The sequence below is a fragment of the Molothrus ater genome, chromosome 6, assembly GCF_012460135.2.
Source record: "Molothrus ater isolate BHLD 08-10-18 breed brown headed cowbird chromosome 6, BPBGC_Mater_1.1, whole genome shotgun sequence".
Classification (NCBI taxonomy): Eukaryota; Metazoa; Chordata; class Aves; order Passeriformes; family Icteridae; genus Molothrus; species Molothrus ater.
The window spans coordinates 46,490,106-46,634,284 of NC_050483.2; the positions used below are offsets into that span (position 1 = coordinate 46,490,106).

The 144,179-nt window shown below is 39.0% G+C and overlaps 5 protein-coding genes across 8 annotated transcripts; 1 reads left to right on the forward strand and 4 right to left on the reverse strand.

Moving 5' to 3' along the window:
* Nucleotides 1-203: 203 nt before the first annotated feature.
* FBLN5 (fibulin 5) lies at nt 204-54,502 on the reverse strand. Its single transcript, XM_036385136.1, has 12 exons — nt 54,050-54,502; nt 45,022-45,213; nt 42,888-42,942; nt 40,448-40,499; nt 38,922-39,164; nt 13,412-13,534; nt 10,527-10,643; nt 9,476-9,595; nt 6,598-6,720; nt 5,927-6,053; nt 2,877-3,072; nt 204-1,055 (listed from the first exon to the last, which is right to left on the reverse strand). Exons 2-12 carry the CDS (start codon nt 45,111-45,113, stop codon nt 894-896), a joined length of 1,410 nt encoding a protein of 469 aa, XP_036241029.1. The 5' UTR covers nt 45,114-45,213; nt 54,050-54,502; the 3' UTR covers nt 204-893.
* A 2,474-nt stretch (nt 54,503-56,976) lies between these two features.
* On the reverse strand, nt 56,977-84,813 carry TRIP11 (thyroid hormone receptor interactor 11). Its single transcript, XM_036384550.2, has 21 exons — nt 84,675-84,813; nt 82,154-82,230; nt 81,077-81,187; nt 79,705-79,980; nt 78,829-78,897; nt 77,956-78,121; nt 75,697-76,059; nt 75,118-75,124; nt 74,988-75,021; nt 73,911-74,114; nt 69,894-72,923; nt 69,544-69,684; nt 69,138-69,331; nt 68,026-68,189; nt 67,599-67,702; nt 67,252-67,351; nt 63,480-63,561; nt 62,569-62,683; nt 61,843-61,965; nt 60,422-60,569; nt 56,977-59,076 (listed from the first exon to the last, which is right to left on the reverse strand). The coding sequence occupies exons 1-21, from the start codon at nt 84,811-84,813 to the stop codon at nt 58,868-58,870; spliced, it is 5,856 nt and encodes a 1,951-aa protein (XP_036240443.1). The 3' UTR covers nt 56,977-58,867.
* Nucleotides 84,814-87,335: 2,522 nt separating this feature from the next.
* Nucleotides 87,336-103,779, reverse strand: ATXN3 (ataxin 3). Of its 2 annotated transcripts, none has more exons than XM_036384547.2 (11): nt 103,741-103,779; nt 100,701-100,865; nt 100,135-100,179; nt 98,769-98,854; nt 98,274-98,340; nt 96,040-96,127; nt 95,663-95,795; nt 94,424-94,599; nt 93,897-94,020; nt 93,078-93,166; nt 87,336-92,531 (listed from the first exon to the last, which is right to left on the reverse strand). In XM_036384547.2, exons 1-11 carry the CDS (start codon nt 103,762-103,764, stop codon nt 92,437-92,439), a joined length of 1,092 nt encoding a protein of 363 aa, XP_036240440.1. In that variant the 5' UTR covers nt 103,765-103,779; the 3' UTR covers nt 87,336-92,436. The 2 variants fall into 2 exon arrangements, with proteins under 2 accessions (XP_036240440.1, XP_036240441.1); XM_036384548.2 differs by having other exon boundaries at nt 92,376-92,531; nt 93,897-94,016.
* Nucleotides 103,780-104,651: 872 nt separating this feature from the next.
* NDUFB1 (NADH:ubiquinone oxidoreductase subunit B1) lies at nt 104,652-107,564 on the reverse strand. 3 transcript variants are annotated; one of them, XM_036385060.1, is made up of 3 exons: nt 107,479-107,564; nt 106,115-106,259; nt 104,652-104,968 (listed from the first exon to the last, which is right to left on the reverse strand). In XM_036385060.1, exons 2-3 carry the CDS (start codon nt 106,252-106,254, stop codon nt 104,932-104,934), a joined length of 177 nt encoding a protein of 58 aa, XP_036240953.1. In that variant the 5' UTR covers nt 106,255-106,259; nt 107,479-107,564; the 3' UTR covers nt 104,652-104,931. The 3 variants fall into 3 exon arrangements, with proteins under 3 accessions (XP_036240953.1, XP_036240954.1, XP_036240955.1); XM_036385061.1 differs by having other exon boundaries at nt 106,115-106,256; nt 107,479-107,555; XM_036385062.1 differs by lacking the exon at nt 107,479-107,564 and adding an exon at nt 106,425-106,475.
* Nucleotides 107,565-107,641: 77 nt separating this feature from the next.
* CPSF2 (cleavage and polyadenylation specific factor 2) lies at nt 107,642-121,888 on the forward strand. The gene is made up of 15 exons (XM_036384388.2): nt 107,642-107,702; nt 108,232-108,417; nt 109,891-110,050; nt 110,133-110,238; nt 111,725-111,854; nt 112,181-112,296; nt 112,867-113,054; nt 113,449-113,739; nt 114,801-114,901; nt 115,238-115,438; nt 116,039-116,191; nt 116,729-116,954; nt 118,642-118,941; nt 119,891-120,025; nt 120,172-121,888. The coding sequence occupies exons 2-15, from the start codon at nt 108,269-108,271 to the stop codon at nt 120,262-120,264; spliced, it is 2,349 nt and encodes a 782-aa protein (XP_036240281.1). The 5' UTR covers nt 107,642-107,702; nt 108,232-108,268; the 3' UTR covers nt 120,265-121,888.
* The last annotated feature ends 22,291 nt before the right edge of the window (nt 121,889-144,179 follow it).

Consider the following 144,179-nt stretch of genomic DNA (forward strand, 5'->3'; position numbering starts at 1 on the left):
TTAGTATTATTACCTTGTAGCCATTATACAGTGTTTGAAACTATCACACTCAGGAAAACAGGGAAAAATAAAATTCTGATGCTTATCTGCTCTAAAGCCTCTACTTATGCTGGACACTATTCTGGCAGTGGAGGCCTGTGTCAAAAATCTTGAGTGTAAATAAGCATAAAATCCTAAATGTTGTAAAACACACCATCCAGTGATAGATTTCTATGAACTCTGTTATATAGAAAGATTTAATACAGAAAGGAACCCAAACATGTGACACTTTGTCAGAAAGCAAAAGATTACATAGTACAACATGTTTTTTGGAATGAATTTACAATTAATTTTAACTATAAAATAGAATGAAAAAAACAGGTGAAACTAAGACAAATGCAGGGTGAATTGAAACAAAGTGCCTGACTGGTAATTCCAGAGATAATTGGGAATGCAAACTGGGACTCCTGAGGTCCCTTGTTTCAATAGGTGGGTTTTTTGTTTCTGTTTCTGCTTGTTTTTCTGCTTTTCATTTATAATGAAAAAAAAATTTATAAAAGGCAAGATTGCAAAAGCCAGCTTTTTCCTCAGTTTTTTTGGTGCTTTCTGCTAAGCAGCCTTGGAGCTACAAAGGTTCACAGTCTTTCACATAGACTCATGCCCTAGAAGTGTTTACAGTGAGAAGAAGGATCCTTAAAATACATGACCACACAGACAATCATATGGGATCTTCAGATGTTTGCATCCTGGTTGGGACTGTGCATGAAGAGGCCTCTAGACACACATAGGTCACCAGCTCTGTGGAAATGGTGATTTGGTCCGGAGCTTCTATAGTACTGGCTTTTGAGGAGAGAGTTGTGCAGAGGAGGAACTGTCTCTTCTGGCTTAATGTTTCCAGGGCACAGACTGGAGGTTTAGAAGGAGTACTGTGATACAAATATCCTCAGCCGGATGACAGAGCTGCCTCTGAAGTTGATGACGGTGTTTACAGTGATCATTTCCAAGTCCAGCTCGATCGTGCGCGGCCCCTTCACGGGCCGGGTCATCACCAGAGTGGCACTGATGGGTCCTGTTTGCTGTGCATGAAACAAGAGAAAGCAGGTGAGATTGCCAAAACTAGTTCTTCAAAACCATTTTCTCACTAGTCTTCAAGCAGCTAAAATAGGTGTTTTCTGTTTCATTCTTTGACACCACTGCAACTGATGGGACAGAGTTTCATTTCAGCATTTGGCTCTTTTCAGTGTGAACTGTCACCTTCTACAGTTTGTAAAGCCTTTGGGAACTCTGCACATTAAAGGAGCTATTGAACACAGACACTTGCTATTGCCCAAGAAAGAAAAAATTGAAAACATGGGTTTAGGGTATAAACAAGTAATTATACATTTTTGTTTGTTTGTTTGAACTACTCTTTAGTTTGATGTAAAGTTACTGTGAAGCAGCAGACACCCAGAAGGGCTTGTGTTAAAGAACCTGGAGAACAGGTGTTCCCGTGTGAACGGGGTCTGATTTTGTGGGACATTGTGTAGGTTAATTGTACAAACCTTACACTTTGAATATGCAATGGCACTTCAGAAAACAAGTCCTTTATTAAATGGAAGCAGACCTTGGTGATATCTGACCAGAACAGTGGATTATGTGCATTTAAAAATCAGATCTGCTGATGTTTAAACCAACTGCAGTTTGTTTTCCATCAGGAGCTTACATAGGCACAGTGGGTCCTGCTTTACCTGTCCAGTTCTGCCTCAAGACTGGGTGTTTGTTACCTTTGATCAGAGAAGGCTGACACAGCCATGAGGAGGTGCTGGGCATGTTGCCTGGTCTGTGCCAGGCTGGGTCCTGGTGCCTCAGCAAGGGCACAGTGTCCCTCCCATGCCCTCCCAGTGCCCAGGGAATGGCTGCGTGGTGAATCACTGGAACAGCAGCTCAGGGCAATGGAGGTGGGTGCTGGGACCTCAGCACCTGCTGGATTGGCCCAGATGAGGGGATCAGTGGTGACTTTGCAACAGGAAAGTTCTTGTGAGATGTAGCGGAACTGCTTGTCAATTCAGGATTTTGAAACATTTTCATTTTCTTACAGTGGGAATCTGAGATTCTTGTGAGAAATATGTCCTGGAATCTATCCCACTACCCCTGTCCATGAGGGATGGGAACCTTCAGTAGCCACAGAACAGGACTTAATGTGAATGTCAGAGCCAGGTTTTGCCTGGGGCTGAAAATCAACCTCCTGAGAGTCACCGTCCTTGTGGATGTGCCCCATTCTCTGCAGACACCCCTGCAATCTCTGCATGTTGGTTGTGTGGCAAAGATGACTGGGGAACACAGAGATCTTCTGAGGTAAACAAATTAAAAAACCTCAGGTAATTACATTTTCTCTAACAGTGTCTACAAAAAATGAATGTTCTCAGTGGAAAAAAATCATAACAAATGAAAGCAAAGAACCCAGAAAGTAAATTGTTGGCAAAAAGGGCTAGGGTAAGTTTTTTGCTTACTTTTTTGGTTTTCACATTTTTCAATTTCAATGAAAAGGTTTAATAAAACAGACAAGAAGCATTGAGTCTTTTGGTTACACTTTTGATTGTCCATCAAATAAAAAACAGTTTGGCACAATAGTTTCTCTTGAGCTTGGGAAACCTGAGCTATTCTTAGACATGGGTACAGCTGTGGGCTTTCCTAAACCTGCTGTCTCATAGGAGAGGCATGTTTGCTTTGGGTAGGTTACTCTCCTGAGAGATCCAACAGTTCCTGCAGATCAGCACACTGCTGTGCACATCTGTGTGTAAAAAAAATGCCTCATACTGAAGGTTTAAGTGACAGTCACAGGAAGCTCAGTTGTGCCATCAGGACGTTCAGCCAACAACAAGATGCTCCATGTTTCCCCCAGGGAGCATTGGACTTACCCGCATGTAGAATTCCCTGCCCTCGTTCCCTGATTTAATTTGGAAGATGTAGTAGGCTCCAGGGTAGCGAGTTGTTGCTTGCATCTGAAAAATATCCGAAGGCACAGACCTCCCAGACACCATATCCATCACTCTGTACAGGATGGTGAAGGGCTGATCTCGGCACCCAGGGTTTTCAGCTGGACACATGCAGCGGCTGGTTGTCAGAAAGAGGATTGTCAGAGATAGAATTGTCAGCAGGGGTTACAAATTGCTGTAATATTTGATTATTTATATAAATAAATGTGCATAAATAAATAAACAAACAATGCCTTTGGCCAGCTAAAAGAATCAATGTAGCTTGTAATGCATTTTCTCACTTTTAGCATTTTCTGTATTGCTGTTCTGGTTTATATCCTGCCTCTTTTTTCTTGTCTTCTTGGTGAAAATACCTTGGCATTCTCCTTAGATCACTCAAAAATGTGAACTTTCTTTGAAGTAGCCCTGCAAGTGTAGAATACTCTGTACATGTTTATTCTGATAGTAATTTATACTGAACTGTCCCCAGAATATTATTAGATAATTTCACTGGTAGTACTACATAAACAGTAGTAATTTTTGTTTCACTATATTTTGTACACTACATGGAAACATATAGTTGACATCCTGGATCAAACCAAAGCTCTAACATCAAATGCAGAGCCTTAAGGAAGAAGAAGAAGATAGCAAGCCAAGCATGCGACACTTCCACCAGCAGTCTCCAATTGTTTGTGACTCAGGGAATCCTTGAAACAAAAATTTCTTTCTATTCATCAGCTATTAATGCATTTCTTATCCATCAGCTTTTCCAGCTTCCCACATGAATGTTTGGCATTCACAGCCCCCTGTGGCCAGAAGCCCCACAGCCCCTTTCATCTCTCTTGCATGGCCTCTTTCTGACTTTATCTGGTGCTCCCAGCTGTTTACCTGAAAGGAGAGCAGCCAGTCAATCCCTGCTCATCCTCCTCACCCATCTCAGGGCTTCATATTTGACCCTGTTCATGGCTGAAGTGCTCTAATTTGGCTGTTACTCACAAGGAAGCTATTCATACTTGTGATCATCCTAATTGCTTCTTATGAACCTTTATCCAGTTGTATTTCTTTTGACAGGAGGGGAAGGAGCTGCACAGTCTTAAAGATTTGGTGCACAATAGCTTGTGCTCCAAGGATATTCTCTACCTATTAACATTTGGAATCCAGATTGCTTTTCTGACCTCTAGTGAGTACTGCAGATCATGGAACTAGACCACTCAAATCTCAGTTTGCATCGATTATGATCAGATCAGTGGTCCTTATTTAATTTGTGAATTTGGGATTTTCTTTTTACTTTAAATTAATCTACACGGAATTTCATCTGCCATTTTTATTGCACAGTCATTGAGGCTTATTCTGTAGTATTTTTCTACCCACTTTTATCTACTGTCTTCAGATATTGTTCCAGACTTTGCCCATCTCATGGTTTATTCTTTTCCCCAGGTTGCTTATGATGGACCAAGTAGGTCCAGCTCAGACCTCTGCAGAAATTCAGCATGAAAATTGACAATTTAATACTATCCACTGTTTATTTTTATCTTTCAGCTTCTTATTTTTCTGTTTCAGGGACTTTTCTCTGTTACTTATGACTGCTTCATGTCCATGATAACTGTGTGAGGGTCTTTTCAGAAGCCTTTGGAAATGCAAACAGACTGCAACAGTCTCTGTGCCCTAGCCACATGCTGCTGATTTCTTCAGAGAACTCTAAGGAAGTTGTAAAGCAGGATATCCCTTTATAAAAGCCATGTTGGGGGAATTTGTTGGGCAAGGGTCTTTTTGACTATTTTTCTATAACCTTCACTGCTGACATCAATTTCAGACAGTGCATCTGGCATGTCCCCCATCAAGAGGCTCCTGGCATTATGATCACCCAATTCCTTCCACAGAAAACACAGATGCAAGGAATTCACTTGGCTTTTATCTGACCACTTCTGGACATATGTCACTAATTAAGTGCAGGCCCATCTAGACATGAGCCAAAGCCACCAAACACAAAGCTCAGAGATTGTGTTCTGATGCAAGCTGCTCTGCAAGGACTCTGTATCTGGGCTCTGGGGAATTTAGATGCAGATGATTCAGTTATTTCAAATTCCAGTCTAAGACTCTATCACCAATGTCGGAAAACCCAGAACTAGACAGACACTATGTGTCCACTCTTCAGCTGCCCTAGTTCAGAAAACAATGCAAATACACTCATAAATTCTAAAGGAAAGAAGCTAATTACTAATCTTTTGCCTTTCTATAAAATATATTCGGCTACCAAGCAATTCCAGATTATTGGGTTTAGTGCAAACATTGTGGATGAAATAATGTGGACTGCAGTATATTGAGATCTGTCTGGAACTGAAATATTTTGAGCCCCAGCAAATACATACAAATGTAAAAGAAACAGGATGTTTTAAGAAAGGTAGGGTTTATTGTTTGCTTGCTCAAATGTTTCCCACTTGAGACAGTGACAGTACTAACAGCCTCATCTAGACATACCCAATTTCTGGGCCAGGTGGGTCAGTCTGTGAACTATTCAGAACTTTTAACCTGTAAGCAATAAGAAACTATTTGTATGCTGCTCTGTCATCTAATATTTTAAAGCACTTCCCAGGCATAAACTAGTTACCATTTGCAGGAAATATTCCTACTAATAAACAGGCTGCATTTGAGCATATATGAAGTCAGATATGTAAGTAAATGTCTCTTACTACATCACAAGCCTTGCTGTTTTGTCAACTGATAGCTGTTTTTCCAGTCTAACTTTACATACATCTGAGTATGATATATCATAATATATCATATCATATCATACCCGGTGACCTGGTAAGCAATTGCAATTTATTATTTTTATAAAGCTTACCAGTGGTAAATTTAGCAACAGTGTGTATGTATAGCTGTTTAGACAGACTTCATGGTTGTACTGTAAAATTACAGCTTCTTTGGTTAGATAGAACTTAGATACAACTTTCACAGACAGAATTTGCTTTTGTGGCTGTGGGTATGTTACTCACTTCTCATTAATCTGGAGATAAGGCTCCTCACATCGTACTGGGTCTAAACATTTATATTCTCCTGGGATATTGAAACATGTTTGCTGTGAAGTGCAGGTGAAGTTTCTGATTTCACATTCATTGATATCTAAAACACAAGGAATGAGAGAATGGCTGAAGCAGGGAAATATGTACAAGATACCACTCCTACAAACTGGTTTCCATCTTGAAGAATTACCCCAAAATTCATAAAATTCTTGCACCGTGAGAGGTGGACTTTTTATAACTGCCCCCCTCTTTTAAGATCAGTTTTTACTCCATCCACTTCTGCTAATGAGAGTGTTCCCACATGCTGAATGCTGAAAAAAAAAAAAAGGAAAGGAATTGGCTGCTCAAACTCTCTGACCTTAGAGAATGGGAAAAGTAGAGATGTACAGCAGAGGGGAGAGCATTTGAGGTCTTTCCTGTGTAGCTGTTTCCTATCCAATGAAGTCTTACTTAAAACAACACACCAGTTCACCTCAGCAGGAATATTCATGTGCTGACATTCTTACCAGAATTGCATAATTGGCCCCTACGAGTATTTCACTGTGCAATGCCAAGACCAAGCATCTCAATTCTTGAAAACCTCTTTCTAGACACAGGATCTACATTCTGGTCCCCGTGGGTTTCAGTCAGTGCAGGAATGTTACCTTGGCAGCTTCTACTGTCGTCAAGCAAGTTATATCCTGAAGGACAGGTACAGTAGTAAGAACCAGGCCCATTCACACATTCGTGCTGGCAGAGGAACTCTGAGAAGCTGCACTCATCCATGTCTGCAGTGGTAGAACAAAAACCAAAGTTTACTGTCTTTGGCTTTACTGTCAAAAGAGCAGTCCTGCAGGCAGGTGGCCACCCACACTACCTGCCCATTCCCTCAGCTGGAGGCTGGCACTCTCCAGCTCCCTAGAGCTCTGCAGCAAGCTGACAAAATGCTATACAACAACTTCTTCATTAAACACTTTTTTCCTAAGGAAATCAAAGCTGCTGCTGAACACAATGTCTGGCTTTTAATTATTTTTTTTTCTTTTCTAATACCTGTCACCACTTGGCCATGTTTTCATTTCTGTTTTACGTCAGAGATAGATACTCTGACAACAAAGCTGCAACTGTAATTTAAAAGGAAAGACTTGGCAGCAGTTTTGTTTTATTTTTTTTCCTTCTTTTGGAGAACAAGTTTTACGTTCCCAGGGTTCCAGCCACATGGGTTCCAGCAGAACTCCTGCAGCCAGCCCTGTCTCTTTCATATTTTTTAGCCTCTAGTCAGTTACTTCCAAGTCATTCCATCAAGACTCAAAGAGCACATCCCAGCCTGGGTCAGACACACTGGAAGGCCCAGCCCTACAGATACATGGGAAGCCAGGCAGTCTGTCAAATCCTGATTGAAAGCAGAAACTGTGCTCTTTGCCCCTTGCTCTCATGAATTGACCAGTCATTGTGTTCTGCAGAGCTGTGCTCAAGTGAGAAAGATGAACTTCAGAGCTGCACATGGAGCCACGGCTGACTGAGGGGAAAACACATGCAAAGGCACGAGGCTGAGGGAGGCTGCCACTAATCATTTCCTTATTTCCCTGTTCAGGGGAAGAAAGAAACAAAGGCCAGAGCCCCAGCCAGGAACTCCCAAGTTCTTATTCCCAGCTCTGACATGTTGACTCTCCCAGGCAAATCACTTTTACTCTTCTTCTCTTTCTTCTAAATTGGGCTCAGTCCATTTATTCACTTCTGGTGTTTTGTGCAAATGGATTGGAAAGTATTTGAAGTCCAAATATATCCAAGTGGCTTTAGGGCTGAAATCAGATTCTCAAAAGGGAGATGAAAGGAACTCTACACCTACAGAGTCCTGTTACTGTGTGAGTTTCCCCAGTGAGTTCACGGAAACAAACACCTTCCTGAAGCTCCAGAGACTGAGGGCTGACTCCGTAAAGTGGCTGAGATATCAGCCACCCTCTGGCATCCTAGCCCAGACCTCCAGCATACTGGATTTGTGTAACTGGTGCTTGGCTGCTGTCAGGTCCTGAGGGATTTGGAGCCCCAAGAGCCCTGCATTCCTGCTCTTGGGCCCACAGTGTTCCTAAATACTCCTGGCATTCTCCTGGCTGCCTGTGTGCAGACAACAGGGTGGTTGTCATTTCAGAGCACATCTAATGCACTTGGAAGACCTCTGTGATTAGAAAATAATGATGATATTGGGAAAGCCAGGTTGAAATCTCTGCCTCTCTCCTTGAATTGGGGCGAGAATGCCTTCCAGCTTCAAGGTAAGTTGGCTGCTAGGCCATGGACTAACCCCACTCCTATTGAAATAAATCTGAATCCTGGGTGTCTCTCAAGAGTGTGCCCCTGACCAGGCATTCCCTTTGTGAGCCTCAGATGTCTAGTGGTTGCTGTGGAGTGGAAGAAGCTCATCCAGAGAAACTTGACCTGCTTTGTCAAACATCTCTTGCACAAGATTGTCAGGAAAAGATTTTCTGCTCTGGATCTGGATGTTGAAAGACCCTTTTGCTGGCTCAGATCTGAGACATGGATGAGGCTCAAGCACCACCTTATTGGGCATTGCAATGAACTTATCTGGTTCAGACCCCCAGGTAACTCAGGAGGTGAACACATACAAAACATTCAGGAGTCTAACTGAGAAGAAGAAAATCCATCAGAATGCAGGACACTAAGTTAGGTGTTTAATTCTTAAGACCCTGTACATATTTAATATTTGTTCTTCCCCTTATAACAAGGAGATTTGCAGGGAAAATATCTTGGGAAAGACTAATCATATACTCTGCATCTCACATGTCTTTTCTCTCAGAAACAGCATATTACATCTGTTTACTGTAAATTAAAACTCAAGTATTTTCCAGTGCATTTTTCCAAGACATATTGTCTGAATTTTCTAATTTTATCAGGCTGATGGTACAATAAGCAAAGAAATAAGTTTTGCCTTCAATTAAAATAAAATAATACAATAAAAACAAAATCCAGAAAGGAAAAATTACAGTGACATAAGCACAATTTATTCTGCTGTGTGCTGAACAGGTCAGCAATAACTGTACTAAGAAATCATATATTGTTTTTAAAGTGAAGCCAGAGCCATACAGGGGAAACGGGGGAAAGTTTCAGGCAGAAGTGAGCAGTCCTTAAGAGCAAGGGAAGTACATGCATTCAACAGACAAATGGAAAAGTGCTTTCTATAAACTATTTCTTTAATCATGGAGGAATGTCCTGAGGCTATCTCTACTTGCTCAAAAAAAGCTTGCTGTTCAGCATTACAGAGTGCTTTCTTCTGTTTTGCTGTTACCTTGGAGCTTTTGAATATTTAGCTTATTTCTTTAAAACCATTTGTGGCCCTCCTCCATGGAGTTTTCCTGGGTATTTGCTGAGTGCTTTAGCTGGAAAGAAGATCATATGAGTTGCAGCTATCCCGATGCTACCATGGACCAAGGCAAAAAACTTTTTAAAAAGTTTGTAAAAACAATGCCTTTGAAAAAGTACACATAATAGAATTAAAGAAACCAAAAGAGTAAAAGAGTAAATAAGAGTTACCACTGCAGTTAACTCCATCAGCTTCCAGTTCATAGCCAGGTTCACAGCGGCAGAGAAAAGAGCCATAGGTATTGACACAGGTCTGAGTGCAAGGGTTTTCACTTGTACATTCATTCACATCTATGGGAAAACAATGCCAAATTCATCAGTGACTTCTCCCCAAACACCATTTTCATTTTTTTTTTCTGCAGAGCATTTCAAAGAGATTAGCTGTACAGTCAGAACGATTTGTTCTGAAAAAATATAACCAATTCAGTGTTGTTTATTTGGATCCAGGTTGATGCCTGGGAATAGCATGTTGGAAACAACATGTGTGGAAGTGAAGTATTTTGGGAATTACTTCAATTAAAAAATAACATGGAAGATGGGGATGAATTTTTTATTATAAATGTTTCTGTCCTTATCCTGAAATTTGAAAACCATCGAACCAATATTGTCATAACAGATCTGAGAAAAATGCAGCAGGATTTTCCTGAGAAAGATAATGCAATGATGAGGGGTCTTTATGGAAACCTTGGGCTAAGGCAAAAGCAATATTTTTTTCCTTGTAGGACATTAACAATTCCATCATGAGCACAGACCTCCTCCTGCAGCATGTGGGAAGATGCTCCCTGCTTTGCTAGGGAGACTGTGAAGAGGTTGTGTTGACTTTGAGGTAGCACATCACAGCAAAGGTGATCTAATGCTTAGAACTCCAGTCTGGAACCTTGGAGACTCTGATTTACCGATCTGACAAAGGTTTCCTGTCTCAGTTGGGTCACACAACCTCACATTTTAATAACAAATTCAGTGCCTGAACACTTGGTAATTCCACTGAATTGAGTGAATTGAGGTTTGGGCCTCTGTGCATATTTCTTTTGACACAGCAGTCCTGTTGCACCTGCACCCCTTTGAGGTACTGTGAAACTCCAGAAATATCTGTCTGACCAACCTGTGAACATTTTCAAAAGCAATGCTGGGAAGGTCACTTGTGCTCTAAAAACCAAGGAAGTCTTAAGGGGTTGGCTGAGGGGGGACCAAAGATTTCAGGCCTGGTTGACCCTAGCCCTACCTTGGCAGGATCTCCCATCGTCGTTGAGGGTGAAGCCAGGGTTGCAGGTGCAGGAGTAGGAGCCGGGCACGTTGGCGCACAGCTGCTGGCAGTAGCCGTAGCGACATTCGTCTATGTCTGCAGGGGAAAAGGAGGGAAACTGGAGTGCTCTGCATCTCCTCATGACATACAAAGCAGCCAGCACACTGAGCCAACAGTGCTGATAACACAGAAATACCCCAGCACACTGGTCATGGTGTCACAGCCAAACTTCCAGGCGTTCAGACATGGAGTTGGAGTTGAAATATTCCTCTCCCCAGCAGAATGTGGTAATGTGGTGTTATCCACATCTGGCATCTACCAGTGTGTCTGATGAATTGATTGGCATTGCTGTAACCTTCAGGTTAAATCAGGCAGCCCAGTTTGTTCCTTTAAGCAGCTCCCTCAAAGGATACCTGACAGCTGACACAGGCTGCCAGCACAACCACAGCCAACATTGCAGCGAAATTTTGGCAGAATCAAATTAGAAACCTTCTTTGCCTCCACATATACCAAAGCTGCTCACTGGAACAGCAGTGTTTGTTACTACAGGCTTCTTTTTTGAGTGAGGATATTTTTGAAAGATTTTTTTCCAAATAGTCACATTCTCTTTTTATATGAATTTTTAACTGACAAATTACAGACTGTATAAACAGTTAGTTTAATGCCAAAATAGCAGTTTGGGCTGAATTGCAGCATTGGCACTGCATGCAAGTGAGTGCTATGAGCACAAGAAAATGCTCTAAGACATGTAAGATGGTAAATGCTGGCAGATTTTTGCCTCAGAACTAAAAACTAAAATGAAACACCTGGAATAGCTGTCCTTTCAAAGCCTTAACATTTCCTTTGGTATCAACCAGCTTTTGATTTATGGAGACTTTTTTAAATGGCTGTGTTAAAGCTTTGAAGCTAAATTTATGCAATAGAAAACCCAGTATATTATATGCAGTCAGTAAGATAATGTAAAGGTCAGATCAGTGGTGATGAGTACACCAGCAGCAGGCTTCACCAAACCTGCAAAAATAACATGGATTTTAAGTAAATTAATACCTCATTGACTGACACAATGCATTACATTAAGTACATGCTTTGTCAGGACTGTTATCTCAAGAGTGCTACATTTTGAGGATAAGGACTTCTGCAGGGCTGCTTCTTGTGGCTGGGTCATGTGGATATGCTGCACTGGCTTCTCTGTGTAAACTTTACAGGATAATTGCAACAGATAGAAGTGTAGGTTTTTGTAATGGTGATTTACCAACAGTAATTGGTAATTTCACTGAATTCCACTGCACTGTTAACAGTGCCCCAAAAAAATTTGTCTCTAAACCCCAACTTGGCCCTCTGATTACAGTAAGTATTACTTTACTGCTTTATGGCAGCAAAGATCACTTCTCCAAAGCCAGTATAAAGTATGGAAAACTGAGACTTTGAAATTTAGGGGAAAATATAGCAATTCTAAACACAATTTGCTTTTCCTTTTTCACATTGTCTTGCAATAATCCACCCCATGATTACTTAATTAGGGCAATACTGGGATGTTATTCCCTATTTTAGATAGCATAAGCAGGTACTCAAATCAATTCATCAGTGCAGCCATTTCAGTTCTCTGCTATAACCATCAAGCAGAAGAGTATTTTAGATCTGTGCTCAAATCCTGAATGCTGCACCCAACCATTTCATTGGGCCTGTAACTGGGAGAAGTAAATGGGTAACAGAACAGGTGATGCAGAGCAGAATCTGCCTTTCTTCCCTCCCTCATCCCCATGCTATCACATATGCCTGTACATTCCCCAGCACAAGCTTTGAGAATTTGATTTATCACAGATTAAGGAGCAGGGGCCTTGGAGACTTCTTATCCCAGGGAAACTGCAAGACAGTGACTCCCTGAAGAGGCTGTGGCTGCACAGTCCCCAGCTTGGACAGAGCTCAGCCTGGTGCCTGCCAGGTGAATTACACAGCAGCAGTAAGGAAAGCAGCCAGGAATTCATGGAATTGGTACTTGGGAGGAGAAAGCTGGAAAATAACTGGAGATGCTCCAGGGACAAATGGACAGGGAAAGCCCTTCTCCTTCCAGTGGAGATGTGACAGGATGCCCCAGCTCTGCAGAGCTGGCACCAAACAGCCTGCATGGCAGGGAAAAAACTAATAATGGATAAATTTTCTTAAAAAAAAAGTTGTATGCTGACTCCTAGGTCCTACCTGTGGACCTAAAATTAACGTCTACATCATCATCCTGTGTGTATGTCAAGTGAGGGGAAAGGGCTGGAGAAGGGGAGGGATGGAAGGGTTGTTTTCCTGTGCTGTTTGTTGAGCGATGTTTTTTCAACAGGACTGAACTAAAAGGATGAACAGGACATTGCTGCAAGGAAAATAATAAAATTGGAATAAAACTGCATGGAAGATTGTGAAATGGCACCCAGTTCAGAGGTAATTTTTTTCTCACTCCCAAACAAAAGAATTGGTTGACTTGGGAGTTACTGTCATTCCCATTTCTTGGTATCAAACATGGATCCCTTCAGGTCCACACTGTCACAATAACAAAAGCACAAGTCTGTTTGGGCAAAAATCTTTATGCACACATGCTTGCAATTGATCTTACATGAAAGGGAATCCTTCAGACTGGGAATATGAAAAGCCCAGTTATGACACTATTATGATGCTAGTCATATGGCATTTCCAGCTACAGTTTTGTTCCGTGGGGGAGTCTCTCTGCCAAACACCTCATTGGCACTTTCAGAGACAAAAGAGTTTCCACATAGCTGAAGGTTTAACTGTGTCCTTGGCAAAAGTGCTTAGTGACTTTAATTCAGGGAGTAACAGGTACACATACGCAGATACTCAGATACTGTAGCAATCGAGGATTTTACCTAAACACTGGCCTTCTAACAGCCAGTAGCCTTCAGTGCAGGAACAGGTATAGCCCCCTTCAGTATTTATGCAGATCTGGGTGGGGTTACACTGGTGAGAATCTGAAGCGCATTCATCCACATCTGCAACACAGAAATACAGAAGGAAAATGTTAGAAATAGCAACAACAAAAGATTGTTTATATTGTACAGTGTGTACACTGCCTCTGTGCAAGGAATCAGAGTTTGGAGGAGTAGAGAGAATGACCATAATCTGAAGGAAAATCACGCTAATAAATGTCTGAGGGCATTTATTATGAGAATGCACATGAAATCTCTCAGTTTTGCAGGTGACCCAGTGTTTCTGGTTTTCTCCTCAAGGAAAGTCTCTCATTATCTCAAACTTTTTGTAACTGCCACAGTTGCTGTCACTGAGCTGGGATTTCCATGCTGTAGAGCAGTGCTCAGTCCTAGGGAGAGGCTGCTGAAAGGGTTGTGCAACCCCATTGAAAAGTAAGAGATGAAGGGGAGTTTGAGAGATGTACAAACACAACTCAGAGACATTAAAAAAAAAATACTTCCTACCCCCACCAATGCAGACCATCTCACTGTAATTTTTCAGACACAAAGTTCAACCAAAAATCAACCTTTACTTGACCAAACAAAATGTATACTTCCCTGGAATCAATTTCCTGACAATAGTACTATTTTCTTTTAATTTCCACCCCGCCACCTCGCCATCTTTACTGGGTTGAATGTATTTGGGTTTTTATTGCAATCCCTTAGGGTGTTTTTGTTGTGGGCTTTATTTTTTCCCCCCCTTTTTTTTTTTTTTTTTTTTTTGCAAGGGAGGTGAATAGCATTCTTACATTTATATAAGCCAGGACCCTGGAACCTAACTGATTAAAAATGCCTTTCAGAGTCAGAAATTCATTTTGAATCACGCCTTGCTCAATATCTTTCCTGGTGTTTCAGGCATCAGGTTTGCCTCTAGATGTCAGAAATAGAAATGCCAAAAGATAAATTGTGTCATTTCCCCAGCCAACCTAAATTTTTATGTTTTATTTATTGATACCTAAACTATTTTTCATTCCAGCATATTGTGCTTTGCTGAAGCACTATGTCATCCTAGCAATGCTACTCCCTTGATTCTTATTAACCCAGACTTTGTTAGGTCATGACTGAAAGTGTCTCACCAATGCCCTGGGCTGGAGCAGGCAGCAGAGGGCAGGAATTCCATCTCTGTACCTGCCCCAAGGCAGCAAGCACAGCCAGTCAGCTGTACAACCCTAGCAGTCATGAAATAACTGATCCAGGCTGCCACAGCAGCATATCTAACATGCTCAGATACATAAACAAATACAAACATATTGTACATATGGAGGGAGTCTAGGGTTCTTATCTTGCCAACATCTGTATCGGAGCAATTTATGGTGAGTCAAAACTGGTAAGATAACAAGAGGGGCACAATTAGAGGTAATTAACTCTGTCAGAATTCGGTTCCCATGTATTTATTGGCCAGATGAAGATTGGCAAAATGGTGGGGGAAGTGGGAAAAGGGTAAGATAACAAGTCTAGACTATATAGGTCCATAAATATGTTGTTCAGTTCAGCTATTGCTTCTGCAATTGAGCTAAAAAATTTGGATCCTCCCTTCATAGCATATCACACATAATTGGTAGTATCTGAACAGAGATTTTATCTGACCATAAATTTAATAACAATGACATTAATGTTTTCTAAATGAAAAAGCTTTCTATTTGTCATGCTTGCTTATTGTTTTAGGAGTGGTACCTTGGGATCTGGCCAATTCTGCTTTTTCTAGTCTGCACTAAGCTTAAAAAGGAGATTTTAATTTTCCATGTTCCCTGCTTCCAGTAATATTAATAGGTGAAGCAAAGTGAAAACAAAATGAGGGTCATGGTCTCACCACATATGGTAGCAAGACAGTTTGAAGACAACAGATCCTCCACTCTTTTGTGAGGCATTTTTCTTGCAGGGATACAACATCTTTCACTTAAGCAACAGGTGGCTATGGGATTGGTTTTGTTCCCAAATCATCCTTGTAGCCACTGCTTGGGCTCCACTCCAGAGAAGTAAAACGTTGATCCTCTTTCACTTGCTTTATAACAATCAGATTTATTTGCTTACTCCCAGTCTTCACCTTTTGTGGTAGTATTTGGAAGCATATTTCCATTTGAGCACAACATTTTTTACAATGGAGGCCTCCTGTGGAGTTTCTGCCAGAAAACCTGATGATCCTGAAGTTGTCTATGCAGAACACCTTGACTCCTCACATTTGCACTGAACAGTACCTTAGTGACTTCACTAAAGAAGATTTATGCAACCAACAGGTGTAAACAGCTTTACTGGTAGCAGCAAATCTTTTTGGTTGGGCCTGAGGGAGCACACCCAGTTCTGTGTTTCATGTCTGGCATTCTCTAAGATTGCCCCTTACCATGAGGTGCCATTAAACTCTTACTGACACAGCCAATACAATCAAATAAAGTATTTTTGGCCAGCAGCCTTCACAGCTGAAACAGGTAGTATAATCCCAGGCTGTCTGCCCTGGATTAATCCACATTATATGGGCTCACAGAGAGCAGATATTTGTGCACTGAAAAAACTATTGGTGCAACAGTTGGCCAGACATTAGGTATCTTCTTAAAGGATATCAGACCTGGGAGACATAGGGTGTCATGCCCATTTGCACAGTGCAGAATACAGTAAGAGCAGATGTGGTTGGTAAAGTCAAAACCAGACATTTGGCAGGAAAAACAAAAAAAACAAAACAGACCCCAAACAATCCCAAATTATTTCCACTGAGGAGAAAACTAGCCATAGAACTTCAAGAGATTGCCTATAATGGATAGACATAGAAGTTACATCAAAACAGTTCCAGAGCATTTTTGTTTGAATGGAAAATTGCAAGAGGTTGCAAGTGGAACATGACAATCCATCAATAAGGCATGAATAATTTCTCTGTCTGGTTGCACAGCTTATTTCTGTCCCATTCAAGCATAAATCTTAGGTGTCTTCATGGTCTGGGACTTCAAAGCCCATTTGTACTACTTCTGCCTCTCTGATGGGTCATACACAATACCTGAGCAATCTAATTGCACATGATTATAGATTTTCAATAGTTTTGTAGGTTCAAAGCAGATAAGACAAATTCAGAGAATAAAAAACTGCAAGGCCTACTCAATGTAAGGGTAGCACAAGTGGCTAAGAAATCCCTGAGGTGCATTTTCCTGAAGTTTGGAAGAGTATGTCTGACACAGCACAACTTATGTCACAGTCTTCACCATGGACAGAAATACTGCAGTGAGTTGTCACCTGAGCCCCAAGGTAAAGTCTAATCAGATGGAGAGCAGAAGAATTGCCATGAGGTGGACTGGGAAGAAAATACAAATTAGATCTCTCCTCAGTGAAGATAGATTAAAGTAACCTAGTGGTTACTGTGCAGGACAAGGAGCCAGCTCAGATACACTGACCACACTGTAGCTCGTGGGCTGAGAATTTATCTTTTGGGAACTCTTCCTTGCTTTTCATCTTCTATCACCCTGCTTCCTATTTGAAGAGCAGGGATTACAAAATCCATGAAAATCCATTATCTCTGCTATAGTCCAGTCTCCCTCACTGTTTAGCACCTAAAACTCTTCAGGATAGGGCATTTAACAAAACAGAAACAGGAGCAGGTGACAGACCTTTCTGTCTTGTAGTCTCTCATGTACAACCTGCACCTATTATTATGAACATTTCAAGATACCACTTTTTCAGAAATTTTGTGCAGACTCTACATTGGCTAGTGAGATCTAAAATAAAAGATTAACAATCATTGTTTTCTGCTAGAGGACCTTGGAAGCATCAAAGTTTCTTTCAGCTAAATTCTATGGAATGTTGTTGTTCCACCCTAATGTTGCATGGAACCTCAAAGACTCCAGTAGTTACCAAAGCAGGAAGAGAATTATTGATGTAGTCTATGGCAAGTTAAAAGAGTAATCTGGCTTTCATACCTCTTCCTACCCTGACAGACAGGACTGTGAGTGTTGCTGTGAAATTACATATGAAAAAAGTGAGGATGTTAAAGGTTGTCATACCTAATAATTTTGAACAAATTCAGATTTTTCCAAATGACTAGTGGCCCTGGGTGACTCCTTTGAGAGAGCAGTTGTTCAGCACTTTGTAAGCACACTAGAGAACCAAGGCAGGACAGATGGATCACTGTTCAAAACTTCTCTTGCCAAGGAATGCTTGGCCAAAGCTGGTTCTAGTTGTTTCAGCTCTTGAGTATCCTGCTGTGTGCTATTAAATTAGTGGTCATCTATATTCTCTCACCCATCCTTCCAGTTGTTGTATTCACTTCTTTTATCCATCTTTCACATTACTGCTCCCACAGCTAATTCCAAAGGCAGAAGTTTGGGCAGGACTCCAGACAAATTAAAATCTGACTTGAAGTGGGAACAATTTACTTTGTTAGTTCCCAGATGAATACTGAGAGCAACCACATGGCCTGTGGAGACCACTGCTCTCTGCCTCCTAAGAAATACCACCAACAATGAACAGAGCCTCATGGCTCTGAGCCATGAGATTTAGAGATCTCTGGGTTACTGACAGAAGGAGAGAATAGGTAGGTGACATCTCCATATCCCTTTGTAAGGATACATGGGCTGAAAGAGCCGAAGCCTGAACACTCCAAAATGAGCCACATCCCTCTCTCTTAGATCAGTGTGTCTGCCTTAAAGAATTATGGCTGTGGTGGTTTGGTTTAGCAGCTCTGGGGTGTGATGCTGTCTTTACTTGACATTTTGACAAAAGGTGAGGTGGCTGGGGCAATGGGATTTCATTTGGGGATTGCAAGGGTGGAGAAAGTTTTTTTTAATTTCTGGCTGGCTGCCTGCCTTTTGTAGGATGTGATGTGCTGATGCTTTGTTTTTATTGGTACAAATTGTATTTTTAATGGATGGCAGGATGCCTGGTGACTGGATAGATATCATTTATAATGTCAAAATAAATATGTGAACTCATGGGGTTTAGTGTGCAAATTACTGGCTTTGTGTTTTATTATCTGTAAAAGCTAATATTAATAGGTATTAGTGGATTCTTTAGAATTTAGCCACATCATGGAACAATGAATGAAATTTTTAATTCACAGCTCATAAATTAAAGAAAAAATAAATAATTTAAAAGCCATGCATGCACAAAAAATGGAGCAACATATTAATATAGAAAGGAAAGCTAGATGTGAAACTGCAGCACAACACTACATCTCACCAGGGAGGCTAATTCTTATCAGGAGGTCTTTTTATGGCACTGACTCATGTTCACCAAGAACACAGGAACTGAGACCACTCTATTTGTATTAATAATACTGCAAGAAATCACAGCATAAAAATAAAACCAACAATCTAACCCTTTGAATGAGGACCAGATATATTCAGTACTTTTCAAAGAGACTAAGACTAGGAGTTCCATAATCTCAAGAGAGAATCATAAATGTGGAATTCTGAGGATCTGGTTTTGGCCCACTGTTTTCCACATTTGTGATAAAATACAGAGGATCACAAGCTGGTGCAGTAAAGAACTGAAATGTGAAATGAAGTCTTATATGAAAGTATTTCGCTAGGTATGGTGGGCACATTTGAAAGTGCTTTTCAAGACAGACAAATGCAAGGTCATATATCAAGAGTAAAAAACGTAGGTCAAAAAAAAACCTCTGGGGTTGTTACAGGTAATCACTTGAACATGAACTTTTCCTGACATCATGTTGCTGAAAAGCATTACCATGAGCACACTGAGTAGACACAGGAAATTGTTCTTACACTGTACATTGCATTAGTGCAATAATTACTGAAAAACATTTCTGGCATCAATATTTTAAAAAATATTGCAAAGAAATACTAAGAGATTCCAAAGAGTTATTCCAAGCCACAAAAATTTATCTTAGAGCAAGATAATGCTCCATTTAGTAATCTATTTAAGAAAAGGTTCAAGGTATATTTGCCTGTGATCTGTAAGCATCTGCATGGAAACTGAGATGGTTGCTAAAGCAAAAGACAAAGAGATATAATTCAGTGTTTAGAAGACAGATACAAAATAAAAATAAGACACATGCTTTAGTGCTTCTGATTAAGCATCTGAAAAACATAATACAACACGTGCTAGAGGGTGCATGGAACCTCAAAGTTTCTAGTAGTTACTGAAGCAGAAAGAGAATTATTGATGCAGTCAGTAGCAAATTGAAATAATTATCTGGTTTTCACACCTCTTCTTACCCTTACAGATAGGACTGTGAGTATTGCTGTGAAATTACATATGAAAAAAACTAGGATGCTAAAGATTGTTCCTGTCCTTTAGGGTCTTACACCTCAACAGTATTTATTCTTTCAAACAAGCTGTAGCAAAAAACTGTGTCTTCAAAACACCATTTGATGGGTAAGGTTCTATGTCCTGGGTCACAAAAAAGACAGATTATGTGGTCAAAATGGTGTCTTAAAGTATTCACTGAATAATCTAATACCTTTCAATGTTTAGTTATTTTTGTCTATATCCACAGCCTGAGATTTTCTGTTTGCCTTGCCTCATTTTCCATTTCCTAGGCCATTAGGAAATCTAACTGGGCCAGGAAAAGTACTGAAAATGAGAATAGGAATTTGAAAAGATCTTCCAAATGACTTTTCCTTTGCAAATATTTAAATGTACATGTGTGCATTTTTTATTTTTTATTTGTATTTTAATCAATAAAAATGGTTTTTAGTGAAAGAAATTGTACCTCTAATGCTTTTAATAACTCCAGAAATATGTGGAAAACATAGAAAATGTTAATAACATTTTTTGTGGTAGAAGATGTTAAGTCATCAGCCCAAATATGCTGGGCATGCCAACCATCTTCCTTTCAGTACACAGAGTGATTGCTTCTTTGTGAAGGATGAACCAAGTAAAAGAGGAAGAATCCAAGTTATTACCACAGACAATTCATTGAGTCAAAGACCCTCAAGAGGACTCAACTGAAGGTTAGAGGATGTGGTCTTGCAGGAAACAGTAGATTTTTCAGCAATCAAAGTAACTTTACGAGGTGGATAGCCAGGGAAAGAAGCCAGCAGACAACAGGAGAAGGAGCAGAAGTATTTAGGAACTGGGAGCACCTGCCCTCTGGAAGGTGTGGTTCAAAAACTGTAAGCAAAGACACTGCCTTTCTTCTGCTCAGGAAAAAAAAAGAGAGTGGAAAGTTTACCAGGGGAGTTCCATCCCAAGGAGATGATTTGCACCTGCCCCAACAGGAACAAGGGAGACTATTGTCCTTCAATGCATCCAGGGGTGGTGAGTGGTGGGATTGGTGACTGCTCTCATCCCTCCACAGGCATGGTCTGTGCTTGGGGCACTGTGAGCATCCCACTCCCCCATGACAGCTCCTTTCCCAGCTGGCTGACAGTGGGATAACAGGACTAGCAGAGAGCTGTCATGGAAGGATGTGGGCTTATCATCTCTGAGCTAGAACCACGCTCTTGGAGACCATGACAATTAGAAGTGAAACTTTGCTTGGACTCTGTGATGAAGGGGGAAGCCAATGTGGACAGCAGATTTCCAAGACAATGCTTTTGGCAATGTGTTCTGTTTCGCAGATGGACTGTTACATTTTGTTCTCTTTGGAACATATTTAGCATGCATGACTTCCTTTCTTAAGTAATGAATTCTGATAATCATGCTACAAATTTCTGTGGGTCACAGTAGTAGCTAAGGCTGCTTTTCCTTCTTTTGGTCAGCCATTGACAAAAGTGGGTATGCTTTTGCTGTCGTGACTATTTGAGGGCCACTAGTACCATGGGGTTCAACACAGCAATACTGGAGGTTAATTTGACAGTTGTGAGAGCACAGGTCTTGTAGACTGGAAAACATTTACCATGGAAAATCTTCTTCCCCCTTTACAAGGAGGTGTGGGTGATTTTGGGGCCCTATATCTTTATTTTATTCTGTCTGTCTTTTAGTCCCACTGTTTTACTGTCACAACCCCAGGAGCTAACCCGGCTCCTAAGATGCAATGATCTGGAAGAGAGCCTCAAAGCTGACAGCTCGTTCCAGAATCTCTGTCTGCTCAAACACTAAAGCTCATTCAGTCATTTATAACCCTCAGGGCTCCATTTTAAAATAATACAAAGATTGGATGTCTGTTTTTTATAGGCATAATTGCAGGCCAGGACTAAACATCCGAGCTCAGTAACATGGGTATCAGGTCCAAGATTACTTGGAACAGAGCACTTTCCCCAGACTTCTCCCCCACTCCTTATTTGGACACTGAAAAATAATTTCCTCAGTAGTAGATTTTTACTCAGTGAAATCACATGTTTTCTCAAAACTTTTTTTTTCTCAAGATAATTACATTTGATAAGAAAAGGGAAGAAATAACAATGCCACATTCCTAAAGTGCAGACTGAAGCCAAATTCAAACTGCTGCTGTGTGGGGTCAGTGTTTTTTCCAAGGACAACTGACCCTGCTGAGCTTGGACACAATCCAAGATCAACTCTCTAAACACCTGTTTAATTGCATATTTCACTGTCTGAGGACTGGCCATTGATTGCTGAATTAATTTTCTATCAGCATCCCATATGCATTAGGTTATTAGCTGATGGCTAAACAAGGATTAAAGTGAGTTTTTTCACACAGAGGGTCAGTCTGGAAATGGATACTAAATAAGTGTGAGGCATGAATCTGTAATTTTGCTCCCTCTGCCTGGTATGAAAATTGCTCAACATGTGTCACAGGTTCTAGGTCTCCTGCCAGCTATCTGAGCCTTTCCTTAGCAAGAGCACTTTACACATTACTCAAAAATGATAAACAGCAGCTAAACTGTGAAGGACTTTGAACACAGTTCTAGTCCTGCTTTTGTGGCTGAGATTTACAGGACAGCCATGCAAAGAAGTGCATAGCAAGGGGACTAAAGAGACAGCAGCCTCTCCCCTCTCTGCTCAGACCTGTGCATGGTTCATACACTTGGCATCACCTGCATGACCACAGATCCTCACTCCCACCAATTCCCAGGGCTCTCTGTTGGGACAAGATCACAGCCACTTGTGTGGACTATTCCTGGTGTCCCATGAGAGCTTTTGCACAAATGCACAGTCAGTATGTTGACTCTGAAATTAAAAAAAAAAAAGACAAGCTACTAATTTCAACCAAGAGCTTTGCTAAAAGATGGAAACTCCATGGGCTGGAACATAACTGTATTCTCTTGATTCATGATTTCCTGCTGCAGATTCTGCACATGCATGACCAGTGCATGTGATTTGAGAATCTCAGCTATTTCCCTGCTGTACTTATTCTATGTCAAATAGCTGCAGTATAGCAGAACAAGAGTGACCCAAGTACCCTGCAGAAGTGAGGTAGACAGATTGCCATTCCACTGATGACACTGAACTTGCTGAATTAGGAGGTACAAAGAAGTTTTTGCTCAGCATGGTTTTATCTTCATCATCAGGAAATATATTTTCAGCTGAATAAATGAAGTGTTATTGTGGTTTCTCAAAATTACCTATTTTGTATGACCGTATGCTACACTGTGATCTGCTGGCCGAGTGGTAAGAGGAGCCAATGAGCTTTTATTAAGAATGCTCCCAGCTGCTGGGAGGTTATCTAAGTAGCACTTTCTATTGCAATGGAAACAAAAATGTGCGGTCAGAGCCAGGAAATGCATGCTCAGAAATAAGAAAAAAGATTCTTACAATCATCAGTTTGCTGCATGATATGAAATAGTCTCATGCAAGAATCTCTAGAAAAGGCTAATAAAACTTTACAGAAGAGGTGTAGAACTATTAATAGTGAAGAAATGAGTTTTCTATGGCTGAATTGTATATGTTCTCTGCGTTACTATGGGTTAGTTAAAAAAGACCTGAAAGAAAGAATATATCAAAACTATAGGTGTTTAAAGCATTATTTATAAAGCTTTAAAACATGTTGGTCAAATGCTATTGGCTTCTCCTCCAACAAATTTTTTCAAAGACTTTTCTGTTAGGGTACAGAACATGAGAGAACTAAAAGCAGAGAACTGCTATTCCCACTTTTGTTCCCTGGGGAGCTTTGAGAAATCTCAAGCACAAATAGTCCAGCCAGCTGGTTTAGCCAATTGGTGGTCAGTTTATATTTCCTCTAATAAGTGAACTTCTTGACCGTACATTTTAACTGAGTCATTAAGAGCTCCTTTTCCAAGTGTTTTGGCAGGCTAGAGAGGTCTGGGACTGTGAATAAACCACAATAACTAGTAAAGAAGAGAACAGTCTGACTTTTAATATGGCAGAAGAAATTGATCCAAATGGATCCAGAAATTAAAGCCACAGTGAAAACAATGGGATACAAATATCCACCTGCAGGTTATAACAGAAAATTTTATTGGAAGGGCTGCTTCTTCCACTAAAATGCAGCCACTTTGGATGTGTAACATCAAGTGTGTTGTGCAAACAACTGAAAAAACAAGTGAGATTCTAGGTGAGCAATATGTACATACCCATAGTGAAAATTCAGTATGAATGCTGTAGTCACTCTGACAGGATAACTTGAAATCTTCAATATATATGAAAAGAAGACAACAAGGGAACTCTGTCATGGAATATCATGATAGAGATCCCCTGTATGGGATTTGTCACTAACTGAGCTCTCACAAAAGCTTCAGCAATAATCACCAGCATCTTATTCAGTAAAGGACTGGATTCAAAACTGCTTGGCTTGAGCACTCAAAGAGGCACCAGCTGGAGGTGGCATGGCTGTAGATTGCCTCATGTCACTTGAAGCTACATGAGTCAGACACACATATAATGGGCACTTTGACTTTCTCCAAGAGGCTAACACCTTATTTCCTTAACATAGCCACTAAACCAGGGAAAAGACCCTGGCTTGCAGAATGTGTGTCTCAAAGTTCCTATAGTGAAGTAGAAACAGTTACCAGAAATGTAGGATTTTTTTCTCAGTTTTTCAGTGGAATGAATCTTCAATTTCATGGAGAGAAAATTCAGTCAAGACCATCCAGATGAAGACTTCTGTTTTATGCCAGGATCAATACAGAGGAAGATCTGCCCTTATCTCAATTGATTTATTGATTGACAGGTGGAGAAAAGGACTCCTATAAATGTTAGGTAACTTTTATTAGAAATTTTCTTTGATGCAGTTGTAGCCTCACACCTTGTCCTGCTTGGGAATTTTGCAACCATCTAGAACCTGGTCATGGTCCTGCTTAAAACTGGCAGTTCTTGGGGCAAAACAAAACACACAACTTTCTGCTTCTAAAGGCTCAGCACATCTCCTTTGAGATCTTACTATATCAGAATTTCCCAAATCTAGAAATTTTCTGTCTTAATTTAGGCCCTACAGGGGCCCTACAGGCCCCTACTGAAAGGGGCTACTGAGAGAGAGACAGAGAGAGGGAGAGGGAGAGAGTGAAAAAGCCCTCTGAGATGAAACACCTCTTTTTCCAGGGAGCCATGAACTGAGAGTAAGGAGAGCAGGAAAACTGCCAGTAGACATCCACATCACACACTAATTGGAACAAAGTAAACCTCCCATATCCACACAGTTTTCATTTATCCAGGACAGTTTGCAACTTGGTTGGCTGGCGGTAGTTTTTGGAACATTGCAAGAAAATGTGGTTCAAGCATTATAAAGCAGTGAATGCCAAATCTGAGTTAAAGCCAGTTATTTGAGCAGGGCTTATGGCATTTTCCAATGATCACCATCACTGAAATAAATAAATAGATGGCTTGCTATGTATACGCTCAGGGGGGAATGTTGCCCAACATTCATAGCTCTTTGCTATTAAGAGTAATGAGGACACAGCTGTCTGAGTCTGGAAGCCAGTATTTGCAGAGATTTTTCTTCTCCACTGGCTTTATTCCACTACCCATTCTTTGCTTATAAAAGAGCCCAAAAGTTCCTAACATTTATGCAAGAATTACCTTAGCTTTGTGGCACTTTTGAGATTGTTATAAAACATGCTAACACATGGACAGATTTGAAACTCAGATGAAATATGAAAAACAATTTTCTCCCCTGATAAGATCCCAGTGCCCTTAGTGCCAAGGATAACACTCTCTTTTGTCAATCATGACAGCTTCTGGAGCAGCTGGCAGGAGTTGCTGCCATGGGCATAGATCTGAAGGTCTCCCATCTTAAGAAGGACCTCTAATTCTCACTGCAGACCCTGGGGTCGTGATGTAAGTTTTGAGTCACACTTAACTGGTCTGCTCTACAGAGCCTCCAAAGCAAGTATAAAAGCACCCCACTCCATTCAAAGATCTGACAGCACTTTAAAATCAGTGCTAAAAGTCATAGTCCATGTGACAAAGAGAATATCACTTTCATTTTATGGAAGCCTTCAATATATTAAAGGCTTGAACCTGTATCAGACACAGGCTACTGCAGTTCAGGCACTGCAGTTTCAGAGCCATGGCACAAGGCATGTTGAAGTTGGCTTCTGTAAATCATCTGGTCTCCACTCAAAGCAGGGACAATTCAGTCAGGCTGCTCAGGGCCTTTTCCAGGTGAGGTTTGAATTTCTCCAAGGGTATGACCTTTAGCTACAAAGTTTTTGAACCTCTTTTGGTCCAGTGTTTGACCACCTCACTCTGATAAAATTTCTCCTGATATCTAATAAGGATTTCCCATGTTGCAACTCTTGCCCATTCCTGTCCACATCATCTCTGAGATGGATCTGGCTTCATCTTCTCTACACACTGACATTAGACAGTGGAAGGCAGCAAGCAGTACAATTCCCTGAGAAGCCTTATGTTCTTGAGGCAGGTTAAGTCCAGTTCTCTCCCTGTGTGACATGTGCTGCCACCCTCTAACCACCACAGTGGTCCTTTGCTGCATATCTTCAGTGTGCCCAGGTCTTTTTTATGCCAGGAAATCAGAATGACTGGGAGAATTGGGTGCCTATGAAGGCAACAGAAATTGACTGCATTTGAATTCTCCCCTGGAGGTATTAAGAGAAAATAATTAAAATGTGAATCTCTGCTTAATTTAGTAGCAACTGTTGAGGTTGGTGAACCATTTCATTGGATGCTGAACAAACAGAACCAGACTGCGCTACTCACAAACACAGACCTGCACACATTTGTCCCCAGATCTCCAAGGTAAGCCAACCTTCCTTATACCAGAACTCAGAAATTCCTGACCAGTGCTACAAGCTGACCAGCCTGGGCACATGAGCAGTGTCACAGGCAGTCCCACCAGCTCTCACATTATCCATGAAAGCTCAGAAAGACATGTTCACACTGAGCATTCCCAAGCTAAACAGTTCATTTTCAAGTGGCCTGGCCTGAAAAAAGCCCTATGTTCTCTTTGGGTAATTAAAAAAAATGAAAAGTAAATAAATAAACAAACAGAAGAGACAATGTTCCCAACCAGCAGGAACATTTAATCTCTGTGATTATTCCTGGACCAAACTCCTGCTTTTACTCTCTAGAAGGTACATCCCAGTGAATTTTCCATCATGTGGGCCTGCTGTAGGGGAAAGTTAATTTACATTTTTTTCTTTATGGTACATTCTTTTATTAACCCTTATTGCCACAAGGTCTCAGGTCATACTGAGTCACGCAAGGGAACAGTTCCATTTTAAAAGGCACAGTGTCCAGGACAGAAGCAACCCTAGCAAATTCTTAGCATGATTACATTCTACAATTCACAGTCTTTCTAATCATCTCCAATCAGATACTGCAGATAGTGCTTAGTTTAGCATTTCATGTCCCTCCCCAGGTCAAAGGGAATGAACCATGGATAGATCATGTATTTATGAAACAGTTTCATGTCCCAATTCTCTAGATGTCAGATTACGATTTTTGTGGAGCAGAATATGATAGTATTTTGTATCTTTAGATGATGAATTTACCAGCTCCAGAATGCATGTGACTTGCTGGGCCATTAATGGATATACTGCAAATTGTCAGCCACTCATTATCTTTAGAGGCATTCTCTATTCTGTATAGGACACACCTATGCCATAATTCTCTGGACTCAAATCTATATGTGGGCTTATTGCCTGAGAAACATGGAGATAAAATTTTTATTTCTTTCCATTAAACTCATGGGCAGTATTTGAAGTCTTATGTGCAACCCTGTAAAGTTCTCTTATACCACTTTTCATCTATGACTAGTTAAACCTCTTGAAACTGTTAACGAGAAAAAATTTTGTCCCAAAATGCAATGTACCACCTGAAAACCACAATACAGGTTTTACAGAACTGTATCTTCAACCAGCACTGATTCAGTGGGGAAAAAATACCTCCTTTCTAAAGCTGGCATGCTACAGTCTTTTGGGATGAGTGCATGAAATCAACTGATAGCTGTCCATGCACAGGTCTGGGCTATTCCATCAAAAAGTCAGTCCTGCTTTTAATTAAAATAATTTCAATCTGCTTCTGAAATAAAGCTCCAGATGCAGTGGTTAGTGAATTGCTGGCAATGAGTGTTGTATATACTGCTGCAGTCTACCTCTGAAGAACAGGAGCCTGATCCAAGGCTGCTCCAGCCTGTGCCGGGTTTGGGATTCCCCACAGGGTTTGCAATAGCAGGAAATTAGCAGCATGCTATGGCTTTCAGATCACATCTCCTCTCCCTGGCCTGGTTCCTGCTGCAGGATTAAGGAGTGGCAGTCTGGCAAACAGACTGTGCACTGCTCCAAGATTCCTCCTTGGAAAGGGGATGTCAGGCTACCCGTGCAGGCTCTCGCAGCTCTGCCTTGCTCAGCCACAGTGACAGAAATGTTGTTTAATGGGTGGAGGCTCTTACCCATGCTATGAGCTTTTCTCTGCAGAGTTAGATAAAACATACTGGAACTTTTTTTGTGCCTCTGTGCACACTGGAAGCTGGCAATATATCAAAGGACTCAAAAGTACAGCAAACCAGACCTGACAGTATTTATTGCACCTCCAACTTGAGTGAGACTCTTTCTTGCTAAAAATTGTTCCAGGCAGCTTTTAAATGATTCTACTGTTACATTTTGTACAATTCCTCCACTACAAAATACCTACTGTGTTCTTGTATAACCTGATACACTGCAGTGCCATAAAGGGCTTTATTATGTTCAGTCTAAAAGTAATTTTCCTTCCTTTCAGCAAATTTTACCCTATTCAGCAATAATCATTCTTTTGTGCCACCCACCATACAAACTTCTACTTCTGTCATTTACAGTTCCAATTACTGTCATCTTACCCTAAGTTTTGTAATGCACTTTAATAGTTCAATCAAAGTCAGCCTCAGTAATGGCCCCAGCTTGCTGCTGCTCTATACTGAGATTTCCATAAACTTGTCTACATTTTTCTGGTAGTAAAGTACCTGCACCTAATGGCAGTAGGTTGGAGCCATTCTCAATGGAACATTCTGAAGTACTATTTGCTCTCTGTTCTGGAATGAGAAGTCTTAGTAACACTGTCAGAAACTGCCTAGTGCTACACTGCTTTTGATATCACTGCCTTCTCTTGATCATCTTCCACCAGATGACCCTGTGTTAGGTTATCTTTTCACCTACTGCTGGGTTCCAGCCACTTAATTTCCTGATCACAATTGTAGCTTTCCTAGACTTCTGTGAATTACTGTTTATACAATCTTCCCATTCAGTGTTACCTACAGATATGTTGGTTGTACCACAAAGCCAATTAATGCCTTTAATCCAATCAGCAATTTACTGACTCACAAGTTAATGCTTCATTTACTTAGGGGGCTGAATGGAAAACAAGAATTTTACTTAAAAAAAAAAAAAAAAGAAAATAAAACCAAGCTCAAAATGTTATAAAAAAGCAGATGTTAAAATTATTTTATGGAAAAAAACCAAAAGGAAACCCAAAACTAACAACACAGTCTCAGACCAAGCAGTAGATTGTGGATTCTTTCAGACCCTGCAAGTTTATGGTGCATTCCTCTCCCTTTCCTCCTAGACTCTCCCTGTTTAGCTGAAGCACTTTTATTTTCAGTATCTGAATGCTTCATTAATACAAACAGATTTATTCTCACTGTAGTTGCATGTTACTGACATAGAGCTAATACATAGGAAAACCAAGATAATTTTCCAGATGGACTTATGAGTTTGTATGTTCAAACTTGCAGATGCCCAAGGGAAGACACTGTTCTCACCCCAACTTTCAGTAAATGCTATAGGTCTCTTCCTGAAAACCCAGACCCATCAAGGGTTTCCAGATGATTTCTTGGATGTTGAGATTCCTCAGAGAAGTAGTGAGTTCTGGAAGCAATATTGAGTGAAGAGGTCTGAGGCTGTACTGTCAGCCCCTGACAAAGGCTGCAGACCAGACCAGTGGGCATTTCTACACTAAACTCCCATGGAGGATGCAGGTCAGTGAGAGCAGGGGATTTAACCAAGCTTTGGGGACCTGGGCCTGCATTTCAGCTCTCCTGACACCTAAACTGCTGCCTATCCTCTGCACCATCCTTCTCCTCACACTGCAGTGTGCTCTTATACCACAGAGCACCTGCAACCGTGAGCTACAGTTGAAAGAAGAGAAGGTTTTGCTGGTTAAAAATGAAGATGGATTTCAGCACTTCTTGTCATCCCCAAGGGGCAGAACATCCCAGAAAAGTGGCAGAACGGTTAAAAAACTGCCCTGAACTGGGCTGGTTGTAACTCACATTTATCTTCTAGCAGCTTTATTTTCTTTGAAAAATTCTCTCATGTCATTGAAGTAGTAAAACGGGAAGGCAGAGAACTGGCAGATTAAGGGGTCAGAGCATGTTAAACTCCATGCAACATCTTACTCCAGGCAGCTCTTCTATTTCTGTGTGGCAGCTCTGTCATGGGTCTGGTGTTTTAAGGACAGGACAAAGGAACAGTGCCAGCACATTATCACTTTCTATAGAGTCTGGCAAAACATATGGTCCATTTGGCTGATTTATACTGGCAAAGAAGAGAATTCATATTTTCTATATATTTTGGCTTAACATCTATATTGTGACATATAACCATGGCCAATTTCAGGCTGGAACCAAATGAAAAGAAACAAGACTGACCCAAAACATGTAAGGGAGAGGCCAAGAAAAACAGTGACTTTTAAGTCATTGAGAACACTGCCATCTCTAGGAATTGTGGGTGATGCAAATATATGCAAAAAATTGACATATGCCCGAGTAGGGTGCTGGAGCTATGAAGAGCACTGGAATAAATCAGCCTTCCATGTGAGGGGAGACTATCACATACTGAACTTATGCACATTATGCCACAGGAAGGTAGAGAAAGTATCACTCATAGGAAAATGAGAGAAAAACATGCCAAAGAGCTGACAGACTGGGGCAGGATACTCATGATACCTGTCAGTTTCCCAGCACTGTTAAGTGACTTGATTTTCTTTTAAGCCCTGAATGGCCTAGTTGGTGGGACTGTCTTGCATGACAGCTATTCCATAAAGGAAAGCTCATGAAACCTACCCCAGAGTAGACAGAGCTAATCTGTACATAGTGGCCTTAACTGATTTGGCACTGCTGAAATCCCTGGAAGTAAGACATAATAAAGGCAAGGCGGCAACAAAGGCCCACGTATCAAACCAGTGCTGGCAGGGAGTGTAAGGAATCACTCTGAGATTAATGGCAGGGGTGCTGCCCTGCCCTGGCAGCACAGGCCAGAGGATATGGCAGGCCTGGCATGATTACTGCTCCTCTGAGTTGAGTCAGATGGAACCTCCTGCCAGCCCACTCTGGGTGACAACTGAAGTCTGTGTATTGCTTGGCTCAGAGCCCAGTGAGCAAAAACCCCCACTTCAGAGACCAAGCATAACAGAGGCCATTAACCAGAGTATCTGTTGAACTTCTTCTCCTTGCATACCCTTTCCTTCTGTAGTCTACAGATCTCAAGGGAGATGAGATTCCTGGGTTCTTGCCACTTTGTATTCCAAAGTATCGTACAGTTCCAAGAAAGAGGGAAAATTGAAACACATCATGAGATAGAGAGGTCACAGTCTAGAAAAATTTCAGCCTTCCTGTGTCTGGACTGTAGCCTGCACATCTAACAAGACAAGGACACTGTCCCTTCTGTGCTTCTGCCCCTTCTCTGCACACAAACCCATTATGTTTTAACATGACCTGTTCTCATTCAGCTGTTCCTTCAGTATGCCACTGTGCTTCCCTCCTGGCTCACAGCTCAGTAAAAAAGAAACTAGAAAACTTTCAATCACTCCCAAATAGCAGATGCACACTTCAACAGACAGAATCAGTTTAGCTCAAGGTAAAGTTGAAACCAAATTCAAACACTACTAATTTTTACTCATAAGATGATGATCTGACCACCATAAGGTCTATCTTGACCTTGAAATGTCAAGGAATGCCACAAAATCTAGGAAATCCTTATTGTGGTATCAGTATTTTAGCAGGAGAAAAATATGGTACCTGACTGCCTGACCATAAGATACTTAAGGTTAGGTTCAAGACAGCTTAACTTAAACCTAATAAATTCACTACAAGAACTTCTGCTTTAAGAGCTTCACCAAAGTCAATAGGGACTGTAATCATGGGTCTAAGTGATTTTGTCCCCAGCTGTTGTCCAGCTACCTACCGAGTATGACTGTAGTTCATTCAAGTTCAGTTGTGGCTATTCTGTAGTTGTATTTTTTCTGTTTTCACTTTTCACATCATCACACATAAATACAGTCAGTGAGTGGTGCTTGAAGGGCACTGACATGCAGAATGATGGGCCTGCTCCTAGTGTTACCTTTTGGATACTCAGGAGCCTGCTAATTTTCATTCCAGTGAAGAGTGCCCGTTTGCTTAATAACATGCCAGCATTATTGGCTTGCATGTTATATTTCTTGGTTCCATTCTACTCATTCCTTTGTTAGTAGTAGAAGTTTCATGAATAAATGAAGCACTTGCCTGTGCTTTAACCACCAGACTGTGTTCCTCCCTCACTGCACTTAGGGAGGAATGAAAGCAGGAGCAAGCCAAGCCACAGAAGGTTCAGTTTACCATGCTACAGATCGATTTGTACAGCAGCTTTTTCTATCAAGCTGACTTCTCTACTACAAATGGATTTACTTCAGTGAAAACCAGCATTTTGACCCTCATTTCCTATGGTAAGCTGAACAGGATACTTTTACTGATGGTCTATTTCTGTAGGAATGACTCTACTGATGGACCCTTCTGTAGTGGCTGGATGAGTCTTGCCTTTCCTCAGCCCCTGCCCGTTCTCTGTGCTGGTGCAATGGTTTCCTGAGGGATGAAGGAGCTCTGACTGCTTTCAGATGTACCTTTGAACCTGTGATTATTTTATACTTAACTCATGATTACCTCCATGAAGATTGTTGGGATTGTGAATAGATCAGGCCATCAGATCAGAAGCACAGAAGCTGGATCTAAAAGATTTATAGTTATGTTTGTCTGGAGCTGTATAATGTGGGTTTATGCAACGGGACAGGATTATGTGAAGTTTATCTGTACTCCAGGATGTGAATGATCCTTCTTTCATTACTCTCCTGACATATGGTCTTGAACCTTAATGTATATAGTTTGTATTTTCTACATGTTTATTTTACCTAGCTTGTCTAGTCTCATTACATTAAATAATCAAGGGAAAACCATCTTGAGTTGTTCTAAAACATTAAACAAATACAGCATAAGTAGAAGATGATTGAAAAACTCCAGGATCAAGTGACTGCTGAAAGCTTTTGTAGCTCAGATATTCCTTGAAGCAAATTGGAGATACACGTAAAGGGCTTGGACTTCCCCTCTTCCCTGATCTATGCAGAAACATAGGCAAAAGTGGCCACTGAATTCCAGCCAGGTTAGTGCACTGCTGTTGTGGCTTAGGGATGGTACTTTCCAATTTAGTACTGCCACTAAAAAAACCACAAGCTGCTCTCCCTCCCCCTTCTTACTGGAGGCACAAAAGGCATCACATGTTGAGATAAGAACAATACACCAGAAACAGCAATGAGATAAGAAAATGAACAATAACAGCAACGATATTAATGACAAAAGTGTACAGAAGAGAGTGATTCACACCCAAAAAGCTCATTGCAGCCTGGACAATAAACAACCCTAGGTGAATTTTCTCAGCTGGAAGGAATCCCTTCTTCCTGGAAGACACAGTCCCTTTGCCTGCCCCCAGCAATGACATGAGGGGGTACAGAATAACCTCTGGGCCCTGGCCATGCCCCCACCGGCTACTGCAAGAAATGAACCCTGTCCTGGCTGGAACAAGGACAACTGGGGAAGTAACTGAGTGTCACATGTGTCACCTTGAGCTTCACTGCTGTAGAATTATCAAACTGGACCTTTTTCTCTTGTCTGTCTATCTTTACATGATACTTCCCTGGAAGTCACTTCCACACCTATCATCCCCTCATGAAATTAATCTTGGTATCATCCTGAAAATTAATATTATTTCACTTTAGCCCCAAAATATCCAGTACCAAATCACAGAATCACAGAATCATTTGGGCGGGAAAGGATCTCTGAGACCATTGAATCCAACCTTTGACTATGTTGTCCCATAGACCACAGCACTGAGTGCCATATCCAGGTGTTTCTTGAACACTTCCAGGGGTGTTGACTCCAGGAATGGCATGCTTTATGGCAAAGCCAGGAACTGAACACAAACTCCTCCAACCCAAGCCTTAGCCACCAGCTATAAACTCTTGAGATGCTTGAGAGGAAACTTTTGCATTGCTATGGCAGCATGAGGTCTCAATTCACATTTCCTCCTACAAAGCCCATCAGAAAACCATACTACAAGTAAAAGCTACACATCATGGCCCTTAATTTAATTAGGAACTGTCAACAATTGCCTATAATTTCAGAAGTCTGAGCTAAGCCTCTCACAGAATCTGTTCTCATGTAATCTTTCCTTCTTTTTCTGGTTAATTTGGACAGGATGGCAGTCATTCCTAATAGTGATCATGCATAAGCTTCAGGAACTGGCCCTCTGGAGCAGCAAAAGAGATTGTCTCACAGACCAAGAGGAAAAGGGAAAGGCACAGAGCTGACCCAAATAGGGTTAAAAAAGGAAAAGGCGGGAGTGGATTCCATTGTTATTTACTTTATACAAACCCTTGTAAGGCATAATCTCCTTGCTGCGTTTCCCTACTTTTCTTCCTCCTGTTTCTATATGCACTGAGAGGTCACTAGGAAAGTCATTAGGAGGAGGCAGTCTGGCTTGATGTCTAAGCCATTGGATAAGGAACTCTGGGCTCTATCCCAGCACAGCCATGAGCCTGATGCAAGGCCTGGGCACCTCCTTTCAGTTCTCTGTCTCTCAGTTTCCCTCCCCTTTCCCCACACAGGAACATCTGGTTCCTTCATTTTGCTTGAAAACTCATCTAGACATAGGTTGCTCTTAATGAGGTTGGGCACAAGGCAGGGCAGTACAACTGCAGGCTTGGATGTGGGGTTTAGGTATGCTTGCAATATAAAGATAATGATCTAAAACCCATCTGTGCAAAGGTAATCTTTTGAAGGAAGGAGTTTCACTCCACAAATGTAGGACTGGGGACCCATAGGTGGGGAATGTAGGAGGTCCTGCCAATCTCTGAGAAACAAGGAAAGCTGAAGCAATGACTACTGCACAAATGGGGCATGAAAAAGAATTCTCTCTTGTACTTGAAGACAGCATCCTTCCATTTCCTTCTTCCTTTAACCTTTCACTTTAAAAATAACAATTATGTTTTGTTGGTTTTTTTTTTTTGTTTTTTTTTTTTGATTACCTCCTCTGCCCTCCTCCCTTCTCTGTGTATCTAGGTCACACTCATCTGAACTTATGCTCATACTTTTCCTAGCATTTGCCTCTCTATCTTTGAGGTGTGCTTTCTCTGAACTCTCTATTCAACCCTCTCCAACCCCATCATCTCCTCACATTGTGAGTTTGCATTAATTGGAGAGAAAGCAATAATAAGAGCCCACCCAGTACAGTTCTTTCCACAATGCCCAGAAGGATCTGTGTTTGAGGCATGTTTTGAAGATCATTGTAAATCAGGAAACAGCAAGGTGGAGTGAAAGGAAACTGGAAAGAGCTCTCAGCTTACGAATGTATAAAGCAAGAACACAGGCCCTCACTCCAGTAATCTGGAGCCAACAGTTACTAGACTAAGTTCCTTGTGCAAAAAGTCATTATTATGACTAACCCATTCTGTATTTATAGAGAAGTAATGTTAGAAGACAAACAGTTCAAACAGTGCTCTTGCACTAGATGTTCTTTGCTTTTTTCTGTATGTGATTTTTTATTCCAACATTAATTGTGGTTATAAATCATTCCCAACCTGCTTTGGAATGATTTACAAAAACTCTGTGCTGTTGAAAACACAGACCACTTACATACACAAAATATAAAGCACTCAGCAACTCCAGGGGTAAAAAATACCATGTATTAGGAATCAAACCCACAGAAGACTTAAGAAGTAATTATCATTAAAACATTTCTCTGTCTGCTACCACAAATGGCTACAGGTACTTCTGCAGAACACAGAAGACACTGGATGGCAAAGCTATCACGGACAGGTGTCTTTGAGAGGCACTTGAACCAGTAAAAGTTTTGTTTTCATAAAGGACAAGATCTGGAGATGAAAGAATCTTGGCAAGACTGAATGGTGACCAGGATAGGGAAGGATTGAGGACACTTAACCCTTCTGTGACCATCCAGGCCAGAAAAGATGAGGCCAAAAATCTTGAAAGGGAGAAGAATGGATAATATCTCTTTTTTTGCTGCATGGAAACATATCAGCCCCACAAGGGGGAATGTTATGTGAACAGCCAGGGGTGCACATTCCCTTGAGAGCCAAGGAATGTGGGGCCTTGGCAGGCAGGCCAGGTGCCAGACTGGAACAGAGCAACCTTCTTGCAGCCTCTCTACATTTTGTGGAGTGGTTGGAAAAAAAAAATAGAAAGAGCTTGTTAAAACTCACACAACTTTCAGATCAAATTTTTGTCCTGTTTCACTTTGGAAGTCTCTTGAACAACCTCAGTGCTTCAAAGATGAGGCTGTAAATCTCCCAGTCTCCCAGAAAATGCTCCTGTATTTAATAAGCTGTTTTGACTGACATTCAAAGTGAAAGTAAAGTTTTCTGTTGTCCTAGCAGTAGAAAATGTGACTCTGATCTGTAACTCCATATCTGACCAGACAAAAATGTGTACTCTGTTAAAATCTGCAGATTGCTGAGACACATTGGCATGAGAATAGCTCTGGTTCCCCTGCAGTCAATAGCAGAAAATCTCATTATCTCTAATGGAAATACCTTTGACTAATTTTATTTGGAAAGAAGGTGCTAGAGGGTGGTGTCTGAACACCAACATAACAAACCTGTTACCTAGTGGCCCAGCTACTGGGCAAAATTACTTCTAGTTAATTCTTTTCAACCATTCCACCACACAATTAGCCCTTGGAGTGCTTTGTATCCTAAGAACATGCTGAATATGGACAAGGAGGCAGGCACAGAGCAACTGAAATACCATTAACATGAGTGATGCTTATAATTGGCTTATGGATGCCATGATCCTGTGGGTCAGACTTTCTTGAATGACCTGGTAAAATTTTGGTTGCTCCTGAGGACCCTGTTAAGGTTCCCTGATGTCTTGCCTCCAAGGACTTCAAGCAAGGCATTACACATAACCTTGTTAACTGCTCCAGGAATCTTGGAAACAGGGGATCAGGCCTTTCTACCATCACCACAGTGAGACCTGGACCAAATCACTCCCTTTGGTGACCACACTTTCCATCCTGGGGCACACAGATACAAAACGCACTCAGATACAACAATAAGTACTGCATCAAGGTAGTGAATATTTCCAGAGAATTTCACTAAATAAAAAATGAAATCTAACCCAGCAGAAACCCCTGACAGGTCTCATTTTCTTTTAGTTCTGTTTTACTTCCTTTGTCACATCATCTACCTAAGTTCAAATCTGATGTAGACTTACAAAAACTGCTCCCAGTTTGCTGTGGTGCTCAAATGGCAGCCTGTCCTTTCCCATGCTTTCTCATTAATGTCTCTCATCACCAAACTTTCTTTACAATTAAATCCCAAATATTTGAAAGTAAAAATGACTGAAGTGAACAGCTTGACTGAAAAAAGTATAAGTTCTCCCATTTCTGCCAGCATAAATAGGAACATATGTGCCCTTTGGAGGCTGGAAAGTTCACTTTAAAAGTTCCCTAAATCTTCCTGGTTTGATTATTCTGGTTTGCATGGAGCAGACCAGACAGTATCATTCAGAGGTTTCATTTCCACTTTCATTTCAGCACTTCTTTTCTACTAACTACCCCATTTCCTGAATCATCTAAAGCAAAGTGAGTAAAATGAAAACACTCCTGGAAATCTACAAATCAGTAAATAAAATAACAGGTTGATCAATTTGCTAAGATGAAATGGACTAGAGGCTGTTTTCAAAGAATCAGATAGCAAAAATGCTTATTTTTACATCAAACTCTTCAGTGATCCCAGGATTTAAGAACTCTTCAAAAAACCCCAGGGTTTATGATTTTCCTTTTCTTTGTGTGTGGTTTTTTGTTTTTTTTTTTTATTTTCCAGTTGGTATTACTGTGAGTGCTGGTTAGAAAATATGTTTTTTCCCACCTTGGAAAGGACAATGATTCAAATACAAAAAATGTGTCCCAAATGTTAGCTGAATTTAACTCTAGGCTTTCAAAGCTCCTGTGAAGCTCTTGTGGTCTCCTTAGTAGGAAAACAAAGAAAATGCATCATCTGCAACGAAGTCCTGCCAGAAATTTCAGACAATAGGGCAGAATAAGTCCAAAAGACAAGTCAGTTTTAGGTCTTGTTTTTTCTGCAGCAGTTTTGAAGTAAGTGCTGTTCTTTAGTCTAAAGAGAGGCAAAATTCTCTGTTGAAAGCTCATGGCTTCATGGTTTAGGCTTTTTTTTTTCTTGTCAAAGACCAGCTCACATACAGCCAAGAGATGAATGAAGTTTCCCCAGGCTCCACCTAACACTTCAAATGAAGGGCCACCTTCTCTCTCATGGACAGAATCATCAGCATAAAAGGCATTCTTTTGATGCACTGACAAATCAGCTGCCATCAGATGGCTGTTTATCTCATAAAAACATTTCTTCATTCATGAAAATGGCTTTCCTGCTTAAATAATAGGACTGAGTCATATCTTAGTGTGGAGGGATAGAATGTAAGAAAATAAAGATAGTGCAGAAGGTAATCTCACACCTGAGGAGTTGCAGCTGCACTAATCACCAAAGATTAGGAACAGACCTGCCCTTAATAGGCCACAGCTGTGTCCAATAAGAAGAAGAGTGCTACAAAAGAGTGGGTTAGTTAGGTGAGGAGAGAGATGGAGTTTGTTGGTTGTGCTGTGAAGAGCTGCACTTGAGAAATCACCGAGAAGGTATGGAACTTTTGAAATAAGATGGCAACGTCTTAGTTTGCATGGAATAATGATATGAAGCATACAGCTTGTATCCTTAAAAAAATTTGACTTCAAAATACTGGGCTTGACTGCTGCATTAACTGAAGGACAACTACAGGACAATTGTTTCTGCAATGTCAGACAAGCTTTAACGTAAGTGGATATCTAGAAGAAGGATTTGTAGTGCTTACCAGCACACTGGTTGTTTTCATCCAGCTGGAAGCCGAAGCGGCAGATGAGGGGCCGGGTGGCAGTGGGGTAGTTGGGAACGGGGCCAGGGGCTGGGGGTGGTGGGTACACATTGGAGTAGGGGCTCAGGTAGGGCGAGCGGTACACGGGGTTTGTGCGGGGCACGCACAGATAGCCCCCGTTCTGGTTCACACACACCATGTCTCCTCTGCAGGCCTCGGGAATGGTCCGACATTCATCAATATCTGCAATGAAATTGCAAAGGTGTAAAGAGTTAATGGGACTTAATGGGGCCAGTCAAAAAATAGTTCATGTGTTTTTTGCCTAACATTACAAAAAAAAAATTATATTCTCCATCAAATGGCTAACCCTTCCTTGAGGAGCCTCACTTTGAAGTTAGATTGCACTAAAACAGAAAACACCTCTTATATTCAACATATCCTGTGATCTACTCATACTATTAGAGTAGTAAAACTACTCTAGAGTACTCATACTATATCCTTTAATACTATGAGTACTATATCCTCTAATACTATGAGTATTAGAGGATATAATATGATATATATTATCCTTCCATTCTCTAATAGTATGAGTACTCTAGAGTACTCATACTGATAGAGGGAGAGGACAAGGCCTGCTTTGCTATTCCATGGAAGTTTGGTTTAAACACTGATTTACACATGGCTGCAGCAAGCTACTGCCTGCTCCTGCTGGAGGGTCTGTCCAAACCACAACATGCAAATCAGGATTTCAGAAACTGATGGTTTGGTCTGCCCAGCTGTGAAATTTGGATCCTGCTTTGGAAGTCTTGAGTTCCCTCCCTCTAAGTTACGGATGCTCGGATCTGGGGACACAGTTCAGGCCTCTTTCTTGCTTTGACTGAGATTGTGGCTGAATTAAATTTAGAAAGATATAACTGGTTTAGCCAAATTGAGCGTTCCCCTGGTTCTTGGCCACAGAAACAGTAGGCTATGGGAGGACAAACAGTCTGCTGCAGGTTTTTCCCTTTCTGTTTTGGTGGCTTTATGGCATGTAGAAGATGCTGCCCTGGAGACTGAATGCCATTGACAAAAAGATGCTGCTGGGCGAAGTGCAGATTTCCTTACCGTACCTCAGCTCAGTTTACTTGGAGTTTCAGTTTGTGAGAATGGAAGGCTTTATTTAAGCCTGCAGGTGGAGACGGGGAACAAAGACAATAAATCCTGAGTTTGAAGGAGAAGGAGGGTGAACAACCCTCATCCTTTGGCAGCTACACTGAGCTCCTATCAAAATGCATCATTGTTGTTTGAGTAGCCCTGACAGCCTGTTAGTATCTCAACAATCTCAAAGATCAGTGCTATGTAAAGACACACACACATATATTTATATATACACATATTTGTTGTATATACATGTATATAAACACACATATTTGTTACACAGTAAGAACTTTTCATCTAAAACATAGTAAGACCCCCACAATGTTAACTCAATAAATTCAGGATTTCTGAGCCCAAATTTCAATATATTGATTTAATCAAAGTCCTACCTAAGCATTGCCCAGAGGCACGGTCCAGGTCGAACCCATTAGTGCATTGCTGCTAAAATGAGAAAAAAAGGACACTGAGTGATGGTGAATGAGAGATTTGCAGAGTCAAATGCTCATCTGGATTATTATGATTAGTACAGTTGTTCAGTAGGGTACAGTACATCTAAATAAGCTCCTTCCCCAGAGGACAGTCAGCATGCCATGGCCCTAAGGCCTCAGCAGAAGTTCCAGCCCCTTAGCTCAGGAGTGGCACCCTCAGGTGATGGCAGTGTCAGGCTGTTCCTCTGCCCAGGGGCCACCAATGAGTTATGAGAAGAGGGGTACAATGTGTTATGGGTTGTTAGCACAGAATTACAGTCTTCTAGTTTGGGGTCTTGGTTTTGCCAGAACAGGGGGGTTCATCTCGAAGGTCCTTGTTGCATCTCCCACAGGCTCTGAAGCTCCCCAGGCAGCCCATTCAGCACACAACACATCAGGCATTGACTGATCCAGAGCCACAGTTGAAACATAACAAGCTTAATCTCTTGTTTTCCACCAAACCTTTATACAACATGTTATAGGCATTCAAGGTTACTGGAAGCCTTGGTCATTCCCATTCTGCTGGCCATTATCAGGGCTGCAGCCTTGAGTCTTCAATACCTCCTCAGTGACCTCAGCATCTCTAAATTGGTGAAAGTCCTGGTGATAATGGTTTCAAAGCCTGTTAAAATGATTTTCTGCTCTTCCTAGTTTTTGACTGGGCCTCCAGCTATTTAGCAAGGGGCAAAGCAATTGACACAAGCACAGGATCTTCCAGTAAATGGGTTGTACTAGGCAATGTATGCAAGAGATATCCAGGAAACAGGAACCACCTGAAGCCACCAGAGTGCAGAGGGATGGAGTGTGCTCAAGATCCTTCCTTTTTTGTCATATCTTAATGATAAAGACACTTATTTTTGGACTTTATGAGTGGAAGATTAAAGTACTTAATTGATGTTTGGAAAAGTAGTAAGTTGTAGATGGGAGACAAAAGGTTAAAGGGGTGAGTCAGTGGAAGTGGGTCATTGCAGGAACCAGGGACAGGACTGAAGTGAAACACATGGCACTGTTTGGACTGCACCTGCCACTTGCACATATGAATACACAAAACCCCTGCTAGAAGTGTCAGACAAGTATGGAGGAATTCTTGCCTTCATTTGTTTTGGCATTCCAAGATATTTTGGTATCATGTTGTGGAAAGCCAAGATATTCTAATGGGAGAATGTATAATCACCCTCATGTTTTAAAGAATGTATGTACTCTACCTTTTGTTCTTCTTTTTGTGTACATACGCTACACCTCGGTTAGCTGGAAAAGCTCAAATAGTCGTTAAGACATTTTTTTTGGTCAAAAAATGATGATTCAGAAACACTGAAACTATTGTAGGACTGGTTTCAACAACTTTCTATAACTTTATTGTAGAAAAGATTCCAATATTGTCAAAATTACCAGTTTCAGTATCTTCAGAAAGAAGTCATTGCTGTTGTTTCAGCTTCAAGTTCCTTTTTCAAAGCAACTTCAAAAATCAATTTATATTACAAGATGTTTTTATAAAAATTCTAATGTAAACAATATTTTAAAAATTATAGCAACAAACCTTTAAAGACATCTCAAAAATTCTCCAGGGGCATGAAAAGCATTTCCCATACAGATCCAATAATCACAAAAATATCAATAAGCATGACCAGTGCAGGAAATTTTCAATGTAATATAAGAAAAACAACTACATTTCAGAGGCTTTTGGCAAAGGTATTCAGAAACACAGCTCTGGATACCAAATATATCTGGACTATTAACTAGAGATCCAAACAACATGCATTTAGGAACAGTTTTTACCAATTTAAAGTTACTTGGAGCCTGAGCATAAAAAGAACTAATGATTCTGCTATTTCAAGAACTGGACTGCTTTACTTCCATCCACTCTCTTGAACAGAAATGGGTTTGGGCATAAGTGAAAATAAAAACTGGGATGCAGTCATTCAGGATCACAGTCCAAAATGAAACAGTCTTAAGACTTGATCCTGCTATACACAGAAAAGATGTATTTCTATGAATGAATTCTCCAAATATGGATGTTTCTCACAATAGAACTGAGCAGTCTCTGGTTTCATGGCATAGGTTTTCTTATTTCCTGTTCCAGAAGTGTTCAGTTTAGAGACAGAATCAGATTTTCAGTGAGGTCCAGGTTTCAACAGGGATATTTTGCTGAGCTGGCAAGGATGAGTCAATAACTCAATCCATGTTCAACTCCAGAATCCTGCTGGCTCCAAGTTCTCCCCTCTAAACCCTTAGACCACACAACTTCCTTTCCATGTAAACCCCAGACCACAAAGCTTCCTATCCACCTGCTAGCCAGTTAAGTTTCGTGCCATATAGCACTTCAGTACAAACCAGTACACACATCTCTGCATGCACCTCTCACCTGTGCTTTTCCAGGGCTTGAAAGGCAGACAGCCAGTGTGAAAGCAGCCAGTATCCTGTAATGTGCATAGAAAATAGGCTGAAAACCTTCAGATATCCAGGCTTGTTACGTAGAATTAAATACACATGGACAAATTAATTTCTAGTGACACTTCAATGTATTCCAGTTTTGCTAACGTGAATTTGGCCTTTGGAGAAGGAGTAATATAACTGTGGGCCAGATTCAGGTCTCAGACCAGTGACTCTGATGGTACTGGGATTGAAACCAGACTGCAAATGTCTATGGACTAATCTGATTTTTATGACACCCCATGCAGCAGCTGTTAAATGAACAAGTGTGCAATATTCAATAAAGTGGTTTTCCCCCTCTCTGACACCTTTCTTTTGCAAAAATGAAGGCTTCTCTTGCACGCTGTGCATGTTTTACAGATGGGTAAACCCAAGCAAGGCCCTGCCTAAGCTCACAGCGTGAAGTGTTGGCAGGGCTGCAGACATGTCACGCAGGAGGTCCTGAATCCAAGCCAGCTGCTCCAACTGCTAAACCACATTTCATCCCCAGAGGCTCTATCTGAGATGAATCCATTTGCTTGGGGCCAGATTCTGTCCCTTTGCTCAGTCTTGAAGGAGACACACTGTGCCAGGTCATCAGCAACCAGAGGCTGTTATCTTCAGTGGAGCCTTCCCCAGGTACATCATCTTCACATCTAGTGCTCCCTACTGGGTCTCTCTCCACCGCAACTGAAAGACAAGGCCCCCTCACTAAAAAAGCCCTACATCTATTTTTGGAGCTCCTTACCTGGAGCATAAAAATTATGGTCAAGTAACCTTCCACCTCCAAATATTTACTAACAGATAGAAAACCATGAAAGCACAGTCAGAAATTACTTTTTTCTGGTCTTGTGGATTTCATTCTTTTGCTGCTGATTTATATAAAACTTCCTAGTACCATTAGATCCACACCTTGCTTATCTTGGATTGTAATTCTAAATGGCAATTGGATACAATACATTCCCACAAAACCAGTACAGGAAGCAGGGGATATTTTAGGTAGCCTTAGCTCTGCTACGCATGTGAGCTGCCAACTTTCTCTCTTAGAGCTGTCCCTGATTTCCAGCGTGCAAACTGAGCTGCTGAGCAAGACCTACAAATGCATCAGACAAAACCACACACAATGACCGACGCATTACAACAAATTTAACAAGCTCTGAAAAGTAAACATAAAACCCTAAAATGGTTGTTCATAGTGCTGTGGAGACAGATTGTGCTCATTGGCAACTTTTGAGTGACAAGAAAAGGCAAATTCTGCACAGAGTTTTCCTTAGAGTCCAATGTAAAACATTCAAACTACAATTTTGTCCATTTAGGTTGCATTTAATTTATTGATTCCTCAGATCTCTTTGAAGAGATTTTAAAGTGTACACTTCTATAAAGACTGCATACTCACTTTGCATGGAGTGAGAAAAAGCATTGGGAAGGAATACAACAGGTTATAGCAGAATACTGACATATGCAGCAACTGGGCTGTGCTGCACATTGCTGCAGGACAGTGCACGATAACAAAATCCCCCATAAAACAGCCAGACAAAACTCAAACATTTTTAGACAGTCTTTAGTTTCCTTTACTACAAGATGATATATTCTTTCCTTTTGGTGGGGGAGTGACCTTACTGCCTCGTACGTGTTCTGTCTGCACCCATGATCTCAATTTGCTCGTTACTTTAGATCTAAAATCCCCTCAAGAATTATTAACAGACATGCAGCACAACCTATCAACACTACATGCAGCTGGTCACAGTAGCTTGCCCAGCAGGCAAAATATTTTAAACTAGCAATTAACTTCTGCAATAGTAACTAATTAACTTCAATCAATCACTGTAGCCAGTGGGATCGTGGCTGCTGCAGTTCAGCACTCCCGCAGATGCGCAGAGTATAAGCACAGATCAAGAAGGAACTCGTCAGAGACAGCACAGCTTTAGTAACAGGCAGATCGTCTTTCCCCACCTCTGACCATTGAGATCCCATCTCTTTGCAAATGGCTTTTGCAAGTGGATTGGCATAACGTGTCCCTGCCACAGCTATTTTCCACAAGCAGGTTTCCCGTCAGTAAGCAAAGAAGTTTCATGCATACCACTTACCTTCTTAATCCTTGCATGTCCAAAACCGTTGGGGAAAGGTGGAAAAAACCCAGAGTCTGTGCTGATGAATAACTAGAAAGTTTTCCAAACATTACCCTCTGCTAGCACTTCAGTTCCTCTGTCATTTATAGTCCAAAGAATGAAATGGCAAGTAATGGAGAAGATCGGGAGCCGTCTGTACCTCCTCAGACACTGGAGAGAATACAGAGAAAGCACCTGGTTTTGCTTAGTTCTCTTCTGTAATTCAGCATTAAACCAATTGGAGGAGGAATGTTAAAAATGAACACTTCATTTTCTAAGTATGTTAAACAATGCAAATGGGGGCCTCAGCCTGGGACAGCTGGTTTAGATTACAAAGCTCACCAACTGGCTAGACTCCTCACAACAACCTCGAGGAGCCTGCCAGGATAAAACACTAACAGCTTGAAGGAAAGCCTCTCCCGCTGCAAACTTCACAGTTAAATGTGCCTCAGAGTAGAGAGCACCGTTATTGGACAGAAAGCCTTATCAAGGGACTGGAGAAGGGAAGGGATTGTTTTCCTTGCTCTGAGAACAAAAAAAAACGTCAGGGTTTTTTGGAGGCCCTCTAGCTGGTGTCCTGGACAATGAATATGCAACACTCGCTGCTCTGTGCCAATGGCATACTGATGAAAGGTCTGACCCTCTGGGAGGTGAATAACTCGAATTCATGATGATCACAGCTACAGGAACTATATTGCTTGGGGATTATTTGAAAACAGGAATAAACAAATTAAACATTCAAAGGAAAACAAATGGCTTGTCTGCAAACACTGGCTCTTTTTAAACTGACCCCATGCTTAAGGGAGCAGTTTATGATATGAAATATTTCTTCAGGAAAAGCATAACTTGCAGATCTCCAGTTATGACTGAAGAGGAAGGAAATAAAGTACTTTTTCAGGTGTTTTGCAACTTTGCCACAGGCAGAGCTTTAGTAGGTCAAGAAGAACATTTATGGGATGTGAAAGGTAAGCAATCAGACACAGCAAAGATTATAGTGGATTCAAATATGAACACTGAAATGAAAGACAGACAAGGACATTAAACAACTACTTTGAATTTCTGTTGAGTGTCCCATTTGAGAAAACCCTTTCTTCCTAAGGAACCTGAAATTATTATCATACATCTCTGTGTAACAGATTGAGAAACAGAACTACAGTTGATATAACAGATAATAATAAAAGTTGCCTCTAAGCCTCAAAATCCAGCTTGAGATACAAGGACTGAGTTGCTTTAGAGGTACTGAGCCCCCACAAGTTGTACTGGAGCCAAAGGGAAGCTCAAGACCTCTGTATCTTGTTAACTGGCTGTAATTGTCCAAATTACCTTTCAAAAATGACAGCACCAGAGGCTCCAGGCCATTTCTGACAGTTTATCTCTCAGTGACTTGCTTGCATCACTTGCACTGCATGGAAAATTAAACACTCACCTGGAATCATTCAAACAATGTCTATACATTGGCAGATAAGTACCAATTAACTTACTTCTAATAAAGTTCCCAAAAGCCTAACAAAAACTTGCACAAGGGACTTCTGAAGAAGCTGCAGGGTACATGTGAAGTTTTTCATGGATCAGAGAACAGACAAGAGAGGATAGAAAGCAAAGGCCAGGAAAATTTTCATTGTAGCAAATGCTTAACTCTGAGTATTCTCACTGCTCCATACCTCCAGAGTTTCTCGATATACTCAATAACCTGGAGAGCTAACAGACCTAAGAGTAGCAGTGCTTACTGTATGTTAGAAGTGTGAAAAATCTACTGAAGCAATGAGAAACAGCTTTACAGGAAAGCAAATGCTCTGTGCATCCAGTTGTGTGGACAAAGAGCTTGCTTCATCTGATAATACTTCACTTGCTAACCCACTGAATTTTTCTACAATCACATGGTAAAATCATTGCATGCATGCCAGAATCACTGTATGAGTGCAGCACCAGTCTGCTCCCAGATAGTTGCCTCAGAGTTCTGATCCATCAGCCAACTGGCAGAGGTGCTCCAGCCCTGGAGACGGGAGGTGAATCCAGATCTCACCACCTAAGGGGCTCCCTTAAGAAGAAATACTGTACAAATGTTTTGATTTTTCCTGTCTCCATCTGACAGCTGGAGTGGATAAAAACCAGAGTATTAAAAAGTGTACCAAACCACAACCTGGGCTAGTTTACAGCTTGGTGACTGTTTTTTTTCCAAAATAAAAGGATTTGATGTTCTGGCTAAGTGGAATTTCTACAGTACCTTTCTGTAACCATCATCAGTCACAAAACAATCAGATGCAGCCACAGCCTTCTGATAATTCTGTTTTGTATGAAGGGTTGTATAAAGGAAGGATTTTGTGATGCATAAGCCCCCTTTTGTTCATCCTATAAAAATGAACAATTTGATGCACCTTTCAACACCCTGTGCTGACACCTTCAGCATTTATGCTTAAGATGTTGGCTAAATTTCATATGTAGTGGTGCTCTCACTTCAATAGTCTCAAATATCCCCGAGTTATAAAATCCATGACTTTATTTAGATTACCTTGACATTGTCTTTGTCTTCATGGGGAGGTGCAGAACTGTCCCCAGTATAAAATGGGGCTCTGTTAAATAACTATGTTCTCAAAGTTTGCTTTGTGCATAGCTGGGGTTGAAACCATATCTCCAATTAAGACTTGGATTTTGAAAATTGTGTAATATATATTATAGTAAGGGGGACATAAAATGTATTGTATAACTTTACTCTCTTTGCACATGTGAATCGAGCTATGCTCCTGCAGATAAAGCACAGCACTGGATGAACAGGAGCCCTCAGCACTGGAGAACATAATCTGACTGATTCTAAATGCTAAGACAAAAGCTGTAAATAGATCAGAGAATTTAGGAACAGTTAATTAGACTTAGCATCCCTGAACAGAAAATCTTCCTTGCAGAAACAAGGCTTCTTCCTCTAAGTTTCATAACATTTCATCTCTTTTTTTAACTCTGATCTTGTTCTTACATTTCTCCAGAACCATATCTGTCAAACACCCTTCTTGGATGTTCTTGTAATTTTTTAAAATTCCTCCACTCTGAACATTTTCAAGAAAATTTTCAAACTGTGAGAAGAGTCAAAGCATACAAGTCTGTATGGTGGTAGATCTGTGAGCCCAAAGTCATTCAACATGCCAAGTCATAGACATCTTTTACGCAGCCACACAGACCTAAATTCATTAAAGGAGTTTTCCAATAACTGACACTTTAGGCCCTACATGTCCAAGCTTTAAATGCTAAAAACATTCATTTTGCTCCTACCATATCTTATGGAACCAAATGTTTTTGCCAGCAAAAATGGTAAAACAGCAAAACTTATTGGCACTTGCAGAACTTGACAGCATCTAAGCTTCATGAGATTCACAAGTTGAGCTTTTGCCTGATGTGGAGATTGATCTAAGTGTTCCTGGAGACTGCCAAGTAAGCAAGCTTTTGATATTGTCACATGTTGATGTTACAACACAGGCAGTGATTTGACACACACATTTCACCCTACTGCCCCTTGAATAGCACCACAGGGGAAACATGGTCTCAAACCCTAATTCTGCCTGAGAAAGAGTCGGGCTCATTTCTTTCACCTCCCAGGAAAGAATCAGTTGCAAACTCCAGGTGTTGGGGAGGGTTGCCTATAATTTTTCAAAGACTACCTTAGATTATCAGCTGAGGTCTGCTTTGCTCACTGTCTGAATTATAATTGCCATCTCATAACATGACTGATGAAATAACCTGTTCCAGATGGCTCAGGCCAGAAGCTCAAAAGCACAGTGCTACACATGTTTTCCTTTCCTAGCCAAACATAACACAAGCTAGAATTAACAGTGAAAATTAACATAGTATGCCATTGTAAAGACATCAGTAGTGCTAATTAAAATGTACTGGGAATGTAGGATCCCTGAGATGTGGTGTGTTGACCTGCGGCTCACAGTACAACTTTGAGGAAGGAGAAAATGTAACAGTTCCTGTTGTGCTGCCATCTCTTGAGGCTCAGCTGCCTCAACAGCTCCCACCTGCACGAGATATCCATGCAAAACAGAGCCAATACAGCACCCCTCCTTCCTCCAGTGCAGGGATGTCACCTGTCTGTCTGAGGCACAGTGCTCCTTTGGGCACAGCACACTGCTGATATCATTGCTTCCAAAGAGCAGCGGGCTGAGCCCCACTGCAGTGTTGTACCAGGTAGTCTCACAGTGCCCAAGCACTGGAATAAACCTTAAAATCCTTGGTTTACTCTAACTCTGCATCTTTGTCCTGGCTTCAGCTGGGGTTAAACCACACAACTCCAAAGCTGTATTCTCTTTACAGGTCTGTGGTCACTCTGATACCAGTTTCTAACAGCCAGCTTCTTTCAGGATAGAAATCACCAGTGGAAAGCCCAGGCATCACTGTACCCATTCAGAAATGCAACTACTCTAAACGTGGACTAATATCTGACTCCACTTTACTGCTTTGAAAACCTTTCTTGTCCCTTTGGATAAGGAATATTAGGATCTAGCAGGTACATACCAAAACCCAAACAGTTTAAAACAGCCCAGTGAACTGCATCTACTAAGACGGAACCATTTCAGGAATATTCCCTTTAGTGAGATCAGGTTTGTTGTTCATGACCATCTGTTTAGCTGTAGTACTTTCTAGGACAGTCTAAGAAGACGCCTGAGGCAAAAAAGAGTAATATTCTTGGAAGAATTCTTCAGTATTGTTCAGGGGTTTTTAACCAAATAAAAGTAAGGTAAACAAGCAAACTAAATTATTACCATAACTTTCTCAGGGAAAAAAAGAGAGCTTTTCACAGCATTTTTGGTGTATGTGACAACTCTCAGCAGAGAGTAATAATTATTCATGGTAGTAGTTTGCAACAGCCTGCAACATTCTTCTTGAGTTTTCAATCCTTAGATGACTGACATTTGTACTTTTAAAATATTTTCCTGTAAAAAGTGTATGGAACATCATCCTCTACCTAAAGACAAAAGATGCACTTGAGAACTCTCATCTCCCCCTTGGTTGCTCTGAGTATCCAAGAACAAGGTCCCCCAGCCCCCTGTTCATATTTTACTTTTTCTGTTGAATCTCAGCATAGCTCTGGTAACTGCAGTTCACATTTTGCCTGAAACTAGACAGATATTTTAGTTTGTTTTTGTTTATTTTATAAGATTGACATGTACATAAACTGTGCTGTAGCCTTCTCTGCATTTTTGTCAAATGGTCTAGACAATGCGGTTGAAAACAATGCTCTTTAATCTTGTGACAAAATGTTTACCAGCTCCTTTTAACAGCAAGCATAAATTCTTTATGGCCTGTTTCAGCTAATAATGACCTTCCATAAATAAAGACCTAAAACTCTTAATACTTCTGGACCAAGACTAAAGTCTGTTTCACTGTTGCAGCAAGCCAACATTCAGTCTTCACAAGTGCCTGGGATACATAAACCATTGGGCTCCAATTACGACCAGACAGTTAGAAGTATGTACTAAAACCCTCCTTAGAAATATTCTGGACTGATTTATTTTATGCTAAAATGCCTCAGGACTGCTGAGTCTTTTGCAGTTTCCCAAGCCCTTTACTAACACAAGCACCACACTGGGCACATCTGGCAGGATCAGGTGGCATCTTAGAGCAGCTGACTGGAGACAGTGGTTCACCTTTACTGGTTAACCTGGCAGATTTCCCTGGCTGCTGGGCATCAGTGCCAGTAAAACATCAGCTTCCTCTGTGCTTCCTCAGCTCCCAGGTACTTTATTCCACCACATGGAACATATATTTTAGGTGGGTTTTGTGTTTGAGGCTGGTTTCTTTAAAAATCAGATTTAGTTGGGCATCCTTTCTTCTTTTTATTCTGCTTTGGCAATTCACTTTGTTTTGATCCAGAGCAAAAGATCAGCCACAGTAGCATTGAGCATATTCTGTGTTTTCCATTAAAACACTTTGGGTTCTGAATAAACCCAAACAAGTCCGTGGAAATGCCATCTCTCAACAGGGGTGTTTGAATGTTCACAAGTATGTGCACTATTTTTTAAGGGCACCTGCCAGAACCCTGGTGATGAAGCCAGAGTAGAAAATATTTGACATCAACCCTTTCTTCTAGAGCTTCTCTTTGTCCAAGTGGTGGAAAACATTCCCTTTTTAAACATGCTTCACTCTCATAGGTGAATGAATACAATATAAGACTCCTGGCTTCTTTTTCCAATAAGACACTTGGCACATGTTTGGGTCTTTTCCTTATCTTAAGATCTTTGAGGTTATATGTTAGTCAAACACAGGAGTAACAGAAAGTTTCCCTATAAGGAGAGAAATAATTTTGACTGTTTTATACTTTCTCAACTGCTTTCCTAACCCCAGAAGACATTTATAAACTTTTCTTCGATGTAAGAACTACTACATTTAATTTACTTATTCCCACAGCAGGGATGACACCATTTCACAAATTACCTGTTTACTTTTGTGACCTAACCATACCATTCATAAGAATTGGCTGGGAAACTGGGTGGTAAACATGATGTGTGTTGTCTGTTTGTATTCAGACTTATTATTCACTGCTCTGCAGCAACAAGGGCTGCTGTAAGGCAGCAATTTAGCATGCTGAACGCAGAAATTCCACTGAACAGGGAGGCACTCCCATTTCCTAGTTGTGCTATATGTGCTGCAGAGCTTACAAAGTCTTGAAACAGGATGCAGTTTCTAACACAGTCTTTTGTTTTTGGTTTTTTTGTTTTGTTTTGTTTGTTTTTTTTTTTTTTAATCTGCTGGCTTTTGCCTTCAGTTGCACTGGTTGCCACAGCAGAAGGAAATGAGCAGTACCAGGAGTTCCCCATTCAGAAGCAGCCTGGCCATGCCCAGGGCTCCCATCCATTCAGGAACTGTCGGGTACCAGAACCTCAAGCAGCCATATGAAAAGTCAGTGGAACTAGACCCATCTTCCAACAGAGGCACTTGCACTGCAAATGGAGTTTATTGCCAGAGCCTGATAAATCAATCAGTCTACAGTTCCATAACAAGACTCAAGAAGTTGAATTGTGCCAGATAAAGAAAACAGAAAAAACCAAAAACTCTGACAGGTTAAATGTGAAAAACAGAAAGTCAGGCCAAGAAGGTTTGAGAAACAAATCATAAGAAGCATAAAAGCTAATAATAAATTCTTTTTCAGACACACCAAGAGCAGGAAAACTGCCAAACAGTCTGCAAAGCCAACAGATGAACAAGGTATAAAAATAGTGCTTAGAAAAGATAAAATCACTGTAGAAAGTGAAATGTTTCTTCTTTATCTGCATTTGCTAGAGAAACTTCAAGAGATTACCAAAGTGGAATAAAAAGAAAAAAAAAAGGGAAAAAAGGGGAAAAAAAAGAAGTAAAAACAAATCCAGTTTGGGAGGATATGTCTGAATTGAAATGCCAGCAGGAGAGGTTGTAGAACAAATCAAGAAAATGAAGAAAAACCATTAATCAGAACTCACTTGACATTTAGAAATTAAGTATCGTTAACTGAATTTAATATGACCATTTGCAACAGCTGAATTGTTTATCTGAATTGCAATCTCTCACAAAAGTGCCTTGGTGCCAGAAGAAGTGAAAGTACCAAATACAATCCTGTATTTCATTAGTTTATGTACAATGGTCAATAAAATACAGAACAGTAAGCCCAAAAATACCTGGAGATCAGTAGCACAGCACAGAGTGAAATTGAGGAAGAATTTCATCATAGAAAAGGTTACTAAGCATTGGAATGGACTGTCCAGGGCAATGGTGGAGTCACCATCCCTGGAGGTGTTTAAGAAATGACTGGATGTGTCATTAGTGCTATGGTCTAGTTGATGTGGTGATGATCCATCAAAGGTTGGACTTGATGGTCTTAAGGGTCTTTTCCAACCTTAATGATTTGGTGATCTTTTAGGCATAGATTTTCTTGGAGAAAATCCTTAAGAACTACATATCTCAGAAAAATAGCTCTGCTCCATATAGAGGTGTAGAGATTTATTTTTGCATTTACTCTAGTTCCATGCATTTGAAACTAGCTCTAGCCAACTCCATTTGCGTTTCCAGTGAAAATCTTTCCTTTTATGAACTAGATTGCCTAGCCCCATTTGGCCAGGACAGTGAAGGCTTCAGGTTGCCAGCAAAGCATCAGGCAATTTAAGTACAAGGCAGTAGGAAGCACTGATTCAGTTCAGGAGAAGAACATCAGAGTGCAGCAGGCTCCTGGAATCTCCAGCCCTGCCTACTTGGCAGGCTCTGGGAAGCACACTCTGTTCAGAGTCAGTAAGGACAGAGGTACCACCTGCATCCCTTCTGCCTGCAGTGGCACTCTGCAGCTCCTTAATCCAGAGCACTCTGCAGACAATGTGCTATTCAGTCTGCAGCTGGGTCCAGACAGATCTGGCAATCCTAGTTATGACTCATTCATTTTCTTTACAATCCTGTACTCCTCAAATTTTTGTAGTTTTATAATAAGCCTTCTCTAAGTTAGCTGAAAAACTGTTACATCTGTTACTGCTCCTATTGTCAAAAATAAGGCAGTGTTCTGTTTGCCTTCATTTTTATTGGCGCACACTACTTAAGAGTAGAGCGAAGTGCAGTCTAAATATTTTCCAAATCTATTTCCAGAAAAAGTTTCAGTTTTAATTACTATTTTTCAATGCTCCAGTCTACCATTCAAACCACTTTCCTTACTATAGTTTTACTCCTACTACAATTTAGCATTGTATCCATGCTATGGCATGCACAGGACCAGAATCAACTTGGTAATTTGCTTGTAATTCTGAAAATACCCTTTTATTACAAACAAAAGCATGACTTCTTATAACAAGAAGGAAAAGTACTGCAGGAGATAAGGAAACAGTTTTACATAAAGGCTAATTTTACAATCTGTGGTTGGCTTTCTCCATGACTAGTTGAAACCTGGATCCCTTATTTCCCTTTCTCTATGCAGCTTCTTGGACATCTGCCCCCAAACAGTCTGGAACCACTCTCATGATCTCTATTCTCCTGAGAAAGTGACATTATTACTCTCTACAATTACCTGAAAGGAGGATGCAGCCAGCTGGGAGTCAGCATCTCTTCTCCAAGGCAACCAGATGAGAGGACAGCAGCCTCAAGCTGCCCCAGGGAAGGTTCAGGATGGACATCAGGAGGAATTTCTTCACAGAAAGGGCTGTCAAGCAATGACACTGTGCCATGGTCTAGCTGACAAGATATGTTTGGTCAAAGCTTGGACTCAATGATCTCAGAAGTCTTTTTCAACCTAATGGATTCTGTGAAATAATGTTTGCAGCTTGCATCTCTTATACTTGCTCCCATTTAGGAACTAATATTCTTATCCAACTTCTTATCCCTGATTTTCCTCAAACTGCTACTACCTCTAACTGTTGCTCTATTTACATCCAGTTGCCACTTTGTGGCTTAGGCTAAATATATTTTTTTGGTCATACTACACTACCTGCACAGGAAACTCATGGATTCAGGCTACCTAAGTTGTACAAATGAGGGTAGCTTTATTTAGTTCTAAAAATCCAGCTGCCTCCACCAAACTTAATGTGGGCTTCTGTCTTTCTCTGCAGCCTTAAAAAGGTCAAAATAATTTTCAAAACTTTAAAACAGCTTTAGCTCTCTACCCCCTGATTTACAAAAAGTTAGATTTGAAGCATTATAACTCTTGGGCATTCTGTTCTCAGAGGGTTGTTTAACAGTGCTTCCATTCTAGGGAGTCAGGAGATACCATTGGTCAGTTTTTACTACCTAAAAATCCACCATCTGACTTTACTCACCTTGTAGGAGAGCCTTAGCAGAAAGCTGCCAAATGACAAAACATGCACCACTTGGAGCATATTAAACACTTCTTTTTCCTAACCCCTTGGACTATTCCAACAAAAATTAGATAAGAAGTGGCTGTACTATAGTGCTGGCTGATAGCTACTATTTCATAAGTGACATGAAATAAATAATTCCTAGCTGCCTCAAATCTGTAAAACCTCCTTGGTCTGTACTCCCATATCTGATCATGCTGCAATTCAATCCACCTTGCATGACCATCTAGAAATTCACTGGGGGGAAATGCAGGCAGCATCTGATGTCAAAAATGAAAACCTTGGGGTAAACCACACGGTACTGCCAAGATTCCCTTTACCTTTGTGGTAATATTCAAATGTGGCTGATTATTCAAATAGTATCCAGGCAGCTCTCTGAAGAGTGTCCTTTACACTAAGGGAGACAGAACATTCCAATTTGTTGGTACAAGGGTCAGCTCACTCATTTTGTTAACAAACACAAAACATGGGTATAAATTGTTTCCCTGATACCATTGGTCTGTGGCCTGTCACTGCTTGTTGCAATGCCACATGGCTTCTAAGCTCTCTTCTATCAATAACAGGCAAAAACTTCTAATAATAGTTGACCATAATTCAAATATCATAGTATTTTTTCACTTTTCCCACAGACTATAGATTGAAGGAGGGTAGGGTTTGATTAGAAACTAAAAATAAATTCTTCCATGTGCAGGTGGTGAGACATTGGAACAGGTTATTCAGAGAAGCTGTGGATCCCCTCACTGAAGTGGTGAAGGCCAGGCTGGATGGGGCTTTGAAAAACCTGGTCTAGTGAAAGGGGACAGGGGAGCTGGAACTGGATGATCTTGAAGGTCCCTCCCAAACCAGGCCCTTTCATGATTCTATGAAAATACCAAAAACCCAGCAGTATATCAACACAAACAATAAGACCTTAATTAACTGAAAAGTCTTCATGAGATATGTAATAATGTGAAATACTTACAAGGCAAGCATCTTCCATTCTGTCTCTTCTGCTTTAGCCATCAGTCACTCCAACACGTAGTCCAGAGTGCCTTAGTGGTAACTACTTATGCAAAACAGTCAAGAATGACAAAAAGAAACAATAATAAAATGCAGGGGACTGGCACTTGGTAAAAAACGCAGTTATTTCTACACTGGTCCTTACAATGTGTGAATTTCTATTGTGGTGACTGGCTGGTGTGATGCAGGAAAGTTTAAAAACCCCCCAAACCCCACACTGTGCATTCCTTTACAGTGGCAACTAGAAAGATCAAGCAGTTATTTCCTTCTCTGTGCATGGAATGTGGGATAAGCAAAGAACAGCAAAAAAATTAGGAAGTCTAAAGAGAAGAATGGAAAACCCTAACCTTCATTTTTCCCCCCTTACATCAAGCTTGCAAAATAAATCTATTACTAGAATTTTGTAACCTTACAACTAAAGATAACTGACAGCTTGTTAGACCAAAACTAGGAGAATCAGACACCTTTTTCTCATTGCAAAAGCCACAGAAAACAATTACGTTAAATGAAAGAATGAAAAATTTCAGCTGCTGCACCTTGTTCATAAATTCCAAAGACTTTTTTTCCTCATGCTGCTGTGTGAAAAACCCACACAATCAACAGGACAGACTACATGAGTCACGTATGTTCATGTGGGAAACTGGTAAGGCAACTATATATGGAACGGTTATCAAGAACAAAGTCAACACAGAAGAAAAATTAGAGGAAAAAATATATCTACTAATCATTCAATGAAAACAAAGCTTGAATGTTTGTAATGGTCTGTGAAACATTCACAGAAGGAAGAAAGAAACAAAATAATGAAGTTGTTCTATATTTTTCTGCACAAAAGTACTTGCCTGGAACACAGAGCCCAGGTGATTTGTAACCCAGCATCAAACCTCACCAATATCCCTGTGGAATGAGCCCTAGAAAAGAAGCCTCTAAGCCATGAGGATTTTCTCCATAGTTCAACAGAGCTCACCTTCTAGGACTTAAGGACTGAAGCCTTTTGTATCTCTGCTGTAGAAGATTTTTGTCTCCATCAAGGAGCTTAATGAGGAACTCTGAAGTTCTTCAGCACCTCTGCTTGGTATTAGATTTCCCTCCTCGAACTCATGGCTTAGTGTATAAACAGAACTGATTTACAGCATGCTGAAATAAATGGTCTTACTATGTTTTCTTTATTGCAATTTAGAAAGCTTCCCGAAAGAGAAATGTGTACATATTAAGTTCTCTGCAGTTAAAAGAAGAAAAAAATGCATTAAAAAAGTTAAGAACTGCACAGTTAGTATCTTCAGAGAATTGTGAGCAGCATGACTCCATTTGTAATTTACAACACGTAAGTCACATAATTTTTAAAAACTAACCATTTCCTTCTGCTTTGGCTCACCAAAAGGCAATTTTATTGCGAAGCAGCTATATATCATTAAACAGACATGACTACAAGACCAAGAGAGATTGCACAGAAGCCATCTGATTTCACTTTTCTTTATAATTGCTATATAGAAAAAAAAATAGCTGTTCCAGTCCAGTTTAAATGAAGATGTACATTTGAAGTATCTAACTGCAATATTCTCAGCTGAGGTAATTTGAGATTCTCATTACATTTACTACATAACACAAAATTTACTTTGGTAAATATGTGGCTGCTGTCTTTTCAGAAATCAAACTGCCAAACTGTCCATAATTGGGTAAAAAATTTAAAATCAAAATCCAATATGGTAGGTCAATCCAGTTACAAATTTGCTAAGTTTTCCATGAAACACTACTATACTGGAGAAAAGGGATTCAAACAGCTCTTAAAGTAAATACAGCAAATAAAAAACCTTTCCAAGGTTTCAAGGCAATAAATGAAATTCACTATATGACCTCTATATAAATAAATGCAAAGATTTCTTGCATTATTTTGGTTGATTCTGTACAAGTTCACTAATTTGTTTTATTTAAATATAACTCTTGCAACAATTTTATCCAGAATCTTAATGAAAATGAAGAAGGTTGACAGTTCTAATATAGAACTTGCACAACAGTTATCTTAACACTGACTTAACAAGGAGAGACATATAAAAAGACATAGAAATGACACATTTTAAACTGAAGATGTTTTATCTCCGATTCACTATGAGGATGACTCTTATTCTTTAGTATGCAACTTCATTCTTTACCTGTTAAACAAAGTGTACAAGTTATCACAGCAAAATTTACAGAATAATTGACTTTGGCCTTGGTTGTACAAAGACCTATTTACACATTTGAGATAAGCAAGCACCTTCCTCCCTTTTAATTCTATACATGTGTTCAAGCTTTAAGTCTATATTTGGATCTACAAAATCTTGCAAGATAAAAATTCTCTCATATATACACCTTGGACCATTAGAGCATAGTGTCTTTATATATATGTGAATGTATCATCTGCTAAATTACCCATTCTTCACATGGATGTGAAGCCTCACTTCCATAGTTAACTCCTTGGTGTTGATGGGTTTGACTGCTGAAAACAGCTCTCAGTCTGGGGGGGGCAAACCAAATCATTGTGCAAAGAGATTAATGTGCCTCAAATTGTCCCCAAATGCAATCAAACTTGGAAATAAGAGATACATGTCCAAAAGTACATTAAATAAACACTGTTAATTGGGCGTTTAATTTATTTTTTTAGTCTGGTTCTTGAACATAGATGGCAGATCATTTTAATGGAAAAACAAATTTCAACACCAAAGAGTTAATGCTATCTATGCATATCTGAAATAACCCAGTATACCTAAGGTTTAAAAATCCTTTAATTTGTCTTGTGACAATCTAGCAACAAGATAGATTTTTTTCTCAGTTAAATATTTAACCCACACCCAAAATGAATGCCTGCTATACAGGAGGCAATTATTCATTCCACCATTAGAATTTCTGAAGCACTGATAAGTTTGTAAGTACAAGAAAAGCAAGGTACAATTGCAATCAAATACATGACTTTTTACAGAAGGCCTCATTGTGGTAAATTATATACAACATAGTGTTCTCATTTTCCTTAAAGTGCTATCATAGTACTGATACAAGGTCATCTATTGTTTTAGGAGGTCTTTTAATACAGCACCAGCACTGGCATCAGGGGACACTGGCAGTGGTGTAAAAGTAGGCAATGCATCAGAAATAGGTTTCATAAGCAGATGTCCAGAACTACTAGCTGGTGTTATGAGAGGCACTGCTGCAGATCGAGGTGCTAAAAATGGATTTGCATCTGGTCTTCTACCCATTCCTGAGACTGGAGAATCTGGAATATAGAAAAACCCAAACCAAAAATGAAAACACTCTGTTAAAAAGCATTCCTAAATCTATCCAGTTTTTCAGCATTTGTTCGGAGACACGTTCTAAAACTGCCTATTACTTCTGCAACATGTAAGTCCTTGAAAATCTCCTAGCCATGGACTGTAGACACCTTCAAAGACTCTTATTGTCTCTGACTAGTCCCATAGAACCATAGAATCCTTTAGGTTGGAGAAGACTCTTAAAATCAAGTCCAACTGTTAATCCAGCAATGCCAAGTCCACCACCAAAACTCTGTAACAGCTCAAGCCACCCAAGAAAACATGCACATCTGACAGGCAACATGAACACCCTTTGCAGTTCACTTCACATTTGCAGTGCCAGACATGAAGTATCTGTCACATTGACTCCAGCACTGTGCAGAGGTGTAAGGGCACATGCACTACAATGCAGAGCACAAGAAGGTTTCCCAACACATGGCACAGCTTTCCCAGGGTCAGCTCCAAGAAGACCCCCATAAATAAAAAGCACTTTGTAACAATCAACTACTTTAGGTGGATTGAAAGAGGGTTTTTTAGCATCTCTCTCTATCTCTGTACATACATATAATATGTAGGGGTTTGGCATTCAGGGCTTTTTGTTTTAATTTTCTTTTGAGTTTACAGCTAAGTTTCAAACCAAGCAAGCTTCTGCAAACCAGCAGGCCTATATTAAGGTGAAGTCTTAAACACTTGTAAAAAGTTAGGTCCAAGCTGGACTAGCTAAACTGAGGATTTGAATTTTAAATTATTTAAGACAAAAGTTCATTAATTTAACATGCGTAATATAAGCTGAACTGTTCTCTGTCTTAGAAAAAGTCAACACTTCTGCACAGCTTACAGAGATTTCATACCAGGCCATACATTTAACTGATTTTGTTTTGGTTCTCTCTGAGCAACCAGGTTCTACACACCAGAGAGATGCTGCAAAGTTGCATTACTTGCATTCCTCACTCACTTCAACACAAGCTGATCAACAGGGATGCTGAAAATCAGGACTGGGTTCACTGCTACACTGTATCAAGTTGTCTACACAGCAACTGTTTGACTCCAACAGGTGCTGTTAAATCCTTCTGGTATCAAAGAGAATTTGGTTCCTCTAATCTTCTGTATTGAGAGTTTAGAAAGTGAGGTATAGATGCAATGGGAAGTAGAGACAGGAGAAGAATAAAAAAAAAAAGACAAAAGTAGGACATGGTTGGGGAGAAGAAATCAAGTTCCTAATTTACAAGTGAGGAAGCACAGAAGCATTAAAATCGTCTTGAAAATTCTACCCTTAGTTATTTATGTTCTGTGTAAAGATTAGAATGTTACCTTGCAGTTGACTGTTGGGTGGAGTACTGCTAGTTTTACCAGTTCCTGCTGCTCCTAAAGGTTTCATGTGATGAACAGAGAGCTTGGGTGGGGGAAGGCTTGGACAGGATTCAGTTTCAAGGAATTTCACAAACAGTTCTGAAAAAGACTATAAGAAGCTACTAGTTATTATATTTCACTGATGCTCTGGTGAAAAGCACTAAGTCAAAAATACATACATACATAAAATAAAAAGCTGTCATGCCCTGCAATCAATTTTTTACTTGTACTTACTACTGAGCAGTCCTCAGTGAGTGACAATTTAATTTATTTTCAAAATACACTCTTTGTTGTTCTCTCACTAAGAGGCATTTATATAAAATTGATAAACTCTAAAGATAACAAACATACTTCTACCATGGTTCCATTATTCATTTAAGCCAGTTATTTCAAGAATTCTATGCTATTACTGACATTACAGTACCTCCTTAGTCTTTACTCAACCAATCTCTCCTGCAGAAACACATAAAACCCAATCTTTTCTCTTAAAGCCCCTGCATGCTTTATTTCATAAAGAATCTCAAATAAAGGAAGCATGGAATGATTAAGATGTTGGTAGCATGACAAGATAAAATTTGGCTTAGTAAAGTCTGTCCTATTCACACAAAAGCATTAATTTTTCTCTTTTACTTCTACAGTTAATCAGACCACAGTCCTTTAGTAGCCTGTGTGCCTGAACTATTTTAGGGAGAAAAAACAAACCCCTACAGTTCAAGATTATTTTCAGAGATCCATTCTCAATATTTCTAGCTCAACTGAGCAAAAAACCAGTCAATCCAAAAACCCCAATCCCTCAGTGCTTGGTCCTTGAGTACATTATTTACTGGCCTGCAAAATGGAAAGTTCCATAGATAAACTGCTCCTGTGGATCATGCTATGATATCTGTTATTTTAAACTATTTGAAAACTTAAAATATCAGTTTTATATGCTGTACATAAGAGGCATTAGCTGCAGCAGCTGAAAAAGCTTTTCATTTTAAATTTAAAGGACATATGGGAACACAATCATCAAAATACAATGTCATCATATTCTATACTGTTGAGAATTGTGTAACTCCATACTCTCACATACATTTAACTTCCAGCATTATAGTTTGCAAGATGAAGTCCATACTGTAAGAGAGTGATGCCAGGAACCAGTGTAACAGTAATTGTCTTCTGTATTAGAAGACAAGATTTATCACTGTGTCATTTTCAATGTCGAAATATTTCCTTAGTGCAGGAAAAAACCTTTTGCCAAAGCAGTTGCACAAAACAATTAAGGCAAGATCCAGCAGCACCAGTAAATGCAGCTCAATATACTGATGAACCCAACATGGGCATTAATATGCAACTTCCCCATTTTTCCACTCAAACCAAGAGAATGAATGATTATTTCTTACACTATTAAAAATGTTCTGATGAGTTGGTCTCAAAGGTGTACTGGGAACACTCTTTGACCCAGCTCCTCCACCAAGCCAGCCAGTCACCCATCTTGTAACTCCTCTTTGCTCTTCAGATAGTAACTAGAGAAGTATTTAAGGAAAAACAAAGTTAGGAAACAACAAAAATAAAGCAGCACATAAAAGAAAGTGAATTAATACGAGCTGTAATGCTACAAAATGTGTCACTCAGTGATAAATACAAATGTTTATTATTGTCAAAAGCATGTTCTCCACCTCCCAAAAAGGTGGCAGTCTAAAAACTTGTCTCTTTATTTAAAAACATAAGCCTCACATTTTTCAGTAATAACTACTGGTACATATATAACAGGCTTACTTTTCTGTAACTGATATATTACAGCTACTCTACACAACAGCACAAAATCCTTTCCTTTCCGCATCAGCATTCCTCAGCAAAATGAAATCTACCCTATTAAAACAACATCATCAAAAGATTAAGATCATCATATAAAAAAACATTAAAAAGTCCCACTTAAAAAAAAGATGGGATGAAAGAAGAAAAAACACACTTTCCCCACAAAATGTGCAGGGACATTTAGTTCAGCAGCAAGTCATTCTATTTTCAGATAAGGATACTGGAAAAAAAAAAAGAAAAGAAAAAAAGGAAAAAGAGAAAAGAAAAAAGGAAAAGAAAAAAAAAGTGCCTTGTTTTCTGCAAAGTATTACCTGATCAAGTTCCTCCTTTTTCAGTCCCAAGATGCTTCCCATTAACCTTAACACTTCAAGACGTTTGTTTTTTGGAGTATGAAAATGTCCAATAAAGAGATTTCTCATCAACAGTCTGCAGAATAAAGAAGGTAGTTATACAAGCTGCTGTTGTCTAACAGCTGACACCATAATAATGGTGCATTTATTCCTCATACTCTTCCTAATTTACAGTAATACATATAAACACATCAAATACAAATAACTAAAGGGTACCTCACCAATTTCCTCTAAGTTATTTCTTACACAGTGTGGATTTGGACAGTATTAGCAATATTGTATGCAGTGAGGTGAAACTGAATGGTAACATGAGCAATTTGGATGTACATACTACAGTCAGGGAAAATGCTTGTTCTAAGATCTTGATTCAGCAGAGTATTTAAAAAGAAAGCTCTGTGTAGTGCCAAACCAAGAGATAATGAAGGGGGCAGGGGAGCCCATCTGCCCTATCCCTGTTCCAGTTCTGCTGGGTAGAAAAGAAAAAAAAAAGCACCAAGGAAGAGATTTACATGACATCCAGATGATGCAGACACATGAAAAGGCCTGCTGTTCACACCCTGAACATTATAAAATATGTTCATTAAGAACTCTTATCTCCATTTGCAGAGCTGATGCTACAGAAGTGCACTTCTGCTTAACAAACACATCAGTGAGCCAAAGTCACATATCTGTTGGTTTTACTAATCAAAATGACTATTTACAACCAGGAAGCAATTGAAAAATGTCAAAATAATAAAAGTGTAATTACAAGGCAACATACAGAAGTACAGTCCTCTACTACAGTTGCAACTGTGAGTGCCACATCTGTACATTGAGAGGAATAAACCCAAAAAGACCAAAATCTTCGACCAAATCTTTCATTAAAGACTTACTTGTCCACTTTCCCTTCTGTGCTGTTCATAAGGTTCATTAATTTATTTTGCATATCTTCTAACATTTCTCTTCTGATCTCACCTATAAATGTAATGTCACAACAAAAGAAACAAAAACTTTGAAACATTGTTGCAAAATTGATCAATAATACATACCTTCATAAATATTGCTATGGTGCCTTTAAATAAAAAACAAAACCATAAAATTGATGTGATTTTTTAAAAAAGGTGTCAACTTAGTAAGTCATTGCTATTTGAAACCACAAGCTGAAATTTCAGGAATGATACTCAAAGTTAAAGTACAGGACCACACATTAAACAAACCCATTGCAGAAGGTTTGATGAACTGCTCTTTTCTATCTAAATAATACAGAACTAGAAAGAAACTCTTCAGCAAGGTCTGAATCTTCTTCAATCTTGAAGGTTGGTGGCAATCTTCTTCATAATGACCAAATTCCATGGTGGCATCAGGTCTTTTTGATCTCTGTCCATAACCTCCAATATTATCCAAGCCCAGATATTCTGTGTACTCTACCATCAAGTTGCTCCTTTGAAGCACCAAGGAGTTCTTAAGTTTCCTAGATGCATTATTTGCTAGCAGAGCAACATCAGGAGCTTGTTGACGGTCTGCCTGTTCTGTTTGGACCCTTCCCACTCCTGTGTCTGATGCAAGACCTGGAAACAGCATGCTGGGACACACTAATGCACCATAGAAACAGTGTTGTGCTTCAAAATTCAGTATACTAGCAAGAGAGGCAGACCTACATAAGATTACCCCTACTTTTGGGAACAAAACCATGAATGGAAGAGATTAAATGCTATCATGAACCAAAAAAAGACTGAGAAAAAAATGGCAAACACTTCAGTCAGGCATCATGGCCTGCAAGCTGAATAAGTAGGCCAGAATTATAAGTCAATGAGTATGAGGTGGCTTAAGACCAGAAAGACAGCAAAAGTGTCATTCCTCATCAAACTGGCGTTCTGCAACATACTCCCTCTGAAGCCTAATAAAAGTACAATTAAGCCTTATTCACACACAAAAACCTGACAAATATACTGTAAAATGGACTGTCCATGTGAAGACCAACTCTACATTACAGATATAAGCAGATGGGATGAACTTTTTCTCCTCTCTCCCTATGAGGTGTAATGCTTACCTCCAAATCCTTTGGAAAAACTGCTGGTCAGCTTAGTTTTTAACAGTTTTTGGGCTCATGTTAGTTAAAAATGCTTCATTAAAAAGCCACAAAAGATACACTTTTCTTTCATCTATCTTATAGTTAATTTCTAAAAAGCCTCAACATTGTAAGAAAAATGACTTCTATGAATTTTTTACAACCTTGAAATAATCTGTGGTGCATGGAAAGGGATTCCGCTCATTTCCACAGCTTTCAATCTTTAATAAGTACATGGCACAACTACGTTGACAAAACATGGTTCTCAATTAACACTAATTAATTAACTCCATGAGAATTCACATAGAGATTTCATACGTATACACATCAAAGAGCCAGTCTGTGAAATGGATGCAACCTAATATGCCCTGTTCTCCTGTACTCCACATCTTATGCAAACATTTTACTTCACAAATATGAATTTTAAGGAGTACAAAATAGAACAACCTAACGTCATGCTGGGAAAGTTCTTATTCAAGGAACACACAGAGTAAGCTCCTCATTCAGAGCAAGTTAAAACTAAAGGAAAACATGTACTATACAACAATCTATCTTGCAACAACTACATCCATATGCATCAAATTCCATTCCAATAGTGTGACTGCTCTTCAGCACTTCTCTCTCAACACACCAGGGCGAGGTACAGGAGAATTAATTCATGGTTTAAACGTTTACATTTACTTAAAATTATGCTATTTTGTAAATATGGTTAAAAAGGACACCAATACTTGAAGGAAAACATAGGTAATATGATTATAGAATGATTCAGCTGCAGGAGCATACATAGGTGAGTTGTTATTTGCATGTCCACAGAACAGAAGGGAATAAAGAGTTATACTACCAATGCCACAAAAAGATAAACAAGCAGCATTTGAAAACAAATTTCAATTAAATTTTACTCTGTTGCTATTTCTCTACAAAGCAAGACAATTGTGAGTTGCTTTTTCAATTTTTATTAATTTCATTTATTCCTTTATGATGGATCTTAAAACAAAAGTATTAATAATTTAAACAAAATGAAAAGCATTAATAATTTAAATGAAAATTTATATCAAAGAGAATGAACTTTTCAGGACCACTACACAGCTATATCCCATCTACAGTGATTATGCAACTTTATCTTAAAAATATTTTTTAAATAGAACATTTCCCTCAAAAATAGAATCCTACAGCTGAAAAGGACTTAAACATGTACTTGGGGTGTATGAAAAGACTAAGTAACAAAAATGTCCTGAGCCAGAACTCAGCATGGACTGCTGTAAACCAGACATTTACAGTGTCCAATAATTTGTTAACCATTTATGGCAATCCAGAAAACTGCATCTGGTACATCTAATACTTTTCCATTAAAATCACTTCTTCTGCCAAAAAATTCATGAAGAAATCCTTCAAAAGATTTGGCTAACAAAACTGTGTCTGGGAATGTATTTGGCCAATCTGCAATAAGACATTTTATGTTTTCTTGTATAAATAGAGAATACGAAGTGTTATTTTTTCTTTCTATAAAAGTCATTATTTACTCTACAACAACATTAAAGTGCTATTTCCTTTATGCAGCAATTCCATTTCAATTTTTTATCAAGTAAATTGCTTGCCAATACAACACTGCTTGATACTTAGTTTTCTCTCTGAGTTTAAACTCCTCCTGCTTTCTTAAGCAAGGTTTTAACAAGAAAATAAACAGTAATGAAGAACTTCCCATTTAAGAGCAGTATTTGCCTATGCCAAAGTTAATTTCAATCCAGGGTTTGTGAACTTTTGCTGTGAATGTCTGTAGTGAGACATAGACATACAGATCAGTCAATTCAAAAACAGATCAGTAGTTGTACATTATGTAGCAGCTTGAAATTTAATTGAGCCTATAAAATTCATATGTGAACTCAGGAACCACATCTATGATGCCCACTTGGATATCAAATTGCACTTGGAGAGAAGTAAATTTAAGTAAGTACATATTCAAATATGTAGCAGAAAAGCAATAGACTGTTTTTTGTAGAGCTCTTGCTGGAATCTTGAAGATTTTCAAATGAGATCTCACACCATCTATCTGTCATAAGCAAGAATGCTTCAAGAAAAGATCACTTATTACAAGAGTAAGACTTATTATCATTTAAAAAGGAATAGCAATAATTAGTTGCATATGTTGAAAGCATGAGTTACTACTGCACCCAGCAGAGATGGCAGTCACATCTGTGCAAGAGCTGCTGCCTCTATGTCTCTTACCAACTGCACACCTTTACCTCACTGTACTCCTGTATCTATGTCAAATATGGTAGCTACTTTGGAAAATCTGACAACATTCGGCATTTCACCAACTTTTAAAAAAGACACTTACAGAGCTAAATCAAGTGTCTTGGTATTTACAAGGAAAACCCCCAAAACCCAAAAAACTTCTACAAAAAACTTTCTACTGTTTGAGAAAGATGTCTAACAGAAAGTAAATATACTTTTTCATATTTGCTTTATAAACAAGAAAGTCCTCAGAATGCGGCACAGAATTAGTCCCTCATAGGATATGAATTTTGGTAAGTTTCTAGGAATACTACATTATCTCCTCAGCTGTTGAAATATTTTAAGTAGAAATAAAAAAAATGTACCTTCTTTCTTAAGTTCTTCAATCTGCTCCTCTTTGATGTCAAGCTGCTCAGTAAGCCTGGATGCTGCATCCAGAGCTGCATTTGCCTCTTCTAAACTCTCCTAAATAGAGGGGAGGAAAGGGAAAAAAAGAAAAAAAAAAGAGAAGCAGAGAGATCAATATCACATTACCCTAATACCACACACATCTTTCACAACAGATGAAGAGACTGCAATTACTTGTTCTTTCAAATAACTGGATTGTAAACACCCTCAGAAAATAGAGGGTCAGCAGAAAAATGCTATTTTGCTTGCTCAGTGAAGAATTACAATCTAGTTTCACAAAGTTCAATTTCATTATTCAGCCCACCTGCAGTGATACAACTTTTTCTTCTAGGTTTTCTGCTTTCTTCTTCCATTCTGCACTCTGTTTTTGGTGTCTTTCCAGCTCTGCTGAATACATAGCCTTTTCTTCTAAAGAATTAAAAATAAGAGACAAAACAAAACTATCTTAATTTACAACAAATAACTCTTCTTGGGATATGAAATTGCAAAACCTCAGCATTATCATCTGGTCTTTATGAGATAGAGGTGGAATTCAAATTCCATAAATGTGATATTGATCAATAGTTTTCACAGAATTGGTTTTTTCAAGTTTTTTAATAGAGAAGAGATTCTGAAGTTCAAGCTATCAAAAAGGAAACGAGGTAACTAATACTTCAAAAGCAACAAAATGTGGTAACTATTCAGCTGCAAAATACTTGTTGCAATCTTTGCTACTTCTTGACAAACCTTACCCTGCTGGAACTGCTCTAGTACCATCTGCAGGTTGGCCAGAGACAGTGCATACTGCTTCACTTGGTCCTGGGAGATGGTCAGCTGCAGCATGGTTTCATCTCTCTGCTTGGAAACGAGGTTTAACTGCTCTTGCAAAGATTCAACTTGCAGACTAGCCTGATGACTTAATGAAAACAAGATACATTACTTAAATAACAGAAATTATCACAGTGAAAACTAAATCCTACCAAAAAACATCTTACCAAAATTTTTGAGCACAACTTACAAAAATTATGGTATTTTCCTCCCGATTCCTCTTTAAAAAACAAACAAACAAAACCAACCTAAAAAGAGATTTAAAAGAAGTCTGGCAACAAAACTTTGACAATCAAAGAAAAAAATCCTCATGAACTTCTTTTGTTTGAAATGCATTTTAAAAAATCCTAGTTTTTGTTCATTATTATAACAGCATCTTAAAAAAAATAAAAAAATCTGTATCTTCCTAGTTGTCTGCTTCGATTACTATGAATCAATAGATCTTTCTACCAGTTTTTACTTTTAACCCCAGTCTTCAAGAACTTAGTGTATCTTCCTACTTACTAATGACTGAATGCTCCACTTAATTTCCCATTGTGCAAAGATATTCTAGCCTCCCAGATTCTGCTACTCATGAGAAATTCAGTGCATCTTGCTCTATATGTTTACACTATGAAGAAGGAAGTTCTCAGCAGTGTATACTTTCCATGGTTATCAGGCACAAAGTACAAATGTGTAAGTGTCTCTAAAGCAATTCACAAGGCATGACAGTCACAGACAATGCACATTTGTGCATTGAAGTATATAAAATAAGACTCTTTCAAACTTTAACACACAGCTAAATTGATGGGTTAAGGATTTTTTTTTCTAGTTCTAAGCACCGTGGATGATGTAAGGTTTCAACAGTTGTTACTGAAAGGAAAAATACATTAAATTCTTGACAGTAGCCAAGTCTATTTCAAATCACCCTCGTGATTCTGAGTTACAAAAGTTTGTATCTTTTTGATTTTTCAAGTGCTTAGTATGTTACAGGACAGCAGCTCAATATAATAGAGACATCAGCACCAGTTTAGTTAACTATGATATTTAAGACTACCTGGCATTCTCCACTGCAGTAGATGAAGATGCAAGTTTTTCTTCCAAAATCAAAACCTTTTTTCTTAGCTTGACCTCTCTGTCTTCTGCAGCTAAAGCCTCTCTGGTGTATGAGTCTTCCATTTCCAAAAGGTGATTCCTCAGCCTCTCCAGTTCCTGATTTAGGCGCTGCTCCTTCTCCTGCAAATGCTGCACCTGTGGAGAACATACCTTAAGTTGCTTGGACTGCCACTTCATATAAAAAAAATTAAGTAAAAAATGTAACACGTATCCACTGAAGCACACTGCAAGTGTATTAAGTGCTTTTAACAAGTGACTGCTACTAAAATAATCCAAAAAATATTACAGATGCAATTTCTTATTATTTTCTCGTTTATTTCTTGCAACTATAAATTATTTGGTGGTACCTCACTCTGCAGGGCACTACTCTCCATTTGCTTCTGTTTGAGTGCTACCATCACTTGGTCTCTCTCCTGCTGAAAAGTAACAGCCTTTTCCTGCATTGATTTAACTTCATTTAACAGCTGATTCAATTCTCCTGTCTTGCCCTGTTGAAGACATAAACAAATATTTCAAACATGGCCAACAATTTTACCTGAGGCATAGTCTTTGCCAGGAAGAGTGTAAAGATACAACTAATCTAACAAGGAATAGGGCAGGACATCTATGGCCTTGCAACACAGAAAAATATCCAGGAAGCATATTACTTTGAACTTGTCTAGTTTGAAGAGATGGTCATAAGTATGAATGTACATACCTGTTCTTTGTCTTTCAACAGCTTCTCAAAAGCAAGAGCTTTTTCCTTCATTGAGTGAGACTCAAACTCTTTCTCTTTCAGCATCATTGAAAATTGCATATTAGTCTCCTGAAGTGCACGGAATTCTGTTTCTTTTTCCCTGCACCTTGTAACTATTTTTTCATTTTCTTCTTTCAGTTTTCGAATATCCATTTCTAAAATTAAATTTCTTTCTTTTAGATTAGTTACAGCTTGCTTCAAAAGCTCATTTTCATTTTCTTTGTTACTAAGATTTTCACTCACAGAAAGTAACTGATCACTTTTAGATTTAATTAATATATCTTTTTCTCTTAGTGACTTCTGTAAGACATCATGTTTTTCTTTGATCTGTCTCATCTCTGATTCAGTTCCTTCTTGACTCTTTCTTTCAATCTCTGATGCTGTAGCAACAGAATCAGATAATCGCTGATTGTTTTCCTGAAGAATCCTGATAGTTGAATCTTTTTCTTGTAACTTTTTTTTCAGTTGTTCCAACTCATTTTGAAGGAGTTTAGATTCCTCATTAAGTGCTTCAGGAGGACTGCATTGAACACCTGAAAGCTGTGAAACGGTAGCAGCTGTTGCCACAGATGGTGTTACCAAATCCAGTTTGCTCAGGAGAAGATCCTTAGTGTTATAAAGCTGTCCTATGCTGTGTTGAACTTGTGCTAATTCCTGGCTAAAACTTTTCAGCTTTTTCTCATTCTGTTCATAACTCTGAATCAAGCCATTATAATCTACCTGCAGCCTTGAAGTACTATCACTTTCAACTGAAATTTGTGCTTGCAGCCTGTGCAACTCTTCCTGGAGGTGAGCTGACTCATGCTGCATGTTCTGGACTGTGGTTATTACTTGTTGTTTCCACTCTTCCATTTTCTTTACTTGCTGTTTCAGTTTATCACGTTCTTGCAGAAGTTCCTCAAACTGGTTACTGTTCACACCCCCTGCCCCATTATCAGCACCTGTACTGGATGTCTGCAAGACAGTCAATAAGGTTTGGCATTTTTGACTTAGGGCATCGATTTCAATGTCTTTTTCTCGAATGATACGGGACAGATTCTGAATAGTTTCTCTAGACATGTCTTGACTGCTGTTGTCAGATCTACTGGATAACCTTCGGTTCTCCTCTTGCAACCTCACCAAAGCTGCTTCTTTAGCAGCGACCATGTCCATGATATTACGATATTCTGTTTTTAACTGACTGTTCTCCCTTGTCTTTTCACTTAGAACTGCTAGTACTTGTTCTCTTTCCAGTACATAAGCTTGCAGCTGCTGCTGAAGGGAAAGAACATCCTGTCTGTAGGAAGCTGAGGAAACTCTAGCATTAAGAGCTTGTATTTCTAAATCTTTCTCTTGAATGATCCGAGTAAGTTTACCAACTTCATCCTTAGACAATTGATCGATTCGCTGACTTAGAGAAACATTCTTTTCATTTAACAGCTTAATCTCCATCTCCCTTTCTTTGATACCTTTGACCAGTCTTTCAATTTCAGCTTTTGATAAGTCATGTTTTTCATTTCCATTTTCTCCATTAAGAGTCTGAACCTTGGTTTCCTGAAAAAGATCAGAAGCATCAGTCTGAATAATCTGTCTCTCTTTGTGCAACTGAGTTTTAATTTGTTCAATTGTTTTCTGCAAATTTTTGATTTCCTCATCTTTTTCTAAAAAGAGTCTTTCATGTGTGACATTCATTTGCTGACACTGCAATTTGGACTCATCTATTTCCTTTCGCTGCTCCTGCAGTGACTGCTGAAGTTTCACTGTTGCTTGATTCTGATCTTCTATTGTTTTTTTGTGAACTTTTATTTCTTCTTCAAGATTATTCTTTATCACTTTTAACTGTGTTACCTCACTTTCAAGTTCAATAATAATATCTAAAGTTTTAGGCTCAACCACAGGTGTAGATCTACTTTGCTGATCCTTTAGCCGTTCAATTTCTTCTTTCAAATGATTATTTTCTTCCTTCATGACTGCAAGACTTCTGTCTTTTTCCTCCAAATTCTGTTTTAAGACATCCTGCTTTTTTGAAACTTTCATATATTCCTCAAGTTCCTGCTTCACCTGTGAGGCTTGATTTTTGTATTTTTCAATGAATACCTCTTTCTCTTTTATGAGATCTGTCAACTGCTTTTGTCCTCCTAAGCTAGTAGTCAACATCTCTTTTGTTTCTTGATGGTCAAGCTCCATCTGCTCAACAGTCTTTTTAAGCTCAGCAAGCTTAAAGTCTTTCTCTTGATGAAGCTTCACCAGGCGCTCATGTTCGAGCTGCAGGGCACTGGTATCCATACTACGCGCCTTAGACAGATCTTCAATAGTTTGCTGGTAATTACGTGCCTGTTCCAAAAGCCTCTTCTCTGTCTCATTTAATTCACTCTCTAACTGCTTTTTTTCCATTTTCAAAGCCTCTATAAGAGTGTCTTTTTCCAAATGAACTTTCTTTTTCTCAGAAATGGCATCACTTAACTCCTGTTTTAGTTCTTCAATGGCTGCCATCAGCTTTCCATTTTCTATTCTGAGATTAGACAGAGATTTCTGTAGATCTTCATTTATTTGTTTGCCTTCTGAAACATCCTCCTGTAGTTTTGCAATTTCTACTTCTCTTTCTTTCAGAATCAGATCTTGACAAGTGTAGTTAGACTCCTCATTGTTTTTTTCTGTTAACTTGCTCAAGGATACATGAAGTTCCTCCTCTCTTTCTTTTAGTCTCTGCTGCAACTCTCCAATTTCTTTTTTACTATGCGAATTACACTCCTGGGCTTTCCTTAATTGTTCCTGAAGATCTTTAATATTGTCTTGTAGCTGCTGCTTAGTTATATGCAAATCATTAAGTGCATATGAACAGTGGCTTAGTTTTTCTTTCTGACTATCTAACTCTTTAAAAGCTTTCATCTTCTCAGTTTCTAATTCTGATACCTTCTTTCTTTCACAATCTATGTCAAGCTTCAGCTGTTTGATGATACTATCAGTTTCTGTGTGTTGCTTCGACAGCTGCTCTTTCAGTGTAATCATATGCTAGAAATGAACACAAAACAGAATTCATTAGGGTAGCAAAAGCAGCTGAACTATGCATTTCATTCACTTCTATCCTCTAAACAATAAAAAAATTGAGAGGAAAACAATGTTTCTTAGTTGCCAACATAAGTAGGATCAACTAGTCAATGCTAAATTAATTAAAACCAAATATCAAATAAGAACAGATTACATTTCCCTACAAAAAAAGAAAAAAAAAAACCAACCACCCCTAAAAGAATCATAACTACCTAAATGAAGAAATAAAAAAAGACCTGTTTAAAAAAAAGAACTGTCAGAATTTGTCAAGACATTTGGAATTCAGCAAACATCCATTGCTAAAAAAAGGGTAGCATTACATTTAAGTTACCTGTATATTCTATTTCAACTTTTTGTTTCAACTTTGGATTAATTTCATAGGTGATTCATTGGTAAATCAATAAAATTGAAAACACATGGCTTGCAGCTCAAATTTCAGGTCAAATATACTGGAATTCTGACCAAGAGGTATAATTATATATAATTGGTGACTTTTTTATTTCATGAATGCTCATATTATAAAGAACTTGCAATAAAGTAACTTAAATATTCAACATAATTAAAAATTATAAAGAAAAAAGTTTCAAAAATCATTGTAATGCATACTACCTAAGACAGATCAGAATATTACCAGGATAAATTTCATCAGAAATGTTGCAATGAAAAATCAGGGACTATTTAATTGGACTTCGTAAAGTAACATCTCTTATGGATAGCTGACACGCTGTTATTTCATCTTGGTCTATAACAAGTGGGTTTTACTTGCACTTCTGAATTTCACATTGAGATGGTAGATAGAGAGAAATACTGGCCCCAAGTATTGGTTTTTAGACCTCAAAAGATAACTTATATTTTCCTGCTATCTATGTTCAAAGATCAACTTAAAAGACACATACACAGAATTCAAAACATTTATTCAGCAGTTCAGTAATTAGTTGCAGTATTTATTACCTGAGTAGCTTCTTGATTCTGCTTGTCTAGTTCTTCCAACTCTGCTATTAATGTTTCTCTTTCTGCAACACTTTCATCTAATTCATGTTTTTTCCTTTCCAAATCTTGTCTTAACTGATTTATTTCTGAATTCTGATCCTCTGTATTCGAAGAAAGAATATTCTCATGTTTATGTTGTGCACTTGTCAGTTCCTTCTCAAGTCCCTCAAAATAAAAAAAAAAAAATTGTAAATATCAGACTTTATCTAGCTGAAATTACATTAGAATCGCTAAGCCTGCATAAATACTACCCCAGCAAAAATTTTTTGCTGGGAAGTATTTCTCTCTACCATTCATACATACATATTTATTTCTTCGTCACTGCATAAACTTCTGCACAAAAAGCATGGTATGGTAAGAAGTTATATCCACCTCTGAGGTATGGACCGACAGCTGGGATAAACTAACAACTGCAAGAGCCACCCCAAACACAGCAGGCTGCATGGTGGGACAGAAGTTTTAATCAAGGGCATCTAAACAACATCATTATGAACAATGCTATGGGAACTCTTGAGTGCATGCAAAACACAGAAATACTCAGTTGAAAAATACTACTGGATACAAAGTAAAATAAACTAAATCTCTCAAGTCTGAGAGCTCATAAAGGACCAAGACAACACCACCAAGAACTAAAGGTGTGATATGTTCCACTGCCTCACTTCATCAGTAAGATGGAAGGCAGTATTATTATGAGCACTACACAGAAGAGAAATATTTCACAACTGGTAAGTGCCAAAACCTGAAACATTCTAAAGCAGAAGTGAAAAATGACATATTTTACAGAATATGCTATTAGTACTTTGAAAATGTGTGTTATAGCTTTCTAGGCAATAATGAGATGGGTAGAACTTGAATGCTTTTCCTAATAGAATACACTGTGGAGTTTCACAAGCAAAAATGCATTGTTTCCATAAATTCCACATATAATTACAGAATTCAACTACAATTATTTCTTTTAATATTACATTGTTATTTATGTAGAAATGCAAACGTTAAAAAAAACAACAAAACAAAAAACCAATTTAGAAATTGCTTTACCTGATTTAAACTGGAAAGTCTTGCTATTTCATTTCTGCTTCTATAAAGGAAAATGAAATCAAATAGGTAATTTACTACTTTTCAAACAACAATAAAACAAAAACATTCTTCCACCTTGCCCAAGTAGAACTCTGCTGCTCCAAAGAGAATAGTTTCACAGCATTTTGTGATGACAAGCATCAGTGCCATAGAGGACTCAAACATACCATCAGTCACCACACCTCAAAGCAGAGTATTACTCTCACAACTCAGCCCCTATTAGGGGGACTTTGGCACTAGAGTTCATCAGTTATGAAATATTAAAGTATTTTCTACCTACAGATATGTTTTTTAAACAGGTATGTTAGTGTTTCCTTAAGGAGAAGATAGTAGCAACTGAGTATATTTATACATACACACAAAAAAATGTACTTTTTGAATTTAAACAAACAACTTCTATTGAGGCTAACTTAAAGACAAAAACCCCTACCAAACAGTTGGCAGACATGATTACTTCCCTAATCAGAAGCCCCTATGACAACCACATTAGTCCTAACATGATTATCTTTTCTGTTTCATCTTACTTCAATGGACAATGCTTTTCTAAAACAGCAATACTTTAAAGGTGCATATTCAGTTTTAAATTCAAAAATCAAATTTTGAGTTTTAGAAATGAAAACTTGTAAAAATATACTAAAAAACCATAATAATAATAAAAAAATCGTAGTACCTAACAATGCTTGCTGTAGGCTGACAACATCTTGTGGTAGTGATGTCTTTGATTGGAGCTGCTTCTGTTCTTTCAGGAGAGCATCTTGCTCTGCCACAGACCTTTGAAGCGCATCAAAGTCAGATTTAAGCTTTTCATAACCTTGTGCTATTTGGATTTTTTCTAGCTTTGCAAATTCTTGCTCTTTCAGAAGATTTTTGTTTTCTGCTTTGGCAGAAGATAATTTGTGATTTAATTTTCTTATTTCTTCCTCTAGGTCCTTTACAACCTGCAACTCTTCCACCTGTCCTCCATCTGGACTCTGAGCTTTTTTTTTCTGTTCAGTAATTTTAGGGTCATCCACAGCATCAGTGCTCACACCATCTAAAAGACAAAAGAGATTATTTGCATTATTAACCAAAACCATCACTCTAGATCTTGTACTTCTCTTCTTTCACCTCTTCTCCTGACAGAGGGAGATAGACTAAAACAAAGACATGGTCATCATCAACAGAAAGCTTGGTTAAATAGGTTTAACATTTGGAGCTGCTCTATATATATTACTAGTAGGACTGCTCTATATATATTACTAGTAGGACAAGGAGATTTTGAATACTTTCACATGCGTGGCTCAAAATAACTTTAAATATAAGTGTTGCAAGACATTTTGTTTGCAATTTAATTAAAATATACTTGATCCCCACCTCTCTTGGTGAGGAGATGACAATCTAATTTATCAGGATTTGGAATCTCTCAATTTTCTAAGAATAATTTATCAAATCCCACCTAATTAAGATTGATGCAAATTCCATTTATAATTTAATTACATTTCAAAGGTTTGCCAAATAGTTGTTACAGAGAAAAATTTGCTCCAAATAACTTGCTAAATGATGCACAAATGTTTTCAACTGAAGAAAAACATTTTTCAAAATTAAATCTTTTTAAAGATCCATCATACTCTCATACTATACTGACATTCGTATTTCTGTACAATCTTCTATAATTCCAGATAAGTTAGAGAGTACAAAAAGGCATCATCAGAAGAGTGCAGGGAAAAAAAAAGTTAAATGAAAGCACACTACTTGTGAATTCACTTCTGTGTCAGTTCCAACACTTGACCCTGCCCTAGTCCCTATTATGTTGTCAGACAGAATGACCAAAACCAAAAGATAAAATATTCTAGTTCTTCAAAAGCCACTAACAGTATTTATTTTGCAGATAAGTGGTGATGTAAAAGATAAGGGACTTCTGCCTTCAACTTCCTTAAATTAGTCCTGCTGGTGTATGTATGTGAAGTGAAAAAACATATTACATCTTAACAGGCATCTGATTTTAAGGAATAAATTCCCTACCAGTGCTACCTTTAAAGTTAGAGAAGCTGTAAAAAAAACCCCAAATCTTCCCTTCTTTCCAAGAAGGGAATAGATCTCTTGTTCCAAAAGGAGATTATATACTCTCTTGAAGTCCAAGTTTTACCAGGTGAATATAGAGGTTTACAGGCAAAGCTTATGTATTTGTGCAAGGAAGCCTCTTGAGGAAACCCAACTGGCATTACTATATTTAAGGAGGATAAAATACTTACAATGCAACAAAAAGTTATTTGAGGGAACTACTGAGCTTCTACATTATAGTTATGCCACATACTAAGGTGTGGCCCTTATGGCAATGATAGAATCACAGCACAGTTTGGGTTGGAAGGGCCTTTAGAACATCTCGTTTCAACACCTGCATCATCGTGGGCAGGAATGCCACCCACTAGATCAGGTTGTTCAAGGTCCTATCCAATCTGGCCACAAACATTTCCAGAAATGAGGCATCCTCAGCTTCTCTAGGCAACTTGTTCCACTGTCTCACCACCCAATCTTTGGGCTTTTGTCAAGTAATCCAACTGGCACACAGTACTTCTCATAAAAGTTATTTTTTTACCCTGTTACTTTGTTATCTTCAATTCGGTATGTCTTATCCCTACCTACATTCAGTTTAAGTTAAAAAACCAACCCAGAAAGTGCAAAATTCAAATCACAACAATTGGTATGTATGCAAAACGACCCTCCAGACTGATACATTCCACAGATGAAATGCTATCATTCCAGTGCTCAAGCCAACCAGAGTGAATAAAAGATGGGACACATGTCTTAAATATGAAACTGAACTGAAATTGAAATTTAAATTCTAAACATGATGTATTTGATCTATATTGTACTGCTACATGCACATTCAGCATTTTAATCCAAATTCACCCCACATAAAATTAAACAGAAAGCACGTGGTAACAGAGACCTTGCTGTAACCGATTCTCAAGTTCTTCAATTCGCTCTTCATATTCACGCAGCTCTTCTCGGTGTCGACGACTTAACTCTACTAACTTCTGTCTGTGGGCATCCTGCAGTACTGACAGCTCATGCTGATGTTCATCTATTTCTTGACTTAAATTCTGTTTGAGCTCCTAAAAATATCATTAGAGAAACAAAATGGCAAAATACAGCACAGTGTCTTCTTATGTAAGAAATAGGACAATACAAAAGAAAGAAGTTTCCCCCAGTCTAATTCAATGATTTATTGAAGGATTTCTCACAGAAGTCAGTTATTTGATCTCTGTTGATTGGGATTTTTTAAGCACATGGAAAGAAATTCCTTTAAAAAATATGTTTACACAAATAGTATGTTCTCCACAAGAGCAAATACTAAACTAATGTAAATCAATTACAAGTCTTACATACAAAGTGGATACACTAGAATGCACTGTTAGTAACTTTCAAGGATGACATGTAAAATCTATATTTTATACCTTCAACAAAAAAAGGCAACATGTTTCTGAGAAGGGAGAAAATATTCTGTGTATCTAAAATACAGTTTCATAACTGATCAACAGTTCACAAGTGATTTGCCCTTCTAAATACTAATGTCACTGTTTCAAGCTAACATACTGTAATTATCAAATCATACAAACACCCTTTCTCAGAGTAACTGTTTTAAAATATTGTACTGCTGACTGAAGGGTTGCTATGCTACTACATGCCCCCATGCATTTTTAATATTGTTATAATAGTGTTAGTTAAAATATTTACAAGTCATGTGCAAAACCATACACCATTTACACCATACACAAAACCATGAAGAGTAAGGCACAAGAAGATTAGTTTGTCATCTTACCTTAACAACATTTTGTAGTTTGCATATTTCACTTTGTTCAGCATCATTTGTGCCTTGCACTTTGGAAGACTAAAAAAACCCAAACCATATATCCATATGAAAAATGTGATAAATATATGTATTTTTTTATCAAAGTGGTTCCTCTATTGATACTCAAAAGTAGAAAACAACAAAGCTAACATGCAGCAAAATAAAAATCCACTGTAATTCTGATTTTTAAAAAAATACATTTTAATGGAAACATTTTAATTTTTCATGGATTTTTATTATTACATTACTACATATAATGGGTAAAAATTTGGAGTGAGGGTGTAATTGCTCATAGTAGGACAAGAGGGTTGTTTAGTTTTGAGTATTTTCACATGGGAAAAGTATATCTCTGAAATCAGGCTATACCTGAGAAATGGTAACTCACATCAGCAGCAGCTTGAAAGATTATTATATTTGTCTCAACAGACCATGAATTATAACTGACATATCAAGGACTGGGAGAAGAGGAAGTATAAAAGCATCCAATTATCCAACCACTACTTTGAACAGTACTGTGCTACCAATAAAAATTAGTAAGATAGTCAAGAGGAAGGGAAGTATGTTTTTGAAAGGCTGAACAACAATGAAACCCTGAAGTAGCATTCTAGGTGAATGTTCATGAAATCTTTTACCTAACTTGACAAATCATGCACAAAAGCATAGCAAAAAAGCATTTGGAAGTTAGTCACTGAATGTGTCCTTAGTGTTGCGACAGCAAAAAAGGTTTCAGCTTTTCCATCACAACATGAAATTTTTCAGCATGAACTTTCAAAAATCCACCAAATGCAATGAAAGCAATAATTTGGAGGGGAGAGAGAAGGGCAGTGTGAAAGAGAAACCACTCACCACTGCAATCTGCTTCCAGTGGTCAACCTCTGATTCAAGCCTGGAAACTTCATTGGACAATCTGTTTATTTCTTGTTGTGACCAGATTATATCTCCAAAATCCATGTCATCTCCTTCAAAACCTGAGGAATGTCTGACCTCTGGAACATAGGAGGCTGATGCAGTGGCTGCTGGCAAAACACCAGCTCCCAACTGAGCAGTCTGAGCAGCTGTCTGTACTTTCTGCAGTTGTTCCTGTAGTGCATTCTGTCTGGCTTTTAGATGGCTGATTTCCACCTGGATATACAAAATAAAATGCATTGTTTGAATAAAAGAACATGAAAATACACTCTACCCTTTGTGGCCTTATGAAATGTGAACCAAACAACACCCCCATCACAAATAACTGATCACTTTCACTAAAAAAATGAAAAAAACCTCCAAATATTCTCATAATGGAGAAAAAAAAAACAACCTGAGCTCAAGTGCTATGAAGTACCTCAAAGACATAGGATTTTTTTAGCAGCAAAGGTACACAAAAGCACTACAGCAAAATCCAGGCTAACCAGTTATACAAAAAAAATGAAATACATAAGAGGGTATTAAGATATGAAAGTTAAACAATATATGATGATTTAGTTTTTACTACAATTGATTTCTTTTATGCTTAACAACTCAATGTAGTGAAAATTTACCAATTAAGTGAAATTAGCTGCATGTAATTTTCTTGTAACAACTCTGTTACTGTATTTAACAAGCAGAATTTCATACATCTCATATTTCTGCTTCCTCTAGTTCCCACATGAATTTGTGAACAAATCAGAAATTAAACTCCTTTTTGTGTACATCTCAGCATACTGGCAACTTTCTTCATTTAGGTCTATGAAATCTCATACAATAGGCTATAAAGCTGATGCTACCATCACAAAGGGAGCTTTCATAAATTTTGAAAGCTAGGTCTGTTCTCTTTAATTTTATATTGTTAAGAAAAATAATGATACCTAATAATTAATTGTTAAGATAAATAATGATACCAAAAGACAAAATAATTGCTTCAAATGGGAATGTGTTCCTGTTGCCTTCATTTAAAGTAACTGAATCAGAAATAGAAAGCAGTAGAGTGTCTGTTCTCACAGTGATCCCAGAAAAAACAGAAATTCTGACAGCTGCACGACATTCCCAGAACGTTTTCTCTTGTCTCAACTATCTCCTGACAGCTTGGCTTACATTACAGGATGTGATGAAATATGTCTTAGTCTACATTAACAAACCAAGAAGCCATAGCTGTGGCCAATACTTCTACTGGAAGAGAACAGACACTAGAACAAAGGCATTAAACAGCACAACAGGTAAGTTTATTGGACATACTGAGAAATTTTACTCTGTGTCTTACCTCTTTCTGTTGAAGCTGATTGCGGTACTCGATAGACAACTGCTTTATTTGCAGCTCTGCTGCTTCATGCTTTTCTTCTAAGTCACTACAGACTTTTTTCAGTCTATCATTCTAGCAAAAATGAGAAATGAATGTTGGTAAACTCAGAACAGTCCTTAAAGAATCAGAAAAGCACAAAGCTACTGGACAGCAAAGAAGTTAAATTGTACAGATTTCTCATGTTACTTCATTCAAAACACACAGTAACAGCAATGTTGGGCCCCAACTCACGGTCACGTCCAAGCTTCCCATTTTTATATGGCATGGACTCCAGCTCACTTTCAGAAAAAAGGGCTGCCATGACCAAAGATAAATGCCAAGAATTAAAAAAGTCAGGGCTGAATCACATCTTAGCAAGATCCACAGGTAGAATTTAAGAACAGCCACAAAGCACAAACTGGAGCTAGTATCCAGCATTTTCTCTCTGACCTCAGACAAGAGCAGATGGCAAAAAACTAGAAAGAGGACAAAGAGGAACAGTTATGTCCCCAAAATAGTATCTTAACTTCACAATCCTCTTGAGGCCTGAAGGCATGCATGAAAATTGTTTATTTAGAGACATAAAGAAAGTCACAAGACCAACAAGTCCCTTTCAAGAGCACAGAAAGTCACTTTCCACGAGGGCACATGAGATTTTTAAGTGGTTTTGGAGAGGCATGAGCAGCCTATGTCAGAATGACCAAACAGCAGGACAACAGAGAGAGAACAGGACCAGGGAAAATGCCCCCTCTTTTCAGAGCCAAGCCTACTGCTGCAGTCCAAGTCCACCTGACAGGGCAGGAACAGTCACAGTTAGCAAAAGATGAAAACTTGCAGCACATGCATACACCAATAAACATATGTGTCCCTAAATAAAATGTGTGCTCCTAACTGTGATGGCAGTTTGGCACAAAAGCAGAGTCACATTCTAACACCACTCTAACCACTGTTTCTGGATTTACCCAAGGACAAAGAATTTCTGTGCAATATTTCAACTTCATGCAAAACAAATCATAATCACTGCATTTAATTACAAAATAATGATCTAAAATTTCTTACTTCAAGCTTTTGTGCTGCATTAATACTTTCTATTTCTCTGAGTCTAGAATTGGACACATGGAGTTCTGTTGCTGCATCTGAAAGAAAGTGAAAATTGTCATTTTAATCACAATCCTTTCAATCTGTTAAGACCAGTTATTAATACATATCTTACTTCAGACTACTTTTATGTTCATTCCTAGGTAAATATCAAAAGCTGTTTTTTATCAGAACACTGTAAGAATTATTTTTCAGACAATCTTTCTGCATCTAATTTAGTTCATTCACATTTAGGCTTTAAATAAAATAAAAACTCTAACAGATTAGTATGGATTTAAGCTTTAAAGTAAGGGAGATAAAGATGTTTTACTTGACTATTTTGTGTCCCTGAATCTGCTTCTCATTTCAGACTTGTTCCTGACCTAAGAGCTGTGTTTCTCTGTAATGCCACATGAAGTTTCAAAACAAGTATTAATTCCATTAAATACACATAACAGTGACTGAACTTTCAGGAAAAAAAAACCAAACCACCCACACCCAACAAAACATCAACCCCCTAAGGCTCATTGTCTCTAAAAAGGTGATACATCTACTATCCCAGTTTATTCAATAGAAAGAGCATGTAATTCCAGATATATTTTAATGATCAATTGTCCTCAAATTGACTATGTTTACTCCTCCTATGTCCTACCTTTAATGGACAGAAACACCACATTTCCTTTTAGCAATGAGAAATCATCCTGAATTGACTATAAAGCAACCTTGACAATACTTCAAATTTTAAATTAGTACAATTTCCAAGTAAATACTATATTTCATAATCTCCCATGTGCTGTTTAAAACTGAGACAGCTCAAGCACTGTACAAGAAACAATCTGCACATGAAAACTGCGAAATGGAAGATGTGCAAGTCCATAATCCACAAACAACTGATGGGAGTCAAAACACTGAATATAAAAGATAATATTAAAACCTACCAAATTTTAACCAATTAGGAAATTAAACCCAGACTGTAAGGAACCACTTGAAAAGTGTTGTTAAGGACATATTATTTAAAGGTTTTTACAAAAGAGTACTTGGATGGCACTAGAATCTTTACACCCTTGAGTCTAGTAACCCATATGAATGTACTACCCTGAAATTTTTAGGAGACTGATGTTCACAGCAGTATCCAGCAGTGAAGCACACCTGGAAGTAACTACTAAACATCTGTACATCTCTTTTGCACAAACTCATGCACCAATGTGTGAGTTCACAATTTATCTTCCAAAAAAGCAAAACAAACACTCTAGATGACTGCACAGCTCAGGAGAATAAAATAACTTTCCAAACTAACCTACTACAGACTTTGAAATTTAAAACATTTCTAAGTCTTTCAGAAAAGTGAAAAAAAAAATTCACAGTTGTCAGAATTTCTCTCTTCTGAGCATTCTACCTGTGCACCAAAAAGGCCATCCATATGAGACCCATTATATCAGCTTGTCAACAAGGTTTATACAACATATGTTTCTATAATATTCTTTCACAATGCTTCACAGATGAGACATTGTAAACGAAGTAGAATTACTTAATTTCACATTTAAAATGACTATTCAGAAGTCTTAGCTGTTCTTTGTAGTTTCTATTCTTAACACTGTTCTGAGAAAGCTAACATAAAAAAAATTATAGTTACAAGATGGTAATACTATGGATATTAATCTATTGATACTTATTACTATATTGTACAACTGCTTCACTAAAGTAAGCAAAAGTCATTAAGTCATTAGTAAAAACTCGAAGAAAATATTAAATTTACTATTAATAGATTTACTGTTGGTTTGTAGAATATCTTACTCTGATGTCTCTGGTTTGTTTGTTTGGGGTTTTTTTTGTTTGTTTGCTTGTTGTTGGTTTTTGGGTTTATTTTGTTCTAACTTTCTGTTTTAAAGATAAATCGTTCTAGCCTCTAATCCTTTTAAAGCAAGGGCCACGTTCTCCTACTTGACTGTAGGGGAATTGTAGAACCCGACAGGTTTCTCTGGGCACAAATGAAATATAAACAAAACACTGACAAACATTGAACCTTTGCCTCTGTGACACGTCAGACTTAGATCACACCAGTGGCAAAACAACCTCTGTACTACAACTCTGCAGTTTTATAGAACCGGTGTAAAAGCAGCTAATTAACTGAGAGTTTATCTAAACCAAGCAAACAGAAAGGAAATAGAGTGTTGATTGAGTGCTGTCATTACGGAGCAACACAACACTTCACGGAATTCAGAAACCTCTCAATAATACGCCTAAAACAGGTTCACATCTGCTATTAGAGCCTGGGACTATATTTGTGTATTCTCCAGATCCTGAGATCACAAGAGCGGAGTAAAAACAAAAACAAAGGCAGCAAAGGCAGCAGCATTCGCGAAAAGCACCAAGCCGCGACCAGCTCCCTCCGGGCCGGTGCGGGCAGCGCAGGCCCCGCCACGGTCGGTCCGGAGGGGACCGGCGGCCGGAGGAGGAGGAAGAGCTCCCTCACGGAACCAGGCCCATCCCGAGCCCCCCTTACCGCCCACTTCCTCCGCGCCTTCCAGAAGGATGTCCTTGGTGAAGCTGGAGATCTGCCCGGTGAGCGAGGACAGGCTGTCGCCCACCTGCCCCAGGGACTGGCCCAGCCCCGAGCCCAGCCCGCCCAGCCACGATGCCATCGCGGCTCAGAGGCCTCCGAGCCTCGTTCGGCCCTGCCGGGCGGCCCCTGCAGCCGCTGCCCGCGGGCCAAGGGGCCGCCTCCGCCTCCCTGCTCCTCGCTACTGCGGGTCGCGGCTCCTGCTCCGAGCTCAGCACACCGGGCTCGGCGACTCGTCCGTCAAAGCCGCGTTCATCCTCCCGGCTCCTTCGGCTCAGCTGCTCCTCCCGGCTTGTCTTGTCCCGTACTGGCTCAGCGACTCCTCCCGGCGGCTCCGGCCGCTGCCACCTCAACGGCCGCCATGACACCCCTCCCAAACACCATCGAGAGCGGCGGCCCGGGCTAGAGCGCCGCCTCGGAGGCGGATATGGCGTGGGCGGGAGCAGAGGATGCCGGGATGGCGGCGTCGAGCGCCGTGTGATTATCGGGAACTCGCCCGTCCGGGTGGATCTGGGCCATGAGCAAAACAGTGTGTTGTGCACGAGATGAGACACGATTTGTGTTTGTTCTCACAACACACACAAGATCCTGAAGCTCCAGCTGCTTTGGATGTACGTGGAGTGGAATGGGAAGGGAAGACTGAGGGGACCTCGGCAGTGTCTATCAGAATCTCAAGGAGAGGGGCCAAGGGCCTGCGTCCGGGCTCTTCCCGCTGGAGCCCCGCAACAGGACAAGGCTTCTGCAGCGGACAGAAACTGGTGCACAGGAAGATCCACCTGAATATCAGGAAAAACTTGTTTACTGTGCAATGACTGCTCACTGGAACAGGTTGCCCGGAGCGGCTGTGGAGGCTCCCTCCCTGGAGATACTCGGGAATCATCTGAATTCGGTGCCATGTGCTCTAGGATAACCCTGCTTGAGCAGGGAGATTGGACCAGATCACCCACTGCGGTCCCTTCTAACCTGACCTGTTCTGTGATTCTTGGTTGTATTTCCAACCAGAACCCCAAAACTGCTCCAATTCCAAGTTCTTTTTGTTTTTTGATCAAGTGAGGTATTTAAACTTGGGACTACGTGGAGTACTGCACTGTTACAGAAAAAGCAGTTTTCTATCAGTCAGAATGATCGTTATAAAAAAGGCTGATATAAATACAGGGAAATGTATTTATACATTTACATATATATTTATACATATACATAATGCTGACTTAAAATACAGGGCAGCTGGATCACTGCTCATTTCAAATTGATAACTACATAAAAAGATGTGTAATTAAAGGACCACATCAACAGCAAAATGAAGCTGAGAAGAGCATTCCACAGGTGAAATCTGTTTTAGAAGTCTGAGAATGCAGCAGGCACAAAACACAGGCTGGCAAACGTTACCAGACAGACATGGAACAACCTGCTTGTTGCTCCCCAAACAGGATCTTGCAGAGCTTGGTGGAGGGTTCAGGGCTGGCCTGCAATACTCTATCACCTTTTACTGGCCTCTGCCACTCCCAGGCAATGCTAAGGCTGGGCATGGTAAGGGCTCCAGGAGTTTAGAAGTTAAAAGTTCTCTAATAAAGATTGTTTTCCCTCTTCATGGAACAATTACTCTCTCAGGTTTATAACTGATTTCACCAGTATATTTAATGGCATACTAATGGATTTCACCAGTATATTTAATGGCAAAATGTGGATAATCATAAGTCACCCTTACGATTATACACAATAAAACCAATCATGCACCATTTCAAACCCATTTCTGGCTTAAAAAAAAAAGCATCAGAATTGTAGGAAGTACTAATGCTGTGATATAGCATGGAATGTAGACATGTACCTTTATCAGTTTTATTAATTTGCACTTTTGGGTTTAATGGAGATGAAAAGTTTATAATACTCAAAAGACCCCTTATCATTCGTTTAACAAAGCCCATATGGGTCCTCATGACAGTAAAGATGTGTCATTTAGTTTGGCTAAAGAGTTTTTATGGGAAATTCAGCATTTTTTCAACTAAGATCACAGATGTCCTGCAGACATTTAAAATATTTAGGGATGATAAAAATGTTTTTTATGGTGGTAAATCTTATAATGCCAAGTAAGGGATGTAGTCAATAAAGTAGTACAGAAGACTTTTTGTACTGCTTTTTTAAATTACTACTCTTGCAAAACTTGAAACTATTTAACATTGCAAGTAATTTTTTTAGCTGACTGACTTCATCCACTGTTAGTAAGGGAAATCATCCAGTATACTCTGTTTTGACTAAGTTACAAGAGCAATGCATTGTGTCACAAAAAGAATGAGTATTCTGGCTGCAAAGCAGGAAATTGTAGCTTTAAAAATTAGAAAGCATACAATTTTAAAAGATGTAACATAACTACAATTGGCACCAACTTCCTTCCTTAACAGGAGTGTCTTTACACAACTTCTGGAGTACCAACAGATGCAAAGACTCAGAGATGATGAAATGTCAGCAAGACAAAACTATCCCACCGCTCTGTCTAAACACCTCTGGTGCAAAGCCCACTGATACCAGGGGTGAGATTTCAATGTTTGATGATTCTGTGTCCAATCCACATGTAAGGGAAAGCACATATGCAAATACTTGAGAGAAACATTAGAAGCTATAATCATATTTATTTAAAAAAGTGATATCAAATACAACCATATATATTCATGCCTATTTGGAGAGCATTTTCAAAATATCGAACAGTGCTGCCATTTTCCAGTCAAAACAATGACAAAGCATTTCAGCTTTCCCTTTTTAAATCTTTTCAGTATTCTATGCTTTATATACACAAAATAGGAAAAATTATACAGGAATCCAGAGCCAGAGATGTGATATGAAAACAGTCTTGACAAAAAAAAATCTTACTTAAAATGATTTCTAAAATACACAACTATTAGGTAAGAGATGAAAAATTATTCCCTTACAAAATCCTAACTCTACAGTGATTTGTACACAGGGGGTTTCATGTAGCAAAAAGTAACATTTTATCAAAGCTTACATACTTTAAAGACAAGATCAAGGTTCTTATCTTCTTTTTCTTTTTTCATTTTGCTTTTGCACAGCGGCGTTTAAGTATTACATCCCTTTTTTCCCTCCTGAAGTTCCCTCCTGAATTCACACAGTGCCTGTACTGAGGACGGGGGGAGATTAAAAGAAAAGTGTAGATATAATTATTTTTCTTAACAAAGAAAATAATATATAAGTATTTTCATTTGGTGAAAGCAGTTGAAAAGTTACATGTATTAACTGTCTGAAGAACTGTAACTGGGGAAGAAGGTGACTATGGCAAGTTAAATACTCCAGCATTCCCTCCATCTCTGAAATGCAAATAAGGCAAAATGTGTGCATGAGGATTAAAACAATTTATTGCAGAAGAGCTCATGCTTTTAAGATGAAAACCTAGACACAAGACAAAGCTACCAATTCTAAACTGAAGAAGTAAGTATTTGGACCCAGCCAGTTTGAATGTATTAATTATTGTTCTCACTTGACCAAGTGATTGTGTATATGGAATAGGTATGTATTTATTACATGTTGGACATATTTTCTTTTTTTTTGGTAATGATTTGTGAATAATTATCAGGATTTTCCAGGACTTAAGTTTATTCTATGCAAGACAGGAATGGCTTACCAAGCAAACAACATAATTTTCTACCTAAGCCCTTAAAAAAAGTTTCCCCATCAGTTATTCTCTTCCTTGGATTCTTATTTCAACTCCTTTAAAAGTGAAGTGCTAGTAATGTGAATTGCAAAATACTACTTTGTAAGTCTGAATTCTAATTCTCTGATCCTATTCCCCTATACTGTATTTTTCTGTACAAGGCCACCATTTTTATGTTTTCATTATTGTTTGAACCAATTAATACTAGAAAATGTCACATTTTAGAACTGTAACATGTTAATTTTTAAGCCAGTCAGTTTTCTAATAAGACAAACCAGCTTGCAAATGATAATATTTGTCTACTAGACACCTGTAAAAGCCATTTTAATCCCCCCCCCCATTCTGTAAGTTTGTAACAGAAGCAGTAGTCCAACAATAAAACACATCATAGATTTACATTTGTATTAGTTATTTTGAAGTAGTCTGCAAAGTAATGAAGTATGACAAGTCAGAAGAGTACCTTAGCTGAAAACTACACTTAAATTTGCTTCAGTTCTTTGAAGGGCACAGGAAGCCCAAATCTTAAAGTGAGTATCATATCATATATTAGTTTCAGGTCTAGAAAAAATGTAAGCCTTTAAACAGCTCATATTTGTACTTGCTGTGCCTAACAAGAACTGCATGCAAGCGTGACTGCATTACAACACTTGTTCCTCTTCCCTTCACTGTAATACCATGAAAGCTGTTTGTAGAATTATACTCAAAGTCATTATGGAAGATACTTATTGTATTACTCCTGCCCCTTTTATTTTTACTGGCACAAAACCATAATTTATGTCACATGGACCATTCACTGGAGAACAGTAAAATCTGTTGAATGAATGAAGCCTGAAATTTCATCAAATATAATTCTATAATTAAAAAAAACCAACCCACTAACAAAAACCAATGTCTGCTCCCTTACAATGGACTTTGGCCTAAAGCTATAACATGGGAAAAAACCCAACCCTTCAGCTTGATAGGGTAGGTAACCCCAGAAGTACACTCTAAATTAGTAATTTAACAGCATAGTTAAGTCACACTGATAACTGTTTATCGTTGAAAGAATGAACACCAAAAAATGACAGCAGTTTATTGACAGCTTCTTGGCAGGCCCAGACATTTTGAACTTGAGACCTGGGTAATAAAAAATGTACTGTCAGCAATTAGTATGAGTTTTTTCCTTGGGTACAGTTCAAACAGAGGCCCTGTCACTCCCTACAAGTTCTGAAAGGAGGTTGTGGCATGGTGGGGGTCAGCCTCATCTCCCAGGTAACAAGTGACAAGATGAGAGGAAATGGCCTCAGTTTGTACCAGGGGAGGTTCAGTTTGGGTATCAGGAAGCGTTTCTTCCCTGAAAAGGTTGTCCACCATTGGAACAGGCTGCCTAGGCAAGTGGTTGAGCCCCCTCCCTGAACCTATTTAAAAGAGGTGCAGCTGTGGTGCTCGGGAACATTACATTTAGTGGTGGACTGGCTGGTTTAGGTCTTTTGCAGTGACAAAATTACGTGAATTAACAGATGTAGCTTCAATTGCCCTCTCGTATCTGCTTGACTACATAGATGTGCCTATATCATTCAACTTGACATTTCTCTAAAAATCAAACTGGTATTTGCTGACTGACAGTATTTCTCCATAGAAAGGATAATAGTTGTCCCTGTGATCACTGACTCAGCTGTGCCTTTCAGGCACTGACATTTTATATTTCTTCCATATTAAAATACTGGGGTGATGAAGTGACTTATGATGTGACATGAAAGTTCAAAGGCAAACCTCCATGTTTTAGTGATTATAAAATCATATAGTTGGCCTGGGTTACAGTCAGTGAGATTTAAGGGGCTGAGTTTTTGGGGTTTTTTTAATATAGGGCTGCTAGAGCTAGAAATAATATTTTTATTATGTTCTTAGAGAATAAAAGGTCTGAGTTCCAAATACTGGCATCAGCTTGCCCGTCTACATCTATTTATAAAAATGAGTCTTATTTCAGAATTAGTTTATGGCACAACCAAGAAAGGAAAATTAAGCTGTGGTTAATTGACAGATGAGAAAAAAAAAAATCAGTGCTTTAGACACCTTTCTTGCTTTCAGTTTCATAGAAATTTCAAACTGAAAGCAGAAATTCACACCCTGAAAAATACAGCATTTCAAAATGGTATATGCATACATGGACTTTTAAAGTAATTGTTTAGCTATATTAATTTGAGACATCACAAATAATTATAATGTGGATGACAGGATTATTTTAAAAATACAAAAATCAGTTTTTAAAAAGTAGTGCTGTCTCATGTCAAAATCCAAATTGTGTAACACATACTGGTGACATTGGTGAAAATCCAGCACATAGATAAGAAAAACAGAATTTAGCCCAACTATGCATACTATAATAATATCCCAAGCTATCAGGAAACCATTGCTGTAAACAAATCTTTACTGAGAGGTAAGAGCCCTTTCATGTACAGTACTACTTGATGCTGAATGTGTATATCCATCTAGCTACCATTCATCTCCTACTAATTTTAATTAAACGTTACTATTGTGCAAAGATGTAACTTTAGAATATTTTGATAAAGAAATTTGGGATTATCTTTGAAAGCTTCTTAGAATGCCTGTGCTAACTGTTAATGCTTTAACTGGACTACAGCTTATATACTCTATCTACAACATATTTCCATATAATTTATATGTAAACAGAATTTGTATTTCAAGCACCATTTAGGAAAATGAAACATCTCTCTTTTGTTGCACTGAAGTTCAAGGTCAGGTTTGGTCATCCTGTTACACATTCATCCTGGATATCAAAGCAAATGTCTTACAACCAGTAGCATAAGCCATCTCACATACTTTGCTTCCCAATTTTTCTCAGGATCAGAAACAACGTAATAAAAAATTGTAAGGTGCATGAATAAAGGCCATTCCTGAAAAAACTGCAACATTCTGACAGACACTCATGGAAAGCATTTCAGAAAGAACATCCACACAGGCATAAATATTCATTCTTAAAAGAGCTACTTGAACAGGGGTCATTTCAGATTGCAGGAGTGCATCTTATGTGTGTGGCACTGACTTTATGGCACTGAAATCCCCTCCTACTTTCTCTTAGACTCAGTTACAGCTCTTTCATACTGAAAGGCCAGAATAAAGGGTTGGGCTTGATGAGGAAAATTCTCTGGAAGAGGTAGAAAAGAAAACCTGCTAAACCCAATTGGATATATGCTGCTTTTGAAGTAAAAAGAAAGTGGCTTTAACAAGAAAGAACATAAGAAAACAATAATTAAAAACAAACAAGAACAACAAAACCCCAAGCCAAATAAGGCAAGTTATCTGCTAAAAGACAATATGTTAAACACAAATCTAAAATTTTACAATTGGAAGGTAAAACCAAGAATTGTTACAAAGTCAGAAATCACTGAAAGACTCAGGAGTAACATTATAGTCAACAATACAATTTTGTCTTGAATTGAAAAGTATGAAATTGATGGGTTCTGATTTCTCCTGCAGAATGGATAATTTCAAAAGTGGACAGCAGGATCAAAAAGTTGACATTAAGTTGTTCATAATAAACAATCACAAAATAAATTATTTAAGATAATTGGAATTTAATTACTCTCTCCATTTTAGAGTGATCTATTAAAAATAATTTATGAGCATAATTTATTACTTGTATCTGTTTTTCCATTAGTACTGAAGAAAATAATTTGATGCTGTTTTCAGCACCATTTGTATCTTCTATAGAATTCTTCAAAACAATTTAAACTTGCTTTTTTAATGCAAGATTTAAAACCTTTACTTTTTAAAGTTACAGCTGCTACCCTTGTCTAACTTTGTGTGAATGGTTCCAGTAATTTTAACAACACTACTCTTGTGAGCAGATGTTTTGTAGGAGTGCTACAGTTCTCTAAATTAGTGCAATCTTTTTTGTATTTGCAGATCCTCTCTAAACTGACCTCCAGCAGCCCCCCTTTCATTCCTGCTTCCAGAACTCTGAAGTGAACCCTGCTTGTGCAACATCCACACAGTAGAATTTTAATGGAGACTTAGCGTTTTGACAATAAGAGGGAAAAAATGATGTTATTTCTCCTCTTCTGAATTCAAGTGGTTTCTGACAGACTCCAGAGACATATTCATGGCTGCTTGAAGCATGTCTTCTTCACTCATATCTCCTCCTAAAGACAATACATGCATACAAGCTGTAATAAATTCACAGTTCTTAATTATAGTTAAATGCTTTTGTTGTTTTCGTCCACACCCACCTTTTCCTACCCCACTGACAAAACTGGTTTTGTTTTCAAAGTCACTGAACATTCTGCAAGCAGTTTATCACCAACAACAGTCAGTTTGTAACAATATACACCAGTTTTGGATCACCAATACCTGACACTGGTAAGGTCTACACACGGTCTTCTGAAAACTGGTTCCAGTAATTTTGTCAGATACTATGCAAGTTGTCATACAACTTTAAAAACAATTTAGAAAACAAACAGTTGGGGTAATAGCAATGGTCTATACTTTGAAATGGGATATTGACATTCAAATGGAAACAGGCTTTTCAGGAAAGTGATCCTTTCCTTCACTGCCAATACAGTAATGGCTGTAATACACAATCCGAATGGCTGCTCAAGTGCAAAGCAGGCAGGGAAGGAAAATTAACAAACAACACAAAGATGAAAAAGACACATGACAGTGTTGAATGAAAGGTTAAAAAACAATACCTGGGCCAGGTTCTGGAGTGCTTGAACTAAGAGTTGCTTTGTCCTGTAGGTTTGGAGTCTGATTTTGCTGCTGTAGCTGTTGTTGCTGTCTGAAAGTGTCATAAATTTGTAAGAGAGTAAGATTAACTTCAGTATGAGATGTGAGTCAAGTAAGAAGTAGAAGCTGTTTGGTACAATAACAGCCCTGTGCCCAAAATCTCTTTCATCATTTCACCACGATAACCTTCAGATACCTATCTTCCCAGTATTAAATTCCAAGCCACAAGAATATTTTCCCAGGATTTGGTAGCTCTGCATTCTTATCCTACCATATGAAGTCTAACTCCTCCCATCCATAGCATTTCTCCCTGGTCTTTATTTCCTTTATTACTGTAAGACAGAGATAAGGAAAAGCTACAATAGTTCAACTATCTATTAGGAAGGTACACCAGAACAGTAACATAAAATATGTACAATGCTTTTATGTGATGCACATGAGAAGCATCATTACCCAAAGCAAAGTCTTAGAGAAATAATACTTTTTGTTGAGAAGGTAGTTGCAGAAATGTACAGGATTTCATTTAAAATACTTCAATAATGTATGTTTTCTTTCTTCACAAGACTTGCAGTAATAACAAGACTACTGCATTATTAACAAACACTCTCTTACTAGAGGTTTCTCTGTAGGAACCACCTGAGAATAGTAAAATTCAGGTACTGTTAGGAAATCATATTAAGACAGAAAATTTGAGCTGGACCTCAGTAAGAAACCCATCCACACCCCAAAAACACTGAAAAATACATGTACTTCCACATGCAGTTTTCTATCAGCTACTTTACTTTTCAAAATATGCTTGTCTTCTCCTTCGCAGCTCTTCTGAGGAAAGGGACTCTGTCTGACTGCTGTGAGACGACTGAGGCACATTCTGTGGTAATGAGCCTGAGAGCTCACTTCGACGGCTACCTGAAAGCAGAACATGCCATATCCTACTAACTATAGTAAAATGAAGTTAGTAAATAAAATATAACTTAAAAATGTCCTCAAACTTGAAAAGAAGAAAGGCTTTTTTGAGATCTAAGCACCTAGAAGAACTTCGCTGGATAATTTCTCCTCTCCTCACCTTAGGACTGCTTCCCTTTCCTCCTGCAACCCTTTGCCAATTTGTTCTTCCTTCCTAATAATCAATAACAACATCCAAGTTACAACTTTTCAAAAAGCAGGAGGGAGATAGGTGCAATCCTGGATTGTCCTTCCATGCCTCAAACCAGTCTTTCCAGAGATGGTGACACATGCTGGAAAAATTGCCTGACAAACTGATTCCAGGAGCTGCTTAAAGCACTGTAAGAAATTGAGATGAGCACTGCACCTTGCATGCTGAGCTGAATGGCTCTGCGAAGATCAGCCTCTTCATCCTCCATATCAATTTCCTGCCTACTTAGAGCCAGGGCTCTCTGAAAATTCTCTTCATCTTCATCTAACATGCCTGTTCCTTCAAAAGGATGGTTAACTTCAATTGCTTGGTCCACATCACTTCTGGATAGCCTGTGAAATTCATACATTCATAGCAAAATTTAGACAGAAAATATATTAGATTTTATCATGAGGTTTAAATTAGTATGTTCTGCCAATTTAACTCTAGGTTTAACTTTGGGAAAAACATTCTTCTTGTTAAAGTCTGTTACATAAACAAGTATTTTCCTGAAAAATGAAAAAGCACAAAAGGGCTGCAGAGCAACATTAACATATATTTGCCACACACTGACCTCTAAAGCAATGTACATGTTGACAAGAAGCTGTTAAGATAGTAAATCATCAAAAATGATAAGCCCACAAAAAGCTGTGATACATGTTATTCCAACCTACTGCTATTTGAAAGTTACACCAGCAGAAAAGAGTGCATACAGTCTCCTTCTCAGGAGGCCTTGAAGGCCACACTAAAGCAACAGAACCCACGTAAACTGTACACACTTTCCATGTTACTACTAATTATTCCATCAATTTACAACATCAGTTTAACTTTACAAAGGGGAAAAAAGTAATTAATTTCTCTGAGAAGCCTAAAGCCTTTTTATCAGTATGCAATTTGTTCACTATGAAAATTCAGTTAAATCATTGCAGAAGTGCATAAAGGACTAGCTTTATACACTTTAAAGGATGTTTTATATTAGCAGAACACATAAAAAATGAGCAGCACCACAATGTTACAGTGAAATTATTCCAAAAGGGAATGCTGTATGATTTATATGATGTGGAATTCAAAGATCAGTTTCTTGTTCTTTACTACTTATGACAGAATGCACAAACCAGTCTTAATTATAAAAGAATTACTATTAACCATAGTTTATAAGATTTGCCTGAACGATTTTCCTCCCTAAGTCAAAAATCTGCACTATAATATGCTTATGTAAGTGGAAAGACTCAATCAAGTCAGCTTTTGCCCACTTAACAATACAGCATTTTTAAGTTATTAATTTTAATACACCATCAGCTTGCTTTTCCCGTGTGCAACAGCAGTACACATTGAACTAAAGGTACTTCTTGTTACTTCCAAATTACAAACCAATCATACTGAACATTATAAAAAGAAAATCTCTATTTGCCTTACCTCTGATCTCTTGACTGTGCTGCCTCTTCTCCGATCAGTTTTGGTCGCTGCATCTGCTGTACCCGAATCATCTGCAGCAGCTGATCAGCCTCACAGTCTGGCAGGTCACCTTTTACTACAAATATGGAATAACCTGAGAAAAAGAAATTGTCTACAGCATTAAAGTGCAGATACAAACACTCTAAAATGCACACTATATGGAATACAATCATGTGCAATTTAAGATGTAAGACTCTACCTTTTATTATAAGGACTTGGGTTATTTCACTATTTCAATCATAAAACTAAGGGTAGCTACTGAATACGTAAGTTCTAAAAAATTATGATTATTACCTACTTTTAATTAATGAGATTTAACATCTGCAAGTTACTATTACCTTCCTGTTGTAATTGAGCCAAGAAAAGTGCAAGATATGTATCTGATATTAGTTCTGGACCCATCAAGAGAGAGTTCAAGTTAAACCACTGTAATTAAGAAAAAAAAAAAGGTTGAGAGAACAAATTAGCATGAAGATTCCTTGGTAATCCATTCCTGTACATTATGGTAATTTTTTTATTATGGAATATCCAAATAAATCTAGTAAAATAAATTATCAAATTAAAGTGTTGAAGCATAATACCTATACTGCTAAATGTTGTCCATCAAATACTTTAACAGGATATCTGAAGTGTGGAAATTACTGCATGCTGTCTCCCATTACTGAATACTGGTACCAGGGAAACACATTAAACCAGATAAGCTTTAACCATTGTATTTTGATTTATTTCAGACATCATTCTAAAATTCTGCTTAATCCTAGTTTTAAACCTGAGACTAATGCAGTAAGAAACCCTTCATCAGTTAATGCTATGTATTAAGAAATTAATAGATACAGAAAACAGACATTCAATTATTTCCATTAAATACTTTCATGGAACATTTCACCTTTAATAGCTGGTGATGCTGAAAACTAGTGTTTACCCTTCTCTTAAATAATTTTTAAACTTAAATTAAAAAAAAATTACTCAAATTTAGTATGCTGAGAGTACAGCACTATATTACAACAGGGGAGGCTTCATATAAACATACACAAATCATTTCTAGTGACCCAAAGACCATAATTAGTAATTTATAATACTTCTACATAGAAACAGTATTATACTTACATAAAACTTCTAGAGAGGAAATATATTCAATGTGAAACCAGATATTCTACCTTTAAACCCCCATATATAATTCCAATGTAACTAAAGAACTTTTTTTTAGACCTACTCATTCAATATTATACAGTTTTAACCAGAAAGCACCATTTGACTTAGTGGAAGGAGAATTTTATCTCCATTCTCACAGAAATGCACTGATCTACCCAAACTTCCATATATGCACCCACACACTTGCAGCCAGGCTCATACAACAGATTAAGTGACTATCTGCCACCCTGTCATGCAATCACTTCATTTGCCAAAAACACTCCTTGCCACTAGCAAAGGGTAAAAAGACCAATAGTATAGAAGAGTAGGGGAATGAAAACTTCTGTAAAAATCTGATGGACAGACTATAGCAAATTTTAAAAGACACTATGGAGGAGAAAGTTTTGTTAAACTAATTTTGCTTTAACTGTAACAGAGGAGAAGCAACCTATTTTGTCAAATGTTCTCATTACTCTCTAGATAACAGACACCTAGTACTGTCTTCATGTGGTTACAAGCCACAGGTAAAAGAGGAAAAAAGCATTCCCTCTCCAGCTTAGGATGTCTTGGGTTAGAATGCCCTCATAAAATTCCACCCATCGTGGTTGCATTGTATAATAAGCATAATTTAAAGACAACCATTTTGATATCAAATAAACAAAAAATGCCTGTAAACATTAGCCATACTTTTAAACTAAAGCCAAACAGTAGAGTTTAGTTTTCTAACTCACAAGTGACTTTTCTTTATTTTTTTAAATCTGGATGACAACATAAATAGACAGAACTTGAAAAAAGGAACCAAATGGGCAAACAGATTCCTGTCCCACTATTACAGACTCTTAAAGCTGTTTTCCATGAATGTTTTCTCTGAAAAAAGCCCTGAAAAAACCAAACACCAAATCTGCTCGTGTTGTATAAAAGCTCATAAGTTTTTATATGTACTTTTGAGTATCCATTATTATCCATCAAAAACTTGAATATTTTCTTATATCTACCGCCCATTTAAATACAAAATTATTTTACAATGCCACTATCTTACTGTATTAAAATAAATTTGAATTCTGTAGGGATCCTAATCTTTGTTCAGGATTCCCTACTCCCCCTGACCCCCCAGTACAAGTTTTCTTCAGTATTTCATGCAGACAAAAAAAAAAAAAAAAAAGGAAATAGCTTAAGAAGTCACCTAAGACCCTACCAGAGCTGTAGCTCCCCAAAGGACATTCACGAGGGAATTGATCCTACAGTGTTTTCCCAGGCTAATATTTACAATGACCTGCCTGGCATTTTTGTGATAAAACAAACATTTACCTTTTTTTTAATATGGGATACTATTAAACCAAACTGCAGCAAAAGCTTGCAAAAGGGAAGCACAATCTACTTGCAACCACTTTTCCACACCCATTTCTGAAATTAATTTTAAAATAAAAAAAGACAGTGTCACCTGTTTTCCTAACTTTCGAACTGTAAACCAGTGTTCCTTATAATTACAAATAAATGATTTTTCATTTCTGTAAAAAGAAAAACAAAATATATAAATAAAATTAAATACTCTAAAATCAGAGTACATAATAATGTTTAAGATCTTTGCTATCACTAATTCAAACTTAAATATAATAAAGTTTCAGTAATATAACCATTGATGTTACATTACAGAATACTCATATTGCTTTTATGACATTCAGGAAGTTGTCAATATCACTGAAATCTCCATATATCTGTGATGCCACAGATACTGAAATATCACGAAGGCACAGAGGACAGATGTTCTCATGCACCCCCAAAAAGAAAAAAAAAAGAAAAAAGAATCAAAGCCAGGGGGCAATACAAATATCAAAATGCAACGGAGCATAAAACAGCAATTTAAAAGAAAGATTTAAAACATAGATTAAGAGTATTTTTACAGTAAAATAAAAGCAAGGTGCTAAAAGAGTCTTACATAGGATCGATCCCAAGTCTCTGGTACTCTGGGCTGTTGAAGAGGATTAGTTCTAAACCCCACACTTTCAAGGCATTGCTTATAACCTGTCAAAAAAGTACACTTTTCATGAGTCACACTAGTTCAAATCTGAATTCAAGCAATGCAATCATCTTAGCTATGCTAAACAATTATACTGCTTTCATAAAACTTAATTTCAAAACATTGCCAGGAAACCTAGGAATCACATTACTCAAAATGCAGCTGTCATGAATCCACATGCAAGCATAACACTCATATCTTATCTAAGGAGAAGTAACAAAACTAGGATTTAATTCAGCTGTGTTAATGAGCATACTCCTCCAAACAAAGCTGTCATTTCACCTTCCACAGACACTTTGGTAGTTATCATCTCTCTACTTGCAATGCACGGCTCTGCCCTTACTTCCCCCTCCTCCCCAATACAATCTCAATCTTTCTTCACAGTAGCTGTTGGGAATTTTGTACTACTGGATTATCACAGGATCAGTCAGTTTATTGATCTGAGCACCAACTCTTTTACAATAACTCTTTAAAGGTACATGAAATAAGGCTGTAAGAACTTTTATGTTAACAATTCTAATTCCTTTCAGCAAGCCAACTGTGCCTCAAATGACAAAGCAATGACAGGACAAAACAGTAGAACAAGGAAGCATTTTTTTCAGCTACTGAAGCAGCCCAAAGACAGCAGGAAAGCCAAACTGTTAATGGTTTCTTGTTAAAAAGAAAAACAGCTCATTTGGCCAAAAGGAAGTCAAGCTCTTGAGGGAGCCTGGAGCATTGACAAGTACCACTGAAAGCTTGGGAGACAGCCAAAGATGCCTAGAGCTCAAATCTAGACAAAACCCCCAATTTGGTGTTCAAAACTTTTTTTGCTGTTTGTCTGGTTTAAGTATTTATAATTAATTACTTTTCCCTATGGCCCTAAAAAAAACAAAAACACGCAAGAAAAATCTTCAGATCATTGTGATAACCCTGTAACCACTGCCAAGGGCTTTCCAATCTATAATTTGAGAAAGAAATCTGAATTATGCTTTTTCACCTGGAAGACAAGGTCTACACCTGAAGTGCCCACAAAAAACAGCTTAGAACTCAAGCTTATTGCCAGCAGGTGTCATTTCACAGTTCCTGAATCCATGTTTCTCCTATGGATTTGAGGGCCCATCAACTGAATAACTGCAAGTCACTATTCTTAAAGGAAAACACTCTAACATTTGGAACTCCAGCACTTAATCCCATTAAGCCCATAAAGTGGTAACTAGATGGAAAAGCTCAATGCCATTTAAATTACATAAAAGAACATATATTGCATAAATAGAAAATGGTGTCAGAAGAGAGCTGTGCTTACTTGAATTGAGAAGAATCCACTATCATCCATATTTACAGAAGGCTGCTGCTCGATGTGAAGTTGGAAGGCAGAAAGGGGAAAAATGGTATAAACATAAAAGGTCAAAAATAATTGAGTTGTGAAAATAAATGTAACTGCAGATTCTTAAAGCAATGATTTATGTCCTTGTCTGCAAGGCTGATTACAATGCCCCAAATAGGCATTTTAATTTAAAACTCAAACCTTTAGAGATGTTCAGTGCTTAAAGGGCAGACAGACATGGGAATTTCTGTTCCTATCTGACACTGGCTTACAAAAACAAAAGGCAAATTACTGATCCTCCTCATCATGCCTGATCTTCCTACTTGTAAGATGAAGGTAATGTAGCTTTTTGTAGAATTATTATAAAGCTGTACTAGTAACATTTGAAAATGACACATCTAAGATATATGAATGAAAAGGCCTATACATTTAAAAACCTTTAGCACTAGAAAATTAACCTTGTCTAGCTATGCGAGAATAGGTCTGTGCCAGACAATATTTCATTTCAGGCAATATCAAGCAACCTCAAATGAACATAATTTTACCTGTAAAAATGTTCTGTATTCTTCACTAGATACTCCTCCCTCTGCCATTCTCATCCTTTCTTCCTCATCCAATTGCTGTGCAATAGAGGATAACTCAACAGGACTAAAGTATTCACCTTGCAGCAAATTATTCAGACAATGCTGAGCACACAATGAGCCTTCTTGCTAATAATGGAAGAGAAAAGAAAAACGATGGACAAAGAAAAAAAATCACCCCAGGTTAATGCAAACTCTGTAAAATGACTCAACTGTTTCACTCTGGCAAACTTCCTGCCCTCCCCACTCCTGCAGAATACCATATATGCTTCCAATGTATTACACTGCAAGCTATAGAACACAATCCTCCCAACAGCTTGATGGGAGAAAAGCCAACACGCATACTACCTTATTTCCTTAAGGGAAATAAATTTCATGTAAAAATTCTTTTTGAAAACACCATTAATATTGCTAATGACCCAACAAATCACACAGAGACTCTACAACCATCAGAACAATCGATTCCATCCTCTTCCAAAACATCAAAATATGAAAATCAAACAGTTAGATCTCTACTTCCTAAAACAAACATTTTCTGTAACAGACACTCTCATTATCTTTTAACTATTCTTCTCTTCCAGGGGTGGCTATGGACAATCTGCCCTCCACGTTATTGTTGAGAAAGTGATTAGGAGCTGGACAAACAATAAAGCTCCTTTTCCACATGACATTTACATATATGAAGTAGATAAATTAGGGTCATGCCACTAGTCTGAAAATCCTGAAAAGAATGATGGGGAAACAAAATATTAAATTCAGCATAATAAACAATGAATTTTATTTTTATTGATAGACCAATTGACATTGATTCAAATAAAAAACATTTCAGATACTTTGTTACATATCCAGCCCATTACAGGTAACAGAACTATAGTGTAAGATTTTTAAAACATCGGTATAAATTTTAAAAGAGCTAATTAACAATCTCAGACATGATTTTGTAGTATAAATTTAAAAAATCTCTGATCTAAATGAATGTATGATAGGCTCCATCATTTCCACCTATGAGATAAAATAGTGCCTCGTTAAAAAAAAATCACAATGTAAACCTACCAAAGCAGCTTCCCATGAAAAGCAATCTTTTTCCACAAATAACTGTAACTCCATGTGCAAGACAAGTGGTATCAGTTTTAAAATCCTGCTTTTCTCTTTTGTTTTAATCAGTCTTCATTTTATTTACATTAAGAACTCTCCTAACTCTCCGTTAAAAACAAAACCCCTCAAGAACAAAACAGAACACCCCTCCCTCAAGCCACACCCACAGAAACAAAGAATACAAGAATATGCCTTTGAGGAATATTCTTTAAAATTCCATAAAAGCATCATACAAACCATATGTAGAACCCTCCCATGATCTCCCTTACAGCTGAAACCTCGAAAGTTCCCTTTCCTCCAGAACCTTCCTATGGCTTCATCACTCGGTTGAGCAATGAGCTACCAAAGCTATGCTGGCTGTACAGCCAGGCTTCAGTGGAATCCGGAAGCCTCCTCCAGCTCATGCCCTCCCTGCAGCAAGGAACTCATGAGTAAACAGCAGCTTCTGTCCCTCTGGGACCACATCCCTACTGCTGGCCACACGACAAAACTGTGACACAAGAACCTGCTCAACAATCACAGAATAATAGGAAACTGGTTTAGAAACAGAGAGATAGTAAAATACCACTGAAAATTAGTTGTATTACATGCTTACATAGTAATTTCTCTAAAAGGAAACTTTTTAGTAATAAACAGTTAATTCATGCTGTGATAAGCTAGGCCATGTAACAAAAGAGTACATTTTGTTAAACTGTTTTCAAAGCCAGACTGAAGGTCACTGAAGCAGAGGCCATCACGGCTGAAATCCAACACTCACTCTCTGAACAGCAGCTACTTAACATCACAACACTTGCCAAATTTTGAAACCCAAACCTACTCCCCAGGTTTTATGGGTTTCAGAACAGCAATTTTTTAAAGGAAGGTACACAGCTATTTTACTTGACTTCTTAAGGAAACCAATCCTACATAACAAAACAAAGTAACAGAACTAGTAGTAAGATTAACACAGTAAAGTTCAAAGGACATTGGCAAAGTGCAAGAACAAATCCAATTACAATTTGAACAGCATTAGAACAGAAATAGGTCATATTTGCGAAGCTGGATAAATCACAGCACTTCACAGCAGCATTTGTCCTCCAGAACAGGAAATACTGTTCGGCACACAGAAGCACACTGTATGAACTGCGATTTCTCTAGCGGCTCTCCCACTCCCTGCTCATTACACAGGCACAGCCAAGCCAGGCTGTGACGAGACGGCTCTGAGAGCACAGGGGCAGCCCTGCCTGCCGCTGCTTATCCTCGGACTCATTCCTCTGCCGTGCGAGCTCCCTCTCAAGAAACACAAGTAGCTGCAGCCCACATCTCCGCACACCTGGGGCTGTTTCTGCGCTCCCCAGAACACAGTCCCCGTGCTAAAGCGGACGCCTGGCTCAGCCCGGGCTCTCCTTTCCCTGCAGGGCTGGCAGCGTCCAGCCGGGAAGGGCCATAGGCACAGGCACCGTGGAGCGAGGGCCTCGGCTCTCCCCCGGGGCAGAGGACAAGCCACTGCCGAAGGTTCGAGATGCGAGGGCCTCGGCTCTCCGCCGGGGCAGAGGACAAGCCACTGCCGAAGGTTCGAGATGCGAGGGCCTCGGCTCTCCGCCGGGGCAGAGGACAAGCCACTGCCGAAGGTTCGAGATGCGAGGGCCTCGGCTCTCCCCCGGGGCAGAAGACAAGCCACTGCCGAAGGTTCGAGATGCCAGGGAGGAACAGCGCGGCCCGACCCGACACAGCCCGAGCGCACCCCGGGGGCTCCCCCGCTCTCAGCGCAGGGATGGGAGGCCCGGGCACCGCCCCAGCAGCTCCTCAGAGAGAGCTCGCGCGCCTCCCCCGTCTCGGCGGCCCGGACGGCCACAACCGACGGCGCTACAGCCAAGGCGGGCAGGCAGCGGGACCCACCCGGTCCCCCCGCACTCGCTCCTTCACTCACCCGCTCGTGGAAGATCGACTCCATGTTTACTGTGGCGGCCGCAGCCCCCACCCCACGTGACCCGCCCGGCCAATCGCAGTGCCCACCGCCCCCCGGCCGCGCAGGGAAGGCACCGCTGGCTGCGCCCGGCCCGGCCGCCGCGCTGGCGCCCCCTGCCGGGGAGGAGGCCGGCGCGCTGAGCCGCCGCCATCCGCGAGCGCCCCCGCGCGGCAGCCGTGCCCGCAGCGCCGCCGGCTCCTCCGCCGCTTCTCCCCGCACCGAGCTGAGCAGCGCCCGGCACCGCCCGCTCCTGCCTTGGGCTCACCAGCCCATAACACCCTCCTGGTCCGCTCACAAAGCCGCAGTAACTGCTTAACCACTACTCCAAACAAGCCTACAGAGCAAACCCAGAAAGAAACTTAACCAGGTTCAGTAGCTGTCAAGCACATTCTGGCTTTATGGAAGTATTCCTTTAAAGGCTAGTTCCTGAAATAGCTATAAACACATGCATTCCACACCATACACAACAATAACAACTGCCGCCATGACGTTTTCTGAAAAATCCCTTTGCCAGGATTCTTCTCCCGAGAAGCTGAGAAGCCTCAGAGGAAAAGAAAAACAATGATTATCTGCTGCTGTGGAATGCAACAGGTGCATCTTTGATTGGTCTCATGTGGTTGTTTTTAATTAATGGCCAATCACAGTCCAGCTGTCTCAGACTCCCTGGTCAGCCACAAGATTTTACTCCTTTCTATTCCTTTCAAGCCTTCTGATGAAATCCTTTCTTCTATTCTTTTAATAAGTTTTAGAATATATTTTTTTAATATAACATATATCACAAAATAATAAATCAGCCTTCTGAAACATGGAGTCAAGATTCTCATCTCTTCCCTTGCCCTAGGACCCCTGTGAACCACCACATTCAACATAAATGATTTTTGCATAGTTTATTCTATAGTTCTTCCTCTCTTTTCCAGAGTAGGGAAGAAAATTTTTTCACCGCTTATGGACTAATGGAATTCCTGAACACATATTAGTCATGTAATTAAATCAACTTCAAAAAGTAACACCAGAAATTAAACTAGCACTGATGAATTGCAGATGTCCTTTACTGTAGTATCCTCTCAGGGTAAAAACCATATTCCTGTTCTTTCAATATGTGAGGGAAGATGATGAATCAAACAAAAACGTCTTCCTTTTCATCATCAGCTTTTATCTCCATGTTACTTCTTCACCAGGCTTCAACTCCCTGTGTAGAAAAAAAAAAACAAACAAGAAAGAAGACACTAAAATTAGTACCTTTCTTTTTAGAATAATTATTAATAAATGTAAGTACTTATTTGTGTTAGTTTATATTCAACAATACCTTCATTTTGAGATTTATGTAAAAATTTAACTTTCCTTGCAATTACTGTCAGTTAAAAATCCTTCCATACTGTTAAACTTCCTCCTTTCTTTCAAAAGCTTCAATGGATTGAGTCCTCTGATTTCCATTCATTTAACTGGAAGCACTGAACACCTGACTTCTAAGGAGTTAAGAGACTTTTAATTGGATTTAAAATGAAAAATTCTACTTCTTTTAAATTTAACAATTTATTACTTTAGGGGAAAGAGAGGTGTGAAAGAAGAAGGGATTTTTACAAGACGCTGACACAGCAGCCCAACTTCACTAACAAATACATAAGAAAAGTGCTAATGTACCAGTGGGGTAGATTATGTCAAAAGCTTTCTTTCTTACTCAAAATTAATTTAGGTGAGGCCAGAGTTGGAAAAAAAAATCCACTGGTACACAAACTGATAGCAGTCCTACTATCACTTTATGCAATATGACTTTTTTCCCCTCTTCTTTTGTTACCTGATGATCTAATACAAAATTAGAACTGACACAGTCAGTGTCTGAGGTTTTCTGATGGAAATACTCCCTGAGGAGTCACAGCCAGAAAACCAAAACTGATCAGTGCATAAAATCACATAATTCAGTGAAGATATAGCAGCATGTATGTTAATTTCAAGAACTTTGTGATTATTTTGAAGTAACACACTATTATAAAAGTATTTGGTTGAAAAGCGCTGTGATCATTTTAAATTTAAGAGAGAAAATTAAAACTCAAGCACTGTGTTTCTTGCTGAAGTTATAAAGTCAAAATAATGGTTTCCATATCTCATGACCAAGAACTTTACAGTCATTAACAGTAGTTAATGATCCTTTCTTTCATGAAGCTAGCTCCTAAAGATTCCATTTTCAGAAGGTATTACTGACCTAAAACACTTCATGAATGCTTGATATTTTTAGGCCTTTCTTCCCTTTTTTTGGTTACACTCATAACTAAAAAAGAACTGAGAAGCACTTTGAAAAATAACTATCTATGTATATAAGAAGCATCATAAAGCAGACCTTTTATATAATAAGCTCTTGTTTCTGAAGGAAGACAATCTTTCATCATTCCATCTGTCCAAATAGCATCCAATCACAAATCCTAAGGGAACAAGGATGTGAACCCAGTGTTCACGCACAGCTTGGGCAAAATTCACCATGACTGCTGGAAAGAAAAGTGGAACAGGTAAGAGGCACTAATAGATCTGCACTTGGAAACTGTTGCATGTTTGGCACCTTTACTCTCACTTACTAGGATTCTACAATGACATAATACACATGAGGGCTACCCAACACTTCCTAGGACACACATGTGTTCTCAAACCCATACCTGGGTTTCTTAGAAATCCTAACTGTTGACCCTGGGAAAAAGGATTCCATCCTAAAACAGGAGAGAAATAGAACATCTCTTTAATTTACTCATTAAAGTAACTACAGAAGTTTGCTGCTCTGTAAAACATTAGGAACACTTTCATAACCAAAGTGTAGAAGGACACTTCATTATCTGTGTCAAGTTTCAAAGACAAGTTGTGTATTTACCGGGGAGCTGACAGATAATTACATTTCTGAAATAAGGAAGAACATTTAAAAATCACAGAATGACAGAATTATTACAGCTGGAATGGCCCTCCGGAGATCACCCAGTCAAACCTCTCTGCCAAGGCAGGATCACCTGCAGCAGATGACACAGGAACACATCCAGGTGGTTTTTAAATGTCTCCAGAGAAGGAGACTCCATGAGACTCCATGACCTCTCTGAGCAGCTGTCCAGTGCTCTGTCACCCTCAAATTATAGAAGTTTTTCCTCGTCTTGAGGCAGAACTTCTTGTGTTTTAGTTTATGGCCACTGCTCTTTGTCCCGTTGCTGGGCACCAACGAAAAGAGTCTGGCACCCCCGCCTTTGAGACATTTACAGGCACGAACGAGATCCCCTCGCAGTCTTCTCCAGACTTAAGAGGCCCAGCAAACCTTTCCGACCCAACCAAACCCTTCCAGACCAGGGAATTACACAGATTACTACCAGATCCCAGCGCAGTCTGTCACACACAGCGGCGGGCTCGGAGCCCCGGCCGGGCCCTGAGGGCGAGCGCCGCCGCCGTTCCGCCGCGGCCGCTGTGGGGCGGCCCCGCACGCACCCCCGGCGGGACCCCCCGGCCCCGGCCGCTGACTCGCGACACGGCCCCACCAGGTCCCGGTTGAGCCGCCCCGGCCTGCCCGGACCCCGACCGCCCCTCCAGCAGCAACAGCGCCATAAAGCCCACGGCTGAGAGGCGCTCCCGCCCGCCGCCGTGTCCCAGCCGAAGAGGTAGGGGATGGGGCGAGGCGCTCCCAGGGAGGTCCGACAGCGCTTCCGCCCCCAGCACGCTCCCGGCCCCCGCCATTACCGCTGCTCGCGCCAGCACCAGGAGCCGCAGCGGCCGCGCCAAGGGCACCGGGAACGGCGGGCCGGGCGAGACCACGGGCTGCGCAGGGGCGGGGGAGGAGCGCACTCCCCCCGGCGGGCTCGCGGTGGTGCCGCCCGCTACCCTTCCGCCGGCTGCCCCGCCTCCCCGCCTCCCGCAAGATGGCGGCAAGCGCGGCGCGGGCTGGGGGTGGTTGAGGGCGGCAGGTATCGGCTCTTTCACACCATCCTCCTCTTCCCCTTGTTCTCCTCGTCTCGGACTGGGGTGGGCGCAGGGCTCGCCCCCGTGACCCCGTCCCTGGCGGGCGAGAGGCCAGGCTCGAGCGCAGGCCCGGGCGCCGGGGCCCGGCGGGGCGCTGGAGCCGCGGAGCCCCCGGCCCGCCCCGCGCTGGGTCCCTGCTCGGGCAGGCCCTGGCTCTGCTCTGAGGGGTCGCGTCTCCGGATGTGCTATCTCTGGGTGCCCCCATGCAGCTCCGTGGAGCTGCTGTTAACTGCGCTGCTCCTAGGGAGCTTTTTGAAAATTATTCGTAATGTATATTGTAGAAAACTAACCTCGCCTCTTTCTAATAAGACCTGCAAGAGTAGAATGTTAATATCTCCTAATTGGTATCGAGCAGCTGTATTGAACAGTATTAACACCGTTAGCCTGCATATTTTCAGGAGTATGTGAAGCTAGATCTAAGTAAATGGAATTTTTCTTTGTGTCAGTCAACGAAACATTTTGTCCCCTATTCAGATTAGTTCTTTTGGAGATTAAACACTTGGAGAGGAAAATGACATCGATTATCAAGTTGACTACGCTCTCGGGGGTGCAGGAGGAATCTGCCCTCTGCTATCTTTTGCAAGTAGATGAGTTTCGTTTTCTTTTGGACTGTGGCTGGGATGAAAACTTTTCTATGGATATTATTGATTCTCTGAGGAAGTAAGTAGTTCAGTTCATACACCTATTTTTAAAATAGGGCTTGGTCTGTCTTGGAAGTTTTCAAAATTCCATGCAGTGGTATAATGTATGGTGTTACTAAATGAAAAATTGTTCTTTTTTTTTTTGTTTTGTTTCATGTATGTTTTACATGAAGGGAATCACACTGCTGAAACATTTCCAGCAAAAACTTGGGATTTTTTCCTTGTCAGTCCAGTGAGTTGTGTCTCTTAACTGTAATTCTCAAACTGTTCAGTTTTTATTTTGATTGGATGATTTGTTTGTTTTTTATTGTCATAAATGTGACACAGTTTAGGCGAGACTGACCTTGACTCTCAACTGATTTAGAATACTTAACTAAGTTTTAAATAGGAGAGGAAGCCTTCCTGCATGTAGGCTGAATACAAAGCAGTTCAACTCTTGGCTCTTGTTTCAAGTTGAATAGACTGTCAGGAAAACACCTTCTGTCAGGACACCAGCCCTACAAAGGGAAAAAGCCTCTCCAGACCAACATCTGTCTAGACTTCAATATTGAACTTCTTCAGATATACAGCAAGGAGCTGTGTTGATGGCCAAGTTAGGACTGAGACATGGAAATTTGGGAAAGAAACTGAGCTTTTTGATACTAGTTTTGTAGCATTGACACACTTGCAATGTTTAAGATCTTTTAAGTGAGGATTGTTAGGTACTGAGGATAATTTATAAAATTTTTCAAGTGTCTTATGTAAGAAGCAATTAGATAAAATTTTTCATAACAGCTATCGAGAAGAATGTGTGTGTTTCACTTACTATGCAAGGGAACAAAAAACTGTCAGTCCAGCTTGTATTTTCATTTGGTACATGTGTTTTATGACCTCAAGTTCTTCAGTTATGATATGTAGAAAGGTTTTAGTCTGAGTTCTAAATTTATGCAACACTTTGCAAGGAAAAAAATGGTTTTAAGAGTAATAAAATCCCCCAAACTCATGTGCTACTTTTCTTAAATGATATGTTTGATATTTTCTGTATTAAGATACATATTTTGATTTGATCAAAAAATATTGAAATATATTTTGATTTATCCTTATCAGTTGAAGGATTGTTGTCTTTGGTTCCTTTACTTGGTCAATCTCATCAGAAGAAAAGTTGTCATCTGTTTTGGGGTGTATGAGCGATTTGTGGCACATCTGTACTGATAGTATTCTTGGTCCTTCAGTTAATTTACTTTCTGGTGTCCACTTATATACTAAGGTCTTACTTCTTCAAATCTTTGAGTTATGCTTTCTGAAGTCACTTGTGTTTTTAAGTACTTGAACATTAGGAAACACCTGTAAGTTTTAATTATGATTTTTAAAACTGTTCCAATTCTTGAAGGGTTTAAGTTTCATTGTTTGACATTCAGACTGACTGACTGTATTCTCAAAACAGCCCTAGCAGGAGATATATAAAACCATACAGAGCTCCTTTCAATGGCTTTTGTTGGCCCTCTTTTTATAGGCATGTACACCAGGTTGATGCTGTTCTTCTTTCCCACCCTGACCCTCTACACCTTGGTGCACTTCCATATGCAGTTGGAAAAATGGGATTGAATTGTGCCATTTATGCAACTATTCCTGTATATAAAATGGGACAGATGTTTATGTATGATCTCTACCAGGTATGTTTAAGTTGATACTTTCATACACAACATCTTTGATGGTGGAGTGTTTGAATGCTCTGTACCTCTTTGTTTGTTTTAGTCCCGCCATAATACTGAAGATTTCACACTCTTTACATTGGATGATGTAGATGCAGCCTTTGATAAGATACAACAGCTGAAGTTTTCTCAGATTGTGAACTTAAAAGGTAAAGTTGTCACCAAAATCTCAAGAAATTACTTTTAGTGAAAGGCAACAGAGCAGTTATGAGTCAAAGTAACTTTTTTAAAGGGACTGAGTTCTAAAATTCTGTGTGTTTTGCAGTGCTGAAACATTGCAATTCATTAGCCTCATGTCAGTCTGTATCAATCGCAATTGTCTCTAGAAATTGATAGAATTTTCACTTAATGAGGAGATGAGGAGGAGGTCATGCTAAACAGTGTTTAGATGTTTGTTTCTCTTTTATGTTTTTGTAACTTCTCTTGGAATTTACTGATGTCTGTTAAAAGTATTTACTTGGCTCTAGCAACAGATACTCCAAACTCTCCATAAGCAGTAGCACAAGGGAAAGCTTTGTAGAGCAGAGATGAAGTTACAGCATGTGCAGGTTTAATGGGGAGATCGTCAGTGACTCAACTCATACTCAGTGTAGCGTGTTGCTGGGACCTGTGATAATCAGCAGCTTTCCACTTTAGTTGAATGTAAAGATCAGAATAAAATAAAAACTCTCTTCTTGACGGAGACACGTAGAGGCTGACCACCAGCAGTTTGTCTCTGAAGTGCAGTATTTTACAGGTTCATGAACATTGCTGCTAAAAGACTTCTTATTTGGAAAATAGAAAGAGGATGTTGTCTTTGAAAGACTGCTGGCCCCTTTTCGAGATAGTTGTAGCAAGGCTATGTCTGCCCTGGCAATTCTTACATCTAAAGAGTAATTTTGGCATACAACTTTTTTAAAACAAACAACTTCTTTTATATTTAATGGAGGTGATTTGAAAAGAGTCGATGGAAGCTTTTAGAAGATAATATATGTTTAATTATTAATTATTACTGTGCATTTAACGCAGCAGAGTCAGTGAGTAATGGTTGTGGGTAGTCTCATTTTAATCTGATGTACATACAGGCTGGTATCAATGACAGGGAGCAACAGTGCATTTGAAAAATGGATCAGGTGCTGAAAAGTTCTGTCATCCCTGACTGCAGCACATGAACACCTTTTCTGCTACAGTTTAACTTATTTGTTTATCATTCTGGAAAGCTTCAAGATTGTGTAATTTACGTAAGTTTTCCTAAGTACCTCAAAAGTGAATGCTGTAGTAAACATTTAGTGTTGCCCCGGAGAGGATCCTGGCTTTCATCATTGTGCTTGTTTTCTTGTGATATATGTTTTTTATATAATTTACTGTTGTTTATGTCCATAGTTACAGCAGCTCTGAGTATCAGTGGGAGGTGGAGGGAAGAAGTGATCTTTGCTTTAGTTTCTTTATTCTGGAGGAAATATAAAAGTGAATTGCAAAATATTTTTACATTACTGCTTAGATGGTAAGGACAGACATTACTGCTTTTTCATACTTCATTTGACTTTTTTTCTCAGTAGTAATTTGGGTATTCAGTTGTTTAAAGTTACTATGTCTTGTTCAGAGTAATGGATTTTACTATGTGTAATCTACCTAAAATACTGAAAACCTTTGTAGGCAAAGGACATGGTTTGTCAATCACACCATTGCCAGCTGGTCACATGATAGGAGGCACAATTTGGAAGATTGTCAAGGATGGGGAGGAAGAAATTGTTTATGCCGTTGATTTCAACCACAAGAGGGAGATGTAAGTTCAACATAGTAACGGATAGTTCTTAACTGTGTTAGCTGTGTATCATTTAGTGGGTGATAAAGAGGTGTGGAAGCAGAAGTGCATTTCCAGTTCTAATAAGATCACTAATTTCATTTGCATCCAGATTAATCAGTTTGAAGCAAGCATTAGCTCTGGATTTCTTTATTCCATTTGTTTATTTATTTGTAAATTTGAAGCAGGAAGCATTCAGCAGCTGAGTAGTTTGGTTTCTGTACATGCAAATATCTGTAATCTAGCTGCCTTATTTTTTCTCATAAAATAGAAATGTAAAAAAGTGAGATTTTTCCTTTTTTCCACAGCCATCTGAATGGATGTTCCTTGGAAATGTTGAGCAGGCCTTCATTGCTTATTACAGATTCATTCAATGCTACTTATGTACAACCCAGGAGGAAGCAAAGAGATGAACAGCTGCTGAGTATGTATTGTTTGGGCTTCAAAAATATCAGTAATGTGATTTATTAGCCACTATAAATTATTTTTCTATGAGAAATTCATTAGCATTTAAACTTAAGAACTCATATTAAAATGTAACAAGTTTTGAATTACTCTTTTCTGATGATACTGATCCTGTGAGTTAAATGTTTTCCTAACAACAATGAACTGTATTTGAAAACAGTGTATTTTACCCAGTATCCTTCAATCTCTTCAGGGATTTTTACATTACCTTCCTCAGCACTTTCTTTTTTTAAACTTCATTTTCTGTTGGTTTTTAATAAAAAAAACCCAAAAACAAACAAACAAAAGTAAGAAATACCAAGGCAGAAAGATCTTCAGAGCTACTGAGAAAACTCCAGCTCCCTTTAATTTTGGTGGAAGTGTGGATTTGGATCTCTTTTGAAGTTTCATTTGTTTCTGTGTTCAGTATACTTTTGAATATGATTGCTAGTGTGACATAACAAAAACAAAAATTGCAGCCACACCACAAACCTTCTAATTTTGATTCAAAGTATAAGTAGGTTTTTGTTTTGTTTTTAATTCTTCCTAGCTAATGTTTTGGAGACATTACGAGGTGATGGAAATGTATTAATAGCTGTGGATACAGCAGGCAGAGTTCTGGAACTTGCTCAGCTTCTTGATCAGATCTGGAGAACAAAAGATGCAGGATTGGGAGTCTACTCTCTTGCTCTTTTGAATAATGTCAGCTACAATGTAGTGGAGTTCTCTAAATCCCAGGTTTGTTTTGATTTTAAAATCCAATTATGAAGAGTAAAGGAACATTTATGCAGAAGCTTTTCTTTTTAATGGTAAAAAATGGCAAAATACTGGGTGAATGTCCTTATTCTGTAGTGCATGTTTGTGTCTCAGCTCTTTTGATCAAGTAACACAGTGTCCAGTTGTGACAGTGGACATGTTTCTTGATGATAAGACTTGTTAGCATAGTTTATAGTTGTTAAAAAAGAGAACTTAAAGTACTTGTTTCAGTGTTGGTTATGCTCAACATTATTTCTATACCTGCTGAGAAATACTGAAGAAATCATGGCCATATTGCATCCTATACTTCATATGAAGCTTGTGCTGTTGAACAACTTGTATTTGTATAGATAAGTTTCTCTAATATGTATTTTAGGTGGAATGGATGAGTGACAAGTTGATGAGGTGCTTTGAAGACAAGAGAAACAACCCTTTTCAGTTCCGCCATCTCTCCTTATGTCACAGTCTGTCTGATCTGGCTCGAGTGCCTAGTCCTAAAGTTGTTCTTGCCAGTCAGCCTGACTTGGAGTGTGGGTTTTCTAGAGATCTTTTCATTCAGTGGTGCCAGGATTCCAAAAACTCCATAATTTTAACTTATCGCACTACACCTGGAACATTAGCACGATTCCTGATTGATAATCCTGCTGAAAAAGTTATAGATATCGAGGTAAGAGTTGTTACTATAGCTCCAGATTCTTATTGTGGAATTCTTCTTATTCTTATTCTTTCTTCTTCTGGGGTCGTGTGGGCAAAACTGAACATGGTTTCCCTTTTGATCTTCTGGAAATGCTTCTAGTGGTGGAGAGAAACCTGAAATTGGTATGTTGCATATTTATCAGATTGTGGGTAAATTTACATAAAAATAGGTCTCCTCCTGAGAACTGCAAAATGCTTTTCATGGCATGGCAAAATTAATAGAGCTGAGCATGAAATTCCTTTTAAATATTTATTCTTAGACGACTCATTCCTTTGTGTTTCTATTATAATAGAAAAAATTCTGCTTGCAGCTGACATACAGATCACTACATATAATGGGTTAGTCTTGCTGGAAAATTCTCCTGGTTTGGATGAGAGGAGAATCAATTCAAATTAGTATAAAAATCCCAACAGGATTAGAGAGATAAGCAAATGCTGGAAATTAGGAGATAATTAATTGCTATTCATGCTTTCAAATTGTTTTCAATAATCTGTACACCTGTGTCTACTTCGTTCTGGTGCACATTATTAATTTATGGAAGTCCCCTGTGATTGCAGTGATAATTTCAGCACTGATGGTGCAGCTTTATTTTGGTTTTAGATTGGATTGAAATCATTGAATTATAGTGTTAGATTATTACTAGAATTCAGTTTATTCAAAGTGAACTGTACTCAGAAAACAAGAAACAAAATCTACCATTGTTTTGCCAGCTAGTATGACTTTGCTAGCTTCTTCTGGTTTGATCTTAATGATAGAAAAACTAAAAAACAACTGCTCATCTAAGAGTGTTTGCCTTCACTTATTTTTGGAAAGCTTAATTGATTTTAATATTTTTAGAAATGCTTTCATTTAAAGTAAACTGTACAAATTGACACTATCATGATGTCAAGGTACCACATTGTTGCCATAGTCTTGTCTTTTATGCTTGCCTTTTTTGCACAAGGACAAGTATTCTTGTCAGCAGCATATAGGAGAATTATTAAAGTTGTGTTTGCTACTCACAATAACATTAATTTTAATTCCATCTGCAGTTGAGAAAACGTGTCAAGTTGGAAGGAAAAGAACTTGAGGAATATCTAGAAAAGGAGAAACTAAAGAAAGAGGCAGCTAAGAAGTTAGAGCAGTCTAAAGAGTAAGTATGTTGCTCATTCTCCTTTTATGATCAGAGTTGGGATTTTTGTGTGATTATTCTGCTCCTTCAACTCTTTTCAGGTCTAAATGAGAATTAGAGTTTCAGTAGCCTTGTCTAAGGGCCCTGAGGAATCAGGAGGGGTTGTCTTTAATCTGTTGTCCTGATAGACCCAGTTTCATCTGCCATTTAACTGTGAGCTCTTTCTCAGATACATAAACTGCCCTTGGCCTTGGTTAGTGTTATGTCGACTGTTATTTTCTAGTCAGTGTGTCTATGTAATATAAAACCTGAAGAAAAAAAAAAGACATGCTAGGTGTTTTTGGAATGTCATTTCAGGGCAGATATTGATTCCAGTGATGAGAGTGATGCTGAAGAGGATATTGATCAGCCAACTTTACATAAGACCAAACATGATTTGATGATGAAGGGTGAAGGTAGCCGGAAAGGAAGCTTCTTCAAACAGGCAAAAAAATCTTATCCAATGTTTCCAGCTCCTGAAGAAAGAATTAAATGGGATGAATATGGTGAAATTATCAAGTATGTGGTGGTAATGTATACTAACATAGTAGCTATGAAATAATCAAAACCTAGAAGGAATTAAATTCACCATTCTGTCTCTTTTGCAGCATTGCTATATGCTCTTTAAACTGCTTAGTCTTAGACACAGCTTATGATAAGGATTGAAGCTGCAGAGTGCTGATCTTTGACCTGTGGTCACACCCCTCAGGATGTATTTTCACTCCAGGCTTTTTTTAAAATATTTTGAGATAGAAGATTTTAAATTATTTTAACCTGACTCTTCTGCTTTAAATTTCACTTAATGTTAAATTTGTGAGGTGAGAAAACACTATTCATCCTAACAAAATTCAGTGATATTTGTCAGCTTTGCGTAAGGAATACTTGCTAGAAATCTGCAATTTGCTAGTATTTCCTAAGTTATTCAAGTTCTTTTTTAAGATAGGAAGGTCATATTTTCCAAATCAGCTCTTTTCAAGTACAGAAATATTTGGCAGGTGTAGTTGTTGCTGGCAATAGCAGTTACAAAAAATCTTAGTAGTAATAATCAGCACTGTTTGTTTTTATATTAGATAGTGCTTTGGTTTTACTCTAAAAAGCAAAATACCTTTAATTCTTTAGACCTGAGGATTTTCTAGTTCCAGAGCTTCAAGCAACAGAAGAAGAAAAAAGCAAATTAGAGTCTGGTTTGACAAATGGAGAGGAGCCTATGGACCAGGATTTATCAGATGTTCCTACCAAATGTATTTCTGCAACAGAATCCATGGAAATTAAGTGAGTGACTTTGTTCTTCTCAATTCTACTAGAACATGGGTACAGTGCAAATTGGGTAAAAGGCTAACTTGGATTTTCCCAAAGTGGGAAAGGACTTGATTTTTGTTTATTTTTTTCCCCAAGCTAAGTTGTATTTTACTAGTCTTTCTGGGAGTGCAGAACAGTCTTATGGTTCCCCACTCTTAAAAAATTTGGTTTGTTTCCTGTCTTATGGAGACAACTGGAAGAGATAGAAGAAATGATACAATAGTATGTTAACATAGATGCTTAAGTATGTTTTGTTAAAAGGATAACATATTCAAATATGATTATTTCATGGATAACTTAGTTTTTTGATAACTATGTAAGTGAATTTTGTGAATGTATAGTGTTAAATACACACATGCTAATATTTGACAATCTATAATATACCTTGTGCTGACAGCTTTTGTTGATGTACAGTAATTAAAAAATATCTTAATGAAGTACTTTGGAATACTCAAAGGTTTAATCTTTTAAACTAAAACATATTATTCTTGGTTTTTTAATTCAAACCAGAGCCAGAGTTACATACATTGACTATGAAGGACGTTCAGATGGGGACTCAATTAAAAAAATTATTAACCAAATGAAACCAAGACAACTGGTCATTGTCCATGGCCCACCTGAGGCCAGTCAGGACCTTGCAGAATGTTGCAGAGCTTTTGGTGGAAAAGATATTAAAGTTTACATGCCCAAACTTCATGAAACTGTAGATGCTACAAGTGAAACACACATTTACCAGGTAAGGTACTGGAATTTTTTAGTTGTGTAACTACTGTGGACTGTAGTAGAGCTGTATGAGCAGAATGTAATTTGCCCTCTGTTCTTTGGGAGAGGAGAGGTGATACCACCTGTGAGTTCAATCAGTTTTTTGTGATCAAGGCATTAGTTGTGTTTTTCTGTGTTTAGATAAGCATTCTCCTGAGGCTTATTATTCATAAGCATTTGAAAGCTTGAATGTAATATCAGTGGGTTTTTTACCTGAGGTGCAAAAGGCAATTTTGCACATTTGTGTCCACGGGGGCATCAGTTTGCTTTATTGAAGTATTTACAAATTTATAATGCCTATATTTAGAATACCATTGTATACTAGCTGCAATTCAGGATTCTCTTTGAATCTCAAATGGAGCCTTAAAGAGCTAGAATAAAAAAATGCTTCATACTTAAATAGTACCTAAGAGTGAACATGTAAATTTAGGAGCAAGTTAATGATAAAAACAAATAAGATACCCATACCCCCCAAAAACTTAATGTGCTGATTCTTGGAAAGTAAGGTTATGATCATGTATTGTTGTGTGTTAGCCGTGAAAATTAAATTCAATATATTAAGTTCTAAATAAGAAAGCTGGAATAGCTTGTGTGAATTATGTGAAAATTGTGTATGCTCCCAATTTAATTTTTGAAGTTGTTTAGAGGGAATTGTCTCACAAACACTTTTTGCAGTAGTCCTTTATTCCTTTGTTCTTTTAAAGTTAATAGAAAAACATTGGTAGAATTGTTGAAAGAGGTACTTCTTTTTCTTTCTAGAGAAAAATCTGTTATCCTCTAGAAAGTAGAAAATTCCAGTTATTAAAAATCATCTAGTTATGGCAGCCTTAAAACAGCGTGTTTTCTTCATGTGGTTTGTTGGTTGTTGGGATGTTTTTGTTTGTTTTTTAAAGCTATGAGAGTTGCTAGAGTGTAAGAAATGACCCAGGAGAAGTGCAGTGGCAATGTTGAATTTGAAAATAATAGATTTGAGTGAAGTGTCAGTGTCACAGTGTCATTTGAGTGGGCTGTGCTGCACATGGGTGGGTAGCTGGTGGTTCTTTCACATGGTTGCAGCCTTGATTGCACTGTGGGAATCATGGACCTCCTAATGTGGATAACAATCTCTGAGAGTAGAGCTTTATTTAAAGGATTAAAGTCCCAGAGTCCACCAGAGGAACCAGGGTAAGGGCACGTAAAATTCTCATATTTACATTTTTTCTTACAATAAAATAGTAATTATAATTTTTTGGAGGGTTGAAATTTTGAAACATTTAGGTTACTGACAAATAGATTTATAGAAACTTCCTCTGAAATTGCCAAGACCAACTGAGGAACAACTTGACTGCAAAAAAGGTTTCTGGTTTTTAAAAGGAAATTATTGCTCTTGCTGTAAATTTACATCAGGTTTGCAGTTCAATAGGTTCTTTTTTCATTTTAGCCAAGATGAAAAAGGTGTTGATCTCTGCTGCTTTTTAAGTTGTGATATGAGTGTTACATATATTAAATTTTAAAGTATCTTACCTTGGTGATACCAGTTCCATCCTTTGTCTCCATAAAAGTGCATGAATCAAACCAACTGGAAAGATGGTGAAGAGAAACTTGCTAATCTTTAAAGCTTGAAGTAAGACCTCTGTATTTTCCATGAAACTAACAGTACTTTTATTTTTTGTGCAACCTAGGTCAGGTTGAAAGATTCTCTTGTCAGCTCTCTTCAGTTCTGTAAAGCCAAGGATGCCGAGCTGGCTTGGATAGATGGTGTTCTGGACATGAGGGTTTCAAAGGTGGATACTGGAGTTATTTTGGAAGAGGGAGAGTTGAGGGAAGATGAAGACTTAGAGATGCAAGTGGATGTGCCTTCTTCAGACTCGAGTGTGATTGCACAACAGAAGGCCATGAAAAGCCTCTTTGGTGACGATGACAAGGAGATGTGTGAGGAGAGCGAGATCATTCCTACTTTGGAACCTCTGCCACCTCATGAGGTACAGAAATGATGCTGATCTGGATTTCTTTTATTAAGACCTGTGTATTAATTTGTCTTTTTCTAGTGCTGAAAAGTTGATACTGTGATCTTACTCAAATGAAAGCCTAATTGAAACTGGGTTTTCATGTTTGGGTTTCTCTTTGTTAAACCTGGTACTGTTCTTTGTTCAGCTTTTTTGCTTTTCAGTGAGGATGATCTTTTGCATCCATTAACAGTGCCATATATTTATGAACTAAGATTTTAATTAGTGTGTGTCATATCTATAATTAGTACATGCAGATAGAGAAATCAGTTGGTGTTAGTCACTTCAGGATTTTGTTGTGTTTTGTTGATGTCATGGAAGATATTTTATATACTTGAGATACAGATCTTTGACGTTCATACATCTGCTTCTATAGTAGTGATTTGGGAGTTTATTAAATATATCTTTTCTATAAATTTACCATAGCTCTTAAAATACTTTGCATTTTAGGAGATAATTATTTTATCTTTCTGTTGAATTATTCCAGTACCTTTTAATTCTAGAGATGCTTTTTAAGATTCTTTGTTTCACAATCCTAAATGTAGTCTGTTTTGGGAGCTAGAGAATCGTGGAGACAACTGCCAGGTCTGTTCAGATTCATGGCAACCATCATAGCACGCTGTACTGATCAGCAGTACGGCTCACTGCAACTTGGTCCCTGGCATAGCATGGCTTGGAAGAGGGATCTTCATTGTAACTTTGTATTTGTCCTCAATATGGGAGCAAAGAAAAACCTTTTGCTTTGTGTGATGGGCAGCTTCTAAGGCTTTTCTGTCCTGAAGATGTATTGCTGCAGGTGAACAGAAATAGAACCAATTTAGAGTCATGAAGTCTTGGCCTCACTGCTGCCAATGTAGTAATGAGATCGTTGGAAAAATGGAAGGTGTTAAATAGAAGCAGTAAAATTATGTGTGTTGTTTTGAAGGTTCTTGGGCATCAGTCTGTGTTTATGAATGAGCCAAGACTGTCTGACTTCAAGCAGGTTCTCTTGCGGGAAGGTATACAAGCTGAATTTGTTGGAGGAGTGCTTGTGTGCAACAACCTGGTGGCTGTCCGCAGGGTAGGTGTTCTGTGTTTTAATCTCTTTGGAAAATAACATTATGAAATAATATATTATTTTAGTAATGAATGAAATATTATTTTAGTAATAAGGGAAGTTTCTAATTAATGTAAAGATAATAAGTTGAAACTTGTCTTTTATTTCAGACTGAAACGGGGCGTATTGGATTGGAAGGCTGCCTCTGCCAGGACTTCTATAGGATAAGAGACCTTTTATATGAGCAATATGCTATTGTCTAAGAAAAGTGCTGCAAAGGTGTTTACACTTGAACTTTTACAGACAAAGGAGGTTTCTCCCAGTTTTGACTTTTTGTAGTTTTCTAATTTATACAGGGAAACCTAATTCACAAGATGAGTTAGCTGCCATGAACATGTGAGTAACTGCTACTGTTGTTCATAAACCTGTTGGTACATTCCATGTAGTTGACTCTTAAACTGTTACAACTTGGCATCTCCCACATAACACATTATAAATGAGTTTATGACTGAATGCTTCTCAGGAGAGGTTCAATTTGCCGGGGCATGTTTTGGTTTCACAGATTTCCTGTCAAAGAGTACGAAACATGTCAAAGTCATTCTTTTTGTTCTAAAATAAGATTGGATAAAGACCTTTGGTTTCTTTGGTTTTGTTCGGTTTCTGTGTGGTTGTTTTTGGTTTTGGTTGCTTGGGGTTTTTTTTAGTAAGTTTGATTTGGGGAACAGTCTCAAGTATTTCCCTCTTTTGTTTTGAAATTGAGGTTAGTTGAAGTACATTATTAACAGCCCACTTAAAGCTAGACTGCTTTAAGTTTCCCCAGTGTTAATCTGGCTGCATCTTAATGCTGTATCTCTTCCATCTTACTGATTTGTTCTGAAACAGCATTTCATATTGTAATCTGCAGGATAAAAAAATTACTTGGGCAATTACTCTGAGAAGATTGGATTATATTTTCAGGTAGTTTAAAATGCAGTAATTATGCTTCAGAGTAACTTCTGTGCAAATTTACAGAATTCATAACTCCTAGCTCTTGCAAAATTATGCCAATTATAAAACCTTTTCTAAGTTCTGATTTTAATACTTTTCAAATTCTAAAGCCTTTATCCATGCACTGCTGTTTGTTCAGAGTGCCATGAGCCAAGTTCAGGAAGATCTTTTCTCTTGAAATCTGTTCATGTAATGTATTTAATGATTTTGTACCATGTTCTGTTCTAGATGACAGTAAGACTTATTATAGCTGCTGATGCTAGGAATTTACCTTATCTTTTAGGTAAGGATAAACACAGTTTTGAGTTCATTAATTTCTCAGAAATTAAGTTATGAAAACAAATGGCCTCTCAAGTTTATTTAATCCTTTTTTCCTCTATCTGTGTGTGAAACACCAGCTTTGGCAGTGGAGGGTTGTTTGCTTTTTACATAAAACAATGTAATATATGCTCTTTGTGTGTGTGCTTAAATAAAACCTTTTGAAAAAGTGGCAAAAAATAGCCCTGTGGGCTATCAATGGAAAGATAATTTACTTTGCAAATCATTCTCAACAAAAAATTTCTGTCTGATCTACAGACTATTCTGTTTAAAATAGTAGATTAAAAGTAAAGACTGTATTAAACATTTGATAGAACTGTATACTAGAAATGTAAAAAAGTTGAAAATACAATACTGAGTGAGAATGTATTTTCTTACACGAAATCTGGGGTTTTTTTCTTAACAGGCTAGAAAAATGTGTATTTCCTTATATTGACATCCAGAACTCAATAGAAATTCTCTGGTTTTGTAGCAGTGCTATGTAAATCTATATGATGCTGCATACTTGTTACTGAATACTATTGTATTACTACTGTTGTTTATACTAGTGAACTTTTATAAAGTGAATTACTTTGTACATAATTATATTGGCTGTAGGACTTTAACCTTGAGGGCTTAGGATGGGAAGGGATCACATACATCTGCATGGAATATGCTAATAAAGAAAAAAACCCTTAGGAAGTCAAAATAGTGCTGCTTTTAAAAAAAGGATAAAGACAGCACAGTGTGATCATAAACCTTTCTATCAGTTTTGTTTGTTTTTCTGACCTACTGATACAAATTCAGGCTAGGATCACAAAATTTTAGTGTTAGCAGTCTGTAAATTCTATTGTGTGCTGACATCCCAAATTAGTGCTATCACTGAGGAAAAGGCTCAAGTATAAGCAAAACAGCTTCTTATTTTAGTCTATTCAGCATGAGTGTGGCTGAAGAGTGAAATCAGACCTAGAAAGCTGACATGCAAGGTGCAAGTAGTCAGCTGAGAGCTGAGTCTGGAGGTCTGGAGGTCTGTAGAGAATGCATCACAGGCTGCGCTGGTGCTGTAGGGCAGGTGTGCTCCTCAGCTGGGCATTCCGTGCTTGTAAAGCAGTGTGCACCTGAAGCCAGTGCTCATTCATTTTGCCTATTCTGCTGTCAGTTCCCTAAAATATTCTTAACTATGATTTGCTTTAGACAGTAATTGAACTTCTGTGTGTGATTTTCAGAGTTACTAGTCTGGTTCTAGTTTTTATCTGAAATAAAAGATTGATTTCCCCTTACCTTCACAAAATGTCAGTCCTGCTGTGATCCGTAAGTTGTGTTTTCAGGCATCTACATTTTTTTCATTAACAGTAAAAATGTGACAAAGAGTACCATTTCTTATTCTGCCCTCTGTTGTTCCTGAGGGTAAGAACATTAACTTCAAACCTAGTTTTGGTGTTCACCAGTTAAAAATATTTCCTTCCAGTGCACCTGGATAGTTCAGATTCCTCGCATAAGAAGAGCCAAGGGTATGTGGAGACAGAGGAAAGGTCTGTAATGATAAAAATATAATTCTAGTGTTAGTTATTTTGCTGTTCCTGTTATCAAAACGTAGCTTTACCCTGAGTTAAATAGCATTGTTTGTGACAGTTTCATTTTTAATCATTTTACTTTGACAATATGAGCTGGAGGTGAAGTAAAGGTGACAGTCTTGTCCATTCTTCAACAATATTTAGATATAACCAGATCCACTTCTCAAAATATGCTGTTAATGGAAAGGTAGGGTGCCCAGCATTCTGTCAGAGTAACAGTCTTGGGAGAGCATTTGAGATCTACTTGGTGCTACAACTTGCTTGGAAATGTAGGGATTTTCCCATATCTGCTAGTTTTTAATTGGAGTCAAATGCTATTCATTAGGAATTAACAAGCAGAGCCATGCTTCCTCCCCACCCTCCAATCTAAATAATTATTATAGATGGTTGTACCCTAAAACACTTGTTTTGTACAGAATCAAGATTTCTTTGCTAAGGCATGACATGTATTACTACTTCGGGTAGTAAAGGGAGTGTATTGCCTGGGGGAAACACTTAAACTTGGTTCTGGCCAGGACAGGGTTGATTTTTGCAGCAGCCAGAAGGGGCATGGGCAGTACCCAGAGGTTATTCCCTGCCACCTCAAGTAATTTTCCAAGAATGGGTAAGGGGTCCCTTCCTGGCAGTGGTAAGATATTGTTGGGCTCCCTTTGGAGCAGGGGTGAGCATTCATATGGGAATTGCTCACTTCCCATGTACACTTCTGTTATTAATGTTGCTGCTGTCACTGTTCATTTTCTTATTTCATTGCTGTTTCTGGTAAACTGGTCTTATCTCAAGCCACAATCTTCACTTTTTGTGACTCCAATTCTCCTCTTCAGCCCTATGAGGGGAAGGAGAGGGGAAGGGAGGAGTGAAAAAGTGGCACATGGTTTGGAGTGTTTTGGAGGGCATACTAAATGGGAGAATACCATTCCTAAACCGTGAAAACAACTAAAAATTTTTGAGTCTTTGTCCTTACTTTAAGGATCTGAATGCTGCATGATATTCTGTTTCATGGCTTTTAGAGATGTTTTCATAGTTTTGAAAAGGAAGTGCTGGGGAAGATGATCTCACAGTCAAATCTGATAAAGAAATGTATCTAGTAACCAGAATTGTAGTTCTTGGTCTGAAAACTGTGTGAGTCATCAATGGTAGTTCAAAATGGGATAACGAAACTAGATCAAAAGAATCTACGAATCTATAAAATTGCCTGTTGGCATTTATTTTTAAAAATACTTTAAACAGTATTGGGTCTTACCTTCTCTTGAGACTCATTTTGGTTGGGTAAGAAATATAATACAAAGATCAAAATCTCATGGAATCCTAGAATGGTTTGGTTTGGAAGGGGCCTTAAAGATCACCTGGTTTCAGTGCTCTGCCATGGGCAGGGACACCTTTCACTAGACCAGGTTGCTGAAAGCCCTATCCAGCCTGGTCTTGAGCACTTCCAGAGATGAGCCATCCACAGCTTCTCTGGGCAGCTTGTGCCAGTATGTCACCCCCACTCAAAGAGAAGAATTTCTTTCTAGTACCTAATCTAAACCTGCTCTTGTTCAGTTTAAAGCCATTTCCCCTTGTCCTATCACTACATGCCCTTATAAAAAGTCTCTCTCCAGCTCTCCTCTAAGACCCCTTTGATTACTGCTCTAAGGTTCCCAGAGCTTTCTCTTTTCCAGGCTAGACCATCCCAACTATCTCAGCCTGCCTTCATGGGAGAGGTGCTCCAGCTCCCTGATCATCTTTGTGGCTATCCTCTGCAGTTGCTCCAACAGGTCTAGGTCCTTCCTGTGCTGGGACCCCAGAGCTGGATGCAGCACTGCAGATGGGATCTCACCAGACTGGAGTTGAGGGCAGGTCCTCTCCTTTACTCTGCTGCCCACACTGCTTTGATGCAGTTCAGGATACAATTGGCTCTCTGGGCTGCAAGAGCACATTGCCAGATCATGTCCATCCTGCACTACCAGCATTTATTTTGGGAGTCTTGTTGCATGGTTTGTCTCCTGCAAGTACAGAACAGTTGCAGTTCAGTGGTAAGTGACCTGATTCTTCCTTTCAGCTCTAACACTTCCTCACAGCGGTAGAAGAGGAATATAGTTTTGAGTATTTGGGAGAACAAGATTGTTTCATACAGTGAACTTCAAGTTTTACTGTCTTTGTTAGGTTATGTATTACCACTGTGATAAGAAATTAAAAATCAAAAAAACAACCCCACTCCTGCATTATTTAGTACAACTTCCAGTAAGCCCTGTACGTGTTTTCCTGGAAGAGAAGGATCCATACAAACTCTTAAGGTCAGAAGAAACAAGTTTGCTCTATGAGCTTTAAGCAGTAAAAACCTGCCTGTTGTTGTATAATCCTCTTAGGTGATGCAAGCTGGATCTGTGATTCAACAGCTGAATGATAATGAGCTAAGCATCTGCCAAAAAGTGTAGTTTGTAACTGCAATCTGGCAGTCACTGATTTTGGTAATGAACAAATACATTACTTCAGTTCTGTAGGCTTTTCTTAAATATTTTTAATTTTCAGTGCAGCTTTTTGGAAGTGATAAAAACTTCTCTAAAAGCTACTTTTGACAAATGATTCTAAAGAAATTTGCAGTGGTGGTAATTTCAATTAAAAAATAATACAAACCAAACCACAGACTTTCTATTGAACTTGGCTCAAGGTTGATACCAGTTTTTCTAAAACTAACTCTGGAAAATTACATGGGAAGCCAGTGGAGAGTGTTCATCCTGTTGTGTATATTGGCTACCAATGCCCTTACTGGTATTTGAGATGCAGAAAATAGAGCAAAACATTTAATGTCAATAACAATGTCAGAACTTTTGCAAGTAAATAAAAATTCCATCTTCAAAATGTTGAAGGTTCTTATTTTTACATGCAACCAAAATTATTTTTTCCTTTGTTTGTGGCTAATTAGTTTATGGGAATATATAGGTGTGAAGAATGCACTCTTAGCAACACAGTTGTTAAGCAACAGCTCTTGGAGTGATTGATTTCTCAAGTGGTGGTTTTACTGATACCTTCTTAAAGTTGTCACTTAATTCAGTTGCCTTGTCTGCAAGAAGTCTCGTTTCATTTTCTCCCCAGTTCTGAACCATGTTGTGATACACAGTCATTTACTCAAGTGCTTTACGGCTCTGGAAATAAGAACAAGAACTCTAATTTGGAGGATTAGATTGCTCACTTCTAGCAGAGAAAGGAGATCCTAAATAACTTAGAGGTTTGAAGATTACCTTTTATTGGTGTTTAAGGTTATAGTTTCATGCTAAAACCATTGCAGTTAATCTAATCCAGAGAACTGCTTCCTCTTCAGCTGTATATATTTTGTAGAAAGAGCAAAAATGCGACTGACAGGTATTATACCTTATTTTCCAGTGTACTTTATTTTACAGTATTTTTTTCCATCGTAGTTGCTTCAAACTGTGGGGTTTTTAGTCTTTTAAGTCCATCTGTCCATCTGTGTAAGTTTTATAGTGTGCTCATCTCAACTGTTATTACCAAGGTTTCTTAGAAATAATCCTGAGGCAGGTAGGTAATGTGTCTTTATCTGCAGTAACACTCAAATTGTGTAGTAAGGTTGTACAAGAGATTTTGAAAGATCCTTGAAAGGGAAAAATGAGATATAGTTAGAACTTAATCATCACTGAAACGTAGTAGGACTGTCAGCCATTTAATTTCTATATCTAGCTAGGACACAATGATGGGAACAGGCATCTCAGGAATGCTTTCTGATGCCACTGCAGTGAACTGTCAAATAAAAAAAAAAAAATCAGCAAAAAAACAAAGATTGCCCACATTTACCTAACTAACCTGTTGCATATGCTTTAATATATGAACCTGAAAATGTTTTCATGATGTCGATTACATACAAAAAATGGTGATATTGGATGTGATAACATTGCCACTCATTTTGTAATTTTACTACATATCTGGGGCAACAGGTATAGAATACCCAAGTAATTATTTCTGCTAGGGCAATATTGTATCTTTGTTTGTTTTCAGAGAACTTGTTTAACTTTCCATGGAAGAAAAAAACCTGAGCATGATGTAATCAATACTTCCTAAATTATTGGCAGGTGCTCTGCAAGACAGTAATGAACTTCTGTGGAAAATCATCAGGGAATTACTTTTTCTGCCGTTTTGCAGCTCCTGGAGGAGTTGCACAGCTGGTGGAGCATATTGCCCGTCCCCGTGCCAGCCTTGGCATTTGAAAAGCTGCCAGATTGCTCTGTGCTTGGTGCGAGTCATGGATCAGCACTTTGCAGCACTATGAGGGGAGTAAGCATTTTATTCTTTGCTCTCTGGAGGATCACACAAGTTAATACTGCATTTATAAAGAGTCCAACCTATTTTCTGAACCTACCAGGTACTTGGGTTGCATTACCTGATTAGATTGACCTCCATGCTGCAGGAATCTATAGAAAAGTTCTGGTTTTGACATACTCTAGTAAAATTTCTCCTAATATCAGTGTTTGGAGTCACTGCATAGCCTGCTTTTCATGTTTTATGTAATTTTATTATGCTTTAGTATTTCTTTCATAATCTCCCTGATTTTACTAATGCACAATATTGCAAAAGCAGTATAAAACTAGTCGACAGACTTTAAATCATTCGTGTATCTTTAAACCTCTTATGCTGATTAAAAGTGTTAAGGCTATTAGTATTTTTTTATGTAACTGGGTCTAAATTTAGTTTCTGTTGCAGTCAAAAAACACTCTGATATTGCAAACCATGATCGTAATCTGCTTCCTTTTGGAGTCGATGGTAACAGTTTTTCAGCAGAGTTTTTGTGTTTCTGTGCACTAATGACTAGAATAGAACTAACACTGTGTTTATTGTAGAAATTCAGTGTGACTTCATTTTCTGATTTATTTTCCAGGAGTGTCAAAATAATACTTTTGTTGTGTGGAATATGATTTTATTTAGTTCTGGGCATTGATTTGGGTTTGTTTTTTTTTTTTAATTCTTGAATTTTTAAGAAGTGATTTGAGAAGCCCATAGGTTACTGCTCCATTGCTTGGAAGGACAGAACTTAAGAAGTTAATGTTTTTCCTTATGTAAAATTCTTCTGGTTCTGGTATGGAGAGGAAAAAAGAGAAATGAATGTTGAACTGGAAGAAGTTGGATAGCATGTATATAGTCCATACCTTCCAAGCTGAATAGGTGTAAAATGCCTGCATGACAGTCTCATAAAACTGCACCTAATGTCCATTCTGTGTAGTCTGGTCTAACTGTTTGAATAACTTAATTATTATGAAAAAGTAACAAAGTCGTGCCATCATATATTACTGATTTTATTTCCTGCAACATTGTGCACTGTCTTTGGCCAGTTACAGTGTGTGGTGTTGATTTCACATGTACACGACTTGTATGTTGTAGCTGGCTACTTGATGCAAAAAGCCATCTGAAAAAAAAAAAGACGACGACTACTGCTGTGGAGGTATTGAACATCCAGTGAAGGAAATCATAGCTCTGTGTTCAAGGAGCCCCCTGGAAAGACTGAACATTTTGAACATCTGAGTAGTAGCCTTGCTGCTATTTACATATAAAAATAAGTGCCTTTAAACTCGTGTATGGAAATGGGTAATTTACATTATTTAAACACAAAATTGAAGATTGTATTTCTGATGCATGTGTACATGATCTCAAAACCAGCTAGAGACTGCATTGTGTGAGCTGTACATCCAAGTCAATTGTTACATACCTGAGTACAGCACTTGAGTGCTTCTGGTAATTTTATTCCTACATTGGCAGGACTGTTCCGCTGATTGTTTTCTAAGAAACAAATAGCTTCCAAATTCTACAGTTATTTTTTGGTCTGTGAATGGAATTTTCCTTTGCTTGTCAGAACATAGGCTCTAACAGTGCTGAAGTGCTTCTAAAATAGCTCATCTAGTCAGAGGGCAGTATGTTTTCTGCAAAGTTGAGGACTTTGAGACTGGGAAAAGACATATATGCCTTGGTATTCTTGGTTTGGAAATACAGTATGGATGGAGTGAAGAAAGAGCTTTAGGCAACGTGGAAGGAAGGAGAAATTACCAAACCGTGATGACTTTTCTAGGGAGATGGTGTTATGCTTTGCTTGAGAGATTGTCTTGTCAATTATTCCCCATAGAATTAAGCATGAGTTTAAGCTTTGGAAAGTTTGAGTGGCTAATTTTTCAGCTTCTGCAAGCATGTCACGCCAGAAGAAGATAATGGTGTGTGGTTTTTTTCCAGGATGAGTTTATGTTAGTATTATGAACAGCGTCATAAAGAATTAAATTCATTGATCACACAGCAGAGTCTGCAGGTCTAGGTTTGATGGCTGCAAGTTGCTTATGAAGCAACTTGAAGTTCTGTGCTGGGTGATTTATTTGATTCATACTTCAGGTTATGGCTAAGGGCAGGTTTAGGGGCACCAGGTTATAAATGGAATTTTTGTGCAGTCTCATGGGGAGAAAAGAAGAAATGAGGCTTAGTATAGATGCATAAGAGCACTAAAGGCAAATCATGGGTTTTCTTGGAAACTTCCACCTTATCAACTGATACTGGGTTGACACCAACAACAAGAAGTTACAAGACTATTTCTTGTCTATTCATAAAGTTTTAATAAATTCAGTGCTCCACTGTCACTGGTCAAAGTGTTGGTCTGTATGGTTTTGAATACACAGCTTTGTATTGGATTAACTGATATTTACTTCTGCTTTTTATGTCATTATATTGATTATACCATTCTGCCACTTAATTATTCATTAGATAGTTCAATCATATGCAATGTAATTGTATGAAATCAGACCTGGAGGGAGTTTTTATTGGGCTGCTCAATACTGAAAAATCTTCCTCGTGTTAAAGGCTTTTCATTATGATGTTACCCTTTTATTAATTCCACGAGCTTTCTGAAATAGTGTTTAAAACAGTGCTAATTTCCTAAGCATATACTTCTGTAAGCCTTGATTTCTGATTGCAAGTGCTCTGTCACATTTTCTGTGTATTGTGGCTCTAGATGCAGGGAAATCTCTGAATAGGGCATTGCACCTTGAAAGTCTGCTGCCTACTGATGTAGATACAAGTGTAAAATCTCTCTCCTAGCAGTGCCACACACTGCTTATTGTACAGAACTTTGGCTTCTTCGTGTGCTTGATTAAAACTGCTGAAATATAGCATTATTTACAGTATTTTGAAAATTGTCAAGTCAGCTGCTTTGTTTTGACTCCCAAGGTTTATTTTTTCGATTGTCCAGCAAATTTGTAGCCCTGGAGTGGTAAGTAGCTTGTGTTGCTATGCTAGCAGCTGAAATTTAGTAGCAAGGCACCTTTAATATCTAGTCTGATTGGGCATCTATCTATGCTAAAAAAATGGTATGCTTTAGGGAAGACACGGGGGAAAGCTGGAAGTGGGGAAGACAGGCAGATTCCTACTTGGCTGTCTAATTATATTCCCATGGCAAATACTTCAGAATTACTTTCTGGATCGTCAGCTTCAGCCTATTTGTGATGTATGTTTTTAATACTCTGCTTTAGCATAACTATCTCCTCTGGGCTTTTTTCTCTTAGTTGGATGGGTAGGAATGTTCTACTCCATGATCTGCTGTGGTGTATGGATAGAAGAGCACTTACTCTTATACTAACACCAGGTACATCACGTAGGTGAATAGAAGTCTGGAGCTCCCTTGCTGATTATGGAAAGTGGAGGATGTGGTCCAGAACATGAGAAGCTGAGACCTTCCCTTGATATAATCCGGGTTTCTGCACCACAGCTCCAGGGATCTCTGTGCATTTCTTCCCCTTAGGAGTCTCTGTTTATCCATGGATACAGTGGATGGATGGTTGTCTGAAATGCCCTTTGTTTATTGTTTTATTTTTTAATTAGGGAGACTAAGCTCAAGAGAAGAGTACATTAAAACAGCATCCTTGAATTTCTTACTCTGGTTTACGGTTTCATACATTCTGGCTCTTTCAGACACCTTGTTGGTTCACTTGGGACGCTCAGCAGCTCTGCTTTTTTGTTTTTTTTCTGTGAACTCTTTTAAGAAACAAACTCAATGCTTTGTTGTTTCTGCTTTTCCAGTCTTTTCAGCTTTTGCCAGCGGCAGTCCTGAAACTGAGCCAAAATGAGGATGTAGAGTCTCAGTAGCTCAGAAAGCTTGGGGGTTATCTCGTAACACTTGTGGAGTATTGAGTGTTCATTGAGAGAGGGGTTGCTGTTCTTTGGGGATGCATGGATGCCTGTACGAGGCAAGTCTGTCCTTGGTTTGAATGCTTCAGTCAATAAATGGGATATTAGATAGAATAGAATAGAAATTGTCTGCCCCTGCATTGCTGCTTCTTCTTTAACTTTACTGTCTGATTAAACTAATGCAATTTATGGAATAACCATCTCAATAATACAGTCACAAAATGTGTAGAAGTTAGAAAGACTGTCAGGCACTGTTTGAAGCATGAAGTTTTTTCCTTGGTTCTATTCTTCTGGGAATAAAAAACATGTCTAATTTTCCATGACTTTTAGTGACACTTGATGGACAGAACTGTCTTTTCAGAATATTGTATTCCTGAAGATAATAATGCTGTCTTGAATGGCAAAATATGAAGGAGGTTCTAGATATTTTTGAGTGCTTTTCATCATATCCAGAAGCTGTAGAAATAACTAATTTTAGAATCCTATTGGCTGGTTACGACTAGCTATATCATTAAAAGAACATGGTAGAACACATTGCAGTTCAGAGGTGAAAAGTACATTCTCCTGCAATGGTCAGACGTAAATAAGCCAAGAATTTCAGTGCAAACACTTTCTCTGTGCCTGTCATGTGTTTGAAAAGAATTCCCAATATAAATGCAACCGCAAGTCATTTTGATGGTTGAAAACCACACCAAAAAAGAAGAAAAGGCAGTTTGTGATACAAGCTGGCCAGAAATCAAAACTGGTATGGCTGGTATTAGTGAAGACCAATCCTTTGTGTAGAAACCCAGCTCAAGTATGTAGGCCCTGTGTTTATGTGATGTCTTGCTGCCACGTTCACCTGCCCAGTTCCAGGTTCTGTGCTCTAGAACATGCAGCACCATCACCCAAAGTCTGCGTTTGTGCCTGCAGGGCACGGCTTGTGTCTCAGGGTAGTCTGAGGCTGGAGCTTTGAAGGCCAAAAGACATTGATGGTGCAGTTCACTGTGGGCATTAAGGAAGCTTCTTTGGAAAAGCAGGATGTTTGTGTGTCTCTAGTCCAAATAAAGTCCCTTTTCAGGAAAGTACTTATTGGAAACAAGGAAACTTCCTTCTGAAATGGCATGGTGTTTGAAATTACATTCTGTGTCTGAACAAACTCATCCATTATTACTTTCAAGTAATTTAAAAAGTCTCATTTCTGATATCCCACTTAAAAAGATAACTGATTATTTTCCTTTTTAGCTCCCCTTTGTAGAGTTATTTGAAACCTCCTGCAGAAAATGTTAATTTGTTTTCAGTATGTATATTTTTAAAACGCAAGTTCCTTAGCAAGTTATGCAAGCCTTTGAAACAAAAGCTACTATGAAAAGAAATCTGAATAAAAGAATTTGCATAGCAATAGTTGGTATATATGCTGAAACAAATGGAAATCTGCAGAGGGAAAAATACCCCAAATCTAGAACAGATAAACAAATCCAAAGTAAATCATGAGAGGATTTTCCACAATTTCATGTCAAAGACCGCTGAAGTATTAGTGCTGTTCTACTTTAATATTATTTCAATGTTTTGAATTATCTAGTGCTGTAAGAGCAAGGGTAGACTGAGATTGCTTTTTTTTTTTTTCCACCAAATAGTTTGTCTCTACACTTTTAAGCTGTGTGGTGCAGAGCAGCTGGGCGCTGCACAGCTGTGTGTGACTGTGGGCAGTGGGGCTGCCCTGCCTGGCACGGGGCCATCGCCTGCCCCGTGGTGCTGCCAGCCTGAACAGGCAACCCGTGGTGTGGGCAGCCAGCAGTGCTGATGCCTTTGAGCAGGAATGACAGCTGAGAGGGGCCAGAGGCACCACAATGTGAGGGTCACCTCTGGGAAGGTGACCCACACCAGTGGAGGAATCCTTTGAGGGAGGGGGTCTGTGAGTGCCTCACTCCATCTAAGTTGGCACACTGAGCTGGAAACAAAGGCATGAAGTGGCAATGGAAAAACAGTAGAAAAGGAAAGAGCAGCAGGTGGGACTGTTACCATGCTGCCCCAGGCACTGCCTCAGCAGGGCAGTGGGACAGGCTGACTGTAACGGGGCTGTGACCCATGAGAAGCTGAGATTAGAGAGGGGCAGGAGAGCTGCTCATGAGTGTTTATGCTTTCCCACCCACCCCCAGCACTCAGATGAGCAATCAGAAGTTGGTGTTAACTGGCCAAAAGTTACAGTAGGACAAAAATACCCAAGTTCCCGGCGTGTTCTGCTTGTGGGAAGCCTGTGACTGCCCACCCTGAGAGTGTCCCTTTGGGCCCACTGATCCAACGAGTGGATCCAGGCTGTGTAAACATCCAGTCCTGTCAGCCACTAGTGCGTGATTAGCAATGTTACAGACTTCATGAGCCATCCTATTTGCTATGTCTGCCTTTGAAAGGGTTTTGCCAGTGTATGATTTTTCACCAGATAAGTAAATTTCATGGAATTTCTTGGAACCAAAATGCTCTTGGGTTAGTCGTGTTGCCTGCAATATGGTTAGGCAGGCATGAGCCAGCTACTGTCAAAGCAGCAGATAAACTTGTCATTTAGGAACAGGCACTAATGAAGTGTGAGCTGCAGCCATATGTGGAACAAACATCTTTATGGTGTCAGTCGTGACTTTCTTGTTGCTCTTGTTGACATGAGCGCTGTGAGGCACTGTCTGCTCTGCAGGAGGCACATGGGGAGGGCCTGGCTGCATAAGCTGTTACAGCAAAGCACTGAAAGTCAGGGGTTAGTGCTGAAGTTTTGGGCAACATGGGATTTCTGCTAGCATTGCAAGAGAATGGTCTTTTTTTGTTTCAGCTGCACATAAGGAGTCTTTTTTTGTTTACAGCCTCACACATAAGGAGTCCACTTGCATTTCTGTATCCCTAAGTTTTTATTACAGTATATCTTAACTGACTATTTAGAGTTGTACTGCCTACCATGTTGTTAAATTTTGTAATACATTTATCTACAATCACTTGTATCTTTCACAATACTGATGTTTTTCTTTGTTATTATTGTACCCTTTGCAGCTGTACCACTTTTAAATGTGTTGGACAATAGCCTAATAGTTTTCTGGAGTGGTGGATAAGAGAATGTGTAGGTTAATGTGGGTTAGGAGATAGTCATCTGGTGGCTGGAAAGCCAGAGCCTGCCACAGGGAGACTGTAAGGTGAGATGGTGCTGGTTCTTAGTGTCTCCCCCACACCTCTGGTCTGAACAGAATTTCTTCTTTACCTTTTCTCAGATCAGGGCAGTCACATCAGTTCTAGCTGCTTGCTAAAGAAAGGGAAGACTCCCATCTGAGCAGGGAAAGAAAAGAGGGGCAAAACTCACTGTCAGCCTGTTGGCTTCTAGCCACATTAGCATCTTGGTTAGGGGTAGTGGAGCCAGCCTTTGTGGGCAAGGTAGTACAGAAATGTACATCATATGATAGGGTCACAATTCATTGTTTGGAATTGTGTGCTTAGGCTTGAGGTACTGTAAGTCTAGCAGAGTGTTGCTTGTTATTTGTGAGCTACATGCTCTGATGAATTGCTTCATGAGAGTCTGCAAATTATTTTTCTCTTGCTGCAGCTGATGTTCTAAACTAGCCAGACTGGAGGCTGGATCCTCTGGCCAAATATTTACCCAGCTTTTTGGATGGATTTTTCCAGCATCTGCTGGGATTTATGTTCTGTATTAAAATCCTGACTTGGGTACAAGGTAACTGCTTTTAAAACTAGTTGGCTGCAGTCATAAAGGTAAAACCTAGTGATGGTCCACACTCTGTGAATACTAAAGTGGTCAGCTCATTTTCTGAGTGTGTCCCACCATGATGTTAAAGCTGAGTATGGTCAAGGTCTGAGTGAAGGTCAGCCCCTCTGTAAGCAACCTGGACAGGGGCTGCAGGTGTGTGGTGGGTTGAATAAATAGAATAAACAGAACTGGGTTGTACTGGCAGAAGGGGCATGCTTGCTGCTGCATTTTATGTTGGCAGGACAGGGATGAAATACATGTCAAATGGTTTAATCTAGCTCTCACAGTCTGGAGATGTGTGTTTTTATCTTGGGATATAATTTTTTTCGTATGGCCTTGGGTTCATGGAAGCCTAAAGATGGCTTTGAGTGCCAGATAGGCCAAGAAACATAGCTTGAACTGAGAAAAGAGCAGCATTTACTCTTTGGTAGGTTTTATCTACTTTGGCTTATTTTCATTTTAATAAATGTACACAGACATGCTGGCATCTCCAGAGTTCCCTTTAGGATATATACTAAATCCATTTGGATAAAAATGTGAGGAAGTAAGAGTTGGTAGTAGATTTCATGTGCACTTTACTTCATTGACTGACTTTCACTTAAACAGAACATTAATAAGAAATGCTGTTATACAAGATCTGATTTTTAGATACTCTTTATACGTTTCCCAGCATGTCAGGAGTTCAGGAATCTTCTGACCTACACCATTCTCATATTCACCTGACCTTGACTCAAGTGGTAGGTGAGTAGAAGCACTCAGGCATTAGTGGTAGGGGCATATGAAATAACTGGAAACATGAGCCTTTTCTCCAATAAATGGTTGTGTTAGCACTCACATGGCAATAGTGATATCACTTCAGTTATGTTTGTTGATGTGTGGTATGTGAACCTTTCTGTCAGATGATCCTGACTTTTATCCTCAAGTGTAGGAGGTACTTGCAGAGAGCAAAAGAAGTCAGCTGGCCAAATTTTGCTCAGCTTTGCAATCAGAAGCTTTAGAAATAGGGTGGCAATAGAGGGGCATTGATATCAGAGCATTTCCTCAGTTGAAAGCAAACACTTGTCCTTTCACCTCTAAGGGGATAAGGGGAATTGTTAAGGAAAAAGAAATCATGAAAAACAAGGCTACATGGTGTGTAGGGAGTGGACATAATTGGTTGTACTGGGAAATCATCAAGAAAAGTCCCTTCTTTTGATTTGGCTCACTCCAGACTGTCTTTCTCAAGTTGTCACCCGCCTGTGTGTGGTAGATTAAATGTATCTGTTTCATGTTGCTGTAGAGGTATGTCTGAACACAGGAAGTAAAGGTTTTGGTTGATCACATTCTTTTCTTAGTATAAGGTTTCCAGGGGATCATCCAATAAAGACTGGAAAGTACTACTATTAGAAAAAAATGCAGAGCCCTTGAAATCAAATAAAGCTCACATGTAATTATAAAACCCACACAGATGGAAAACCAAAGCCAATTAGCAAATGGTATCATTGGCCTCTCTGGGATTTTTGCTTACTGTCTCCACTTTTATTAGTACCAAGGATGACTGTAGATTTGGTTGTCACTAATGCTACACTAATTTGCCTTAAGGAATAAGATGTTGGGTGTTCCTATGCTGTGGAGACACAAATTTTACAAATCCTGGTGTGGGCCTGACTCAGCAGTTAAGCACCCACACAGCTGCTTGTTCACACCTCCTGCAGTGGGGTGGGGACACAACAGGAAGAATAAAGGCAAGAAAATGCCTGGGTCAAGGTAAGACATTTCAAAAGTGAAGGAAGGAGGGTTGAGGGAAGGTTCTGCTCTCTCCATCTTTCATGGGCAGAGCCATGTCCAGCCAGACTCTGAGCAGTGGCTATGCTGGAGGATATTCCACCCCCTACCCCAAGATTTTTATCTCTGAGCATGACGATGCACAGTATGGGATATTCCTTCAGCTGGTTTGTGTCAGCTGTGCCACCTCTGTTCCCTCCCAAATCCTTGCCCACCCCGAGTGACAAACAAGAAAGCTTTGATGTTGTGCAAGCTCTGCTCAGCAGTAGCCAAAACCACTGGGGTGTTAAGTAACACTGTTCTAGTCACAAACTCAGAACACAGCAGGGCATGCTCCCTGTGAAGAAAGTGAACTCCATTTCAGCCAGTGGCTGTATACCACATTTGGATACAGCCTTTCAAAATGAAGAAGTCCTTTCTTAGGGAGATGAATGAGGTGCTGCAGGTCTGATGACTGATGAGGATATTTCTGGCTATCTGAAGCAAGGTAAAATAAGGACATGTCTGGAAATGTGTGAAGTACCAAAATAAGAATCAAAGTTACATAAACCTTTACCTAAACTTAGGTTAAAAGTTTCACTGTTTTTTTTTTTGTCTCCCTCAAATACTTAACAATTTTGTGGAAATATCTTACAAATGGGCTTTAATCAAGTATCATGACAATTAATAGATCTTCTGATACATTTCTAAGAATAAACTCCAAAGAGTTTGAGCACAGAGAAGAGGGAAGAACTCTTTCTCTATTGCTTAAAAATTAGAGTTGAGTGGGAGAAGAAAGGCAAAAAAGGAGGTGAGAGAAGGAAAAAACAACTTTCTGATTAAATCTTACTTAACTTTCTGAAAGCACGACAAATAGCAGAACAGAAAATCAGATTGAGGGATCTAATATGAGTTTTCATCCAAAGGTGGCACTAGCCTTTTGCTGTTGGAATTTTTGTTGTGAGCTGGGAAATGCAAATACCAAGAAGCCCTCAACTAATCCAACGCTTACCATTAATCCCAAACAAACCATCATTAGTATCTGGATTTATCCTGCTTAGTCCTTGCTGGAGAGTGAATTATGTAACCTTTGTTTTATTAACATTTAATGGAAGCTTATTATCAGGTAGGTTACCTCTGGAATAAAAGGAAGGCAAAGAAATGTAAATTTTCTTCTTTCTTTTATTTGTTTTTTGTTTGAGGAATTTTTAAAGATTTGTTTAAGTAGTGAGTGGATACTTCATGATACTTCCATAAATAAAGTAACTCAAAACTCACCAAATACATTGCTTGGCAAAAAAAACAGCTGTTAGAAAAATTACATAGCCCTCTTCTACTTAGCTAGCAGATAATGTGGATAACATAATTTAGAAAAGGACTACAAAAACTAGTCTTGGTAGGAAAGAATTTGATGTGATGTTCAGGTGCAAAAATAGATACTTAAAAGTCTTTTCAGTAAATGCCTATTGTGTCCTCATACATTGTTGCAGACTAGTTTTAGTAGGTGTGGTAGGAATAAGATGACAGAATTTCCACAGTCATGAAGCTCATAATGCTCAAGATCTTGGCATACTTAGGGGGAGGAGTTGATGCTGGAGTTGTAAACAAAAGTTGCTAGGTGAACACTGCAGGGAGGGCAAAGGATTTTGAGGTTAAAAAATATGCAGGCATCCAGTGCCATAGGATGTTGGGATTTTTACATGCTCATGATGCAGTATCACAGTGGCTGGTAAGCAAGTGATTTTGGAGTAGTTATCAGAGTTGCATCAGACTAAATGCTGATATAAAAGGAGAGAAAAGTTTTGTAATCCTTGATGTAAATGTGTTTGCTGAGCAGCAGACCTGCAGCAGATACTCTGTGATTGGAGCATGTCTAATGTGTGATAAGAGATTATGTTTAATTCTATTTACCAGATGTTTGCTTTCAATTTCTCATTTTTCCCAAATGATAATGGTTCATTATCAAATTGTCAACATTTTCTCAGTATTGATAAGACCCCAGAGATGGGAGTAGTCCCAGCAGTCATCCTGAAGCATTTTTTCATGCCCAGTCTGAGACAGAAGCAGTGATAGAGGCTCTGTGTTGGTGCAGCTCTCACCAAAACCACAGGCTGGACAGTCCTGACTTGGTGTGAAACCCGAGGAAGCTCACTGAAGAGCTCGAGTGCATTTTCAGCTGAGTCTTTGTGTCCTTCTGAGCTTACACAGCAGCTCAGCTCCTGCAAAAGGCTGAAGGTTTTAATTGGTGGGACAAACTCCAGAAAGATGTTTTGCTGTGCATGTGAGCTGTTGCATCAAAGCTGTGCCTGCACTTGATTGCCACATCTGAGATTATCACTTGACACCCTTTGATAATGTTAAATGCCTTTCCAGAAGTGAGAGACAAATCAAAAGGAAATACATTTTTTTAAACTCTTCTTGAGAAGATTTCTGATTGGGGTTTTTCGGGGTTTTTTTGGGTTCTTTTTGTTTTTTTCTTTTTTTTTGTTTGTGTGTGTGGGTTTTGTTGTTCTTATTGTTTATTTTTAAATAAAACAGCTAGCTGTTCCATTCACATAGTAAATGGATGTTGATGAAAGAACATTACAACTGTAGATAATCATTCCTTGTATTGAGTCAAGTTTACAGCCTCTGTAAACTTACACTGAGAAATGTATGAAAACTTACACTGAGAATAGTATCAAATTAGAGGAACTTCCATGTAATTTTGAAGGCAATGTTTGATGTAAATAGAAGTAAAAATGTTCTGAGGACTATGTTTGAAACTTCCTTTTTGTTTTGCTACTGCAAAAAAATAAAATCTGTGATATTTGAACGATCCAAAAATGACTCAAGACATTTGCAAAATTTGGTAGAAAGGAAGCAACTCTTTTATTAGATCAGTTGATTAGGTGATATATTTTGAAAATAGAAATATTTTCATAGATACTTTTTTTTTCTAATAACAGATTCTGGTTTTGCCAACAGATTTTCTCTGGTGTTATTAGACCATCATACCTACTGCACAGATTTATACTCATGAGAAAAACTTTGAATCATACAGAATTCTAATGAAGGTGTTTTGAAGTATCTTCACAAAGTATGAGTTTAATCTGCCTATTTCAAAAAACAAGCATACTAGGATAATAAAATCACTGAATTACTGGGAAAAATGCCAGCAGTCTCATGAACTCACTAACACAGCATTACATGAACTTTCCTGTGACTGTTGGTATCTGTGCATATCTAAGCATATCTGGGTTTCCATTTAGATTATTTTGAAAAATTCTGAACAAAAAAATAAAGTCAGGTATTTTCCAGATTCAAGAATTGAATGTGTTTGATTTCAGCAAACATGTAGGAAGCCTAGAAAATTGTGGATTTAGCACACAAGGTGATTTTTAAAAATCCCGATGTTACTGCTGATTCCCAGATTAAATGAACCAAAATTTTTTGCAAATAATTCATTTTGACTTGACCATAATATTTAGTAAAACTCATAATGACAATTTCCTATCCCTTGAATCACAGTATTTGTATTAGTTCATCTGAGTGAACAGATCTTTAGCTCTTTAAAATACTGTTTTAATAATGCATGAATTCTACCACCTTGCAATCTGTATGCTTGGGTTTCCCAGCACATGCTGGTTTGTGTTGCTGTTAAATGGTATTAGGAGAGAAGCAGAAATGTCAGTTTGAGGAAAGCATCAGGGACAGAGGTTTGAGTATCAAGATCCTGCAAGGTATGTTTGCCTTTATTGCCTTGTGTAGATATCAGCTATATTCCTCTTTCCTCTTTATCAACTGGAAAATAGGGATGCATGAGTAATAAAAATCTGGCTGGCTTAAAGGAAAGGTTAAGCAATAATTTATTCAGCTGATAAACATCCACATTGTGACACTTATACTAATAGAGTGTGCTTTGCTTGGCAGCTGAAGGGATGATAAAAAGCCCATCATCTCTTGGAAATGAAATGACACAGGAGGCATGAAGCAAAGCATTAGCAGTGAAGGTAATTAACACTCAGTGCAACAGCAGCTGACAGGGTAGTTTCCCCACTGGGTAGAATTTCAGTTTGAAGGTGGAAGTCTTATGAAGCCTTTCTTTAACTCAAAGTTTTGAGCCTTATAAATAGTGAATTCAGAACTGGATCAGCCATGTGAAAGCCTCTGTTCTGAGTATGTATATATAAGATGTTGGTGGGTATCTGGTCATTCTTTAGGGAGGAACTGTGAACATGAAGTCTGATGCCTAATGCTTGTAATATGTTCCAGGAGCCTTGGCTAAGAGACACAAATAATCTTTCTTTGTGATTATATCATCTACTTTATATCATACTAGATTAACTAAATCAGCTTGAATTAATTGCATGAAAATTGTCTATAAAATGAAAGCACAGGATAAATTTTGCTTCTTGCATTTAATTTTCTGATATACGTGGATAAAGGGGGGAATTCTAAAGAACATTGAGACCATTAAACCCTTGCATTAGAATGAGGATGAACTTCTGATCAGTTAATTCAGAAAGATGTGAAGCACTTGTTGATTCTGGAGGTTTTAATCCTGAGAAATCACCAAGGATGTTAGCAGAGTCAAGTTCTCAAATCTAACAATTGCATTCAGAGAACTTGAATCCAGCTGGGACGCGAGGCTGTTTCCAGCAGGTGGAGTTGGTGCCAGCAGCATGTTGAGTTGGGAGTGTGTTTGGAGTGGCTGGCAGCACGAGCTACTTGTGGGTAAAAACAGTGTTGTCTTATGCCAAATCTTAAAAAGGTCTCTGTGTGCCAATGTTCTGATGTCCCAAAAAAATGTGGGGATTCCTTTGATTTTAAACAATCCACCAAGTTGCCAGCAGAAGTGCTAACATATGTGGTTTTTTCCTGCTCTCCCCACCTCCCTTCTTTACTATAGGAATTACTGTAATGGAGAGAGATCACCCATATAATTCAGAATCCTCCTTTAGTGGTTTTAACCCCTAAATGAAACTTGACTGGCAAAATAGTTCCCATATGGTCTTCCAGTCACAGGTTCAGCAAAGAGACACATTCTCTTGTAAACTGTATAGATAGGGAACTTTTTAGAGATGTTGATAGGTTTCCATAAGTGTCATCACTATTATGGTTCTAGGGAGTTGTGCCGTATTCTGTTACTTTCTTTCCTAAACACCAGGTATTCTCTGCTCCATATTTGACAAGGTGGCAAAATGCTGCAATAGAAGAGAATCCCAAAGTAAAATATTTGGGTAGAGCAGAGCTCAGTGTCTTCCTCCCAAGCACCAGTTCTGCTGAGACGGTGCCAGGTGGTGGGGAAAAGGTGAGTGTGCAGCCCAGGGCAGCTGTCAGCAGCAGGGGGGACTCTGTTAGAGATCTGTACTCAGCAACAAATGCACGTGAAGTAGCAGGTGGTTATCTGAGCTAAGTTAAGAAAGATGTGCCTAGGCACATTAAATCCAGCTCAAATAATCTTCACCAGTGAGGACAGCAGATTTATGTTCCTATGAGCAGGCTGTGTCTGAAATAGCGGACAGGGCTCCCAGAAGGGATTTTCACGGGCTTTGGCAGGCAGTCTCCAGAGGGATTTTCACTGGGTGGGTGTTCCCAGAACAGATTGTGCGTATTATTTTAAGGGAAAGTTAAGAAATGAAAGCATTTCCCCTCCACTCAAACACGGCCAAGGCTGAAATCCTTCCTAGTCGGGTTCCTGCTCTGCTGACCTGCCTGCAAGATGCCTGACAAGTGTAGATGAGGCTGGGGAGAGTTCTTGCAGTGTAATGCTGGCTGTCCTTGTGTTAGGGGTCTGTATGGGCTGTGCCTGTGTGCCTGAGTATAGGCCCTGCAAAGCTGAACTGGGGGAACTGGATGATGCTGGAGGAAGGGCAGCTTGCTTTGCTCCCTGAGCCACAGGCTGGGTGTGCTACCATAACCACCCCAACTCTGTCCAGTGAGAGCACTGAACACTTTTCTAAGCCCACCAGCATATGGAGTCTTGTGGCTGAGCAGAAGGGAATCAATTGAGCAGCAGCACCACAGGAGCAGGACAGAGGGAGGACATCTTTCCAAAGGTCACAGCCTCCCTTCTCTGCCCTAAACACATGGAGAAACTCTCTGCCAGTAGTTTCTTCCCATGGCTCTGTCCCTAGCTGCAAACAAGTCACTGTGCTGACTAATGAGGAAGCAGCTTCTAGAGAGTTTCTTGAGTGTCCTCCTTGCCAGACCCTGTGCATCTATGATATGTGTCTGCCTTCAGGCCAGCTGCGTTCTGCATCTTTACCGTGCAAAATTGGATCTTGCCCTGGGAAGTTAATGCGATTGATCTGGCAGGTGATTTTCAGGATCAGTTCCCATAATGCCAGGTAGGTAAGGCAGGACACACTGAGAGAAGCCACAGAGTCCCACATATGTGGGAATTACACTGGGTTTTTTCTTCAGGGCCTGAGGAAAATTGTGAAAAACTCCTTCAGCCTAAACGTGGCTGCTTCTTAATCCGCTCTTTCTTATCTATATACCAGTGACAAACAATCCCTAAAACAATCCCTCTGGTGTCCTGGAAGTGCAGTGGCTGCTGTGTGCAGCACTGGTGACTTCTACTGCAGCACTGCCCCAAGGCACAATATCCAGGAGGTGCCAGCTCGGAGTGCTGCTATAGTTTCTGAAAACCTGATTAGTTTAAGGAAGAAATGAAAAAGTTTTTTGGTTTGTTTCTATAACGACTTGCTGTGCCATCTGCTGCTTTTTATTCTTGGGTGCCTCTCAGCTAGCCAGCAGCTCAGGTGCCTGCTTTCACAGTAGCAGTGGGACCTGCAGCTGAACACCAGCAGTCCTGTGCCCTGGAGCAGCATTGGCAGGATCCCCTTGCTTCCAGGGAAAGGTGGCCAGCTTTCTCTGTGCTACACAACCCATATCTGTGTCATTTCACTGACCTGTGCTTGGAGGGTAAGGCACATACAGTCATGCTTCAAATTATAGTGAGCAGTACCCTGCTGATGTCAGCTCAAGTCCCTTGGAATCAGGGAAAGCTGTTTTATTCTGACTGCCAAAAAGGTGCATTAGAGTTTAAGATGTTGATAGCCACAGCCACAGACATTTTACATCCTCAGTGATCAGTGGAAGTGAAATGAGAGGCCTTGACTCACCCTTGTGCCCATTTAATGTAAGTATAGTGCCTCTGGTTGTGGTGGGACTACCCCAGATTTGTGTGTGAGTGTGGACATGGGAACTTATGTCTGCCCCACATCACTCAGTGACATTTGTACCCAGATCAGAATCTGGGAAAGCAATGGCAGAACATGCATGGCACCACACTGCCCATTGGTGTGGTTTCTCGCAGTGGTTTTGCAGCCTGGTCATTTCAGGGGCTAGTTAATTATTTATTGTTATTATTACTGGTATTATTGCTATTATTTGAAATTAGTTGTGAGTGTTCTGTTGTTTAGAGAACACCTCTGGATAATCAGGCAAAAAAAAAATCTTCTGAACACTGATGGAAATTCTCTCATGACCATATCCTACCAGTTTAGCTAACTGGAAATATTAGAAAGCCTCTGCACTCCTACAAAATTTAAGTTTTGAATCAATTTTGTTTTTAACAGTTGCCTTCACCTGTAGTATTTTCTTTTTTTTGCTATTTTGATCTAATATTTATTGATTTGAATCTCCTCATAATTGAGGGAAGTCCACAGACAGAGATAATGCAGAAAATGTGCTTTATGGTGTATTATCTATATTAGAAAAACCATCT

Coding starts and splice junctions, on each gene's coding strand:
- CPSF2 (XM_036384388.2), top strand. CDS start 108,269: ATGACATCGATTATCAAGTTGACTACGCTCTCGGGGGTGCAGGAGGAA. Junction 115,439..116,038: donor GAATATGGTGAAATTATCAA/GTATGTGGTGGT, acceptor TTAATTCTTTAG/ACCTGAGGATTTTCTAGTTC. Junction 116,192..116,728: donor ACAGAATCCATGGAAATTAA/GTGAGTGACTTT, acceptor AATTCAAACCAG/AGCCAGAGTTACATACATTG.
- TRIP11 (XM_036384550.2), bottom strand. CDS start 84,813: ATGGCATCGTGGCTGGGCGGGCTGGGCTCGGGGCTGGGCCAGTCCCTG. Junction 78,122..78,828: donor AACTACAAAATGTTGTTAAG/GTAAGATGACAA, acceptor TGATATTTTTAG/GAGCTCAAACAGAATTTAAG. Junction 62,684..63,479: donor ACAGAAGGGAAAGTGGACAA/GTAAGTCTTTAA, acceptor TTTATTCTGCAG/ACTGTTGATGAGAAATCTCT.
- NDUFB1 (XM_036385060.1), bottom strand. CDS start 106,254: ATGGTGAATTTTGCCCAAGCTGTGCGTGAACACTGGGTTCACATCCTT. Junction 104,969..106,114: donor AAGAGCTTATTATATAAAAG/GTCTGCTTTATG, acceptor TTTTCTACACAG/GGAGTTGAAGCCTGGTGAAG.
- ATXN3 (XM_036384547.2), bottom strand. CDS start 103,764: ATGGAGTCGATCTTCCACGAGCGG. Junction 96,128..98,273: donor TTCGAAAGTTAGGAAAACAG/GTGACACTGTCT, acceptor TCTTAATTACAG/TGGTTTAACTTGAACTCTCT. Junction 92,532..93,077: donor CACTCCAGAACCTGGCCCAG/GTATTGTTTTTT, acceptor TATTGTCTTTAG/GAGGAGATATGAGTGAAGAA.
- FBLN5 (XM_036385136.1), bottom strand. CDS start 45,113: ATGTTTGGAAAACTTTCTAGTTATTCATCAGCACAGACTCTGGGTTTT. Junction 13,535..38,921: donor TGAAAACAACCAGTGTGCTG/GTAAGCACTACA, acceptor TCTGTGTTGCAG/ATGTGGATGAATGCGCTTCA. Junction 1,056..2,876: donor GCAGGGAATTCTACATGCGG/GTAAGTCCAATG, acceptor TTTCATGCACAG/CAAACAGGACCCATCAGTGC.